Source organism: Lipophrys pholis (genome assembly GCF_963383615.2).
Source record: "Lipophrys pholis genome assembly, chromosome: 1".
Lineage (NCBI taxonomy): Eukaryota > Metazoa > Chordata > Actinopteri > Blenniiformes > Blenniidae > Lipophrys > Lipophrys pholis.
This window is the reverse complement of record NC_137635.1, coordinates 17,914,377-18,049,914: the sequence shown is the minus strand read 5'-3', so window position 1 is coordinate 18,049,914 and position 135,538 is coordinate 17,914,377. Positions and strand designations below refer to the sequence as shown.

At 43.0% G+C, this 135,538-nt stretch overlaps 5 protein-coding genes across 11 annotated transcripts in view; 1 reads left to right on the top strand and 4 right to left on the bottom strand.

The window, feature by feature from the left end:
* Nucleotides 1-21,348: 21,348 nt before the first annotated feature.
* Nucleotides 21,349-38,604, bottom strand: frmpd2 (FERM and PDZ domain containing 2). 3 transcript variants are annotated; one of them, XM_080468170.1, is made up of 31 exons: nt 38,338-38,604; nt 35,739-35,864; nt 35,487-35,650; nt 34,751-34,816; nt 34,480-34,659; nt 34,264-34,339; nt 33,563-33,650; nt 33,095-33,251; nt 32,906-32,977; nt 32,552-32,726; nt 32,257-32,392; nt 31,681-31,819; nt 31,241-31,393; nt 30,960-31,145; nt 30,701-30,860; nt 30,376-30,574; nt 29,425-29,525; nt 29,229-29,306; nt 28,965-29,072; nt 28,696-28,812; nt 27,511-27,692; nt 27,333-27,431; nt 26,727-26,820; nt 26,534-26,619; nt 25,547-25,745; nt 23,644-23,858; nt 23,397-23,463; nt 23,126-23,312; nt 22,788-22,850; nt 21,553-21,633; nt 21,349-21,435 (listed from the first exon to the last, which is right to left on the bottom strand). In XM_080468170.1, the coding sequence occupies exons 1-28, from the start codon at nt 38,345-38,347 to the stop codon at nt 23,275-23,277; spliced, it is 3,471 nt and encodes a 1,156-aa protein (XP_080324296.1). In that variant the 5' UTR covers nt 38,348-38,604; the 3' UTR covers nt 21,349-21,435; nt 21,553-21,633; nt 22,788-22,850; nt 23,126-23,274. The 3 variants fall into 3 exon arrangements, with proteins under 3 accessions (XP_080324296.1, XP_080324298.1, XP_080324297.1); XM_080468172.1 differs by having other exon boundaries at nt 34,264-34,361; nt 38,338-38,378; XM_080468171.1 differs by lacking the exon at nt 21,553-21,633 and having other exon boundaries at nt 21,350-21,435.
* Nucleotides 38,605-39,822: 1,218 nt separating this feature from the next.
* mapk8b (mitogen-activated protein kinase 8b) lies at nt 39,823-67,063 on the top strand. 4 transcript variants are annotated; one of them, XM_080468133.1, is made up of 12 exons: nt 39,823-40,296; nt 47,295-47,475; nt 49,524-49,653; nt 50,097-50,155; nt 52,663-52,801; nt 55,853-56,018; nt 60,056-60,127; nt 61,153-61,335; nt 62,160-62,284; nt 62,927-62,990; nt 64,253-64,330; nt 65,829-67,062. In XM_080468133.1, exons 2-12 carry the CDS (start codon nt 47,354-47,356, stop codon nt 65,843-65,845), a joined length of 1,155 nt encoding a protein of 384 aa, XP_080324259.1. In that variant the 5' UTR covers nt 39,823-40,296; nt 47,295-47,353; the 3' UTR covers nt 65,846-67,062. The 4 variants fall into 4 exon arrangements, with proteins under 4 accessions (XP_080324259.1, XP_080324257.1, XP_080324260.1 ...); XM_080468131.1 differs by having other exon boundaries at nt 39,957-40,296; nt 65,834-67,055; XM_080468134.1 differs by lacking the exon at nt 60,056-60,127 and adding an exon at nt 57,933-58,004 and having other exon boundaries at nt 40,005-40,296; nt 65,829-67,063.
* Nucleotides 67,064-71,411: 4,348 nt separating this feature from the next.
* On the bottom strand, nt 71,412-101,397 carry arhgap22b (Rho GTPase activating protein 22b). Of its 2 annotated transcripts, XM_080472835.1 has the most exons (10): nt 101,267-101,397; nt 92,476-92,675; nt 88,006-88,093; nt 79,092-79,220; nt 75,915-76,122; nt 75,716-75,848; nt 75,528-75,601; nt 75,259-75,380; nt 74,039-75,089; nt 71,412-73,754 (listed from the first exon to the last, which is right to left on the bottom strand). In XM_080472835.1, exons 1-10 carry the CDS (start codon nt 101,307-101,309, stop codon nt 73,532-73,534), a joined length of 2,271 nt encoding a protein of 756 aa, XP_080328961.1. In that variant the 5' UTR covers nt 101,310-101,397; the 3' UTR covers nt 71,412-73,531. The 2 variants fall into 2 exon arrangements, with proteins under 2 accessions (XP_080328961.1, XP_080328960.1); XM_080472834.1 differs by lacking the exons at nt 88,006-88,093; nt 92,476-92,675; nt 101,267-101,397 and adding an exon at nt 83,511-83,979.
* A 9,272-nt stretch (nt 101,398-110,669) lies between these two features.
* lrrc18b (leucine rich repeat containing 18b) lies at nt 110,670-112,934 on the bottom strand. Its single transcript, XM_080460732.1, has 3 exons — nt 112,799-112,934; nt 112,255-112,574; nt 110,670-111,711 (listed from the first exon to the last, which is right to left on the bottom strand). Exons 2-3 carry the CDS (start codon nt 112,507-112,509, stop codon nt 111,271-111,273), a joined length of 696 nt encoding a protein of 231 aa, XP_080316858.1. The 5' UTR covers nt 112,510-112,574; nt 112,799-112,934; the 3' UTR covers nt 110,670-111,270.
* Nucleotides 112,935-122,020: 9,086 nt separating this feature from the next.
* The window catches only part of vstm4b (V-set and transmembrane domain containing 4b), a 13,817-nt gene continuing 299 nt past the window's right edge, over nt 122,021-135,538 (bottom strand). The window contains exons 2-8 of the mRNA XM_080459258.1: nt 134,260-134,667; nt 126,509-126,562; nt 126,241-126,348; nt 126,122-126,155; nt 125,517-125,641; nt 125,185-125,249; nt 122,021-124,251 (exon numbers count right to left, since the gene is read on the bottom strand). Coding sequence (XP_080315384.1) covers nt 124,126-124,251; nt 125,185-125,249; nt 125,517-125,641; nt 126,122-126,155; nt 126,241-126,348; nt 126,509-126,562; nt 134,260-134,667 — 920 coding nt within the window. The 3' untranslated portion in view covers nt 122,021-124,125. The remainder of the gene's footprint in view (nt 124,252-125,184; nt 125,250-125,516; nt 125,642-126,121; nt 126,156-126,240; nt 126,349-126,508; nt 126,563-134,259; nt 134,668-135,538) is intronic.

Below are 135,538 nucleotides of genomic sequence, written 5' to 3'. Positions count from 1 at the left end.
TTTAACACAACAGTTACAAAGCTGCAGTGATTCTTTTACAGGCTCCACGCCGAGCGAGGAATGCCTCCTTCAGATCGTTCACTGTATTGAGTTAAGATATGAGACAAGTTTTGATTGTTTGGTTATGAACTTTGTCTGGATTTTCATCTTGGTATACTCTCGTATGCATTTGAAAAAGTAAACAAAACAAAAACAAACAACCGCTCACCTTTTCTTTCTGCTCTAACGTGAGCGTTCGGATACTGTCCAAGTCAACACGCCTGAGTTAGCATCCTCTCTTGGGTTACACAGCTGTCCCGTAAAGCCCTTCCTCTTCCTATCTCCGTATAATGTGTCTTTCTTTTCTCACCGCGCTGCCCCTGTCGCCGTGTCTGGGCCTTGTAAAGATTTACTTTCACCAGATGCTCGCTGCCTTGTTAAGCTCAGTCTATTTGTCCCATTGTAGTTCGGCTCGGTTAATAAGCCGCGCATGGCTGAACATGGAGTCAACAATTCAAGAAGCTCCCCTCAGCTATGTGTGGTGGAGGTGTCAACTTCCTGGGGACCCTCGGCTCCTGGAAAAAAAAAAAATCTTTTATATGAAGTGAAAGCTCGACAAGTTAACCAGCGCTTTCACTTCATATAAAAGCGCTGGTTAGCTTGTCGAGCTAGTATCCAGCTTACCCTGTATGTGCTTGATAACGCCGTTGGTCGCGCTGTTGAAATAAATAAATCACCGTGATGATGGTTGTGGCGATCCTGGAAAAGATTGCATTGTAGCGCTCCCACTTGATACTTCTCGTCATCGGGTTTTTGAAAGGCTGTTTAGCTCGGTGCCTAAATTCTCGGATGTTAACGACTACACTCCAAAAAAACCCCCAACAAAGCAGTTGTTCAGTTTACATATCAAAAATATGTTTGATTAACATGAGCTTATTGAGTTTCTCCTTGTTAAATGGTTCATTTGAATACATGTTCAGATAACATAAAAGAGATTCAATCTACTTAATCTGAGTATATAGAAGTGTGAGACATGTTTAAATTACATTAACTCAACAAATAATTTTTTTTCGAGTGTAACAGACTGGTTTACTTTTACAGCCTTGTTGTGTTTACACACAATATATTCCAAACTAAACTTTAAGAGTTGGGCATTTAGAATTTTGTTGTGTTTTTATGTCACTAAGGTTTAAGACACAGTAGATGATGCTTCCACTTCCCTCTTCTTGTCAGTGGGTTTTTAAATGGCTGTTTCGCCAGAATGTCAAGTCTGTGGATAAAAAAAGGGTCACAGATAGACTAAAATAAACAAATTGTTTCATATAGCAATACATCTTTAATAAAATACGTCTCTAAATACAACAATCGTAATTTGCTGAGCCTTTTTTGTCTTGAAGACATGTCTCAGAGATGCTAAAACACTAATGCTGAACAAGGACTAAGCTGCTTTTATAGCCTTGCTGTATTTATGCAATTTTAATTTATTTTAAAAAATCAACTTTATGACGTGCAGATTAAGATGTTTGTTTTGTATTTGGGTCTTCTAATGAATTGGACATGAACTTAGCTTTTCTCGTTGTGTGCTTGAGTGTCAGAATGTACTGTCTGGGTTTTTTTCCTGGCTGTTTTTGTACATTTCGCAGTAGAATAAAGGTAAAACATCCAAACTCCCCTCTGTTCATGTCATTTGTTCTCCTCCTGCCTTCCTCTTCATCCTCCTCCTGACACCTGAACAAAGAGCGGCGGGCTCTGACGTTAGCCTGACGTCCACCCGGCTATTTCCTTTCCTCGCCCTCGCAGTCTCAGACACGGTTGACGGACAGAGAGAGACTGCTACATAACCGAAAAGGCATCCTGTCTGCGTCCTCTGATAGATAAAACTTGTCAGTGGAGGATATGAAAGGTTTGTCGTCAGTAACTGGAGCCTCTACATTACAGTGTCTGAGCTCCTTGTAAGCACAAGCTTTCTGTAACTTTATCTCCTCTGACTGGTTCACCGTGTCTCCAGTTATCCCCTTCTTATGACTCTTACTGTGCCAGAAGGACCACGCTGAATTGGAAATTAATGAGAAAATAAAATATGGTATTGGGCGTCTGGACATATGTGAGGGATCACATGACGGGGACGTTTTATTGTAATCTTTGTTTAGATCTGGAATGACTTTTCCCTTCCCTTTGCTGCTCTTCGTGTGTCTTCAGAGATGAGTCATACTTGTAAACGCAGCGATTTTACTGCTGTAGGTATTGCCTTACAGGAACTCACTTCAATGGGATCGGACATGAGCAGGGGTGTTTTTAACCACCCCTGGGGTCTCGGGTAAGAGGCACCATGTGTGGGCCCCCCGACTTGCTCCTTTAGCGTTCTTCATTTTCCAACCTGTTTCACAGCAGCAGCGGGAATCGAGTGGCGAGTATGAGGTTGTGTTAAGACGTCCAGTGTGTTGTTGGTGTCTACAGGCTACGTATGCGTGAAACGGATGTCATGTTTGCTTGTTTGTCCTTCCAAAGACATCTTACCAGCCCCCATGTTACGTTTCTAGAAATTAGTCACAGGAACATCCACAGAGCGAACATGCTGGTCTGGAAGGAACACTGTTGGAGAACAAAATATTAATCGCCCCAAAGAAATCGGGCAAATTGTTGTCAGTATCAGAAGTCAAATCTTTCATCTCCAATTGCTGCAAACACTTGTGCTTTCATGGAGATTTATACGACGTCAACAATGCCTGTCATCCAAGATAAATCTGTCAGCCTATGAATTGAAATTGTTGAAATTTTGGTACCGTCAACTTCAGTAAAACCCCCGAATATTTGGGCTGCTCGTTTTCGTAGCTATAGCAATTCATCACGCAAGAGCAAATCATCATTCCAGCTTAACAGCTTCCAGACTGGTGGTTACTGGTTTAACAAACACTTCCACAGCCGTGAAATGTGACTTTTCTGCGATGTTTGAACCCGCTCCTCGGTCTGTGATGGGCGTTGCGGCCGTTGTCTCTGTGTTTCCTGACCCCCGGGGGGGGGGGGCCGGCTCGGCTGGCACCGGGTTCCTCTGGTTAGCATTGGGGCCATTTAAAGCTGATTATACGGCGCTGGCTGTGCCATAAAGGTTCCCTTCATGAGCGATCACCCTGACAAACCGCACGTCCCACTGTCAATATGACGGCTGTTGCCAAGCCGGCCGAGCACAGTTTGCTGGAATGTGGGGAGTTTAATCAGAAGACAAATGCCATATTTTGAGCAGTTTGTTTTTACGGCTCACGCGGGTGTGTATGTGTGTGTGTGTGCGTGTGAAAGTGTGTGAAGTATGTCAGTGAGTACGTCTCTTTAACTGGGATGATTCAAACATGCATTCAACATGTATTTTCTGTGTACATGCGAAGAACATGTAAATGTGTGCAGGCAAATAGATTTTTAAGTTTGTGTGTGTGTGTGTGTGTGTGTGTGTGTGTGTGTGTGTGTGTGTGTGTGTGTGTGTGTGTGGCCACCCATGACGACTGCTGAAGCTCAGAGTCACACAGCTTGAATCAACAGCGAGACAAAACACATGTGAACCCCGCTGAGTTTCTCTGTAAGTAGCCAGTTAATGGACCTGCCCTGAAAACACAAACAGCGACACAAACGCACAGTCGCGCCCTTCATGCATCTGCGCTTGTTTTGACAGTTCTGTCTCATTTTGTTAACAATGCGAATGCCTTGAGAGGGACCCCGCAATGAGTGTTCCTCGGTGGGAAAACTGACCTCCGCTCCTGATCTGGAGCCTAATGAACTTCTGATGCGCCTCCCGCCTCGACGGGACCTGTGACTTTTTTTTATTGTGTATTTTCGTGCCCTCGATCGCCGTGTTTACCGGAGGAAAGAAGACAAATCTGAACGAAACAACAGTCTCAGGGTAAACGATGGCTCTACGTTCACCTTTGGTCAAGGAGAATTTCCATGCTTTCCTTCCACGTGCTCAGTAATTTATCATTACTTTCACTAAAATGTCCCGACTTTCAACAGTAATGAACAATGTAACTGATTGCTTGCAACAATACATTCAGCGACCTGAGGCTAAGCAGACGTTTGTACCGAATCACTGAATCACTGAGAGCCAAGTGTCAGTGCTTGAATATGTTTCTAACATTTTGCTCAGGTCCAAATCCAAAAAGAATGAGAAATACAGGCATGACAGATATGTGTCTCATGATGTTTGCTTTCATGCCACTGGGACTTCATAAGTCGTGATATAAAAGTCATGCTGTCCATCAAGTTTTGATATAAAAGGAGAAAAGTGTCACTTTTAACGAGAACTAAAAAAAGGAGCTGTGGTTCTGATTTGAATGGGGATCACTTTCAACCGGGGACATTTAGGCTCTAATTTTCACTAAACATATGATAAAAAAAAAGGCGGATTTGAACTGGATTAAAATCAGATGCAACCTCTGCGAACACTAAATATGAGACAGACATTTTGGCCGGGAGAGATTTACAGGAGACTGTATACTTTGTGTTGGTGCTTGTCAAAGATGCAGGATAAATAAATGCAAGTCGGTTTTTGGGGTAATTTTTCCTTAAACACATTTAAAAGCCCGTGGCTGGCGGTGCCAGGTTTCCTGCACTGGCTTCTATAGGTTTGGAGAGCTTGTTATGCCTTCTGTACAGCCCTCGACAACTTGTGGAGCGGCATTTGTTTCCCTAATTGATTGTTGATTAGTATGATTTGAGACAGGCCCATGACGACAGCACTCCAGATATAAATAAACTTGAATTGGAAGTAGAATACGAGCAGCGACCTCTGTCGTGGCCAAAGACTTAAGGAAAGTATGCATTAGATCAGCTCCAAGGTGAACGCGCAAACCGTATTCAGCGTGATTAGACAGAGTGGATGTGGATAAAGTTTGGTTTTATCCACAGTGGTGGGTCTGTTTTATCCAAACGTTCAACTCTGCGGCTTGTAGATGCATTTCCAGACCCCGAGGGGACCCGGTTCTGGCCTGGAGGTGGCTTTTAACCGGGTCAAGTCGACATTGTCTTGGAATCGGGTCAAGCACGCTCTCTAACCGCCACGCTGTTGATGTGGAAGGGATAAATAACTGAAATTTGTGTCTTCCCGTGTCGATAAGTTCAAACCACTTACGGGAATGCTCTTTTCCACATCCCGACGGACTCGAATAACCTCCCAATATTTAGTGTGGGTGTGTGTGTGTGTGTGTGTGTGTGTGTGTGTGTGTGTGTGTGTGTGTGTGTGTATCAAAAGCCACAAAGAATTCAGCCAGATGCACAACAAGGCAGATTATAACCATTTAGAAGACACGCCCTGAAATACAAGAATGATGAATGTACCTGAAGGCTTAATATCATTTTAGTGTCTAAATATGTCCGACCTCCTCCCTTTAGGGAATCCATTCGTGTTTTCTGCCCTCAGTGAAACACAATGAGGCGATCTATCATGATTAGCGTAGAGACGACATGTTTGTCCTCACGTTTACTGTGCTGAGTCGTGTTTTCATATCAGGAATGCGTGACACTGCGCTCCATTTCCTGCCGATCACCTGATGCCCGCAGGAGGGAAACAGAAGCGAGGCAGGAAACGATCCCTCACAATGCTCATAGCTTTATGCTCTCTGGCACCTCCGGGATCCAAAGGTTTCTTCTTCATCTTCTTTTTTTTTTTTTTTTTTTAAAAAGCCTGCGAATGTTATCAAATCGTTGGAAAGTGGGCGCTGGACTGGATGTCTTCTTATTGACGGAACAAAAAAACAAAAGGGGGCTTAATTCTTAATGATCGGATTAAAAGAAACCAAAAGTCTAAAGCTGCTGAACACGGAAACAATAATATGTCGTATTAATGAACCACTATTGCTGTTTTTAATAAGATTAGCTGTTTTTCAAATTCTTTTTTTTTTTTTTTTTTGCTGTCTTTTACTTGTTTCAGTCATTTTTAGTTATTTCTCGCCATGTACAGGTAGATGGCTTCTTTTCCCCGCGTGACCTCGTGTGATCGCAACAACCACACTGAAGGTCTTTGTAACACAACAAAGTGTCAGTGAGACACACCCTGCCGAGGACGCTGACATATAAAACCCCCGGGGGACACACCCAAACAGTCGTAGTACCTGAGGCTGCGTTTACGTAGCAGGTTCACGTGAAAACTAGTTTTTGCGTTTTCCGTTTCACATAAAGCTTTGCATTCGCATGGCTAACGTTTTGAAAACATCTCGTACACACGATGCGGTTTTCACTCACAATGGCTGAACACGTACAAACGTGTACACGTAACATGCACTGTCAATTTAATGCGTTTGTTTTCGCGAATGCTCAAAAAGGCAACCGGTTTTACAGCATCTGTAGATAGTTGCATTATTTCAACACATTTGAAAAGGTGGTACCGACCTCCTCAAGCTGATTGGGTTTTTCTCTTCTTTTTTGTTTTTGCCAATGATTTCCTCTATAAACAAATTAAACTCCCTGGTATCACTTTTGATCTTCTGCTGGAGGCTCATCCAATCACTCCCTGGTGTAAATCAGGCTTATAACAACCAATTCCTAACGTTTCCTCCAATATTGTTTTATTGCTAAATTGTTTTTTTTGGTGTAAATAACCACAAAGGCAATAAATCTAAGGTGAACTGAACACCAATCTGGATATGCATTGCTGCATAAGAGTTTAAGTTAGAAAAGCAGAATTTTGTTAAATGGCGTGTAACCCTCCCTGACACTGATACCCCACAGCAGGGTGAAATAAATGACTCTGCTAATGTCTATTCAACATTTCTCTTCTTCTCACTGCTACATTTTCACCCAGCCAGGAAACCCACAGTCTGTATGATGGAGCCCATATCTAAAGACAATACAGGCCAGCCTTCCAGCCGGAGCGCAGAGGGGGCCTTTGAATGGCGGTCAAAAGAGATCATGTTTTGTGTCCCGTTCGGTGGTTTTGGGAGGAAAGACGGAAATCAAAGAAGCGTCTTTGGTCGAAACAGAGATGGTCTGTCTCTCGTCTCAGGCTTGTGATTAATGAAGACATGGCGAGGGTACAGTAAGTCAGGGAACATGCTCATGGGCAGACGAACAGAGCCCGGGCACCTGGAGACGACGCACATGGATATAATATCCGTCACGGAGAGAAGGGATGACACGTTTTATGCGGTGAAAGGCAAACCCCCACCAGCCGGCTCAGCTGTGTTTCCCAGGGCATGTGTCTTTGGCAGGGACACACACACGCACACGCACACGCACACGCACACGCACACCCACGCACACACACACACGCACACACACACACACACACACACACACACACACACACACACACACACACACACACACACACACACACTAGAGCTGGAGGAGCTTCAACTGTCATCAAGAGCTGAGGATGGAATCTTAGTTAGTAAGAATAATGGTGTTATTATTACAGTGAGGTAATGGCAGATGGAGTGGACACACACACACACACACACACACACACACACACACACACACACACACACACACACACACACACACACACACACACACACACACACACACACACACACACACACACACACACACACACACACACACACACACACACGGGTTCACAGGCTGCTACAAAAAGGAATCTAACAGTCTATACTTACTTCAGATTCATGGTATCAAGATGTTGACGTTGGCCTGAAGCTATGGGGCACGAGTTAAGTCCGAAAACATGGCGCATATCATAGTTAGTAAGTGGGACTTTAAATCAGCGCATTCAGAGGCTCAAATTAAACTGTAGTAAATGCTCAGAGATGATCTCAATATCCATGTAGCATGTTTACCGCTGTGAAGATCTGAATCGAAGTCGATGATGATTCAGGTTATTGAACAAAGACTAGGTTTTCTTTGTCAACTCTGTGTTAACTGATCCTTATAGTTGCAGTGTAATTTGTATGTCCTTCTTTTTTATGTATAGGTGCTTGTGAAACGATGATCTGAAGCAGTATAGATGATTGAAGCCTGGTTCAGTCTGTGGATACACAATTAGACAAGGGCCGATTTCTAATGATGGCACATGCAGGAACTCATAAGCAGTTCCGCATGCACCTCCATACATTCACATGAAGGGAAAGCAGACAGGAATGCACACACTAATAACACACATATTTGGGCAATCTGATGGTCTGTCTGCTCTGGTAATAGTCAAGCAAACACAGACAGAGTTGGACTGATAGCGTTTACCTTTGATGACACACACACACACACACACACACACACACACACACACACACACACACACACACACACACACACACAGGAGATAATGAATTGTTGGAAAAACAGACCGCTTTGTTCCACAGTTCTGCCACTGTTTGGAAGCTGAACTCCTTTACAGTTCATGTAATTTCTGAAGGCCATCCATGTTTGTTCTGACCCCAGGTTGAAATCCCTGCTGAGGGGACATGCAGCATAATGACAGCCTGTCATGGTGACACCAGCTGAAGCTCTGCACTGCCATCTCCTGGATCGAACCGTACTTGGACAAGAAATTCCACCGAGATCAAGGGGCGACTGGTCAGATTTATTAAAACAAACAGCAAGGATTCAGGAAGGAAGTCGAGCTGTTTAAACGCAGCTGAGGCCAGGGAACAAAGCAACGTCTGACTTTCCATCTCTTCGGGAATATTTTGAAGCAGCTTAACCAAGACTCTCCTGACACACTCATCCACCATGCGATACCATCATGAAAGCGTCTCTTTGTCTCCAGCCTATCCCAAACATGCCAAACACCAATCTGATCAAAACTGAATCATGTAAACACTTCTGTCTGATTAGATTGACTTAATACAATGGGATTGTTAAACGCCACGATGTGACAGTTCACCGACCATGTTTAGGGGGAAAGAATGCAGCCGCAAACCAACTGGTAGATGCAGGAGACAAAGACTGCGTCAAACAGAAAATGTTGAAAACTCGTCTCTTCCTGATCAGACTTTCATCTCGTTGACAAACCAATACTGGAGTCCTTCCAGATGAAGCTTGATTTGAGATCCTGTCTGAGAGTCACAAACGGTCAATGTCACATTGCAGAGAATTACAGGAGTGATTCACCGACTGGACTGGATGATAATCTTATACCAGCACATCAACCTCACCACTCTATTCAGTGTTTATTTACAATCAGACAGAAGTCAATCAGATTGGCAAAAAACAAACAAAAAAACCCCCAAAGAAACCAACTGAACGCAGCTCGTGTCATTCAGAGAACAAAGAGCTCGGGGAACAATGCTGCAGACCACGCAAACGATTGATCTCCACAGCACAGTCTGTCCGGGATTAGTTGAGGAGACAGTAAGACGAGGCGAGCCAGCCCATCTGTGGTTTGATGACCAGAACATGTTTGGAACAACTTCTCTATAGTTTTTCTTCAATATCTTGTGTCGGCGTATCAAGTGTTGTTGCGATCAACACCCCTGTATGGACGTCAACATCGGGGTCTGACGGTCCTTTGAGGAGTTCTGAAAGTTCTTTTTCGGCTTTTCAATAACCATCAGATCTATCGTGTTCTTGAAGGTGGATCAAGAGATTACTGGCACCAGTGAGTCACACATAAATGTTTCACCCCCAACTTTTTCTTTTTCATCAACACAGTGTATGGTGCCTCGACTTTTGAATTTCCTGAGCGGCAACAAAGGTCCAGGATGCCCAGTTTTCTCTAATGTTGGAAACGATTTCATGTTCGGCCACTAGTGGGTGGTGTTGCTTGTTTTTGTAATGAAACCACACACGTGAAATGATTAACGTTAACAATGCGAATGTCTGAATTGCGCCGTCCCTTTCGAAGTAGAGTGAGCAAAAGCATGTAGAACCGTCTTCCAAGGAGCCATTTTTCTCAGGCGTCTGCACTGTTCTTGACAACAGCTGCTCACTTTGTACTCCAACTGAACTTTACTGATCATTCAACAGGATTTCACGCAACACGTTTCATCGCTGGTTAAATTTATAAGGTTCGGGGTCAAGATTCATAAATGATTCACAACGTGGTGAAAAAAGTCTCTGTTGCCTTGAATTTTGCCAAGAAGGAACGGCAACAAGAATGTCTGCGTGAGACGTAATAGCAGGTGGAGACAATTTGACCCTGCAGGTCAGGATGCATTATGCACGACCAGTTTTCTTCTGTACTTGCATGCGTGCACCCGTCGCCTTGATTCAAGCTCCAGTCCACCTTGTAGCAATCTGCGCACGCTGTGCATCAAATCATCCATTCCAGGGAGTGATTGGAACAAGGTGGACATCACACCGCGAGCATGATTTGTAAAATACACGGCAACAAATTATTTACAGGGATCCGAGGATGTGGAGTTTTCGCCGGGACGAGAACGATTTATTTTTTTTCAATGAGATGAGATGGACAGATACTGGGGTGAGATTTACGGCTCTGGCGTGGCCCGTTCCATCCACGGGGATCCATTAAGAGGAGAGACAGAGGAGAAAAGGTGGATGACCAGGAAGACTAGATGAAGAAAAGGGGAATGAATGTGCAAAGGGGAAATAAACCAGAGGAAACAGACTCCAAAAAAAAGAGAGCCGTGGGGATTGTTGAATTCCTGTCGTTCACTTTCATTATCTTCACGTCAAATAAAAAAAAAAAACACAACACCAGCGAGGAGCAGTTGTAGCGCATTCCTCTGCCAAAGTTTGAGTCCTGAACTGAAGGATAAAATACAACATTTCGCCTTGAACAATAAACATGAGCCTTAAGCATTTATACTGAAACCAATCCAATACACAGTATAATTCACAGTCTTCATACTCCATCATCACAGATAATTAGACTCTCGTCCTCTAACCGGTTTATGGGTTTGGAACACAAAATGATCACAATATAAATCTGTTTAATAGAGAAGAAAACTTCCCTTTTCAGTGTTTACACATGTAAACAATAATGCATCAATTGTGCTGCTTTCTTTTGCAGGGGTCAAAACAGCAAGTCGCTGCAACTCGTATCATATATTTCACTTTTTAGCTTGTTTCATGCAGGACGTTCTTCCCGCCACAGCCGAAGGTTTAAAACACAGAAATGTTTAGGTTTCGGTCTCCACCAGTTCCTCTGATGGGTTTTTAATGGCTAAATGACATTTCGTCCAAGGCTGGATCCTCTTTTTTTGGTTTTATGCATCTGAATGCAATGTTGGGGAGACCTGCCGTAAACAACAGTACACAATGTTACTAAATCAATCATTTCAGGTGAAAATACTTTATTTTGTGCAAAACTAAAAGATGATAGAGAGTTGCTTAGCTCTTCATGTGTTCTTTTTGTTTTTTGGAGCTTTGGGTTATCTTCAGGGCTGTCAAAGAATTAAAATTTTTAATCAAATCAAACTTCATTTATATAGCAGTTTTCATACAATTTATTGTAGCACAAAGTGCTTCACATACTTTAAAAAGAGAAATAAAACACACACACACACACACACACACACACACACACACACACACACACACACACACACACACACACACACACACACACACACATCACCGACCCCGACTGCCTGTATCAAAATATAAAAAACTGATATAACAGTAGCCGGGCAATCAGATTAATCATGGTGATGAATTAATCTGCATTAATACATACATTTTGACGACCTTAGTTATTTTATATGATACATTAATGCAGATTAATCATGGTGATGAATTAATCTGCATTAATGCATACATTTTGACGGCCCTAGTTATTTTATATGATACAGCTGTACGGTGTAGTGTAGTTACTGCATGGGCAAGTGACCTGCAAGTGACTGCAATGCCTCCTGGTCATTTTTTGAATACTATAGTTTCTTGACCTTCTTTAGGGAGGGTTTTGGAAGACATGACTTCTGCAAGCGTTCGTGGGGACTCAAACAATCCATCACTCCAACTGAACAGTAAATATTTCCACCAATGAGAATTGCTCCTGAATCATCAGGATTTGCCGTATTTTGAATGGTGTCTCAAGTAATTTGGGTCGAGCCAGACCAACAGAAAGGGCATGCAATCAATTCACCACAAAAGAGCCCAAAATGCTAAGCTTTTCAGCAGCTTGAATGATGTAAGAGTTATAAATCAAAGTCAGACACCTCGGCTTTATGATGCGGTCGGCACCAGACCAGAGTTCCTTCCACACCGGTTAACGTTTCAACAAACATCGCGGATCTTTGGCTACTTCCCGTTGTGCTGATATCTGCTCCCGTCGAGAGGAATTCTTCTTTAAGTAAAACCTCAAGCTGTGAGCGCTAATGGGACCTGGGGGAGTGGTCCGGGAGAGGACACAGGGCCTTTGGGGGGGGGGGGGTGATGGTTGGGGGGCGGTGCCCATTGAGGCCAGAACGGTGAGCAGAGGGCTTGTAAAAGTTGTCTGGGGCTGATGCGGTCTCCCTGAGTTTCATGGAGGCTGAAGTTAACTGCAGCAGCGAGGTGGAGGGTCCAAGCTCAGCGTGTTTTTCCTGGACTGGAGGGGGGAGAGAGAGCGAGAGAGAGCGAGAGAGAGAGAGAGAGAGAGAGAGAGAGAGAGATGGCTCTGGATGATCCAGGCTCTGGCTGCAGATGGGTGGGCTTTACTGTACATGTGAGGATCGAGCTGCATGGGTTTGACCCATCATGTGGGGCTGCTAATGCTACCCAGCTGACGGAATGTTTTCTCTTCACAACTTTTACAATATGGGGCTTTCTTATAGCGTGCAAATTAAAAAAAACAAAAAGTTTCACAATTGTTTTTGAGTTGCGCAATATTCATCCGGTGTCTTCTAGCTAAGCTGAAACTCGGGTCATTCCAGGTACCCTCTACTGTGTATTGAACAGAACGTAAAATATGCCTACTCCTCCTGTAAAATAACAACCCCTCGCTTGATTAATTTTTTTAGGTTCATTTTCTCGAGCATCTCGGGGGTGGTGCAATACACCAGGATTCGAACCATAAGGCTGCAATGGAACGGGCTTCACTCGGCACAATGGTACAGTGCACACCCCGATTCTTTTTTAATAAAGTCAGCTCATCTCACATCAGATTTTCCAAAGACGAGGCAGAGTGAAGTGAGACAATCATCATTGATTCTAGAAATGTCTTTTATTTTTATTTAAACCCCCCATCATTTATCTTTTGGGATTAATCCTTTTAAATCAGGGCTGCAGGTTATTACCTAAACATGCAATATGGAGTAACGTTAAATAATGCCATCACAATGTGACCTGAATAAAGCCCTGTTTACATGGCAACGTTTTCAAGTGATAACAGAAAATGGCAACGTTGCTCCGAGCCACTAAAAAGACAATTTTTTTTTTCAAAATGGCTCCCAAGGTGGAACTTGTAGCTTCAGCTCTGTAGAGGCAGGGAGAAAATATCACTTTTCTGAAATACTGCCAACTCACTAGTAAATACTTGTTCTGCTCAATCACAAGGAGATAGACTATAACAACACTGACGGCCTCCAGAGTGTCATGACTCCCAGTATATATATTCCTGGGCCCTGGTAGTTTTAGACTTGAGTTGTCTGTAATAGCGATCCAATGTGAACTCACCATTTCTAGTGTTTACAGCATATTGTTATCTGGGTTTTTATTACAAAGTTAAACAACTGCAGCCACGAGTGGCCCGACATGTTAACTACAACATTTTTAGTGTTTCTACCATTTCCATGTGTGCGAACATTGTTTTCAAAATGTTGTTGTGTGAACGGGAAACCTATCTGAAATGAAAATGCCCAAACAATGAATTTTCACTTTTTCAATTTTGTCTTTTAAACCGGGCCTTTGAGTGCTCTGTTTTTTTTATTTCTTTCAGTTTCCCCAGCAGCTTGTTGAGTTTATTATTTCTAGCAGATTTTCATCGATTTGTGCTTTTGACTTCTGGCTCTCCGCCACTAGATATGATGTGAGACGTTGAAATGATGACGTGAACGACGATTGTTGTCAACACAATCTCGTGCAGCGGGTCGCCATCTGATTGGTCAAACGTGAACATGTTGGCGCATGGGTTCACATTGCATTGCAACGTCATTTATTTCAGTTCGGTCAGTGTTTTTACCGTGAGCGTCGACATTGCGATGACAATGAATTTGCAATGCATAGTGCAGCCCTACTTTGAAGGCAAAAGTGTGAATTTGCTCCAGACCGAATCGCCATAGAACACCAGCACCAGCCAACCAAAAGAACAAAAGAGTGACATTTATTTGTTTGAAAACTAAGCTCACTATTGATTTAGCTTGGATTGCTCTGTTTATTTAATGTTTTATTTAAAACAGTGGCAGACCGCTGTATGATTCAAGCACTTGGCGAAACACGAAGCTCCCCTTTTCCCAGTACGTGAGCCTCATTAGGGCCTCTGGAAAAACGAGTTAATTTGTCACACAATACCTCATCCTTCTGGTCTTATCATCACTGTAAAGGGATTCAGACGAATTAAAGTCCCATCACTCGTCTGTCCACGTCCGCTACAAGTACCTTTTCCTCCCTCATCGTAAGTTCATAACCAGAATTTCTGGCCTCAAAGCAAGCAGAACGTCGGACCCCGGTCCTAACCTCTGCTTGTAAGGGATACCAAACCTCTTTCTCTTTTGGCCGTTTGATCCTTTGCACAGATGGTTTTCTTCTGGGAGAAGGTGCTGAGTGAGAGCTGAAGAGTCTGGTTTATGGCAGCCAGAGAGCGCATGCAGGGGTACTGACCACTGAGAGTGAAATGAGCAAACGAAAGACTGAATCGAAAGGTCCGTGTGGCTTTTTTTTTCTGTCATGGGAGTATAACTTGAGTTCACACCGCAAATGAGGTGAATGTTATAGATTAAACAAGCTTAAAAGTGTTGAATTTCAACTGCGAGAAAAGCTTTTACGTTCCGTTACTACAATGTGGAGCTCGCGATTTCACGGAACCGTCACTTTTGTTATCGGGTGAACTGCGCTGACCAATAAATCGTCACCTGCGGTTTCCACGGTGTGAAAGTGACAAGCATGGTCAGCTCACAGCAAGACGTTTGATACCATCCCAGAGCCCTTCTATATGGAGCTTGCATGTTCTCCCCACACCTCCTCATACTCCAGCTGCTTTCAACAATCCAAAGACTTACAAGGCCAACATTGAGTTTTTCAGTATCACTAACTTCATGTGGCGATTGTGTGCCTTTGTGTGTTTCGCCTGAATTGGGTTGATTGATCCAAGGTGTGCCTTGCCGATGAGCACCAACTCTCCCGTGACCCGAGCTTGAACTACATGGATATAAATGATGGATGGATTGCTGATTAACATGAAAATCGGAACCACATTTGAGCCAACAGCCCTGACTTTGAAGAATTGACCACTGTCACTTGTCTAAGTAGGCCCAATCCCACCTGTTAGATATTTACCTTCAACTGTAATAGACTCTGTGAACCGTTTCTGAGTCCAGCTCCTCTCCAGAATGTCTTCAACAGGTCCCAACATTTCAAAATTACATAGAACGTCTTGTGTTTCCATTTCCCTTTCTTTTTTCTTTCTTTTGTCCAAGAAACGTCCATGTAATGGTTTGTATTGTCTCTTGACACCAAACATGTCTTGTCTGAGGATTAACTTCATTTCCAGATGAGGCGCTGGCTGCCTTGCACTGTTTATTAAACAGGCACTAGGAGAAAATTCACCCTTTGTGAAGAAACTGTAAAATTTTACCAGCTGCCTTGTCAGTGTCTTAAAACCCGATGAGACTGCGACTTGTCTTATACGGAAAGGCTGTAAGCCTGGCGTTGAACAGAGGTGACTTTGCAGTGAGGGGAGAGTGCTAACCACTACACCAATATGCAACATAGGAACCTCTGCTCTTTTATTTTGAAAATTGCCATATTATTTTTATTTGATTTAAATTTTTTTATTATTTTTCCACAAACAAAACACAAATATATATACATAATCAATGCTTGTATAAAACTCTTCCAACACAACCCCCACCCCCCACCCAACAGAACAAACAGAGGGAGACCATTGACTCATTCTGTATGGCTTTGGTACTAAAAGAAAAACTAAACAAAAAACGAAAATTGCCATATTATTAAATACAACACAGTTATTGCGATATTGATCACGGCCCTATTTCAGAAGACTTCGCTGAATCCTTTCTCAGTATAGATGTGCCAAAAACTGAAGAACTGTGGGTCGAATTCAGGAAGAAGCCTTCTGCTGATTTTTGTGTAAACTTAAAGGCCCCGACTACACAATGTTTTCAAACAAAAACGGAAAACCTTCACTGCGTAATGAAAACTTTTATGACAATGTTTTCTTGTTGTTTGATTGAATCCCTTCTTACATTTTCCTTTGTCTGTCGGTACACTGAAAAAAACTAAACAGACTCAAGAGTATAGTGAAAAAGTTCACAGATTTATATCGAACAAGAACCTTGGAAAAAGCTCAGGCAATCTTGATCGACCGCAGCCGTCTTCTGTTTTCAGTGTCTCGCTTGGTTCCGTTAGGACGTCGGTTCAGTTTACACACACACACACACACACACACACATGCAGATCCAACAGACACAAGAACTGTTTAATTATTACAAGCACCATTGAACGGCTCAATAACTGTAAATATATGTGTCAGTATGTGTATCGTATGAATAATGATTTCTTTTATTTGTATCTTACTGCTGGCTGTTCAACTAATAACCCTTTGGGGATAATAAAGTTCCCCTTGAACCTTGTATGTATTTTTTGGACTACTTTTAAAATGCTTTCATTGCTTCCTTATAATCACTGCAGATCTGCGATGTTGGCATGATTCAGGGTGAAAGCAGCTAGAGCTAGAAACTGGGACGGACATTGTTTAGTGAGAGCAGGCGTCTCTGAGAGCTGCATGCAGATATCATGAGTCGATAACTACGTCTCGTTTCTGTTCCCAGGGAGGATCAGACTGTCCTCAACACAACTACACATAGGAACCGTATCAAAACATTAAGCCTTTCAGGGAGGTGTGCTTCGGCATTTCAGCCATTCTTGCAAAGGGATGACCATATTTTCCTTACGTTGTACAGAAACCACTTTGCATGACCAGCCAAACAATTAAACTGTATAGCAAATGCGATACGTACCATCTGTGACCACTTGATGTCGCCGTATGACCAAAGAGTGCTGTTACAGCACCAACAGTAACTAACCTCCATTATGACCATATTTGACTGACAGGTTGCTAAAAACAAAACAATAACACCAAAATTTTAATTAAAAATGATAAATATGCATCCAGAAATTTAAAAGAATGGAAGAAAGGATGCTTACCAATGGTGCAGTTATGTCTGAACATAAAACAACTGAATGTAATTTATACCCGCGAAAATACGGTAATTGCAGAACAGGCTGGGACTGAAGAGGCTCAACACTGCCACCTAATGAACCACAGTGGTATGACAATACTCCAACATATTTCCCCTTCCAGATCTTAAATTGCTGCTTCAGACTTCCGGGCCCAGACAACACACGAGGTTGTGTGAATTCAATCATCACGAGGGGAAATATCAAAGTTTTCAAGATATACAATCTTGCTATGAAGCATTGCTGCCGACCACTTCACCTCTGCAGCCCACTTTAAATCCAAGGCATCTTTGCTCTTCCTTTATTCCATCTTTCCTCCTTGAATCCAGGTTAATCCCATCATCCGTCCATTGCTGACCCCGACTCGCCTCCGATCCTTCCTCCGTACAATGCTGCTGCTATAAATACCTTGGTCATTAGAGGTCACTGTAAATCTTACCGTTTGGCTCCAAACGACAGGGTCAGGCCTATACACCTCACATGCGGTCACTGTCCCTTGACGGGAGGCGAAAGGGCATTTCTGTCTGTCAGACATCCCACAACCGCCACATGCGCTCATTAGCCGCACTGCTTTTAATTATGGGCCGCTAGCGGCGGATGTAAGCGGGTGTAACCAAGTATGAAATCAGTGTTGCTGACAAAGAACACATGCATGAGACACATTACGGTCACCTTTCCCAGGAAAGGTGGATCCCGTCTGTGTGTGCACATATCCCTCTGGGGGGAACACAGTATTTATTACAAGGAGAGCTGTATATTTCCCTCCAACATTTCCATTGTTGAAGCCCTGGGCGTCACTTGATCGGCTTTCGGTAAAGTTCGTAAACACATGACAAACGAATCTTAATCTCTTTAACCCAAGTGGCGATATCAGCGATGACAATTGTTATGCTAAACATTGTAAAAACCTCCTTTTACAAGAACGTTCAGCAAAAAATAGTGAAACATGTGCGAGTGTCATTTTTTACGACATACTTTCTCATGTGTAAACTGCAGATGAGGGTTTTTTTTGTGACTTTGAAGTAGTGAGAGATCCTTAGATAACACTCTGGGGCATGGTATTCCGATGATTGCCCCGTAAAGGCTTGAATAATATTTGAACAGTGTGCGCCTTTCTTCTCGGTTTCGACACGTGAGATGTTGGATTCCTGTCATCAAAGTGAGTAAATCTTTCCTGATCCTTTCCGCCTCGCGGACTGGGACGACCGCGGCTCCGGCTGAGGCTCCGCGGCCCTCTCGTTGGGGTTGTTTTGATTTCTGAAAGCAGCGGAGACGTGCGATGAGGATTTCCGTTGAAAGAGCCGTTGGATTTCTCCGATGTGTGTTGGGCGGCGTGCCCCCGGGGCGACCTCCCACACTCAACAATGTACACACATTATGAGCTCTCCTATTTCCTTTGATTCTCTCATTTTTCCTCAGCGTGTGTGTGCGCTTATAAATACACACCCGCCCGCACCTTTTACCCTCTATTCATCAATTCGATGCATTGAACTTTCTTTCTGTTGGCAATTAACTTCCCTAAAGGTGGGATTCTCTCACCAGCCAGCCCCCATTAAAATGTCCATTTTGGCCGGGATACAATTGCAATTAGGATATCCTTTTCCACTCGCCAGTGGTGAGGCAGATATGATGATTTCCCGTCTCAAACGGAGCTGGAGGGGTTTGTGTCCGTAGTGATGGATGCAAGGCCGTCCTCAAAAGCAACACATCTTACCATGAATTGCACTTTAGCACAATCAATTTTAATTCGGAGGAAATAGTAAGAGGCGACATCAAACAGCCCGCGCGGTGGAAAAAGTGAGAACACGTTGCCTTGTGATGCAGCGACAGGGCGTTTCCGAGGCCTGCCGAAGTGCGTCGTCGTGTGATACTCTTTCATGTTGCCGTAGCGTCCGACTCCACATCGGGGGACACAGCTGTTTGTCCGTGTGTTGGAGTGAGACCTGGTTTAAAATGATGACCAGTTTGGGTGTAGGAGCCAGATACACATGTGTCACTCCATTGCTCACAACAAGGAAAGAAGGGGTCAGACCAGACCACGGCTATTTCCAGTCACTGTATAATGCCACTCTTTGTAAATAAGCTCAGTCCACACTAACGTGTAATATTAATCTGGGCGGGACATTGTCACACCCTCTCCACTCAATATCAGCTTTTACCTGAAGGTTAAGTAGAAACTGATCCCGGGTAAGAAATAAATGCTCAGGTTTGACGTTAAAGCTGTACTTTTTGAGGGGGAGGCACATCTGTAGCTAACGTATTAGCAAGTGGTTTTCCTGCAGTCACAGAACACATTAACAGTCATTGGAATGCTTCTGGCCACACACAACGATGTTGAAGGTCCCATACTGCAGAGGAGAGGAGGTTTTAATTTCTTTACTGATTAGAAAGCAGGTCTGGGTACTTTAAATATTGTATTACAGTACTAGAACCACAACAGGCGTTTGTTTTTTGTTCCGCTAACAGCCTGTGGGCAGAAATTGCTAAAAGTAATCCACGGTTACCTAAACAAAGTTGTTTTGTAGTGATTTTTTTTTGTGAAAAGGAAAAAGTAAATAGTCTAAATAACTAGCTGACTGTTGAATTAACTAAACATTGTGGGCAGGTACATGAATTAGGTAGAAGAAAGAAACAGGCTGGAAAACATGGCTTACATTTATAATTGTGTTGAACCAGGGAGAATGTTACTTATTTAGAAAGCCAGCAGCTTAAACGATGGCAGAAAATGTGTATTGTCACTCTCTTAAACTCTTTAATATTAAAAATTCCATTGTCTGGTTTTAGGCTAAAGAAAATAGCCAAAGTCACAACCGAGTGCTTTACATGTTAAAACAGAATATAAAACATCAAGAGCTGTTCAACTAAGGGTGACTTTGCTGTGTCTGTGAACCAGCTACTAAGAGTCATTATAGTTATAATCTCATATGTATGATGTATCTGCCCTCGACCTTGCATCGGCTGGGAAACTACAAACCTGGAAAAATCTTTATCAAATATTCCAATGGAAAACATGAACTTGTGCTTGGAAAAACTCGGGACTGAAGATCTGGAGAGTGTTAATGTTTTTTTCTCCCCTAAAACAATTGAAAACACCTTCTAATGAATATGAAAGCATGCAAGATATCTAAAATTGAGCATTACCCATATAGCTGGTGAAGCTTTCTGTTGTTCTGGTAACTCTTTAAATTACCTCGTAGTATTTTAGGTTCCATTTACATGACAACATTACATTTCAAGTCAAATTGCATTGTGTTTGCACTTTCATTTCAGAAACAGTGGATGTGCTTTGCACAGTCAATAGTGCTTCGTTCCAGCAGTTATCTATGGTAGCATGACAAAGAAAAGGGTGTGTAGAACAATCTTAACAATCCCTGGTGTGTAAACCCTCAATCCACACTAATGTTGGCGCAGTTGCGTTGACTATGCAATCGGTACTCAAATATGATTCAGAGCCAACATGGGTTGAATAGAGAAGCTGCATAAAGTGTGGCTGGATTCGTGTTATTTGGGAGAAAATCCCTGTCTGGGTCCCATGTTTCACTCCTCAGTGACCTGAGCAGAGGATTCAGAGGTCGAGACCACGCTGTCCATCTCCACTACCCGGTTCATGAATAAACAGCGTACACCAGGGTGATTACACACACACACACACACACACACACACACACACACACACACACACACACACACACACACACACACACACACACACACACACACACACACACACACACACACACACACACACACACACACACACACACACACACAGGACTCGCTTGCACAGCCTCGTGCCGGCTCCACTGGCATAATTAGAAACATTTGGGATCATTTGCAAAGGGAACACAAGCTCTGATGGGATCCAGATGCACTACTGGGTTTCACCGAAAATACAGGAACCCTTATTTACGAGGGGCCGTTGCTGGCTCCTCACCCAGGGAGAGGGGTGTGTGTGTGTGTGTGTGTGTGTGTGTGTGTGTGTGTGTGTGTCCACTCACTAAATGGGTGTTTGGGAGTAGGTCATCCACATTCAGGTCAGACTCAGTTTAATGGCTTTAATTTTGGTGGGAAAAGGTGAGGCTTTGGAATAATGCTAAAAAAAGTGAAGAAAGTTCCCAAACAGTGTAAAGTTACAGTCCCTTTAATTAAATTCATCTGGTATTTCATGGTGGAAGTTATTTCATTTGGTGATCTTCTTCATTCATGAATTTCCTGCAGAGAAAGAAAAACACAACATTACCTTCTTTTTCTTCCAAAGTAACTCACTACCAGTTGAGTATGAGAAGATAATAATGGTTAGCAGCACATATAGTGGGTGTTGTGGCTTACAGCGCAATGCTGCCACATTGTGGAGAAGGGAGTTTTGGGATACAGAGCTCTCCTCAGGATCTTTGTCGTAAAGCATTAAAACTGTTGAGACAGTTAAATTTGATTAGATCCAAATATTCAATCATGGGATGAAGTGGATAATGTTATAATCTGCCCATAAATGTGAAAAAGTCACAAGGTTTGTTTTCACTTAAACACATTTCAAACAAATTCTACGTATGTCTTTCAGTTCTAGAATTCTCAGACAAAGTTCAGGATGATATGAGTAGGTAACATGGGCCATCCTGTGAACACTTTGGAGCCACAAAGCAACACGTTATTCACTTTATACGTAGTTTTCCGAGCTATTTCTTGGCCAGGGGTCGACTCTGAAGCCATATGTGGATCTGTGGCCCCTTTGTTGTGGATCACTGAAGCTTTTGCAAAATTATACTCATATATACAGTATATATATATATTCTTGCTAAAAATGACTGAAAAAGGTTAAAATTAATTAGCAAAATAATAAAATCAGCTAAAACTGCCATTAATTGCTAAAATTGTTTCAGAAGTAAATAAAATGACGAAAATATGCTGTTGCTAATATAACTGAACAGCTACATTGGCTTGAGCCACGAGCAAAGATAAAAGAGGCAAAAGAAGGAAAATATCAGAAAGAAAGAAAGAAAGAAAAAAAGAAAGAAAGAAAGAAAAAGAAATGGCTGAAATATATAAAACATTTATAAAAAAGGCTCTTTTTACAAAGTGTAGTTATGAAACTAGGTTTTGTATATATACAAGACTATTCTCACATGTTTATGAGCTGTTATTTCTTCATCTTAGAAGTTAAATGTGTTTTGTGGCTGAAATAGCTCACATCACTTGACATATTGAAAATTGCTGTGAAAATCAGTCAATGTCCAAGACAGTTAAAAACTGATCGAATAGGTCAAACGCATTAACTGTCTAAAAGAACTACTGGAAGTTAAAACACCTAAATATATATTTATTGACTCGTTGGATGCCATCCACCTTAAGATCCAGTAGATGGCAGTGAAGTCGACCGACCACATTCCAAATAATACTCAAAGATGGGTACAATGAATTTCTTTCAGTCATTGGAAAAGCAAAAAAATAAATAAATAAAAAATCCCAACTTGTTTGTCCTTGGTAGGACATGATGTGATTTTTTAGAAATGGTTGAAAAACTAAACACAATGAAATGTATCCAAACTGAGACGATGTGAGCTTATTACCGATTATGAAGCCGATCACTTATATCCTATCCAACTGATCCGATCCTCTGATTATTCTCCAATCTGCAATGAAAAATAGATAAAAAAAACAAAAACAAATAAAGATCCATTTGAAGCATCAGACAATGTAGCAGAACGTCATCGTTCCATTATGCATGTTGTGTGAAAGTTACATGGCGTCTCACGATATTATGTCATGTGATGGTTTGTTATGTAACATTCGGCTACAGGGGATAAGTGGCAGCGCAATCAGACTTGACAAAACTCCTGCTGGCGGTGTCGTGCAAAAGGGTGTTAGGTGGAAGTCACAGTGTGCTCGGTCGAGCCACGGCGCCGACCTGTCTTTGACGTCCATCCACAAGATCCACTTAATGCCTCCGTCCGCTGATCAGTGCGGATCTCTTAGCTCCGTCTCTTCTTCGGAAAGCACGCTGTTGCTTTCACACAATCCACCGACGCTGGCGTATGTGCCACACTTTAACTCGACTCATGTACCGGTGAAGTGATCCATCGAAGGAAGGGTCCCTGCAGAGAAGAAGTGGGTGAAGAAGGTGGTCCAAAACACTTGCATGTTGTTGTTGTTGGGTGTTTTTTCTTTTTCATACATACCTGGTGCAGGCCGACAAAGAGTGAGTTGGACTTCAGGTGGGGAGGTCTTGAACAGCTTTAGCACTTTCTGCAGAAAGAAAAGACGCATAAGAACGAGAGGATTCTTAGAAAATCAATCAGTTATAAGGCGAAACAAAACAATATGGCTTCTCTTCAGTAAGAAGAGTCCATCTCGCTAAGGAGATGTCAAATCCATCGATACAATTCGAATTGGAAACGCCTCCAGTCGTTTTGCATTTGCACGTACCGGATAGGACAGCTCCTTGAGGGACTGCCCATTGATAGCTAACAGAACGTCGCCCTCCTGGATCCTGCCGCTCTGCTCCGCCGGCTGTCCGGGGAAAAGCTGCTTTATCCGAACCAGGCTGCCGAAATCCCGGGTGGGTGGATCCAGCTCGCACATGAGGAAGCTGAAGCCCAGCCCACTGGCACTCTTGGTCAGGATCACATCCTGGGTGTTGTCTTGAACAGGAGGGAACAACAACAATGAACAATGTTCATCATCTTTATTGGTCAAACTCACTTTATTCAAGTTGCACAAGCACTTTGGTCCAGAAATTTCAGAATTTTTCCTGATGTGACCCTTTTAAGTGTCACTCATTGAAATACCTGAAAGTTTGAACCCTATCAAGAATCTCTGACCCGTGTTTCAAGGGTCAGTTTTTATACCTTTTTTTTTTAACCCTTTATAGACCCCTCCTTGAAATATGTGCAAATTTAATCGGGTGTTGTTAACAGCTAGTTCAAGATTAACTATTAGTGTTGTGGATCATTTTAAAGATCCCATATTATACCGTTTTTTTCAACAATTTCACATAGGTGTCAAAGGTCCGACAACATTGCAATCAGTGTATTGCCTCAAATCCAGCCTTGGTCCTGAATTTCAGCCGGTCTAAAAGTCCCTCAGCTAAGCTCTACTACTGAGAACAGGCTGTTTCTGTGTCTGTAACTTTAAATGCTATTGAGGCGTGTCTCTCCACACCTCCTCCACGCCCCTCTCCAGTAGCGTTTGCAAAGAGAAAATGTTTAAACAAAATCTAGTCGTGATTTTTGATGGCAGAGCCCATCTACCTGTGGGAGGGTCAAAGGGAGTGTCCTCTACCAGAGGGAGTTGTTATTTCCCTGCATGATGTCATGAAGGGAAAATTACTTGATTCGCCTGTATGAGCACACATTCACTAAAAAGTGGAGCAAGGAAGTAAGGGAGATGACAGACTTTCTTCACTTCTGGAGCCTCAAACGCAGATTATGGGGACTCATATTACTGTTAGAAAACTATTATAAAGTGAATTTGGTATAATATGGGACCTTTAAAGTGTGCCTTATTAAACACAAATTCAATTAGTATGGAACAAAATACTTTGGAAAGTGTGAAATGAAGCAAAATTGTATAATGTTTAGTGATTTATAGTAAAAGAAAAACTCCTTGTCCTTAAGAAGGAATTGAGATGCCTTTATCACATTATGTACACAACATGACACAACTATAATAGAAGGTGTCAAACACATTTGATGAGAGAGCGCTTAACAATTTGCCTAAACTGAATATATTTCTGTCCGATCTGTCTACAAAATCTTGTTAAAACATTTCCATGAGTACTACAGTGCTTTATATGTTGATGTAATGTGTGATTTTATTTTTGGAACAGAGGTTACTAAAGGTCACATTCTTCATTTGTACTAAATATAGTATCTACATTTTTCACATTTTCCCCAATCATTGTCATTAACTGATTATTATTAGGTGATGACTTTCCCTAAAAAGCATTAAACTTCAGTTCTGGTGGTTCCTCGTGAGAGAAAGAAACATTTAATATTTGTTTTCTAATGTGTTAATGAAGATACTTAAAGATCAGCACTGAAGTTATCATGATGGGCGTTCCTGACCATGATGGCTGACACCAGATATAGAGGCCAAAGGATAAGGAGGGCCGGTTGGATAAGACGAGGAAGGTCAGGGTAAGTGAAGGAGCTCAGGATGAAGTACAAAGAGGGAGTATGTTAAAGTTCACCTTCACGTAGTCACACTAGTCTGGCCGTGTCGTCGCCCATTAATGCTCACAGCAGATTAGAGGCTCTCTCACGAGAGTTCTTCCTCTCTCCTGTGCACAGGGAGTCACTTTTCTCTCCTAATTCCAAAGGTGTCCTACCTTCTGTGGCGAAGGCATAGTCCCGGGGCTGCTCAGATGTGGCGTTCGGCGGAGGAGGAGCGCCGGTGGAGGCGCAGCTGTTGAGTCTGGGCTTGCTGGTGACGGGACTGAGGCTCTGACTGGACACGCTGCTGATGTCGTCACTGATAGAAACTTTGGGCAGGTTGATCATCTCCCTTTCCACGACCAAAGAAACCACCTGGAGAAGAAAGAGGAGAGGAAGAGGAAACAAGATTGAAATGTAGGGATATTAGTTTGATGTCCAGCTGAGGAAACACAAGGTTTTTGTGACAATCCAGATGTTTTTTTTTTTCAGATTTCTGTCACAGAAATGTTTTGAGTAGATATCGTATCTGTAGATATGATGTCATGGGAAGCTTCACAGTCAAATGGTTACAAGAATTTTTCATTTGCTTTCACGTGGCATTGTTATACAGAACGGTCAAAGACAACCTGCATGAAGCGTTGACTCAACACTCATACACATCATAATCCACTGTATTTACAAAGTCGTATGTATTTTTCATTAGTCTACGGTGGCCTCCGAAGCTCAAACCTGTGACGTACATGGGCCAGTTAGTCTATAGTTTACTGTGATTAGTTTCTTTTCAGACTGCACCACAGAGATTGTGACAAAAACAAACAAACAACTCAACCAAGGTAAGGGTGAGATTCAAGCTACTTTTCAATGGGATCAAACTTTTTGTAGAAGCAGAACAGACAGTGGAACGTCTATAGTTGCTTCAAAGGGCGGTTTAAATTGGATGAATCATTCATAATTCATCCATTCATCTTCAATACTCCTTTTATCAAACTTAGGGTTGCCTGGTCCTGAAAGAATCCCAGTCCATTACATGTATATGTAAGGTCGATCAAAAGTCACTCATTAACCTTCATATAGTTTCCTCTCAGTTGTTGGACATCATCACCATCATCAGCATCACCAGCATCAGCATGTATGGATAATATAGAGGTATTGTTTCTTACCTCTCCAGTTTTACTCAGACACTCCACAGCCTGCTGATATGTGAAGCCCTGGAAGTTATTCCCGTTCACCTCCAACAGTCTGTCACCTGTGGAAGAAAAAGATATCAATCCAAAAAAAAGATTTTTCAAGTGATTCTGGCAAGTTTTCTTTGTTGGAGATTCCTAAGCGAATAACACCATATTCTAATAATACCTGTATGTAAACGTCCGTCCCTCTCAGCGGCCCCTCCTGGAACAAGACTCTTGATGTAGATTCCTCCATGAGGAAGACTGGTGTTCACACCACCCTGAACAATCGGTCACAGAGGATTTTGATTTCAACTTTTCCATGTTAACACTGGCGTTTGCAATGTTAAGCTGATTTTCTCAACTATGAATATGAGGTGCTTTACTTGACTTGTAGTTTCCCCAATCCTTTTCCTAATGATGTATTTAAAATCCCAAACTTTTACTTGTGGAGTCCTGCACAATCACTTTGCAGGGATATTTAGAGTGAGCTGTGTAACTCTCTCTATCTCTGTGTAATCCTGTCAGACCACAGTTTTTAATGAGATTGGGTGGCGCAGGCATTGTGGCCAAAGACTGGACATGAGTCACTTGGCTAATTACCCCCCCGACTGCTCATTTGTAAAGTTCTTAATGAAATCCATGCACTGTAAACACATTAGTTGGATGAAAACAAGTGTCATACATGCTAAAACCAAGCCGATGCAAAGGCCATGCTCAGTAATTATTAGAATTAGGTATTTCAGATCAAAGCTGCCTGTTCTAATTCTGACAAAAATTGTCTTTAGCTCACAAAAATGCTGATGCCCAAGGTTCCCGATAGCTTCCTGAGCTCCACAGTGATCTCCTCTGGCCCAACACAGTTCAGAGAAGGAGAAAGCAAGCAACCATCCTGAAACCAACACAGGCATTAACACTCATTTCAGCTTCATCTGAGGCTCAAACAATGCCACTGTCATCACGAGGGCTACCTGTGCACCAACGACTCGTACATCAAGAGGAACGCATAGCTTGTTGCTGGGCTTTGGCGTCATCATGACGGACACGATCTCATCGAGACTCTCCTCTCCCGATCGGCCGTCGGTCATCAGTGTGGTCTGGGATTCACAATTCCTCATTACAGGTGAGCGAACGCTCATCGGGCTGATGGAGACTGAGGACAAAAACAGAAATGTCTGAACTGATTCTGCTATATGTCTGAAATACCTAGTTTGCATTGTTTTGGCATTTTTTCCCCATCTTGTCTCTCGTCTCAGTACTTCACTGTCACAGCCAGTTAGCTTAATTAGCAATTAGACAAATCAAGCAAATAATTAATAAATAATTGGCAAATCATCTTAGATGGGGGTTGTGCCAAACATACTTTGCAACTGTTGGCTGAAGCTAGCACATTTATATCTATTCTGTTGAGCTAAGCTAACCAAGTTGCCAATATTTCCTTATTACGTATACAGCTATTCTGTAAAACCCTAGTTCAGAAAACATGTAAGACAATTTGCTTATCTGAAAAAAGTTAGATATCACTTATATTTAAGAAAGTAGGTGCTATTTACTATGGTTTTCTTTGTTTTATGATGCTTTATATCATTTCTTGCAAATGGGTCTCTTTTGGTTATATGGTATATGATCATCACTATATTAACAAGTTAGGGTGTAAAGTAGTGGTAAATGTTGAAGCTTAGCACTTCAAGCCACAAACCGAATCCAGATGACTCAACAATGCTACTTTACATTCTTTGATTCAGCCTAAAATGACTTTTCCACTAGTTAACCTGCTTCAGCCGCCGGGTTTTGTTTACTGACTGATGAGCCGGGTAACAAGAGTTAGCCCTGAAGCTAATATCAGCGATGGATTTTTAGGAGAAGATTAACTCTCCCTTGTGTCTCTCAATCAAGATCTGGAAGCAGAAACGAGAAACATTAACCGACAAAAGCGCTAGCTCGGGGTCTTTTGAAGTTTGGAAGCTCAGCTGAAGGAAGTTTCTCTTGGACGTGGTTTTTCTATAAAGAATAACTTTTTTTTTCTTTTTTTTTTTTTTCTTCATCTTCCACTACTATTAATGTCTCCAAAGGTGGGCAAAAGTTTTAACCACGTTAATATTACATACATCCAGTAACCACACACAAAAACAAACCCACACACATGCACAGAGCACCTTTTGGCTGCGAGACAATGAGCTGCACCTCCTCAGGGCTGCTCTGCATGACTTCTGCTGCCTCGTTGAAAGTGACACCCTCCAGGCTGATGTGGTTCAGAGAGATCAGACGACCACCTGAGGGCAAAGGTCACAGTGAAACAATGCCAGTGTCCAGTAACAGCACCGATCAAAGACTGTGACTCCAAAGGCTGAACAGGCAAATCAGAGACTCATTCTCTGTCCTGAATTGCATTTTCCTGTGGTTGTACTAGTAGTCGTTTCTTTACCTGCTCTGATGCGACCGTCTTTATCGGCAGGTCCACCAGGCACAATGGAGGCAATAAAGATGCCCAAGTCGTAACGCCCCACTGTGTCCTCTCCAACTATCATTATACCTACGGATGCAAACCAATGGCGTATAAAGAGAACTTTCTATTTCATGAGATTCATCTAGACATTTGAGTGCATGGCATAGTATGCTATGGTGGATTGGTTTCCTACAAATAAACAGCTTTGTGCTTGTTGTGTGTGGTGGTGTGTGATCACTTTACCAAGTCCTAGCTTTGGGTCTTTCTTTAAGGAAACGCATATGACTTCTCTCTCCGGCATTCCAACCTTAGGAGGGCTTTCTATGGGTCACATTAAAATAGCATTCGTGACTTCGATGTGGAGCTTAAGGGTGAAAAAGCAACCGTCCTAAAACAAGAGCTTTTGTGTGAGAGTTAAAGATGCTGAGCATTTTCTTACCTCTAGTTGCGGGGGAACCAGACCGGGCTTCAGATCCACTCCTTTGGGAACATGCTGGGGAACGCATACCAATGCTGCTGCGCTGACTGCTGGAGCAAGTGCTGTAAAACAAAGGCAGAGTCAGAGGAAGGGTGAATTATTACAAGAATGAAGTGGCATTGACACATAAAAAAATGATGAAAAATAAAAAGTCAAACTGAATGCATCCTAACTGACAAAGGCATTTAGTGGAAGAAGAAGGTGTCATCTGCATATTCACGAACCACTATGTTTTTAACGCATGACTTTTTTCTGTAACTTCAAAAACAGTACATTTGAACTGCCAGATATTGAATGGTGGAGTTATCTTGGAACAATAGTTGTAAATGTTTTGACATCTCTGCAGCTATTAAGTAAATCCAGTGAATCTAATCATAGAAGGGTTAACAGAAATGCGTGCTGCATTTACTAATAATAAAGGCTCAGGAAAGCGTACAGCACATAGGGTGGCATGGTTGACATGAGCAAACTGGAAACATGATTTTAAAAAGTGCATTGCTTTTTTCTTAATCTCAGTCATGCATTTAGGTACCTTTAATAAAATACTGCAACCAATTAAAGTAGAAGACAGAACCAAGTCCAAACAGGATAATGAAAAGCAATAAGATTATTGGTATTGAATTTCACCAGTGCTGTTTCTTCACTATGGGTCCCCTCTCAGTCCTCCCTGAAAATCCACAAAAGGGCAATATCTATGGAAATGGTCATGTCATAAATCTGTAAAAAACCAACTGGTCCTTTGTGTTTCCTCCAAAGCTACCCAGTTCTACTAATGCTGAGATCTGTGAAGGTGCCCTGTTGTTTCTGGCACCACATGCTAGCTGCAGATCCTTTAAGACCTTTAAGTTGTGAGTTGGAGCTGTGATCAGACTGTGTTCCAACACTTCCCCCACCACTTTCACAACTTGGTACCTCTGTTCGTTGAGGCTCTGGCGCTGCTGTCTCACACGGGCCTCGATCCTGGCGGTGACATCGTCACACAGTTTGACCAAGGACTCGTCCTGAGGTGTAGTTAGGCCACTTTCATCTTGTGGTGTCTCAGAACACGAGAAGGTCTTGAGCCGGCCACTCTGAGTCCGACAGACCGATGCATACTGGACGATGTTCTCTTCTGGACAAAGAGGCAGAAGTTCTCTTCAGTGATTGGACACCATCAACATGTCACTTGTCTTTTCACAAACACATCTTCAGACATGGATGAGTTCCTCTTCCATTGCTCTATGATGCATTTACTGACCTGAGGCCAGGCTGTGGCTCAGCTGTCGGGAGTTCATCTCATTGTTAAACTTGTGCTGGGCTGAGCAGAGGTTACACAGGTACTTGGCTATCTTCGACCTCTCTGTGATGAAGGTGTATTTCTTCTTACCGCCCCGGCACTCTACCACAAACTTACGTCTCTGTGAATAAACAAAGAAAAGTGATTTAAAAAAAAAATATTTTGTCGGCATAAAAGCGGAACATGAAATAACAAGTGTCACTACCGACCAGTCACTCACATTAGAGGAGATGGTTGCCGTTTCCCTCCAGTAAAAGTTTTGAGCGGTAGACTTGCACCCGTCCTTAACCTCATAGACGGTAACACCTTTGGCACAAACCCCGAGGATAATCTCTCCATCTAAAGGCTTTTTCTCACGCATTACTCGGTGGAACAACACGCCGTACTCAGGCAACTGCTGGCACACCTGCAGAGATAAAAAAGAAAAAGAAAAGAAAGAATCATAATAGGATAGATTTGGAATTATGTCCTGAATAGTCAAATTCGTGATTGCTCCACTACCTTGAGAAATTCAAGCTCGGATTCATCAGGGAGCATCTGAGCGTTGTTGCTGTGAAGTCGGAGCAGCTCCGACTGAATGTAAGGCAAGGCACGTTTCTCCATCAGACTCTTGGAGACATACTGGTCAGGGCGGTAGTAGTTCCTACCATACACCTAAACATGACACATCACAAAATCAGAGGACTTTAGAATGGCCTCATTATGGACAACCTTCTGCATGTTATAATAGCTGAGATATTCATGTTGTTCTAACATCAATATTCCATTTTGATGCTAAAAGCAATACTTTGGGACGGTATGGTGACACTGTGACTTTAGCTTGAATAGAAAGTAGGTTTATAAGGTGGATAAAAGGACAATAAATGCTCTGTTAATAACATTTTGCATTTCTCCTCGTGTCCCATCTAACTTAACATAATTCAGTTTTTTATGTGTCCAACCTCAGGCATGCAGTCTCCATACTCCGTCTGCAGGGCCAGAGCTCCCAGGTACAGAGCGGTCCCCTCATGGCAGGACAGCCTGTCTTCTAAAAGGTCTCTCCTGAGCTGGAGGTAATACTGGTGACGGGTCTGTTTGTGCCTGATGGAGAAGATCACACACATCTAAACATTTTTACCTTCAAGTTTTAGTGATACTACTCCACCAGTAAAGCCATCAGCACAATCCAAAGGCCATTGTTAGTTTTCGTTATTCCAATAGATTTAGGATTTATTGTCACCATTGTGGATGCCACATAGCTCGTTGTGGATTGTTTGAGGTTTAGAAGTACATTATACTTTTGTCTCTGATCATTCAATTACATGTTGTATTGTTATTGACATCAGTATATGTTGTATAAAGAGGAATGGGCTCCCATAAGGTTCAAACACTGGGTTCCGGTCTTGGTGTTTCTCTAATTATTCATCATCTTATTATGAAGCCTTGCCAGTCCTTATCTAAAAACTTTCAGAAGTCAACAATGGGGCATTCAATTGGGCAGAAGACTTAGAAAATTACAATATTCATGCAAAACTTACAAAAGAAGGGAAATGTCATTGACAAAGAATTTGACCCTGAAGAAAAGGACAAAGGTGGATGTAGGCACTTTCTTCCAGCCATCTGGAGCAACTTTGGAAATCTTGGTGTCAGTGTCCACAAAGAAAAACTCATTATCTGACCAGAGAATGGACAAAGAGAAAATGTCAACATTACCACAACGCTGTACGATTTTCGTAAACATTGTGAAGTGAAGTCATGTTCCCAAACACATGAAAATCCTCTTTATATTGAATTACTACACAGTCACTCACTCATCTTTTGAAGTCTCTTTACCGTCAATGTATGCAAGGCCAAAATAGAAGTGTTCTACGAGGTTGGAGTGAGCCACGATCATGTCAAAGACGTCTCCCCCGCTGGATTTCACCTCGCACTTGACGACAATGCTCTGACCGTTTGGCATCACCACGCTCAGCTCTCTCTGGGTGGAGGGGGATTTCCCTTTCTTTGACTGTGAAGAAAGTCAAGAGCGTTTCAAAAAGATAAATGGAGGGTACTTGTGAAAAACATCAAGACAGGATTGCTTTCTGATAAATCAGTCTAGCTTCACTTTGTACCAGTCTGTCACATGTGCCACCGCAAGAAAATCTCATAAACCCTCTGATGACATCTTTTGTTTCGATGACTCACCACAATGGATCCAGGCAGCTCCAGGACAACCAGAGGTTCCTCTAACACTCTAATAAACTCAGGACCCATATCCTGCGGCACAAAAGAAGACATGTCAATCCCACCGTCACACAAGCTCCTGACAGACTATGGCAAGTTATTAAACTTATATTATTAAGGTGTAAAACCTAATGTAATCATCAGTTTCACCTTGACTCTCTTGTCATTTAAACTCATCGTGGAGTCGAAGCTTGCGAGGGTTCTTGAGTTGGCGTTTCGATTACCATCCACGTACGGGCTGCAGGAGCGGTGGTTCATCTGCTGCCAGCCGCCATAATTCTCCCTGTGACGGCCTCCCGAGGGAATCCTGGGGAAAATGAGTTTTCCATTCTTCACTCTGATGCAAGGTGAGATCTGTCACTCATAAAATGATGGCTTGCAAGCAGACAATATATATCACAGTGCAATAGCTGTGCCAAAGAGTCCTCTAAGGAGTTTTTCCGCCCTTCATAGTGTCTGTCTCCTTTGTGTCTTTATCCATAGTGTCTCATTTTTCTAGTGTTTGGAATTAGCTTGAAGTCACTACGATGATGATTCATGGATGAATAAATGTTGTACTTTGATTCAAAAATGAAAAAGGATTCATAGCAGTGCCTGTAGGCTTATTAGAAAACGTACCCAGAGGGTTCGGCTCCATAAGATACTCCTGAAAAGGTTCTGGAAATCTTCTTCCTCATAGGCCATGGTGAGTTACAAAGAGAACCACCTGAAAGGCAAACTGATGCTTAATTTTCAACATGCCAATAACATTTCACTTAAAAAACAAACAAAAAAATAATATTTTGGGCAATTTGAAAATGCACAAAACATTATTACAACTTGTCCATCTTAGTGAGGCAAAGATTCTAGCATTGCTATGTCCAAATGTTAAGAATCCTAATAGCTTTAGATATATTTGATCATGTAAATTAACTTTCCAAATCAAGTTAAAGTGTTTCTGTCGTGAATCTGTAAATAAGAAACCTTTGTTTGAATTAATGAGCTTTGTACTCAAAAACAAATGCAGACCTGTTTGGTTTTTTGTTGTTGTTATTATCTGATTGCTCGCATTCCCAGTAGCTTCTAAAACAGTTTCTTAGAGGAAGAAGCAACAGTGAAGGCACTTCCTGTTCTCTAATGAGGCAACTGGAATCTATTCAAGCCTATTCAAATTCCATTTGGCTGTTGTAATTGTCATGGTTTCTATTAGTTTTGAAGTAAACCCTTTGCTGGTTGGTATGTCGGATGTTTTTTCATAGCCACAGTATATTTTTTTAAACGAATAAGGCACATTTCCAAATGACAACCTTCAAATGTGACCAAAATAATCAGTATCTTACTGTGCAATCTGTCCCTGACCAGTTGACTGCGGTCTGTTAGCTGGGACCCGTTTTCACCCATGGACACGTGATCAACCTGCAAAGACATGATTGTCCGGCTCAAGGAGACAAGCAGAGGGTTGGTGTATCAGTAAACTCAAAATAAGAATGAACCGGAACTCTCAAGACCTTCCCTAAATATCTATAGTTTAACCAGGCCAACCGATAACCACTCACTGAGTTTCTGTACACGTCTTCTACTAGCTGCCTGATGAGTCGTTCGGCGGGAGGCAGCATTGAGGTCTTGTGGTGAAGCTCGCATGTCTCCAGCACGGTCAGCAGGTCGGTCCTCCTCATCGTCATGTCCTCGCACATGCTCAACAGTAATCCTTCCAGCTCGGCACTCATGCGAACCGGCTGTGAAACAGGTGGCAGCAGAACGGAGGATGTGCTGAGAAGGCTGAAGAGTGAGTGCAAGGGGGAGTCGGTAGAAGAGACAGTGCAGTACCTGGTTTTGAGGTAGATGATAGTCAACGCACCAATAGAGAGTCATCCCAAGGGAGTACACAACCATCTGAGGACAAAATAAGTTGACCAAACAGATTGAATTCTTTAAGGCCATATTTCTTAAGTCCTGGACCCTTAGATGCTGTTGTCTTTCAAATCAATCAATTTCAACAACAATACCAACATTTTACCTTTTTACCCTAAAATCTTATGACATTGAGACTGTTACGAGTGTCATTAGACATGTTTGCGGAGAGACAGATCTCAGCTCCACGAGAGCACCTAGAAAAACTTTACTTCAGTTTTGCTGAAATTTGACAATCGGCTGTTGTGTTTTCCTGTCTTATGTAAAACCAGAGATGTTGTTATGTGATACCATGTTTTTTTTAAATTAAGATTTGTGCTTACAAATGTTACATCACTATCCAATTATGAATGACAGATAGGCTTTTTGTACAATGTGATTATTATATTTTACTACTATGAGGGAATTATTGGCCTGCCTACCTTCATACTGTGCAGGCATAAAGCATGCACAGTATGTCTGTAGGTGTGTTTAATCCAAATCTTGGAGAGCTTCATGCTGTAACACACCTGATTGCAAAATTTACTGGGTTTTCTTCAGAGCTTGGTGAGAGCATAATCATTAGATTTGGGTGTGTTGAAGCGGTGGCACTAAAACATAAGGGACGGAGGTCCTAAAGCATTTGGGTTGAATATCATGACACTTTCCAGACCTTTTCGGCGGCAGTCCTGGTGGAGGCAGCGAGACCCTGCTGGACTTCAGGGGCTGTGAAGGAGGCCACGTCTTCATATCGCCCACAGTTCTTGAAGGCCATACTCCCATTAGCAGATAGCAGCACCGAGCCTGGGCTCAGCACATTGCACATGTTACCTGAACCTACGCAAAGGACAGACCACAAGCTCAAAAGGCGTGTAGCTTTTTTGGCGCTAAGGGTGGGGAGTCACCGAAGATGATACATCTTTACCTTTTTTGGAGATGTCCAGTAAGGCCTCAGTGGTGGCAAGCAGAAGACACCAAATTTCATCCTCCTCCAGTGGTGAACCCCGGGCCTCCAACACTTCTGCCAGGGTCACAAAGGTGCCCATTCCTGCTGGGATACAAATGCAAATGAGAATCACCCAAAACTCAATGATATTACATTGTTTGTTTGTTGTTTGCCTCACAATGAAGTGCAATTTCTTCGGTTGTAGGTTCAGAAAAAGAGATGGCAAGAGAAGATGTCATGTATATAAAAATGTTGTGTATATAACTCATTTTATTTGACAAATAAGGTAAAGAAAACTACACAAAAATGTTTCTGACTTTGTCAAATTCCTTGTGGAAGCCTCTTTTTTTGGTGGAATTGCAATATCTTGGTACAATTCATTAACAAACGGGCTGCCGAGCCTCCCAGGCCAGAATCCCACTGGCATGTACATCACACACAGTGGACATGCAAAGATCAGAGGTCAGAGTTTCAGACCAATAAGATTATGGTCTAGTAGGATAGAAGAGCACTAAGTAGAAACAAATCTAATTCAGAGGTTCAATGGATATGGTCCTCCATTCTTTCAAGATGAAGAGACATTGTATGACAACAGTATGTTGCACATGGGAAATAAACATTTTTAAATGATAGCTCTTATTCTGTTCAAATGGATCATTAAGAGAGAGGAAGAAGGCAGCCTTTCGAAAAAACAATGACAAAAGAGAAAACACAATACTCACTACTACGCAATTGCGTGTCCACTATTGGATTATTTTCTCTATCGGGACTAATTCTATTCTCCATTGAACCGAGTCTGGTTTGAGCACCTTTAAAGCACTTATGTGCTTATAGTAAAGGATTTCTGCTGTAGTTAATGACTTGAGAGACAACACAAAACCTGATGTTATCATCCTTATTGTCACGCAGTGTTGCATACGAGCCATGATTATTTCAAATACTGGGAAATTGTGTAAAATGGATTACAACCGAACATGCTTTAGTTTAGGTAGTACCTCTGTAATTCTGATTTTATCAGAGAAATATTCTGCTTTATCAGTGCTATTTCACTGGATAGCTTTTGATTAATAGGACACTGCTCTAGTAAAATTACAGATATTATGTAAGTGAAGAAGGGCAGAATATAGTATAGGTATGTGAGCAGATTACAATGATCCAGTTTTACTAACTTTAAGATGTGTAACTGAGCGTATGACTAGTTAATTGAGTAATATAGGTACACTGTTGGTAATTTCACTGTTGTTAAATGAAATGCTGCATGGCTAAATTGTACCATTGGTCAGTTGAACATCTAATGACTAAGTTCTGCCATTGGTCAACTGAATACTGCATGCAAATGTGACAGTTTTGTTGGGCTGAATGCTGTTTTACTAAACTAGTCCACTTGTCAGTCAAATGGCACTTATTGCAAGTTGAATGACTAACTTCTACCATTCATCTGTCAAATGTTGCCATATGAAATTGTACCATTCTTCAGACCAATGTCAAATAAACAAGTTCTACCATTGGTCTGTTGAATACTGCATGACAAATTAATACTGCAAAAGAGAATGATGAAGTGACACCATTGGTCAGCTGAATGTTGCTTTACTATGTTGCTCCACATTACCAACACTATAGTTATTAAGTAGAGTAATTAGTAATAGAAAAGCTATTGGACAACTGGCTTACATACAAAAGAGGTTCCTGGAATTGATTGAAAGGACAAAATATGAAGAAGGAGTCGTTTCTGACCAAACTGGGGTTAAACTTGTAGTGAAGAGCGGATGGTGGCTGAAATGTAAGCTGCAGCGAATACCCAGATTAACCTGACACAGAGGTATTTACATGGTTCTTGGTAACACCAGTAACCTGAGGTTTCTCTGTTTGTTGAACAGATTAACGGCCAGATGTCGCCCCAAAAGCCTCCGAGAAACCATGTGCTATTTGTGCTGCTGGCATGTCTGCGAGTACAAACTGCTGCCATGCGCCAACATGATTCTGTGATCCATCTCTCATGTGAACGGAATTTAAAGTTTGAACAGAAAGCAACATTACTTCACGTGAAAGTGACGGGTAAGAAAATCGATTGTAACTGGAGATTTGGTAGTCAGGTTATGTGTGCTTTGAATGAATTCAAAGAAAGATAACCTGTTGTGAAGTGTCTGCCCGGTAACAAGTGATGTGTGGGCCCACTGTCACACTGCACACTTTGATGTTAAAGCTAGATAAGCTATATATGATGATGGATTACATTAAGACATGACCGTGAGCGAACATCAACAGGACAAGGTCCACCATCCTGAAGTGGTTGAATGGAATCAAGCCATCATTTGTTTCAGGTTTGGTGTGACTGAAGGTCCACGATGGGTTGTACAGTTTAGGAATGATTTGCAGCTGTGATTTCTATCTTGCCCAGTTGTCCACACGCCACTATTCAGCTGGTTCCAAAGGAAAACTGAAGTGTCATAGAGAACCAGCTACAAAAAGCATGCTGACCATCCATACAGCGCCCATCCATGCATACACACATTTCCAGGTGATCTGATGAGCAATATTCAAACAATATAGGCCAGTTTCGACGCGTTATGCAGCTTACCTTCTTTCATCCGGTATCTGTAGAGATCCCCTTTTAAGTTCAGTCAGACATCCGCCACTCTTGAACCTAATCCTTCCTCTTCTTAGGCGTCCCCTGCTGCCATTCCACCCACCTCTCCCTCCTCCCAGCCCTCCGGTCTTTCATCGTCAGTCCCTCACCAGCCCCTCATCTCCTCAATGGCAGATCAATTGTCTCCGCAGAAAGAGAACATCAGCTCCATAGCGTTATTTCCTCTGCACTCTCTTCCACTGACGTGGTCCTTTCTGTGTTTTCCGTCATTTTCAACTATATTTAGCCTGCGGAACTTAAGAACATAATTGGATTTGCAGGGCAAGCGAGCGGCAGATGGGGCAGCAAATGACCAATCCATTGTAGACAGTGCTGTGGTAATCTGATGTTTCAACTGCAAGTGACAAATTAATTGTCCTACTTTCTACTCACAATTCCCATAGACTCAATACAGTGATTGGATATTACATATGAATCTTTAAAGGATGAAGGATTGGAAAGACTCTCAAAACCTAATTCTATTGAATTGAGACCCCATCTGAAGGTAAAAACTGGCATTAACTTTCATTTATGTTAATAGCACCAACACTCATAATTATTAATAATTCACACTAATTCACTCGTTTGTTTCAGGCAGGTTCAGCAATTCTCTATAGCGATCGTGTGAAATAAACTATAATGCTTCTTCCATGACTTCTCGATTGACAGTCATGTAACAGAGATACCATTATTGGTAATGAGGCCAAAAGAGAATTGTAACCTAGAAAATCAGACTCTAAATAAGAGTGAAAATAGCAAAGATAGTAACAACATGGTAGCATTAAAAAAAACAATAGTTAGAAACGTAGAGCTGAATGTCATCCACATAGCAATGACAATTTATATTGTGTCCATGGAAAACACACCCAAGTTGAAGGACAATGAAGAGGATGGGACCTAGGACAGAGCCCTGGGGGACACCAGAGCAGGAGCCAGTTGAGTTTTTATTGAATAAACCTATAGAAAACCTGCTTGTCAAAAAGATATCTTGAAATTAACTTATAATTCATTTTCAAAAGTATGTATTTGCTAATGTACACAGTTCATTTGTGGGTAATAGGGGTGGTTTACTTAAAAAAAAAAAAATACCAATACCATGTAATTTTCAAAAATGTCACTATTGTGGGACAAATAAAGAATGATCTCATCTTATAAAGGTTGAAACAAACAACCATGGTTGAAAGAAAGTGCTGTGCGTGAGGAGTAAGACTTGAAAACACAAGACATAGAACATAATAAGAAATAAAACTAAAGCATAAATAAATAGATTAATTTTGTAAAGTTTTTGTTTGATTGTTCAATTTAGTGTTTTTTTTTTAAGTGGATGGAGAAGAATTAAGTAACAGTACTCTTGATTGACATCAAAGTGTAGAGTTTTTATGTGTGTGTGTGTGTGTGTGCATTCAGAGTAATATTAAATATTTATAAATTCCTTAGCTTATCGTTTCAGAACGCTGCAAAATCAGCAGGTGGAAACGCGCAACCGCTCTTGAACGCGACTTCCTACGCCGACGGGCGGAGGAAGGAGCGCTCAAGAACGCCTCGCTGCTCTTGAACACTCCTGCCCCCGCCCTCCGCTGCCGAGCGGAGCCGAAGGAAGCATCGGAAGACTGATCGGAGGACATCGGAAGCTTTCGACGACGGTCGGAATGAAATGGCAGAAACTGTCCGTGTCACGGAAGCGCCGAGATTAGGTTACGTAGAAGCTACACATGTATTCTGCGGCGGTTCTGGCCTGCTAGTGTGAACGAAACCGGAGAAAGGAAAGGCGATTCAAGAGCTGCTTTTTCCTCCTTTTTTTCTTTTCTTTTCTTTTTTTTAAAGAAGAAAGAAAGACTCCCGTCCTGGTTCGTTGAGACTCCGGCAAGGCTTTCAAGCGGGTCGACAGTGTCGGAATTAACCGGAGCGGGGGTGAGCTCGATACGCGAACACAACATGTTTGTGGTGTTATTGTCAACTGTTAGCGGCGCCTGGAAGTGGGTCATAATAGTGTATTGCCGCGGTAGCGTGTTCCTCCGGCACACACACGACAGGCAGGACGGGTCCGGCCTAAACGGTGCAGAGCAGCCCGGGCTGAGAGGCGACACTGCGGGGAGGGGGAGCGCCGCCGGAGCCCTCCCGTGTCGGGGGCTGCACATTAGCTTCAACCTGCCTGTCACATAGGAAGTGGTCTGCGCCAGGAAAACGCTTAAAAGTGTGGGAATACACCCTGGGTTTTTTTTTAGTTTTTTTTTAGTTTTTTCTAGCTAGCTGCCTGTGAGTTTGACTCGTCTCACATCCTGCACGGTTTTGCCTCAGCATGCCCTCAGAACGTGATATCTCAGCTTGCATCGAATGTTAGTTTCTGTTTTTGTTTTTCCTCTGTATAGTGATATTTGGTTGATTGTAGGTCTTTTTCAAACCGTCGGCCAAGAAAAAAAGGACAGCGGCGGTCAGCACAAAATGCACCAGGAAATCTGACCCCTGCACCAAAAAGTGGTCTGCAGAGATGGGATGAGTTGGGCGATCTATCTGATTTTTTCTGGTGTCGCCTGTTAATGTTCATCCTTGCTGCTGCCATGTGCAATTCAGGGGGCTTTAAAAAGAGGCTGTAACCTTGGAACAGGTCAACAGCCCCCCCCCACCCCCCTCCACGGGGCAAACAGAGAAACGAAGGCCCAGTTTACACGACTTTTCAAGTGAAAACGCATAGGTTTTTGCGTTTTCGTTTCAGAAAAGTTTTGCGTTTACACGCCAACGTTTTGAAGACAATGGCCGTTTACATGGATATGACAGAAACACACTCAAACCTACGTAGTTGGCATGCCAGGCCACAAGTTGGCACTTGTTTGGCCTTGTAATGAAACCACACAGAATGATACGCTATAAACATTGTTATTACATTGCTATTACAATGGCGAGTACGCCGACATTCGTATGGAGCGATGACAAAATTGGATTGCTGTTATGGGAGAGTCTCAACTATGAAACTACCAAGTCCCAGGAGAATATGGCCTGAGAGTCATTACACTCTGGAGGCTACCTTTGTTGTTATTTACCGTCTTCTTGCACATGTGCAGAACGACTATGTACAACAGCCGCAGTGGCGGCATTTCGGAAAAATTGTGTTTTCCTCTCTCTGCGCGGAGACAGAGAGTTTTCATAAACTTGCAATTTCGGAGTAAGAACTCTTTCGGAAAGTTCCACCTTGGGAGCCGTTTTCAAGAAGTTGCATTTTCAGTTCTCTAAGCTCCGTTGTTGTGTAATCGGACACTCGGAACACAACGGAAATGTTCCATTTTAACCTGAAAGCGTTGTGTAATTTAAGCATGCATGCTTGGGAAACCCTCCCCCCCGCCCCAACCTCCCAAAAAAAACAAAACAGGGAGGACATGTAAAATTCCTCACAGAAAGGTGCCCAGACTCGTATGGGGACGTTCTTCCTGTGAGGCAAGATTGCTAACATTTACGCCAACATGTCTTTTAAGTCAGTTAATTTCTAATATGGAGATCTACTCTGTTTCAAATCAAATCGTCTCGTACAGATGTTTGGAGGCTGGAGTCATTAAAGCCTGTGTGCTCTGCAGCATACCTGTTCTCACACCTTTGAACCGCCTGTTGTTTCTGTGTCTATTTGTATTTATACCTCCGCTATAATTCGTTTCAACAATTTCCAAGCACAGCTGACTCTTGGTGATTGCTATCATTATTGTGTGTTGGATTTGGAGCAGGGGAGTCAACAACATGCTCGCCACTGACGGCTCACTTTGATCACAAGTGGCCGGACCTGTAAAATCCCTGTATTGTGATCTATAAACAATCAAGATTCTAAATGTATTTCTCATATGGTAGTGCAAAGAAAAAAACATATATATGTAAATGTAATTCAATAGCTTTATAAAAGACTTAATGTCCCCCGGGGCAAAATACAGTTAAATATCTCAAAAGACCATGTTGACTATTTGTGGTGAAACTATTCTCTTTAAATATTGTTGCAACAGATGACTCTATTCTTCTTCTGCTGTAATAAAAATCTGCAAAAATACTTGAAATCCACTGTGGATTTGAGTTGAAGTTCTACACTTTGCCAGGTCGTCCACATTGGACTCGCCGATGGATTGAAATTTGTCTCGCATGCTGTTTGTTTGAAACTATCACAAGAATTTAATGACTTTTTTTTTTTTTTTTGCATGTTTTACTGACACATTTGCATATTTTTGCAAGCATAACAATACTTACCGGGAGTGTACCACAGGTTCTCTTGAGGCCCAGTTTATGCAACGTTTCAAGTAAAAACATATCGTTTTTGCAATTGTATCTGTTTACAGACCCCTAAAACACAACGAAGGTTTTCACTTTCCACGAGGAGAAGGCCTTTCAGGAGGTTGAAGGAGTGTTGCCTCTCATTATTTGCACCGTTTCATTGAACCTAAATTGAGTGAACAGAAGTTTTGTTCTTTGCAGAGCAATCGCGGCGATTTGTCTTTACACAGGAGGATTTCATTCTTAGTGATTGAGAGATGACCTGCACTTTAAACAAACAAAACTCAACACAATGATTTCACTTATCCGTGCTGAATGTAGAAATGTTACAGAAAATGGTTGTGTCTTAAATTACCCGTCACGTGATTTGAAAATGTTCCATACGAGGGCAGTGTGAGAATAACAGAATTTTGAAGAGCTATCACGGTAAACATGGAATCTGATACTAAAATTTAACCTTTTTTTGAATCTATTTGAGGACAGCTGTGGTTGTTTACCTCCAGAAATCTTATCAGATGTCGACTCCATTGGTCATATTTAAAGCCATCAGCACACGACAACAATAGATACTCTGCTCATCACGTGTGTGTGCAGCATTGAATGCACTTGGTCTGTTGTTTCCTTTTGGTTGTTTTTATAAAAAAAAAAATTTCTGGAACGCAAATGAGTAAAGTGACCCTGTTTTGTGAAAGTGGAAGTTCTAGCTGAACCAAAACTGATTTCTCCTCGCGGATGGTGAGAAATGCAGTCGGTTGAGGGTCTTTATTGGCGCTGATGGCGTCCTTCTGGGCCGTTATCAGCAGCCGCTACTTTGGCCAAACGCGAGTGCTCCGTAGATAAAAACCAAGCCGCCGAGATGACCTCAGAAATTGTATTTGTGCGAATAAGACGTGAAGTGGAGCAGACCTGTGGCAGCAGCGAGAGGCAGATTTACTCCCGGGAGAGGCGGTTTGATGGAAAGCTGTGGGAGGGGAGGCTGTGGACGGTCTGGGCACGACTGCCAGTCCAAAAGCCATATCTGTCACTTTTCTGACACACTTATCTACTCCTGGCTGTCGGAACACTTTTCCTGCCGATTTTTTTTTTTTATGTGTATGCGAATATGCATGTTGGCATGGGATCTTTTTCAGACTGGAGCCACCGTAGATCCCAAACGGTCAGAGAGTCGGAGCATTTCTCTCGTTCTGGTGGATAGAACCCACTTTAGTTACTGAGGTCGCTCGTTCAGTCAAGCGTTCATTGATTGCTTTTTCAAATATGCCTGACTTTGACGCGCTCCGTCATGTCAGCGAAGCCCCGTTTTCACACGGACCCCCCCCCCCCCCCCCCCCAAAATGCTGTATGTAGGACTGGCAGCCGAAGCCATATTCTGCAGCATTCACATACTCCTTTGAATACTGGAGCACAAGGATACACTCTCTCCCTCCAGTGTGGCCCATATTGGATTTGTCAAATGACATTTTCTAAAAAAGCATGTCTGAAGCTGGCTTACTTGTTATTTCTGGCCCCGCTGAAGCGAGATACCCCTGGCAAATGAAGTTGACATTTGTGCCGCTTGCTGCACGAGGATTCATATTTACGTGAAAAGGCTTAAGATTTTTCTTTTTTCTTTTCCCCCTGTCAGCCATGGGTGCAAGAGTTAATGAAACTGGATGCAGCGTAAATGGAAAGAGTAACATCAGAGTGAATACTGTGGAGATAAAAGGTGCTTGAGCGCATCAAGGTTATTTATACATGTTTGCTGCAGTTTGGAAGCAAATCACATGCGAGGACTTTGCTCTGGTTGGTCTGCATTGTCACTTTAAATTCTCAATATTATCTTTATAGTCAGTCTACTGTTATATTTACCATTAAAGCTCATATTGAGTGTCGAGAAACTGTCCAATCACAGGTTGGAACACAAAAGTTTAAACAGTATGTCATTGATTGACCGTCATTTAAAGCATGCTTCAAATGTCTTTTAATCTCTTGTGCGTATTTGGTTATTATTGTTGAATTTCTCAATTTCTGGAAGGGTATCTTGACGATAAACATTTGTAATACTGCGGTAACACTACGGACACAGAAGGATCGGTCATGAAACTCATTGGCAGCGTTTATTTTTCAGTCATAAATAGAAATTTGGCACGAAGATCCATCAGAGACTCCGACTGATTTCAAGAATCTGTACAACGGGTCAAGTTTTAGTATGGAAATAGTATAAGTGTGGTAGGTGGACAGGTACAGCAAAATCTCATGAACCCATCCCTTACTAAAAATGATTGAGATCTAGTATCTGAGTTGTGGAAACAGTCCAACAAACCTGCACAGCTCATCTTTGGAAAGACCAATTGGAGTTCTGTGTTTGTGCCCGTGTATTCTTCAGTGCTTTTCCCGCTGTGAGATAAAACGACCACTTTCAGGCTCTTCCGAAGCGTGAGCCGTTTCTCCATCCAAGACGGTTGACAAGGTTGCGCTCTGGGAGACGGAAAAAGACGGCGCTTCCTGATCAGAGTCAAAGCGACTGAGGCGGGGGAGACGGAGGGAGAAGCGAGGAGCACAAAGAAGAAAGAAGAAAGCCGCCCGTTCAGATCTGCATTGTGTGAGCCAGACAGCTCCTCGTTGACATTTTCCTTCAAGAGGAAAGGACGACAAACAAATTGCTTTATCTTATCTCTCAGCAAACGGTTTGTCTCGTCAGTGATCTACATGGGGGTCAAATTTTACTTTTAACTTTGTCTTGCAAGGCTGTAGTTCAACCCGAGCCAAAGCCAACGGCCAAGATCTTCATGTAGAGAGGAGTGGACTGGAGAGAAGGGAAGGCTCTACTGGAAACGAAGCGAGCAGCTCGTCTGAGAAACGGGGCGGTCAGCTCGTACTCCGCGGAACGTTGAGCTATCAGCACGGAGCCGACCTCTTCACCACAGCGTTCCTAATCCCTCTAATGATTTGTCATCTTCATACCCAGCGTGAAGCCCGGCTTCCTGCTTCCTCTCTGCCTCGATCGCTGCTCCATCGCCCCTGACCTTTTGGATTTCACATGCAGCTCCTCGAGGGTTATTCCGCTGATTTCTCCAGCTTAGTCATCGCGGCGGTTTGGTTGTACGGCCGCTTCGACGTGCTGCTACTCGTGAGCGCTTTTTGGTGTTTTAATTGGGCTGAAGAGAAAGCAATATGAGCTCCTTGCCGTTGGCATGCCTGCGCTGATCAGAATAATTCTCCCAGTTTAAAAATATACACACATTTTATTAACACTCCAGCATCAATAATGCTGAACTGGACACGTCTACTGTACTGAGTTGTACAACGGGGCTGTATTTTATTACTTCATACAGCTTTACACTCAGACCCTCTATGAACAGTAGCTACAAATGTGGCTTGATGACTTTTTATTCTGGAGAGTCATTGATCCTGAGCACCAGCCTAAAGACCATCAGCCAGATTTATTCACGGAATATTTCAAACGCTCGATCTCGTTCCACATAAGTCCTCCAAACTTCTCTCTTAACTGTAATCTAGTAAGACAATTCAAGAGTCTAAACAACATGGGCAACTTTCCTATTCTTGCATAATGATACTTGCTTCAAAAGTGTCCTTATATTTAAATTCTTCTTAATCTAAGTTATGTGGGAGTAGATCTTGTGGGGTAAATGTCCTAAACTGTGTTAACATCATAGAAGGGGCGAGAGCATGTCTCTGTCTCACAGGACTGTTGTTTACTCTTGTACTACTGTCTGACGAGCTCTGTAGCTCCCACTAGTGGCAGTTGGGGGCTTGACGGTTAAGGGACTTTTTGTCCAAATAAATAAAAAACTAAGGCCATTTTCAGACGATCCCGACTGAAAATGGCAAATGACAATGGTGCGGTTTCCTCGTTAAACTTGTAAAATCAGTTGTGTCCAAAAACTGCTGACATCTAAATTATAGAGCATCTTCCCAGTAGCGTAATGTTTTCTGAACTCACCAGGCAAATGGGTTATTAAACAGTGCTTACAGTTCAACCCTCGTTTCACTGCCGCACCACAGTAATACAATGAGCACAGACTCAAAAGCAATTTTCAGTAACTAGTAATTACACAGATTTTTCAAAAGTAAATATTTTCCGTGAGCTTGCACGACACTGGTTGTTTGTTATTCCAGCACTCAACTCACTGTTTCACAGATCACTTTGAATGGAAGAGGCCGTGTAAACCAGTACTTCTAATGTGCTCACATGAAGCAAAAGTAGGACGCTTATCTCTTATAGAGTTTCTATATGTAGTTCGTGTCGTGCTGGGCTACCATTTTGTGTGTTAGAGTTTTTATTTCTTCTGTGAGTCATAACAATAGGTTTCCGCTAACCCCCCCCCCCCCCCCCCCTACCGAGCTTCCATCAGAAATCGCACCATGCATATTCATATTTGCATATATGAACAATTTGTCTTGACCTCCTTGTTTATTCAAAGGCTGCACGCAAAGGCATATTTAATCAGCTAACATCAAACTCTTTAAAATAGTGTTGAACATCTGTTCAGCTCATCCATACAGCTTCCCGCTGTGCATAGGTATTAAGGGATTCGTTTTGTTCTGTTTGAAACGGGTAGCCCATAATCAGCAGTGCCCTCAATGCTCTTATCTGTAGGATTATTTTTTTTATTATTCTTCTCTAAGTCAAACTTGACCTATCCTCCTCTTCATCCCCCCTGCAGCTCTTGAGAGGTGATCTCTCCTTTGATGCCCAGCCGCAGCGTTCGGCCAAGGCTTCACCATGAACCGGAACAAGCGTGAAAAGGAGTACTACAGTATAGATGTGGGCGACTCAACTTTTATGGTTTTAAAGCGCTACCAGAACCTCAGACCCATCGGATCCGGCGCACAGGGAATTGTCTGGTGAGTATGATTTCTTCATATCGGAGGTAGCAATTTTAGCTTGTGTTAAGCAGACTCCATCTCTGGATAATTAGTCGATGGAGATAAGTCCCATTTGGTGGGGTTTTCATGAAGCTTGAAGTGCCATTGCCCCACAGTCGAGGCAAAAAAAAGCAAAGTTTCTCATCATTTGGTTTGAAAATCAGTCACTCACTAATCACGCTACAAACTTTTCGTTTTGAATTCATAGCGCGTTCCATTAGTCCTCAAAGCTGGTAATTCCCAGGTGTTTTCGGGATTGCAGAGCAGAAGTTGTAGAACTCCAAATGGGAAATTTGAGTTTGAATACGGATGACCTTGAGGAGTCGGAGTTGATAATTCCATTAGGTTGAGTAGTGCGAACTCTGTGATTAACTAGTTAACAAGTTAAAGAAAAGCAAATTCTCACAAAACTGACAAAGTTTAGAAACAGTCCTATTTTAAACACTGTCCCTTTAATGTTATTGATACGGATTATATGTATTAAGAGCAATTTGAAGCTTTCGATCACAATCTTTAAGAACCGTATTGGATTTTTGATGCTGCTGAAGTACGACGCAGTACTCTGAAAGTTAGCATGTGGCGTGTTGCCTTGACGTGTTCGAGTTGCATTATCATCTCTCAAAGTTTATATGCCTACCATGTCAAATTAGCTCAAGCGAGGCTAGCGAGCACTGCTAACAGCAGCGGCGGTCGTTAGCGTGGTTTATGTCTTATGTTTTATTCAGACGCACCCTACTACAACCTTGTTTTAATTTTATACAGAACACTCCTATGAACCAGCAGTGGTTTAGCAAGACATCTTAGTTTCCATCTTCGTTGTCTGATAGCTCTGTAGCTCCGACTAGTGGGAGAAGAGCGCATGACAGTTGGGTTTTGTTTTGATGAATAAAACACAAAGTGATTGATGCTTCTGGTGCTGACTAGTCCGCTGGGGGACATTTACTGGTTGGCGTACTAGTTGTACACGTCTCTACATTTATCAGTGCTAGGTTTGGAAGTTGTATTTGCTCATAGATGTATTAGTGTCGTAGTGGTGCGTGTGGAAGTTCTTCCCAATTAAATACAACAGGGTCGTTTTGATATAACACTTGGGGAAAGCTCGCGAGAGAACAGAATCCTGTTATGGTTTTCAACAGTTTGTGCCAAGAATTCTTAGTTCTGAGACGTAGATAGAAGTTAAGGCTTCCGAGTTTGAACTTTTACTGGCTCCTGGTTCAAGAGGTTGATGAGTTTTGACGTGAGAACCTTTAATTACCATATGAGAATTGGTTTCTGCATACGTCTTGCCATGTGCACTGCTTGCACATCTATCATGCCAGGGGCTGATTGATCGGAACGTCAAAATATATAATTAAGTGCCAAAGCGGGGCGGTCTGCAGCAAACAGCGCCCTGATCTCATAACATAAGCTAACCAAGATGAACTCATCCAATTTCGGTGCTGTCATCAATCCTCCCCGGGTCCTCATACCAGGTGGGAACTCAACGAGAGTGATGAAGACGAGCGCAAGTCAAGAATAGCAATTAATTATCAGCATCTGCTGTGTTTCTTTTACGTTGGCAGAAAATGCTTCCTTCTTTTCCAACTTCCTGCATACCCAACGTGCGACATGTTCCATTACTCGAGAGAGAGAGCCGACTGGCCCTCTGTGTTTCGGAACGACAATTTGAAACGGGAACATATGCTGACCGACACGGAAATTGAATCCACTGATGCAGTTTGTTACACTATAATGATTGAAGTAGTGATACAGTGTTCCTAAAATAACGTCTGTGGAACTGCGTGTGATCGTCTTGCACGTACGGACCTGTCACGAAGCTGCGCTGCTCTCTGATAAAGTAGGAGGAGCCTATCTGGAGCGCCCGTTTCTATTTACCTCTCAGCTGGAGGTGTGAATCACTCTCGCCTGCAAATACGCCTGAAAATATCTGCCTCTTGGATCAAAACTTCAGAATGATGGGTAGATTGCACCGTAGGCACACGCGATGTCTCGTATTCTGATCATCTTGTGTTCGTATTTCACCACAGTTCGGCCTACGACCACAACTTGGAGAGGAACGTCGCCATCAAGAAGCTGAGCCGGCCCTTCCAGAATCAAACCCACGCCAAGCGGGCCTACAGAGAACTGGTGCTCATGAAATGTGTCAACCACAAAAATGTAAGATGGCTTTCCTCCTCCTATAAAAGACCCAAGATCGTCCTTCTCCTGGTATTTATCCGCTGAATGTGGAATTAGCTGCACAAATACCTCACAATATATAAGTAATGATTCAGTTTGCGAAAGCAGCAAATACCCATTTGAATGGCTAAAATGAAAGTCTGCTTGAGGAAATCCTGGCCTGTATATAAAACCAAACATCAATGTGTGCATCCTTTTTTTTTAAACCTCGCAGCCTCATCGCCGGCACAGTCGGCGATTAAATATTGATATGTGGTCCTATTCAGAGCCACTGCGGAGTCGGTAGTGAAGCAGAAGGCTGCTCAGTTTGTTTTCCTCGGCAGGACGTCTTCCGGATGTCCATTGCGACAGGATATACGTTTACATTACCTCGGTGCTTCGATCAGACAAACCTCGGTAACTGTGCTTTTTGTTTCCCGCAGATCATCGGCCTCTTAAATGTATTCACGCCGCAGAAGACACTGGAAGAATTCCAAGATGTGTGAGTATCACAAAACCCCCAAAGCAGCTGCATAAATCCAGTCAGGACATCCAGGCGAGGATGGTCTCTTTTTTTATGTTTGTTTTGTACTTCAGGGGTCCAGCAGGAGCTCAGTAGAGTGATATTGTCTTTCATAACACATGAGAGGAGATGCTACTGAGTGGACCTGCACGATCAACCATAACAAATGAGCAAATGTAAGAATTTGAGTTTGAAACAGACCAAATAGTGACGGCTACCGGACCGCATCAAACAATCTCCAAAACTGCAGCTCTTGTGAGGTTTTTCTGAAGTGGTCCAAGGAATGACAAGTCACCAAGACTCCACCTGAAGACTTCACAATTTGGAGAGTCTGCATCTTATATGTTGGTACCTGATACCATAACACACTTTCCCAGGTCCAGAAAAGTTGATTCCTGGATCTTTATCCAATGGTGGTGATAATGTCACGCCTGAATCGAATATTTTCGCACAGAAAGACTTGATTGATTTAATTTGGCAGGTATGTCGAAAACATTCACGCTTTCATTTAGCGTGGTTCACTGTCGTGCTGCTGTTCTGGGAGGTCATGCAACAGGGGAATGGGGATTAAAGGAAGAGCAGAAATGGACAATCTGCCTCATTGATCGGCCCTAAAAATGAAACCTCATCGTGTTCAGCCGACTATACACACGCCGCAAAAAAGAAACGATGCAGCAATTTGATTATTATTTTTGTGGGCGGCCACAAGCAACTGCAATATATAGTCATGTGATCATTTATTGATGGGCCTTGTCATTTCTTCACGTCTTTTTATTTTTTGTTTTTCTTGGGCATGGCTTTTTTTTTTCCCTACTCAAAACTCACAACATGCTCTACATCGCTCTCTTTTTAACCAGACTGTGGTTATTTGGATAAACAAAGACCCTGTTTACACAACAAGGTTTTTAAGTAAAAATGGTAAACTTTTGTTATGCTTTGTGGGTCTGAAATGCGCTAATTGAAATCCGGCTTTCAAGTTGGAACTTTTTGAAAACCCTCTGGTTCTGTTGACACTGGGTGGAAAAACACAACTTTCTGAAAACGCTCCCTCCCCGTAGAAATGACGAAGATTTTACTTTTCTGCAAAGCTGATACTGCGCATGAGCACTACAGCCGTAGTAAATAGATGCTGTTCTTTCTTTTGAGACCAAATAGCGAAAACAATGTGTTTTCACTTCAATTGTTCTTAAACGGTGCCAAAGAATCCCCCAAAATTGAGCTCTGGTCTTGTTGATGCAGACCAAGCTGTAGTAAGGTGAAAATGTTTCATTGTTGGGGGGGTAAAAAGAAAAGAAAACAAATCTACGAGAGACGAGTTTGTCCTCATTCTTATATAATTTCTACATTTGTGTGAACTTCTGCCTTCACTAAGAGCATCGCCCGGGTATATTTAGCCGGGTCCTCGATGTATTTCGAAGTCGACAAGATGTCCATGCAAGTGGAAACTGGCTATAAAATCACAGAGGGGAATACTGGACCGGGATGTGGGGGAAGTGATGGTTTCACCGAGCACGACGGGAACAAACATGATTAATGCCATCCTCGAGAAGCTCAGGGCGCGCGTGCGTATGTGTGTGCGACTCGGATCGCGCTGCCCTGTCTGCCTCATTGGAGCTAAAAAGGAAACCGGACAAATCATAGCCAGAGGGCTGCGGGGCGAGCGCACAGCTGCGAGGACGAGGAAGGAACGCTCCCGCTTGGCCCCGTGCGTTCTCCAAATGTGAAGTCGCACCACAGAGTGCACGCCGGCACTTTTTAAATAGGGATTTCCGCATATGCAAACACTCGACCTTGCACCTGACGGCGCTCGTCGACGGCGCGTTACCATTCAGGCAAGCGCAAAACCTGACTTTGACGGCGTGGAGACGGCAGACGCCGTCGCCAAAGTGTCGCTTTCAGTGACGGAACAAAAAACTGTCGAGAGGTTTCTTCGCTCCACGTAGGAGGTTCGAGGAGACCGATGATGTAACAGCTGCCAGATAACATAACGTCGTCGGTGTTTCGAGGAGGAGAAACCCGTACTGTCACTTCCCAAATGCCAGGCAGAAGAATTGCTGCGTGGGGGAGGAAGTAACAAACCCAAACGGAGCTTCACTCTCATTTCTGCTGGAATCAGATGAAAATCATAGGCAAGAAACTTACAGCTAGAAATGTCTTGGTTTTTTGTATGTAATTTGCTGAAGCAGTAGATTTATCCTCCGTTAATGTCATATTTATTAATCCCAAAAAACCAAAACAATGCTGGGAACAGTCGATTGGTCTTATTTCATTGTTGTAACAGTTATTTGGGTTGTGGTTATCAAAAGAACACCAGATATTCTCTCATTTGTTCTTCCATGTCTAGATAAATAAGTCTTTCACCATGTTAAATGATTTCTTTCATTGACGTGTATTTTTGCACAAAACCCATAACAAAGTGTCCTAAGAGCAACAGTTTGGGGAGAATTTGAGCCTGCTGTTTGAGCCCCTGTGGTTTCCCCCTGCAGGTATCTAGTGATGGAGCTGATGGACGCCAACCTCTGTCAGGTGATCCAGATGGAGCTGGACCACGAAAGGCTCTCCTACCTGCTCTACCAGATGCTGTGTGGAATCAAGCACCTGCACGCTGCAGGCATCATACACAGGGTTAGTCATGTGTTATTTTGACTGTGTTTTCACATGTTCTCAAAATCCGATGGCTGAGCTGACATCGAAAGGAAGACTGACAAAAGTGTGTAGAATAAGAGGAAGGACATAGAGACGGACGTAAGGGCAGAAGGGGATGGAATAATATCCATCCATCTTCTGTACCCCTTCATCCAGGTCATGGTGTTTGGCGCTGATCCCAGATGATTAAGGGCAATGGGAGGAAAGAAACAGAAAACACAAGGGTGTGAAAAGACCCCTCTATTCAGAGGACCCCCACCATGAGATACTTCTCCGATGATTTGTCCCAGTAGAATATATAAGGTTACTTTTCACATGAATGATTGATATTATGATATTATCAGCTTTGCAATGTGCAGTAACACCCAATCATCAGACGTGTAGAACTTGTTTGTGGCTTCAACAAATGGCTTTCATTCCCTCTGAACTCCTCGGGTGGTTTAATTTCAACAAGTGACGACGCTCTGTCATTTTGTATGGAACGTGGATGGCGAGACAGATGAATTGATCCGTGGGGAATGGATGAGGATTGAATGCATAGAGTCACAAAGGGATGGATGGGGTGACGTGGAATGGAGGCAGTAATACATAGTGGGATCGATAGAGGGATTGACTGATAGGCGTGATACGGAAATGGGTGTATAGAAGAAAAGTGGTGAATGCAGGTAGGCAGGGATGGATAAGGAGGTTGATGGATGCGATCGAAGTAATGGACGGAGCGATCATCCAACTCCAGCAACTCCATTAGGAACGTGATGCTAACGCACTAATGTTTCACTGGTCGCGTGGAACGACACAGTCAGGGGGATCAAAACAACACTCGTTTGTCATGTTTATTTGTTACCTGCGTACGTTTTTATGTTGATATATTTGCGTTGGTGTTTTTACACATTTGAATATTTCTTCCACTGAAGGCGTTCATCAGCTGCAGTAATTGAAAGCCCATTAATGCACTAACCAGCATGCATAATTAATAACTCGGGACTCCCTCCCATTGAAAGGTCAGCCAATTGAGCTTTGGAAAACAAAAAAAATAATTAATAAATATATATATATATGTAAAACAAGCTTTGAATTTCAATGTGGTAGCTGAAGAAAAAAATGTATGCTTTGAAGAAACTTATCATTGTAGTTTATTGTTTTAACTGTGAGTCCGACTGTTTCCTACCACCCAAAGAAAAAGGAGCCAGAAAGAGGTTGGGCTGCTCAATTATCGTAATTTCAATGAAACACTGGCTGAAGCGTGGTGTGAAAAACCAAACAAAAACTAACGAGACCCAGTCATAACCGGGGGGAACTTAAGGGGGTGAGAGAAAGAGCACTGTTACGTGAAATGTCAAAACAACCAGACATTAACGTCGTTCGCACAAGTGTTATCGCAAAAAGAAAAGAGAGCATATCACTTGTTCACCCGAGATCGTGCAGCTCTACTTCGAAGAACCAGGTACTCGTGTTCACCTTGGAACAACACACGCGCACACACGCATATATCCTCGGGGCTCACGGTGACAACACTCTGTCCATCACCCTTACTGAAATCTGCAGCAGTAGATTAGCTGAGCTCCTCTTGTTCGACGAGGCAGAACTAATTGAACCACAGGCAGAGCCAGCCGGCGTCGATCGGCACGCGAAGCTTTCAGGTGAGCCTACGACGCGTAGGTCCTGACAGATTTGGATGATTCTCCCCTGAGAGGAGACGAGCAGAGACTCACCACCGACTCTAGAAAATGGTTTCCTTCCCTGCGAAGGCACTCAAGCCTAATTAAATTGCCTCGATAATTAAGACGTGATGAAAATGGTGAATAGGAAGGACACATTAACGGTACTTTATGGCCTGTGTGAGATTCTCGTCAATCCCCGGCTGTCATGGCCGACGCGTTCGCCTTCACAGCTGGAATATAACGATCAGTAGATCATACCTGAAGGCAATGAGCCTTGACGACAGGGTGCGTTATAGGCTGGAACGATGAAGAGAGTTTGTTACTGTGGATCTCGTTTGTCTGGATTTGCTCGAAGAGAACGGAGATACAGATTTCTTTTACTAAACTGGGAATAGATGGGGGTGAATGAGCCTCCCTTGCCGGGTATAAAAGACTGAATCTTTCCAAAAAACTCTTCTCAGCAATACGACCATGTATTGTTTGTGATGTGTTTGAAGTTTCACAGATGTTTGTTCCCCACTTTGAAAAGCAAATCACTGAAATGTCTCCATGTAATGGAGAGTTTGTGTTTTTCTCTCAGGTTTCAGCACATTAACATGCTACACTGATCCTGCAGACAACACAAGCTTGTATTCAAGCCTTTCCCCTCCATCGTGTTGCAGATTTCTAAAACTAACCAGGCTGAAGCACCGGGGAATTTAATATGCTTTTAATCAGAATCGGGGCGGCTGCTGCGTGCTGCTAAAAAGTTTCCTCTCAGCGTGAGGTGGTACCACATGTTGTCAACTAAAGCAGTGAGTCCTTTGCCTTTCGTTGCCTCTGGTCTTTTGCATATATGCTTGGATTTGTTCTGGAGTCTTTCTATGGTGCGGGAGACAGGGACGGCATGGTTGAAACTCAATACGATCATGAAAAACCAAAGCAAATCCTCAAACATCTCAACTAAACGTCGCCTGCATTTTCTGGCAAGATGACCTGTGTGGAGGAATGTTAGATTGCAAGTTTCTGTTGTGTTTTGATGGCGCTGAGCAGAACAAATAGCGAAGTTCAGCTAATGCGGTTAGTTACTCAGTTATTTCGGTTTTTCGTGATGAACAATTGTTGAAAAAAAATATGAAAATATCAAAAGAATTTTGAGAAGCACATCTAGGTGTCGGGCCCCGTTTACACGGCGTTTCAAGTGAAAAGGCATCGTTGGTTCATTTTCCTTTAAGAAACATGATTTGGTATTCCAAACAGAGGAACTCATGAAATTCAAATACATTTTGCGTAATGATAAATCAAAATAAAAAAAAAAAAAGAAAACAAACTCAAAGTTTCTGTTTTCCAGATGATTCAGTTCATGTGACTCCATTGTTTTTCTGCACAGGACCTGAAGCCCAGTAACATTGTGGTGAAGTCCGACTGCACACTAAAGATCCTGGACTTTGGCCTGGCCAGGACCGCCGCCACCGGCCTCCTCATGACGCCCTACGTGGTGACCCGCTATTACCGCGCCCCCGAAGTCATCCTGGGCATGGGCTACCAGGCCAACGGTGAGTGAGGGAGGGGGGGGAACGGAGCGGCGATCAGCCCGAATAGCAGGAGCTGCTGCCTGGCCCGCTGCATGGCCCTCACCTCCCCTGAGATGATGGAAGATCACTTCCCAAAATACACACACACACACACACACACACACGTACGCACACGTACACACACTTTCTCTAAAGGTTTCCCCTCGGGGGGGGGGGCATGCGGGTGCTTTGGAGGGAACCTCCTGTTCGGAGACAGCAGTGCTTCAGCATGTGTCGCCTGTCCTGAGCCTCAGTACAGCCGGGCTCCGTGGACTCAGGCCACTGTGCATGCCGCAGCACTCTCACTTTGCACTCCCGCTTGGAAACTGTTCAGTGTCTGCGAGATGGGCTCTAAAGAAGAAGTTCAGCACATTCGGAGAAATGCTGTCTGACGCCAAACTCATATCTGTCAATTAAAGACCCCGAGCCAGAGTATGTGTAGAATATTGGAAACCGATATCAGAGGGAGGAGATTATTTAAAGGTCACAGAAATGTGTGGAGACAGAGTTTAAAGCTGGGATCTCCTTTTGCAAGTTGTTGTTTTTTTTTCTCACCCTCTCGTGTGGGAGAGACACGAGATAGTCAACACTAAAACATTTATACAATACTAATAACGTTTTCTTATTCTTATCATGGAAACTCGCACACGCACGATATACCGCAAATTTGGCACGCCAGGCCACTAGTCGGCGCTGTTGATTATTTTTGGAATGAAACCCACAGAAGTTCAGGGAAGAAGAGTAACTAAAAACAACTGAAGTGTTTGTTGCTCAACTCAAGTCACTTGGAGATCGCAGTACTCGACAACATTGTCACATGTTAAACTGATGTTGTGCAGCCCGACTGGAAACCAAGTGCAGCGTTGTGGTTGAGGTTACAGCGTCCAATTAAAAAAAAAAGGGAGGTAAACAGAGGCTATAGCAACAGTGGTCACAGTTAGGTGCTTTACTAGAGTCACCGTTCTAAACTGTGATGACGAATTGGCAGATTGTGAGTGTGATTTTAAACCCACATGATCTATTCGTCACTAGTGTACAATTGCCGTTACCAATTATGTACCACACCTGAATCGTTCAAGACCAACAATAGATCCGCTCACGGCTCCTATACACGGCGTTCTGATGCAAGTCTTCCCCAAAGGAAGGGCCGCGTTACGTCGATGCTTTAGTAGCTGGATTGGAATCTGATGGAGAGCCGCACCTGAAAAGCTCCGAACCAGCTGGCAAATAAATGGCATTCCCTCGACGTGTCAAAGACGAGAACCCTGCTACTTTTACTTCATCATCTAAACACAACTGTAGCACGGACCAAAGAGCTGCGAGGCACCCAAATACAGAATGTCACCGAGTTTAGAAGCACTCTTACCTTCACAGCTTATTGCTTCCTTTGTACAATTCATAGTGAGTACAATTATTCAAGAAGAACAACACACGTGTACAATTCTAACATTTGTCTAATAACCCGTATTGGACACCAGCGAGCTACGCTCAGGCTCGGGTGACATTCGTTAGAAGCATTTCAATTTTACTATAGTTGTTGGAAGATTGTGATTAAAAGGTTCCAAAATGGCTCTGAAGATGCACAAAACATATTGTGGACAGTGTTTCAAACACATGACCAAACTGGCTGACTAAGTTTCGATTGAAATCTTTGTTTAGATAAGAAATGAGTCCGGGGCTGAATAAAATCCAATTCATGTATTTTGAGTGAAAATCTCCATTTTGCACACACACTGTACACTTTCTATCACAAACAAGCTGCGGCCTCCTGGAAACTCTCATCTTCTTCACAGAAACTTTCACACTCATTTTTCCTGCTGAACCTGTTGTCTTTATTTCAATTCTTTTCGCTGCTTATTCTCTTTCTTCCTCCCTTTTTATGCTGCGCGTATGTAGTGGATATTTGGGCTGTGGGCTGCATTATGGCAGAAATGGTTCGCCACAAAATCCTTTTTCCGGGAAGGGATTGTATCCTTGAGCTGCTTGCAGCAGTGTCTGGCACCGCTTCTGAAACCGACCCAGCGCCCAACACTTTTTTTTTTTTTTTTCTTTTAATGATCTGTCTTCATTTCTTTAACATCAAACGGATTGCGATGATGAAATTCTGTCTCATCTCCACTTGTAACCACCCTCCTCCTCTTATATAAACACACACACACACACACACACACACACACACACACACACACACACACACACACACACACACACACACACACACACACACACACACACACCTACAAGCACCATGGCCATCAGAAGTGACTGAAATCCAGTAAAATGTTAGAATATCAAAAATAAAAAAAAATGCATGAAAAGTGTCAGTCATCATGGTTTGGGGACCACATCAAGCCCAGTGTTCAAAAAATGTAGCACGTCCAACATTTTCATAGATTTTCTAACGTATATGAGCACTTAGAATATGTTGATCTTGAATATACACGCATACGACAAACCTGAAACTTTTGGAAAATGGTCAGTCTAAAATCATGTGTCACTACTGGAGAGTCTGTTACCGTAAATTCCAGACTATTGAGTGCACCTGAATATATAAGCCGCACCCACCAAATTGGAGTTGCATGATGCACCTGAATGTGAAAATCGATAAATTCGCCACGCCATTGTTTAAGCGTGTTCAAAGCGTGTGAAAAAAGTAGCGGCTTATAGTCTGGAAATTACGGTAATTACGTTAATGTATCTACACAAACTCAACCTCATAGTATGACAAACACGACGGCTACAACAAGCGTAGCTTTTGCTTTTGCATAACTAGAGGCGCTGCTGCCGTCTGAGACTGAGGAGTGAACCTTAAAGTCGTGTTATGTCCCTCCAAGCGGTGGAATTAGGACTAGAAGGTACTTTCAGGTTAGAATGACAATCATCAAATCAAGGAGTTGTTTAGTTTTTTCTGGACATTTTACAGTTTTGCATGACGAGGCATCATTAAAAATCTCACATTGTTGCTGCTTGTTCAGATTTAGTCAAAATATATTTAACTGTAGAAGTGTTCATCATGTTGCCTAAAACCAATGGAAACATTTGAGTTATTTTTCGCCCTTTATTTTGCTTTAATTTGATTAACCGGAACCTGAATTGGGCTTAACGTGGCCCTAGAACCATAATGACTTTAACAACCGCCCCTCCGGTGCAACGATTCATCTGTTCGTATGTGTTCGTATCTTTTCCCTGCATGTGACTTAGTGTACAGTATTTAAAAAAAACAAAAAAGATAAAGGAATTCACGGAGCAGATAATTGTATTGTGTAGGGATCCAACAGCTGCCTAAAATGTTTTTTTTAAATTAAGTTTTAGGAAAGACTGTTAATTATTTACTATTAATTATTATCGTTATGCTTCAAAACTCTTTCACTTTTATAAACCAACATGTTTAACTATCTGTTTAGCTCCTCTCACTGTTTTTAAAAAAAAAAAAGAAACCGACTAAAGCGTGTGAACAAATTCGTATTCTTGATTTTAATTTATTTTCTTTAGCTCTTCTCACATACTCTGCTGCTCATCCTACAAATGCATGATCCCTAACAAATGTGGCGCCATCAAAAGGACTTTGCAGCAGCATAAGATTTGTGATCACACAAAAAAATAAATAAAAAATCGTCCCTCAAACACTCATTTCTTTACTTTTCGTGCTTTTCCATATCCAGCGTGTGAAGCAGCCAGGATACAGAGGAGTCGAAATGCATTTGAACCCAAAAAAGAAAATCTTCTCGAAGGCCTTGAAAGTCAGTCACACTTTTCAAAGCTGATGATTCACAGCACCTGAACAAGAAAAGCTATAGAACGCGTCTCGTCTGGATAATCTTCCACCGTTCCTGCATTAAGAGAGAGTGCACTCAGCTGCATGCGGTCCATTTACGTGTCACACACTTCACCTTGCACGTACATCTTTGTGTTTATTTTCTTTTCTTCAGTTTATTTATTTATTTTTTATTTATTTTACCTTTGTTGTTTGAGTCCTGCATGCTAATTGGGTGGTTGTCATTTCATTTTTTTTTTTTCAGTTGATGTCTGGTCTGTTGGCTGCATCATGGCTGAAATGGTCCGGGGTAGTGTGTTGTTTCCAGGCACTGATCGTATCCTTGAGCTGAACCTCCATCCAAAACTCCCCCTCCCCTAAAAAAAAAAAAAAAACAACAAAAAAATGCTGAGTTGCCTCGTCCTTTTGTCTTGTTCACATCTTTTCACACATGAGGAGAATCAGCAAATAGTTAATCTTAGTTTATAAGTTTAAAAAAAAGAAAAGCTGAGCAAACGTGTCGAGATAAAACTGAACTGAATTTCCAGGAAAAAGAAAAACTTGGGCTGCAGGAAAGTAAACATAAGAGGCTTTGTACTGGTTGAGGTCAGGAGATAGCAGGAGAAAAACAAACAAGGTGACACCAGGTGATAAGCTAATCCACGGGCTGCAGACTTGATAAGGATGAACTACTACGAAGGCACAGAGTGAGAGAGAGGGAGCGCCGACTACTGGAGAGAGAGTGCCAGTGACTTAAACGGTAACAGCTAGTAACAGTTTGACGCTAACCCAAAACAAGCTAGCTTAAAAGTATAAAATGTTTCAAGGAAAGAAAAAAAAAAAGACTGCTAAATTAATTGTTTTAATTGTTCTCGAACTGCCAGTAATATGTTCTGAGGACGAGCAGGCTCCCCGCGATGCTAACGACTGTGTAGCTGTTAGCTCGACGCGACTGTTTATCGGTGCAACAACAGTTTTGACGTTTCCCGCGACTTCTCCTTCTCGTTGCTACAGATGAGTAAAGATGTGAACAAGCTTTTCTTGTATGTGTTACATTTGTATTTTTTGTTGTGTGTGTGTGTGTGTTTTGTCCTCGACGGGAAAGCATTCATTTCCAGCATCTGGGCGTCGCCTCACCTGCGCAGATGTTTGAAATGATTTTTCGTGGCGGTGTTTTCGTCCCACTCCATCCTGAGCGCTCTCTACAGGATCAATGCGTTTGAACTACGTAGTTCTCCTATGTACGTTAGGAACCAGACCAAACCGGAACTGTGAAGTCAAAAACCCTCAAAACGACCCCCCCCCCCCCCCCCATGTTTAGCCGATCGGCTCCGAATCTTTTCTTAACGACGAAACCACAAGATATCGACCAGTGGAACAAGGTGATCGAGCAGCTGGGGACGCCGTCCCAGGAGTTCCTGATGAAGCTCAACCAGTCGGTGAGGACCTACGTGGAGAACCGCCCGCGGCACGCCGGCTACAGCTTCGAGAAGCTCTTCCCCGATGTCCTGTTCCCCGCGGACTCCGAACACAACAAGCTGAAAGGTACGGCTCCTCCAATGTCCCGCCGCTGGGTTGTACATTTCGCTATATATATATATATATATATATATATATGAGGTGGACTTTCTTTCTGGAGCTGTGCTTCAGTTTTTTTTTTTTTTTAGCAATTCAAATAATTTTATAATCTTTTCCCTGATGTAGAATTTATCGTCTTTTTAAAAAAAAATTTTTTTATGGCTTTTGTTGTATTGTAGGGATTAAAATAATAGGTCCTCTGTGGCTTAGTGCATCCAAGCAGGAGTCGAGTGCTCTTAACCTCAGTTTGTTTCGCTTCTCTCTACAAACGTCAGCTGACGGCAAAGCCCGAGTGACACATCGGCTTTTAGCAGCTGCCTCAACATTAAGCGCTTATTACCGGAGCCGACAGCTCAGGACCGAGTTGTTTACCGTGAAGAAGAATTTTTACCGCCAGTGGGTCTTCATGTGGGAAGTTAGATGAGATGACAAGAAGACTCCCAGCAAGCCGCCGAGCTGTTAAAAAAAAATGGGAGGTTTGGGGGGAGGGGGGGGTGAAGGGGCTCATCTTTTTATGTCCTCAATAATTCGCGGAGGTATGACAAAAAGTGACGGCAGCGCTCTGCCCTTAACTTCTCCGCTCCAACCGCCTCGACACAATTTATGCAATTTTCTTTCCCCCCCTTGTTTTGCACCGTTCCCACAAGCTCGTGTCATATACCAAACAATCCTGCTTTCTCCTGGTTTTCTTTCTTCTTGAGTTTGATAATCGCATGTTTGTTTCCGTCTTTGTGTTTTTTGTTTTTGTTTTGTTTGTTTTTTTTGGGGTTTCTCCCCTCCCCTTCCCCCAGCGAGCCAAGCCCGAGACCTACTATCCAAGATGCTGGTAATAGACGCGTCGAAGCGGATCTCGGTGGACGAGGCTCTCCAACACCCCTACATCAACGTGTGGTATGACCTGACCGAAGTGGAGGCGGTAAGTCGATACAACCTGCCGTCCAACTTCTGATGGTTGAATTTTAGGAAAGCTTTAGTGGACTGGTCTCACGAAGGAAAATGCTGACAAATCAAAAAAACAACATTATTTCAATCATAAAAATGCTTTTATTGGTGCGTTACGGCCATATTTATGTAGTTAGGGGTAATATACTAGAAATTATGAATGATGTGTAAGAAAATTAAAATCTCAGCACTGAAGTGTTTCTTTTGGAGCTCGGGTTACTTTTCGCTCACTAAACATTGCAGAATCTCTGTGAAGGACTCGGCACTTGTAAATTGTCTTTTGAAAAGATTCCTCAAAAACACCTATTGCAGCAGTGAGTAGTGCAGATTCTACGCAGACCGGTCTCTCCTGACTTCTGCCTCAGGCAGACAGGCTGTTAATTCCAGTCCTGAGATAAAGTTGGCATGGAGGAGTTCCTGGTTGCTTTTTGCTGGAAACGACTGTGAAAGCCAAGGCAGGGGAAAAAAAGAAAGGGGTCAGCATTAAGCGGCAGCTTAACACTGCAGTTTTCAATCAGGAGCTGAGTCGGACGGTTTTCACCTCATCCCACGTTGTTTTAAGTTGGACTGGAATCGTTTGAACCGTCTGCTTACATGTCTTGTGGTGTTTCTGCAGCCTCCGCCTGTGATCACAGACAAGCAGCTGGATGAGAGAGAGCACACAGTGGAGGAATGGAAAGGTAGGGAGGGAGGGGGGTGTGGGGGGTTCTTCTCTCTTCTCTCTTCTTTGATAAGTCGTCACAAGCACTCAGTCGTTTGCAGCGTGTTGCATAAGGATGGACAAACTTTCCCCTCAAAGGGAATCCCCAGCTTTCCTCCGCAGTCTGCGCAGAACAAGCAAGTGTAAATGTGAATAAAAGCAGACGACACAACCCGTTAGTCATCTCGGACGTCGTCACGCCTGACTTGAGGTGATTAATTAATTTATTTATTTTTGGGCCGCGTGGAGAAAATAGAAAAGCGGAGAAGAAAGACGTGAGTCACCTGAACATCAGCGAAGAGGCCACAGTGTCTGCGAGGCGATCAGGAACAGATTAAAACTGACTGCTGGGGGTTCATGCATGACGAGATCTCCCGTGTGTCCTCGGTACGCAAGTAAACTTTAGTAAACCTAAACGAATCACACTTTAATCCCCGAGGGGGAAATTCCTTTTTCCACATTGAGCCGTCCTATTTCTCGAATGGGAGTTAACGGACTCGACGGAAGGTTCTTGTTTAGGGATCAACATTTTGGAATCGCGTATAATTAATTCTTCAGTTAAATGAAGCACCTCATTTTAACAATGTAAAATAATGTTACACCCCCGTTTGAATCTTTAGCACGCCCCTGGTTGGGATTTACTGCTCCAGGCTTTACCACTGCCACTGGACGATCTGCTGGAAACCTTGCGTTTTAAAACAAACAACACTAAATGTGCATTTTGTTGTTGTTGTTCAGTTTTAGAACACTAGAAATCACAGTCATGAGTAGAACCTTGAAAACTGCTGATGGCTTTTATTTCAATCTTTGCAAGACTTGTCCTCCAGCGCTTGGCGCCACTGCGTTGTTTCGGGAAACGGTCGTTGGAGAGGGGGTTGTTCTTGATAGTCTGATTGGAAAACTGCAATCAAACAGTGTGTGAATGTAACCAGCAGTGGGCCTCCCATTGACCCCCCGGGGAACGCCGTAGGGAAAATGGTTCAGTTGGCAAAGAGGAAAAGACACTCCCTCCATGATTGGTGACTATTTTCCACCGGCCATGTCCAGAGAGGAAGTGACGAGATGTTCACACATGAGGCGACTTATTGATCCGACAGATCGCCTGAAACGGTTTAACATTTCCGACAGCCGACAATCAGAACCCCTGGTTTGAAAAAAAGACTCGCCTCGTTTTTACACAGGTCAATTTTCAGGTTTTCTACTCGTTGTCTACTCGTACAATGATCGTGTTTTGTGTTGCAGAGTTGATATATAAAGAGGTGCTGGACTGGGAGGAAAGGACAAAGAACGGTGTCATCAGGGGACAGCCAGCTTCCATTGGTTAGTGGACTCCATTGTTTTAGACTCGGGACAAATGTCTTTTTCCACTGCATTTTTCTGTAAATTTGAGTGAAGTTTTTACTTAAAATGTCAAAGTTGTACCATTGGTAATCAAACGCTGATATACTGCAGTGATATTTGAGGTTAATGAAACAAAATTAGACCAAGACAGTGAAAGTATTAAAGCTGCGACGTCTATTACACTTCAGAGTAATCAACAAATACTGAACCAATTCGCCACCTCATTGAGGAATGTATCGCGTAATTATGTCACGGTCTTTCTTTTGTGAAGAGCTCTAATATTGAATATTAGGATGTTTAAATTATGAGTAAAGTAGTCACAACATGAGTAAAGTAGCCATGTTATGTATGTAAAAGCAATGTGAGTAAAGTAGTCACAGCGTGAGTACAGTAGTAGCTACGTGAGTAAAGTCGCCACAATGTGAGTAAAGTCGCCACAACGTGAGTAAAGTAGCCATGTTATGTATGTAAAAGCAATGTGAGTAAAGTAGTCACGTGAGTAAAGTCGCCAAAACGTGAGTAAAGTCGCCAAAACGTGAGTAAAGTCGCCAAAATGTGAGTAAAGTAGTAGCTACGTGAGTACAGTAGTCACAACGTGAGTAAAGTCGCCACAACGTGAGTAAAGTCGCCACAACGTGAGTAAAGTAGTCACAACGTGAGTAAAGTCGCCACAACGTGAGTAAAGTAGTCACAACGTGAGTAAAGTAGTCACAACGTGAGTAAAGTAGTCACAACGTGAGTAAAGTAGTCACAACGTGAGTAGTCACAACGTGAGTACAGTAGTAGCTACGTCAGTAAAGTAGTCACAATGTGAGTACAGTAGTAGCTACGTCAGTAAAGTAGTCACAACGTGAGTACAGTAGTAGCTACGTCAGTAAAGTAGTCACAACGTGAGTAAAGTAGTCACAACGTGAGTACAGTAGTAGCTACGTCAGTAAAGTAGTCACAACGTGAGTAAAGTAGCCATGTTAAGTATATAAAAGCAGTGTGATCAAAGTATCCACAACACGAGTACAGTAGTGGGTTAGGGTTACACGATTAAAGTAGCTATGAGACGAGTAAAATAGGCGGCAAAATGCACAAAGTAAATCACAAATGCAAAAAGCGTAAATTGTAAAAGCATTAATACACAGCCCGAAATACGTATACGATTGTATATGACACGAAATAGGGCAACACAAATGCACACTTGTACAATTCAAAGGCAAAAGTGCACAATGGGAAAGTACGATTCAACAAAGCAAATGCAAAGACACAACATTCACGTAGTGAACCACACAAATGTAAAAAGGTATAACACAAAAGCGGATGCAATGCAACTGTATAGTCGAGCAATGCAAAGCATGAAAGAGCACAAAAGAAATGCATGAGCAACGGCGGTGCAGGAAAACATGAGAGCACCAGCATAAGAAGAGATAAGTGCCAACTCCTGATGACTCCTGATGACTGACCACGGGCCTGTTCCTGCTTTTCATAGCACAGGTGCAGCAGTGAGCAGCAGCCCCTCCGCGCCCCCCTCCACCTCCGCCCACCCGTCCCCGACCCACACCGACGGCAGCCTGGAGACCGCCGGCGCCGGCGCCGCCCTCGCTGCTACAGCCACCGGCCCCGTGGGCTGCTGCAGATGACTATCATCTACACCTTCCTCTTCCTGTCAGCCCTGGACCGGGCCCAACCCCCCCCTCACGGTCACCTCCAAGGCCGCCAGTCCCTCATTGGCTCCGCCTCCCACCCGCTGTGTCGGCGCCCCCTCCGTGCTCGTCTTCAGTAGTGTAGCGTTTAGCCAGATAGCTGTTTGAGAAAACATCTCTGAAAGGACAGATCTTTCCCTCCCTCTCTCTCTTTTTTTTTTTAATGACTTATTTTTTTAAATTTAGGATTTCTTTTCATTTTAATTCTTTGCTGTAATTTATTGTGGCATTTCTTAATATTTTTTTCAGAAACCTAAGATAAGAGAATTTTTATGATTTCACTGCGTTGTGGTTTCTACAAACTGTCAGTGAAAAACGGAGAGGAAATATCTGTAAAAAAAAAAAAAAAAGAACAACAAACAAACGTTTTACTGTGATCTATTTTTCTGTTGAGTCGTTCGTTCCACTCGTAAGCTACTGCTTTTACAACTTGCCATATATATGTAGACTTGAGTTTGTACAACTTTAGAGGTAGGTGTAGTGTTACCTTCCATCCACGTTTTACAGCGAGCCATCGAAACCTAATTTAATCGGAGAACGGGCCGTCTTAGTAACCGTTCATCCCATTTTAGATGGATGTCACTGTATGCCGACGACATACACGTCTATATGGGATCCTTTTTGATTCGTTTTGTGACATTACAAATGATAGCTTCATCATTTAGAGATTCCCAGTGTGGCATTCGAGGCTGAAGGAGCATTAGCAGGCCGGGCTGTAAAGTATCGACCACATGGTGGATCCTGGTCGGCGGGATTGTTTTGAGGACGTTTGGAATGTTGTCGGGAGAGGATTTCCGTTTGTGGTTTTGTCGGTGTTCGAGACGTAGAGCTCGTGTGAAGTCGGTGGCGAGTAGAACGTGCTTCGGTCAAGTAGGGAATTTGTGACGTCGAGAAAAGCGTGCGAACGTGTCGGTGTTTGTCTGAAAAAAGAAAAGAAAAGATGTCCGCCTTCCGCTCTCAGATCCCGGGATTAGTAATGTACTGTTGGAGAATTTGGAAATTCGCAAATAAGTAAATGTTAAAAAAAAAAAAAAAAAAAAAAAGACGCAGCACAAATGAAGAGTCTAAACAAAGAAATCACTGTATGCAATAATGGTGCCCTTTTTCTCCACTGTAGAGGATTTCGTCATGAAAGGAAAAGTGCCTGTTGTTTGTCGTCCATTCCTTCGGCAGTGTACCGATTAGGCTTTTTTTTTTCTTCTTTTTTTCTTTCTTTCTTTTTTTTCTGGCGTCTGGATAGCAACAGTAGTCTCCGTGTGGAAACGATGATGTATGACGGCGTTGTAGTTCTCACAAATGTATTGTATATTTTTCTACTTGTTTTTGATTCGGACCCGCGAGCTGGTCGACGAGGCGGCGCCGTGTTTGCGTTCCGAGTCGTTTCGGAGGAGAGGGCAGTTTTATTGAGGTCTTTCATCAAAGTGGAAAAAGTTCTTTTCAGTGACAACAACCAAAATACAGTTGTTTTTTTTTTTTTGTTTGTGTGTTTTTTTTTTAATGTGATTGCAAGAGAGAAAAAGCAAATCGACGTGAGGAACTCTCGTTGTCAGTATTTTAGTTTTGACACTTTTACTGGCCGTGTCGACTCATTAGCTTAACGCAACTGATCCGCCGCCGCCGAGTGTTTATCTGCAGGAGGCGGGGTTGCCAAGTTTCACGCCGGCGGCGTGAATCACCGGCACGTGCTGCGGACGCTGACAGCAGAGGAATAAAAAAAAAAAAAAACGGTGGGATCGTCGTCCAAACACGTAACCCGACGCCCCGACAGGGTTTTCCTGGCGGATGTTTTTTCCTCGGAGGCTTAAAGCGGAGCGTGGAGGTTTATCTTTAGGCCCCGTGCTGTGATCCGCCGAGCGAGGCGCAGATCTAACTCCTCATAAAACAGCATCGGCGCTTCCGCTCCGCCCGTGCTTCCGGCTCTGGATTGGCACCAGTTGTTCAGTAATCGATTACCAACGGGAACTGAAAGTTTAAAAAATTATTACAATTATTAGAAATTAACACCAGAAAAAGAGTCGTTTTGTTAGGAAGAATTTGTTGTTTCTTTTTTCCTTAATTCCGGTTTGCTGTTGATTCAGTTTAATCAATTTTATTTAATTGAATTTTCTGCGCTATATATCTGAATGTACTTCAAACCTTCCCAGGCAACATGGTCTCGGACTGTATCGCATTACCTCACATTACTCTTTAAGTGTAAACGGGTAGTATATTAGCAAATAAACTTGTGATAGCACAAGCAGACGTTAGCTTTGGCACAGAAATGAATCGTTGATAACGGGACGGTAACACTTAAATACGCATTAGCATTGTTTGTTAGCCGCACAACTTTCGTTATGTATGTAAAAACAACGTTTTTCTTTGGGCTGCTTAAACCTTATACTTCGAAAACTTGCTTGGCAGGTAACTACGTAATTGTTGATGTAAATGATATCGAGTTTTAGCTTTGTAGCTTAGCTACGCTACTGTTGAAATGGTAGCAGCGCGCGTCGGCATTAGCATGAGTCACATAATATTAAAAAAAATGAACTTAAACTAAGATTTTTTTTTGAATATAATTAATTTTAAATACTCATTTGGTATCACTGAGCTTCATTCATACTGATATATATATATATATATATATATATATATATATATATATATATATATATTTTGGGATGCTAAAATTAGCAACGTAAAATTCCCTGCATTGCGACCAATTTGTATATTTCGGATGCAAAGTGTCATTTTGCGTGAACAGCTGGTGCCACTCCGAAGAATAGAAAATAAATTTTCTTACTTTACTAAATTCTACGTAACGAGAATAAGATTAGTTTAGTTTTCAATCAGAAATCCTGGGTTTTCTCTCTCTCTCTCTCTCAAAAGTGCTCTTAATTTTCTTCGCCCGAAGAGTATTTTATTTTATTTTTTTTTCATTTTTATGTTTTCTTCTGTAGGTGGTTGTCGCTTGAATATTGGTTCCTAATTCCTTTCCTCTGAACGTTTGTATCCTGATTTTTAAGTCGGCTTTGATGAACTACCTCGCGCTGAATTTCTGCCCGTCCTTGCATTGACGCAGTCGCCTGCAGCGTTGGCTATCGAAGACGTGTGAATAACAGATTCCATTATTTATTTATTTGAAAGTGTACTATTTGTCAGTTTCAACAGACTTCTAGTTTTGTACATTATGTATACTTCACCTAGAAGTAAGAGAATTGTTATATGTATTTTTTTTGGGGGGGGGGGATTTAAACTAAATGTGCAATACCTTCAGCAAACTGTGCTAGTAGTATGTGATGGGCCTCGCCTTTGTTCGCTGTCTCCTGAAGGTAAAGAAAATGTTTGGTACTGTCAATCCATACTTTAATTTTATTTTTTTCTTCTTTCTTTTTTTTTTTTTTTTAATTTTTTTATTTTAAAGAATGAGATCAGTTTTTATTTCTGTGACTTGTTATTTAGTCATAACGTTATGCCACCCGCTGAACAAATCCGCCGCCAATGCAGAGATCGGAAAGTTCTCCGACTCGGAACGTGTCCGACGGATTTCTAGATTCGGGTTTGGGTGGGAACAATGATGTTTGGGTGTGGGGTGGGGGGGGGGGGGGGGGGGGTGAGTGCATACCTACGAGAAATCATTATGTGTATGGTGCTGGTTTGTAATGTTTGCTAGTGAATCCAGCCATGCAAGTAGTTTTAAGAATTCCTGGATCTGCGCGTCTCGAAAAAAAAAAAACCCAACAAAAAAACCCGACAACGACAACAACCCTGCAAACCAACGAAGAAGTGCACTACTAGAAAACATGCACTGGGATCTGATGATGCCACCTCTTAAGAAAAGTAAAAAAAAAACAAAAAACCCACGAGAAAACAAAACATGTACTGCAAATAAAAGAAATACACTTCGAGTCAAGCCTGAGTCTTCTTTTCCACATTAACATGGTATCCTGGGTAAAAATTCAGATTTAGATTCAGATGTAGAAATGCCTTGAAATGACTTGAGTTGTGTTTGGCGCTTCATAAATAAAAGAATTGAACGTTATCTGACCCCAGATGCGGGTGCATGCACCGAAGAAGGTGTGACGTCATGCCAAGTACGCGGTTTTTGGTAAGTAAATACGGATGTAGATCAACACACGGATACGTATCCGATTGGGTAGCGCAAGAAATACCTCGGGTCTGATTGATCTTAGATTCCATTGAAGCTCAAACATTTACAATAAAGACAAAATCTTTCGTGTTTTATTACCCTTGGTTTTCTTTCTTTCTTTTCTTTTTTTCTACAGTCGCCTCGGATTCCCATCTCCACCCGTCAACACTGTCGTCATCTTTGCTGCCCGCATGAAACGTTTCGGGATATAAAACTTCACGCATGTGATCTTCCGTCACTTTATTCCCGTACACGTCCGTTCATTACAATAGTAGCGATCCAAAATAAATAAGCACCAGCGGAGCAACAACAAACATTTAGTCTTCGCCGTGAGGCGTCCACAGGGGGAATGAAAAGAGGCGGCAGTCTTGTTCTTCTGGACCAGAGGTGTCCAACATGTGGAGCTGGGGCCCAATACTGGTCCATCGGAGGGTCCAGGCCGGAACTTCGGGGTAACGCTACTAAATCGAATCATTTTTTTTGACAAAAGTAAGTTACTGAGAAGTTTGCAAAGCGAAGTTATACGAGCGTGAAGCAGAGGTGTCAAACGTCCGGTCCAGGGGGCCAAAATGGCCGACAAATACACAAACTCAATTCCTTCATGAAAGCAGCTCCTGTTTCTGATTGATTTAAAATTCAATAAGATTTGAGGCGCATTAAGAACGTTTTTGTAAAAATCCTGTTGGCTTATTGGTTATCGTGCGGTCATTCGACCTATTCGGGCCAATCGAGGCAAAATTCTTTGACCGCTTGACAAGTTCGACACCGCTGTTCCGGAGAGATCCAGTTACCTTGTACACCTGTGCAAAACAACACAATAGTCCCGCGTTCCGCCGGCCAACACTCGTCAAGCCCTTCGAGGAATCGACGCTTGACCCGCGTGGCTTCTGATTGGCGATCGTTCGGTCATTTCCCCGCGTGCGCCCGGGGCGTTGGAATGAGCTGGCGACCAGATTTCCTCGGTGGGAGTCGGTCGAGGCGGAAATGAAACTCCGGCTGGTTTCGTCAACAACACATTACATTCACTTACAGGGATACATTCTTAATGCAACACTTCCATTCCATTCACGAGTCACTTTCACAATAATTGGCACCTTCTAGGGATTCATCAGCAGTTTGTACCGTATCAGGAAGGAGAAAATAGATGATTAAAAAAGTCACCGATTGGACTATGGGCGAATATATGCACTACATCTCTTGGACAAGCAAGCAACACTTCTTTTTTTTTTTTTATTCTTTTTTTCCCCCTATTTTCAAAAACGCTTCCCTGAAGGCACAAACCAGGAAACTCCATTGTTTCTTTGAGGGCAGTGTTCAGCTTCATGTGCCAAAATCAACATGGCTTCCAGGCGGGACGCTCCGATCGGTGAGGAAGCCAACAGCGGAGGCGGTCCGGCTTTGCGTTTTTTTTTTTTGTCCTGTATGCTTGGCAGAAGAGTTAGTTAAAGGTATGCTGACATCAGTGAGGGACGTAAAGACTCGAGGTATTCGCCGTCCGAAGGACCGAGAAAACCACGGAGAGGCACTGGAAGAGGCTGAGGGCAGAGTTCATAGGCAGCTGTGGCACGAGTCCCATCTGGTAACGTTCCTGATTCGTCTGGGAACAATTCTAAAAAAGAAATGGCGGCTGCGTTCTTGCGAAGCTGGAGAAATGCAATGGGAAGGAGCCTCTGCTAGCGCTACCACCGGAGTTCAGAGTCGGTTCACCAAAACGACGACACACTACTCAGTGAGTGGCTACGAGCTGCACAAATGCTTTCTTTTGCACAAGTTGTGACGTCTCGCTGTAGAAAATTAGCACCGTCAGTGCCTTGCACAGATAAAAAAAAAAGCGCATCATGAGCTTCCGATCCAGTTTAAGAAAAACTACTTGACATTTTGAAAAAATTTGAATTGATTTGCTTTCCTGCTGTTTTTTTTTATTTTTTTTTATTGAGAGCATAAAATCTGCTGCTTGTCAGTCTAATACATAATCCCAGGTTCATCCATTAGGCGGCAGTAGTGAGTCAAATTAGCATTCAGTCTGTTGAATTGTCCCGTCGCTTCCGGTTTGTTAACCACTAGTTTATTTATTGTATGGAAGATTTAAGTAGTGCCACAACCCCTCTGACTGTGATCCCACTGAGTCTTCTTAGGAGTGGCTCACTGCACCATCTTGTGGTACAACCTGGTATTACAAGACTCATTCCTTGGTTAGCTTGTGATATATTGGTTTTGTTACATGGTGAATATTCAAGTTTGTTTTTAATGTTTCAGAGAGAAAATACATAACATACCTTTTTTTCGTCACAAATCCACCCACACTTATGAAAGTATGTACGAAAAGTTCCTTCAAGATAACTGCCACCATACAATTTTCATGTTTTGTGTTAAGACAAAGTTGATATTTTTTTTTAAATGTCGTACTATGAGCTACTTAGGAACAATTTTTGCCTGGTTGTCATTAGCAGACGTTATCTTACGAATCAAAAAATGCTCATTTCGGCATCAATGATAACTTTTTTCAATCTCCACAGTTGGATCGCAACAGTTTTTGTAAATCTTGTTTTGCTTCCGTTTCTATAGGCAGGATGTCTCCCTTGTCCCACATAACCATCTGCTGCTTTCTCTTCATCCTCCTTTTCTTCAACCGTCTTTTTTGAAAAGAGACACTACCTTGACTCACTACACCATCTAATGGCTGACAGTTGAATTACGCGTATTTGTTAGCCAGCGAACTTCAGGAACTGTATGTAACAACATATTTCTGTCTTTTCATTTGGCAGCATTTAATTTCAAAACCTCCGTCTCTAATCCTGATTTGATGTCCAAACGTCTCGTCTCACACTTGGCAAAAAAAAAGCAATTCAGGGCAGATTCTCCCAAAATGTCAAGCTATTGCTTTATACCAGTTAGTGGTCTGCTTTCAAACGTCGAACTTTCAAAGGAATCTGAGTTTCAGCACGAACTCTATTCAGCGAGTGTCTCTGTGAAGTCTCTCCGTTCACAAACCTGAACTGTTTCAATTGCCGCCTTCACCAGACAAACCCCGGACTCCTCCCAGGGACCGCAAACTTCCACAGGTTCAGTCTTCCAGCATGCGTAAGGAGACCATCCCCAGAAGACCGCGCGGTCAGATTCGAAAGATTTTTCTCTCATTTCCATATCTCTGTTACCTTCAAGTTTGTCTTAAATGTGCACAAATAGGCTTCCTTCATGTTTTGTTTTCTCTCTTGGTCTTCTGTTTAAAGCGACTTCCCGATGCACCAATAAGGACGTGAGCCCTAAAAAAAAACAAAAAAACGAAACCCAGAAACACAATTTGAAAAAAAAAACTAAACAAACAGCCACAGTATTGGTCCCACGCGGACAAGAGGCCGCGCATCAAATGTCGCTAGTCCTCGCCCCGAGAGCCAGGTCCCCCAGTGTGGAGAAGAAATCCTCCATCTCCTTCTCCAGAAGACGGTTGCGGTTCTCGGCGTCTTCCCGCGCCCGCTCCGAGTTCCGGAGCTTGATCTCCAACATGCGCTGCTTCTTCCGCTCCTGCTCCATCGCTTGCTCCAGACGCTCCATGTGAGCACACAGCGCGGCGCTGGACTCCTCCAGTCTGCGGGGAGGCAGCACAGCACAAACAAACAGGCTCATGTCACGTGACTCCGCGCTTAAAGAATCTGTCAGGCGAAAGATCCGCCTGAAAATGATTGTGTCACTCGAGGGACATTAAATGAATGTCTGAGCAGAATCATGGGTGAAGACTTGGTACTCTCTGGACACGTCACATGTCCATTTCAGAACAAACACAAAGAGACTAAGAGTGTGTGTGGATGGATGGATGGATGGATGGATGGATGTGTCCTATTGAAACTGCCAGACTTTGCTACAGGGACCTACTTTTGGATCCTGCCTTCATATGTGGTCTTCTGCTTCTTCAGCTCGTCCTTCAGTCCCTCCACCAGACTGCTCAGCGTTGGGCTCGTTTCGTCTCCGTCTTCGGTCATGATGATGGACGGCACCCCGGCCGCGGCGGCGGCCATGTTTCCGTTCTCGCTGCAGGCCGCGCTGCTGCTGCACAGCTCCATGGCTTCGCAGCTGTCCTGCTCCGAGCTGGGCTCCGTCGTCCGCCCGCCGTCTCGTCCTCTGTCGCTCTCCCTCTGGCCTTCCATCCACTCTCCCTTCTCGCTGACCTCCGGCCCGCCGCCGCAGTTCGGGTGGAGCTCGCTCCCGGAGTCGGGCACGGAGATTTCGCAGGAGGATGTGGACCACGGCGTGCTGGACACACTCGGCACGCTGCCCATGCTGGAGGAGGACGTGACGTTGTCGTAGGTGGAGAGTCTCTGCGAGGAGCCGGTGGAGTCGCGGTCCCGGGTGGAGCGCTCGCCGGAAGACGTTCGCCTGTGTCCTCTCAAGGAGGACAAACCGTTCATGAGCCAGTTTCCACTGCTTCCACCGCCACCTCCACCTCCACCACCACCTCCACCACCACCCGAGGACACGCTGGTCGTATCGGCCCCAGAGCTGCCGCTGCCGCTCTGCTTCGCTTGCGGCTGGGAACGCGGCGCCGAGGAGCTTTTGAACGAGTATTTCCAGGAGGGTATGGCCTTGCTCTGTTTACTTGGGCTCACCACCGTCTCTCCTTTCCCTGACGGAGACCCCAGTTTTGGTCCTGGGTTGGGGTTGGGGGTCTGGGTGGGAGTGACGGCCGCGCACAGTTTGGCGTCCAGGGACGAGGCGCTGCTGTGCAGCTCGTGGTCGGGGTTGGAGACGGGACAGTTCTGGAGGTCCTCCTCGGAGATCCAGGCCCCCAGGCTGCGGTGCTGGAGCTGATGCCCCTGGGCGGGGGGCTCAGTCTGGGGCGGAGCGGGAGCCTCCTGGTCCCTCCCTGAGTACAAACGGTTGTGTTCCCTAATGAGGACTGTCATCAGATGCTGCACCAGAGATGTTCCTGAAAAACAAGATATTCGCCAATACTATTAAATACATTGGCTCCAATAGAAACATGGAAATCACTACAGGATCCAAATCTTAAAGTTCCAATGTGTCTTAAAGGTGCTAATTCCTACGTCGTGATTCATTCTCTACCCAAACTTTACAGTATTGAATTTGCTCCCTACCTTCCATTATAGTGACCGGGTCCTCCATCTTGGGTCGAAGGATATTTGGTCCGAACACTGTGGCGAGATTCTGGACGCTCATCTTGTTCTCGTTACAGTGAGACTGTACTTCATCAAGAAATCTAGAAAAAGTTAATAAAATTGAATAAAAAAAAACCAACAACAAGGATTCAAACTGGCGAAGAAACAGTCGACATAGGCGCAATCTAAATATTTTGAAACACTGAAAAATGTGTGATCGGTGATGCTTGTCGGCCTCGTGGATTTACCTGCATATGTACTTGAGGAGGTTGTAGTTGGGCAGAGGTAGAGTGCTGACTTGCTTTCCGAGCTCCTGGACTCCCTGATAGGCGACAAATTAAAAGCACGGGTGACGCTCGTACAATAACTGCAACACAAACGGTAAAAGATTCCAAAAAAAAAAGAAAAAAGAAAGACGAAGAAGCTCTGCACCAACCTCTTCCTCGTCTTTGGCCAAAAGCTGTGCACAGGTTAGAAAGTCTTCATATTTGGAGAAGGGGATGACCGGCTCAGGAAGCTCTCGCAGGTACAACTTCAGCAAGGACGCCACCGTGTGGACGTCTGTGTTGCTGCAGGCGAAAGACAATGGTAGAATCAGTCTTCAGCTCTCCCTCACGCTCCCTCCCGCCTCTCACCTGTCGAACAGAGGCTTGTCTCCACAGTCGAAGGCTTCCTGCAGCTCTTTGACCAGGTTGGCCTGACCCGGCATCCGAAAGAGCCCCTCCTCGTCCAGACCCCTCTCCCTGATGAAGTCCACGCACTGCTCCACCAGCAGGGGCGCCAGCCGGGGGCCGAACTTCTTCTCATACTGCACCGTGTCCTCCAGACGCTGGCCGAATATCCCTGAGGGCAGATGGAAGTTTCATGACTTGATGGCGGATTCACCGACTTTTTCTTTTGCACTCTGAAGGAAAAAACAGAGAACGTGACGGGAATGTGGCAACACTGAGACGACAGTACGACGAGTCAGCACCAAAACAGGAATGGCAGTGATCGGGTGTCCCTCCGATGGTCTTCCCATGGTCACGAATGACGCCCTGAAAAGCTCAACCACGACCTGCCGCGAAATGATTTCTACCACAAGGGGGCGAAAAGCAGCTTCTTCACCAGACCAAACAATTCAAATAAACGGATTTGAAAATGTTTTAGTCAAAGTGATGGCGTCGAGAAGGTCAAAATGGTGTAAAAAATATAACATCAATAAAAAAAAAAACATTCCGAATGAACAAACAAAAACAGAAATCCATTGTAATCCATGGTAAAATGCTTTCAAATCGTGGTGACATTAGTTTTCTTTTGGGACCAAAATGCTGATCTCAGCCTGACTCTTCCTCAGACTTGAACCCGGCTCTCTGGCGGACGACTTGTCAGTCGGTACCTGGAGCACGGCTGCAGCAGTCGCAGCCGGCGGACAGCCGGAAGTCGTCCTGGTATTTGATGGAACAGGAGCTGCACAGCAGCACAGAGCGTCTCCCGTACAGCCCCAAGCCGCATTTCACCAGGTTTATCCACTCCGGTTCAGGCATCGGACCGAACGCTGCCGCACTTCATCCCACATTAACAAACTCCGGGTGGAAAATGCGAGGGGGGGTCAACCGGCTGGGACTGTTAACGACCCGCCTTTAACTTGGCGACAGTTTCTATTCTGGACCGGGACCCGGGAGGCGGACACCTGCGAGGCTGTGAATCGGAGAGGGAGGCTGGAAATACGAGCCGGACAGAAGGAGGTTACCGGGTAGACCTCGGGACCTCCACCACCACCGCCGGGGGCGTCGAGCTCCTCGTCTCAGCAGGGGTGGAGGTGTGGGGGCGGGTTCTTTGTAAAGTAAATAATAAAGGAACATGACTCCACCTCCAATCCGGCGGGAGTCAATAGGAAAAACACGCAGTACAGGTACTCCCGTTGTAAACTTAATGATACACGCGCCTTCTTAGAAGCATCTTCATCCTACTTGATGGTGGTCGTAGTATCATAGCACATTACTCCAATTGTCCAATACCGTGTGTGTCAGGGTGGATACTCGTGTACTTTATATGAACCCTTATGAATTACATTTAATTCTTTGATTTTGGAAGGACTACTTAAAAAAAAAAAAAAAAATCAAACAGGAAGTCATGGATTCATATCTTAATGATGTAACTACATTGCGACTTCTGCAGCTTTCGTATTGTTAGAAATTTTTTTTTTAAAAATCTACTAACAATCCTTCATAAAACTCCCATGAAAAGTTGCTTTTAGTCTGAAAATTTCAGTAAAATGACAAATAGCATCAATATTATGAGCAGTTGCATTTGTCAATGGAATTAATGGGAAAGAAAAAGAGTTATAATCAGAGCAGTGACGTCACACTCTATATCGTTCTGCATTTTATCCCCGCGTTAACGTCCAGCTCCTTTGTAACCCAACACGTTGCCGTTCAGCTGCTCCGGCTTTTATTTCTGGCCACGCGTCGCCTCCACTCGCTCCGCGATCACAGAGGAGGAGACACGCAAAAGATTCGCCCACAAGTTTCACAGAAGATGGAGTCAAAAACAACAACTTTCCTATGAAGGAGATTGTGGCCGTTTCAGTACTTTGGTACCTGAGGCAGAAAACAAAAAAGTAAATACAGTGAAAAGGTGACTATACAGTAACTTTAGGTAGTGAGACGTTCATCATCATTGTGGTTTAATCCCCCTTTTGGACAAGTAAACATTCAATTATCAGTAATGTCTTCTTGCTTTGAGATTTGTTCTTCTAACTAAAAACAAGTGACTGAGAGACACATTTGGAGAATATCTAGCAGCATGTGTTGCTACAAAGTACAACGTAGGAAAGTAGTACTGAATAGGATGAAGCATTTTCTGAGATCCTCTGTAATTCACAAATTGTACGGTAAATTAAAAAGCACATAACTCCACAAGTTTTTTCACTTGTGTCTTTAAAAAGAGTGGAATAGAATGAACCCTTAAAACATCGTCTAAAAGGTCTTGCGCTTTTCTGAAACATTTAAAAAAAAAAAAAGAAAAATCATTTGGGTTGGGTTAGTGCATATGAAGAGTAAATATTAGCTTATAGTACAAAACTGAAGAAAAGTAAGAAAAACCTGGTCGTGGTTCAACATATTTATGTTCACAGAAACAAGATTAGTTTTTTCTTTTTCATTAGTTTTAGAAAATTCACTTGATTCACTTTGCAAGTTCTGGTTTTACAGTGCACATTTAATCCTTTTTGGGAACATTTATACTTTTCTATACAACCTCAAATGTAAAAAAAAACAACTATTGATTTTAATAATTATTTACACGAGCCTTTTATTTCACCAGTACTTTACACAGAGAGCTTGACCGGCGCTTTTATCAACCAGACGGGGGAAAATCCTCGTATGTAAAGGTGATAATAAAAGATGGTTTCCTCAGGAGCTGTGTTCAGGTTCACCAAGAATAACCCCCCCCCCCCCCCCCCCCCCCTTCACCCAGAGGGTGAGAATCACCAGCACCCTGAGGAAACCAGACACAGTAGGTGCTGGTGACGGTTGATGTGCGCCCGGTGGTCTCTTCCCGTTTCAGAGGGAAGATCTGGTTTCAAATATTGTGCGAGACCTCTGGCGCCTGCAAGGCCACCAAGGTAATGAAAGGAAATAACGGCTTTTGTCCCGGGGTGGGGGGGTTGGGGGGTGGGGGGGGACCTATTTCGCTCATCGCGTCCCAGAATTGTGTGAGGTCTTAATTTGTCGGCGGTCCGAATGTGATTTACGAGCATCCGGGCTGAGGATCCGTCTGCGCTTCATAAAAGTGGTGGTCATGTTTCAGCTCCCCGGCTTTGGTTTTACCTCCTCCGAACGGCGCCCAGATGACCCGCCGGATGGCCTTGACCCAGTCGTCCATGTCAGTCTGGGAGTTGGCCATGAGCAGGAAGGACTCATGGCTGACGGGCGCCCGGTCCTTCTCCCCGGTGCCGCCTGCGGAGGCCAACAAAGAAAAGATTAAGCTCGAGCAGCTGAGCGCTGTTAAATGCCTTTGTCGTATTTCTGCTCTGTTGACGGTATCGAGACGCACCTTTAAAAAGGACTCCTGTTGCTTTGACTTAAAAATAAGGCTCAGTGAGATCAAATTGCGAGAGTAACAAAAATTGATTAAAAACTGACAAGAAAGACTTCTATTTAAAGGAACACATAGTTCACTGCTTTGAATTGCTTTGAACTTATTTTGTATGAAAACTGCTCGAGAAAAACAGATTGATTCACATGCTGAACATTTATCTTTTCCCTTAAAAGCTTTTGAATTCACACAAAGAATGAATATTCTAATCAATGTAAAAAAAATAAAATAAAAGAGGAGGAAAATCAGGGAACATCCGCTTGTTACATGTGTGCTTCACCACCAGATGGCGCCACAGTGCCGTCAAACTGGTGTGTGTGAGTGTTGTTGGAGCTGATTGTGGGATCAAAAGCAGCTTTTTGTGAATGAACCGTCTCGCTTTCCGCATTTCATAATGGCAGACTTTGAATCCGGCGTGATTTAAAAAACGATTTCTTCACAGCAAACCAATAAATATACGATCATTTTTACTTTTCTTCTTCTCCAGAAGCGCTTGTGGTCACAGTTGAATCGTTTGAGTCACAGTCACTGTTGTCACAGTCATTGGGCTGCGAGGGGGAAACCAAATAGAAACAGCGGCTGCCAAAAAGCCGAGTGTCACTGTCACCCTCCTTTTCAAACTCACACCGTCATGATGGACAACACACGGCGGCCCGTCCTCACATGAGCTCCGAGCTGAGGACTTACAAACCACGAGCCGAGCGAAAAAAACGGATCTCAAGTCAAGAGGGCGACGAAAAAAGATGTGCACGGGGAAAACTTACAATACTTCAGTGAATCCCACCTTGATAAGACACACACACACACACACACACACGCACACACACACACACACACACACACACACACACAGACAATTTAAAGACCCAAGAAGGGACTGAGGACCTGATATAAGGACTTTTTCCTCTCAATCGATGGATTCGATGTTACTCCCTCCGACAGAGTTTTGACATTTCAGCCTCGAGTCTGAGCGCTTCGAGCGTCTGCTGCCGCTGAAGATACCCCCTGAAGGAATGCCCCTCTGGGCGGGTAAAATGTCACACGGCTCACGGGGGGCCGCTCGTACGGAGATAAGAAGCGGAGAAGAAGAGTCGGTTTCCTGCCGGCGTCCCTGTTTGAACTGCAGCCGGCACGGTTTCACTCGTCGGAACGTCGGAACACGTCGGAACACGTTTGAGGGTTTTTTTTCACTCAAACTGCCCCAAAGGTACTGACTGCTTATGGCAAACATGCTGCAGCTGCCGAGACGAGTGAAAGAGTAGAGCCGTGGTACTCAAGACCGGGAAACTAGTAGCTTCAAGTAGACTAATAACAACATCAGCAAATCTGAACAGAATGCGTGTTTAAATGGTTGCACATCTTTATTTGTCGGTCGGTGTTTTATTCGCGTACAGGACGCTGTTCAGCTGTAATTCTACTGCCGGCCAGTAGTCGGCGCTATAGAGCTGTTGAAACAGCAGTACCCAAGAAAACGGAGGTGTACGAAATGAGGACACATCGTCTCACTAAACCAGGACGAATCGTGAGAATATTCATCTCACGCACGCTAGCGCTGCTAGCTAGCCACGCTAATTTAAAATCAGCCAATGAAGTTTTTTCAGCCCGGTCTGAGACGGCAGCACAGCTGATCAACGACAACGATCCTACAAGCTTCTACGAAACTTTGATAATCTCAATGAAAGCCTCCAAGGAAGAATGTTGAGCGTGACGCTAAACGCTAACTTCCAGCGGCGGTAAAACATTTGATGTTGTTGTTGGACATTGTGATTAACACACATAATGCTGTCTTTCCTTTGTTTTAGTCCTAATTAAAACTTTTGTTAAGTTTTGCAGAGAAACTAGTTGCCAGCAACATTATTAGCATCTGAACGCGTCTTTCTCGGATTAATGAACGATGTAATCATGCTAAGCTCTACTAACTGTAATTCATTCCCACCTGCTCGGTCTAAACTAGACCTCTTGTGGCCAATATAGGTACTTCAGAAAACATAGTGAGGAGACAGGAAACCAAAAGTGAGCAAGTCCACGGTGAAAGCAGAAATATCACTGGAAGGACCAATATTCCAGTCCAGAGACCAGACAGAAATGTTTAAAGGGACAAAACGGTTTATTTATCAGCGGTCTCAGTGATGCTGATTTTGCCGCAAGTGTAAATGGAACCCCTACACCCTCAAGTCGAAGAATGTGGTATATAACATGTATAAGTTGTGGCAACAGTATTGTTTTCCTTAAGCAAAGGATCTCAACACTGTCAAATATGGAATTCCCCACTCATTCAACATGACAGCATATCGACGTCTACATGACAAAAAGCTCTTTGTAACGCTGCATTCTGTTACAAACCAACTCAACTGAGGTTAAAGTGAAAATAGTTGGACTTCTTTTGCACTTGGATGCAGTTTCCATTGATTGTTGCCTTTGCATTGCATCTTTATTCTCAGCTTAGTGAGTTGTCTCCTCCTCCGAGGAAGCTCACAGGCATTTCCAAAGCCGCTTCCTTAAAACAAGTATTAGGAGTCAAACTATGAAGGAGGTTCGGCCGAATGCAGCACAAGTTTGCCTGTCGAGAGGCCCTGAGGCTTTTATATATAATCCGACTGTTGAGTTCGTGAAGTAGTCGGGGAATTAACTTTTTAAATGACCTCTAAGCTGCTTATTTCTCCCTGTATGAGAAGGAGACTTGTAAACACAGAGGGCAGAACTTAAATTACAGCACAGATTCTCCCATCTGATACGACATAAAGTCAATTATAAGATCTTATTTTACGATCACTGTGTGAGATCCAGTTTCTGAGGTAGGACTGGTTGGTTTCCAGACTTTCTATTGCCCCTTTCTGACCTCTGATTTGTCAAGACTTTCAACACGGGCGGATAAGACCAATCTCTCAAAGGCAAAGCAATGGGCAGGTTGCCAGCTTTTTCAGTTTGTCAACTTTTACAAAGAAGACATCGACTTTTGTTCTTTCTTGTCACATAAAAGTGGCGTTGTAGTCAAGACCACCTCGCCCAAAACCACCCCCACAAGATTACAGCGAGGCCAAACGCTGTCGGACCCGCCCACTCTCACCAACATCCGAAGGCAGAAGCCTTCCAAAGAAATGGAATGTAGACGGAGGTCTGCAAATCTTTTTTCTTCGGACACATTCAAATGGGTTCCATATCTGACTGTGAGAACCACGGTTCCGGGGTCGGGGCCGTCAAACATTAACCCGCAGGAAGGTTCATTCCAGCTGCCTGTAATGATCTGCTCCTCCTGTTTTCTATTACTATGATATTTGAAATAAAAGAAGAAATTAGAAAAATGAACACGCATTTTATTTTGTGCTACTCAAACACTGGAGTCCAATCAGTGGCCCACAGTTTTACTGAGTCGAAGGCTTTACGATATGTCTTACCTTAGTTTAGAGGAAAAAGAAAAAAAATCACTGAAATAAACGTTCTGTTAATTTTCCTGGGACAAAACAAACAAAAGCCAAATTAATAATGTTTGTTGGGGTGTTTTTTTTTTTTTTTTTTTTTTATAATTTTTGATGTTTTAGAAGTTTCTCCGCCTAAACACAATTAAATAATCCTTCAGTTAAAAAAAAAAAAAAAAAAAAAAAAGAAGTAATTTGCCACAGTAGGATGTCTTTGAGTGGTAGACTAATGTGAAAGTGCAAAAACATTTTTATTTTTTTCACATTTAGAAAGGCCAGAATGTTACCAGCTACAATTCCATTACTGGTTAAGTTGAATATATAATGGAAATGCATCAAACTCCTTGATTTAAAGTGTGGCTCTTGAGATTATTTTGACATGAATACGAGGACATAAGAGGTGTCAAAAAAGAACGTTTTCCTAAATATCCAAAATGTTACACTTTTCTGCAAACAGCTTGCCCATTCAAACACTTTACAGAAATAGTTGGGAAAGTACCCAACCAGCCTCTGCACATAAAGCCTCCCTTTCTGTGTCTTGCTGAGGTTTGAAAACACAGTAACCTTCATCCCCCCGCGGGGGGAGAGAGAAAAAAAAAAAAAAAAAAGAAGCCATAAATAAGAGTTTGTTCTAAACATGCAATAAATCTGGCGTTTCCAGCAGTCTCAGACGCTCCACCTCAGCTTCTTCTCTGCACTTGTAAAAAAAAATCTCCAGCATCTGTTTCCCGTTACCTTGGAGATGTTGTTTCTTCAGTCTGTCCGGCTTGCAGCAGACCGGCCCCATGTCTGGGCGAGCCGCGGCCTGCAGCTGCAGCCTGAAGCAGCGGCTCCTCACAGTCCCGGATCAGTACGCAGGTAGCGGTGGCGGCGGCGGCGGCGGCAGCGGCGGCGGACACGACCTGCCAGTGAGGCATGCTCGATGCCAGCCGTCAAAACTCTAAGAAAGCAAAAAAAAAAAAAAAAAAAAAACCCCAGCCCCGCTCCTGGCTCCTCACTGGTTTTATCCCCGTCCTTTCATTCACCCTCTCTTTCTTCCTGCCTCTCATTCAGCAGTGTGGGCAGCAGGTCCGTTCCCTCGGCCCCCCTGGGGAGAAGCAAATCCCTGAGGAGGAGTGTAACAAGGCCCTCTCTCTCTCTGTCTCTCTGTCTCTCTCTGTCTCTCTCTCTTTCTCTCTCTCTCTCCCTGAGTGTGCAGTGACTGGGAGATGGGCCGTCCTCCAGTTTTTTCTAAACAAACTAGTAGACACACACACACACACACACACACACACACACACACACACACACACACACACACACACACACACACACACACACACACACACACACACACTGAGGGAAAACAGACAATGACAATCAGGCTCTGCAGGACACAGTCGGGACAGTTTGGATTCTCCTTCAAGTCCCTCCGGCTTCCACACAGCCGATTGAAGCAGGAAGTGACTTCTCTGCGTAGGAAAGAAGATCAACCTGGTGATTCTGTTTTGAGCACGAAAGCGCCTCATCAGAAAATAAAGTCAAAAGTCGGTCGGAGCTAAAACATAAATGTTTGCGCCTCATTGCGTCATCAAACCTTAAGAAAGTCCACATGTGATCCAGATGTGGGTGAAGTGAATAGCGATTGCTCATGCGTCGTCATCAACGGTGTTTCCCTTGCACTGAACGGCAAGGCATTGTGGGAACTCAAAGCTTAAGCCACATCTCGGACAGATACTATGAAATGCGTGTTGTTTTGACTGTATTTCCCAGAGTGCTTTGCGTCTTGACGTCGGCCATGTGCACAAGGCAATCTTTAGAGACACTTTATTATAGAAGTGCTGTTAAATTCAAGAGCGAACATCACACACCTTCCACGGGCATGGCAAAAAATCTGATTGCAATATCGTCCACAATGCTTTGCACGCCGCTGAAAAAATGGACGACAACGCGCGTAGAACCTTGACGGAGGACTTCCGGGGCTAAGGGATTGTGTGGAGGCCATGTACTGCCTGGTGCATACTGCAAACACTGTAGTTGATGAGCACGACTAAATATCTTAACTTTTCTTAACATGTTAGTTTTAAGAAATCCATCAACGTTAACAGTAAGTTGAGGCAATTTAAGTTCCAGTCCCAGCGCCGATATATCCCATAATGCAACAGCTGAACAAACAGGAAATTGCTACGTGAGAAAGCAGGACGTTAAATACATTGACACATTAGCGGGACTCAGTGAGACTCCGATTTTCTGAAAATCGCTGAGTGGCGAGACAGAAATAATCAATACGGCTGCCATGTCTGGCTGGCGAACGCAGCTCAGGCACCAGGAGGAAATGTATATACGTTTTTATCAAACATCTGATAGCCTCGGAAAAGTCACTCTGGTTATATAGACTTGTCACCTTTAATGTGCTGCAGTCGTTCCTTCCTACAAAACATTTACTCATAAACACCTAGAATATACTGTATATATATATATGTGTGTGTGTGTGTGTGTGTGTGTGTGTGTGTGTGTGTGTGTGTGTGTGTGTGTGTGTGTGTGTGTCCATGCCTGGGTGGAGTGCTGCTCAAATAGCTGGTCCACAATAATGAGTTGGCAGAAGCCGTCACATTTGCACAGGCACAAGTGTGCTTAGTGTGTGTGTGTGCGGCTTCTAATTGCTCCACACTGCCACAACAGAGGGCTTATAGCCTTGAGTCAGCAATTAAATACAAAGAATATTTCCAAAAAAAAAAAAATAATCCAATTATTTGCCTATAATTTCCTTCATGCCTACAGGCTTTGAGACGATTCAGACGCGGGCACATGACTGCTGAATCGGCTTTGTTTGGGTGCGCTGGTCGCTTTGTCTGCTCTACGTGCTGATTAAAAAAAACAATAAAAACATGGTGGGAGTCCACTTCTTAAATGCCTGCACTCTGAACAGCTGATGTTATTTCTGCCAAAATGCAGAGAGGAATGTTGTGCTTCTGCTTCCAACAAGGAATGTTTTCCCACTGGCTTTGACTTTCAGATCAGCCGTATGATGTTTTTGTTTCCCCACGAAGCCAATGCCTACTTTCTAAGAAAGAGGCTTGCTGCTGATTTTTTTTTATAAAAGCTGCTGTTTACCAATTTATCAGAAAGCGTTGATAGAACCAAACTCTCCTTTAGGGGTTTTAGTGGAAAAATAAAGATATCTTTATGTATCTGAGTGAAACCGGCTGCAGACGTGACAAAGAGAGCATTCTGACCGCAAAGAGCAAATGAGAGGAAGGAAGCGCCGCTTCGATACAACGCACGATGTAGCACTCATCATTTCATACAACTAAGCCGATTACCGACTGCAGAGGGGAAAAAACCCGGAGTTAACTCGTGTTTCTCCCCAGAGGCGCCAACGGATCTAATACGAGGGAAACATCATGATTTAGTCGGCGTGACGTTGTCTCTCAGTCGAAGTGAAGACGAATGTAACAGACACGGATTGATCCAGACCGACGCGCGTCCCGATAACCTTTAATCCCGCTCCCATCCGGCTTGTCTCGCCACATCTCTTCCCACCTGTGTTCTTCTTCTTCTTTTTTTTTTAAATCTCCCGTTCCCTCGCTCTCCTCTCGAGGTTCACGGGTCTGTCGGCGAGAGAGCGGGAGGCTCGGGAGGGCGTCGCACCTCCCCGCGATGTTGACTGGGCCATAAACAAAACACACAGAGACTCACGAGCCCGCCAGCATTTCTAAACACGAGCGGAGCCCTCCGGGCAAACACGAGCCGAGCGACACGGAGTGACACAGAGAGCCGCACGCTCACTACTTCGCAGCGGCTTTGCAAGAAAAAAAAATCAACCCGATGATGCGGCTAACTGTCTTCATTCATTAAAGGTCAAGATGTTTTGCACAATGAGTCGACTTCAACCTCTTAATACAACAAAAGAGTGCCGCCACTTATCATCGTGGCCTTTGAAGGAATAAGTACTCTGACAAACGCCACATTCAAGGCAGCCGTCCTTTAAAAAAAAAAAAACTGTTGTATTGATCGAGCAGGAACATTAAAGGCCGTGCGAGGTCAGTCTGAGCAGACCATTCGGCCGTGGACAAAGAAAAACCTCCGTGTGTTCGTGAAGTGTGACAGTCTCCGGGCGGCTGGAGGGGGGCCGGCGGAGGGCGAGGGCATTTCTGTTTTCCATTTATTTTCTGTCACTTTCAGGCTCACAAGCCGCAGGCCGGGAGAGTAATGGAGGAGTCAGATCTTGCAGCGGGGGTGGGGGGCAAGAGATGAGGAGACGTGTGGAAAACACAGCGGCTGCCTGGACAGCAGCACCCTCTGCTGTCTGGAGGGAGAATCACTACTACTGAGGAAACGATGTGCAACACTGTGCTGACCGCAGCTTTAGAGTCTCAGGGACAATTTGATGTATTTTACTGATGACACAATTGTTTATCAGTAAGTATTTATGTCCTTTTTCCTTAATTTCCTTAGAATCTGATTGCCTTTTGAAACACCACATTTCAGTCAGATTGATTCAATGTAAACAATCTTAAAAAGGTTGGAACCATTTAACACAGACACAGTAACTCCGGGATTGTACATCCTCTGGTGTCAAATATCCAGAGTTTCACAATGACTTTGTTTCTTTTTTCAACTATAATGTCTTTCCCCTTAATATTATAATAACTCAACAAAGTCAGGCAGATTTCTTGGGAGCCTCTGTTTTTGCCTTAAAATATGAGATTTAGAGGATGCACGAAGTTATATAAATATATCTCTGAAAAGAAAAGGAAAACCTAATATTGCAGAACTGTTGTAACTCGGTAGAGCAACAAGTCCAGTTTGCTTCCAAGAGCAATGAGCACTTTCCATGGCAGCTCTTCCTCATTGGTTTGAAAGTATGTGGGTGAATGATTGTGCAAAGCTTACGTCTTCATACCGTCCCAGTGCTGTCAGTTTGGAAGCCACAAGACGCTCTTCTATCAAACATCAACACCTCTAAGAGTCATGTGTGAATAAATAGAATGGAGTGTAAAACCTAAAACCTCAAGAAAAGATTTATAGTCCTGGGATAAGATATTCTTGGTCCATGAAACGTTAAGGAAGAAGACGATTTTTACATAAAAGCAATTTTCAATCAGTGAATGAGACACTGATGTGAATTCACTTGGTATGAAACAGGATATTACTTCCAGCGGCTCAGGTGCGGACCGCAGATATGGGAGGATAGTGGAGAGAATCAGAGATTATCAGGGGGCGACAAGAGAAATCCATCAAATCTCACCAGGTACGATCTCGAAGAGGTGTCTTCCAGGCTCGTCTGGATTGGCTGTCAGCTCGTTGACTTGGCATCCTTGCAAGGGTATGCAGCCCTGAAACACACAACAGGGCGACTCTCAGACAGGTGGTTTATTCTTTCTGTCAACTCTGGTGTTACTTGTAGTTTTTTTTTTAGGAATATCATGTCATTTCCATGTCATTACCTACCTCACATGTATTTGTTGGTGTGTAGTTCAGCCCATTGGGTCATCTCTAAACTGAATCCCATGTCCTTTCATGTTCCTGTCACTATCACTGTGGCTCCTAGAGGGCGCACTTCAACCTACCATCCAGTTTTGTAACTGTTAATGTTATTGTTCTGGCAGATGCAGGATTGTGGACTAATTAGTCTGAAAGATTGCAACTGGATAATTAGTTCTCTCTTGCTGAATCCCTTGTCCCTTGTTCTTGTGCTTCGCTCCCTCCTTCCTCAGTTCTTATTACAACACCTCTTAACCCCTCTAAAAATTTAAGCAGCCACTTCTGTGATTGAACAGGGACCCACACAGATTATCAGAATACATTATCCAGATCAATAGCCATTTAGCCCGGAGAAAACCCAGGCCAGGCGAGCTGTGAGGGGATGCCAGCGCCTGTAGGTCGGCCCCGTTAATCTCCCCACTGGCATCCTCCATCAAAGAGGCAGGGGAGTCTGCCAAACCGCCTCAGCCGGAGGGCCGGCCTGTCGCCAGCATTAGTCGCCATGGCAACAAATGGAAAAGGGTGGAAGCTGCGGATGGATGCGGCACAGGGGCAGGGCGGGATGGGCGTCCCAAGGGGGCTGTGTGCTCAGAATAACACGGGGGGAGCTGGCCGGGGGGGGGGGGGACACAAATCACACAGTAAGTATCAGATAGATGGCTCAGTTTGTTCTCTCCAACATCTCAGGCAATTGTTAAGAAGCCGCTCATACATTCATGAACATGCCTCGTTCCACCTGGTTCGTTCACGAATCAGTCATCACCCTGGAAGCCAACGCCAGCGAGGAGCCTCCGACCACAGCGTCCTCCACCAGGCTGTTTTGATGGTGGACGCAGACGAAACCGAGGCACATAAACACCTCGGACTGCCCGCGTGCCACAACCGACTCAGAAAACAGATGTCTCCTCCGTTATAAATCAGCACTAGAACTATAACAAGGCAAAGCTGCAGGAGGGAAACTGACAGCATCTGACCGGATCGGTTCTCTCGGTTCAATCATACGAGTCAAATATCAGCAAAAACAAGCGATCGCTTCCAGAATACAGTAAGAATCTTGTAAGGCTACTTAAGGCTACAAGGGTTTCCATTGCAAGGCTGACATTTAAGGGAACAATGCTGCGAACCGAGTAGAGTTCCAAAGTAGTAAATATTCCTATAAATCATTTAATTTCCCTTATGAGTTAGAAAACTCTCCATGATGTGAACGGGATGGACTGATTGCTGAGTAATTCAAACCTTCGTCTGACTCTTGCCGTCCCTTTTGGGTCTTCGGCAGGAGAGGACGCAATGTTTTCCAGCTACACATCAATGAAAAGCACAAACTAAAAAAGAGAATCTGAGGGACTTCATGAAGATGGCGTAGTTGTTGGGGATCAAATCATCTTGTACAAAAAGTAGTTGACAGGTACGTCCAAACAGGCGGCATAAAAATATTCCAAATGATCCAAAACATATGCAACAAAGAAGTTTAAATGAACCCAAATCTGACATTAAACGACCCATGACAAAATCCAATGTTCCAAAACAACTTAAAATAAATAAATACATTTTAAAAAAAATCCAAAGAAAAGCCATGATGAGAAACGAAAGGTCCCAAATATAACAGAAAATCAATGAAATGAAATGAAGAATGACTAAGAGAAGAGAGGCTAACCATCCGAAATGTGATAGAAAACAACAAATATTAAATGAAAATGAGAAAAAGATCTCAAACTGGCTGCTGTTAAACTTAAAACTATCAGGAGGTTTGTGCAGAAAGATGAAAAATGTGGGGATAAATGTACCAAAACAACCAAAAGGCTGAAATGTAATTTGAACAACCAAAATACGAAACAAAAGAATCTAAAATCATGACATGATAAGAGAATAAATAAAAGTACAAAAAATTACTCATAAAAAAACTAACCAAGTGACCAGTTCCAGAAAGCACACCAATTAAAATGTCCAAACTAAGTCATACAATTATAACAAGAAACTCTAAGTGGAACCATAGAAACCAAAATAAACAGAGCAACTTAAGAAATAAACATTAGGCTAGTTAACAGAAATAGTCACAAAATGACTGCAAATGCATCGAACGCTCAAATTTGAATAGAAAAAATAAAGACAGTCTGGATGTAAATGAGGCACCTAACAATTTCGTGAAATACTAAAGGAGAAAACAAATTTTACTCTCAGCTGCAGGAATTGTCTCTTCCCCTAAAAATCGAGTAGGAAGAATGAGGTGGATGGCATCAGATTCAACCAACCATAAAATACAACGTCACTTTAGCTGCCATTCCCCCCCCCCACCTTCAAATCCAAACAATATGTTATAGGTGCTTGAGCACCGTAAATCAAAAAAAATGAAGAGTCAGTGGGTTTTCTCATGGTGACCTTGTACAGTTTGATTACTGATGTCTCTTTCTCCAGCGGTGGATTTATGCCACCCAAACCTGGACGAATCCTCAGTTTCTGCTGCTTTTCCTGTGGTCGTTTATCACGTCCTTTCATCATGCGGGGATTCTGAGTTGGGAGGGAGGGGGGCCGGGTGGTCTCGTCCCTACCGCTTGCCCTCTTCCTCATCCCTGCCCCCACTCCTACCACCCCCCCCCGCCATCACCACCGTCAATGTGCTCTCGGCCTTCCTATCGATTAGAAGATGAGAGGTAGAGAAAGAAGGCCAAGATGGCAGCTTCTCACACACAGTTCTCCGAGGAAGGAAGTGTGTGTGTGTGTGTGTGTGTGTGTGTGTGTGTGTGTGTGTGTGTGTGTGTGTGTGTGTGTGTGTGTGTGTGTGTGGGTGTGTGTGTGTGTGTGTGTGTGTGTGTGTGTGTGTGTGTGTGTGTGTGGGTGTGTGTGTGTGGGTGTGTGCGTGCGTGTGTTAGGCCAGCGTGAGTCCACTGGGAGTTGCCAGTCGATAAGAGCCTGGACGACTATTGGCAGGCTCTGATTAAAGACAGTCACTCAAAGCCTTCAGTCGTTTGTTCACAGCGCAGTCGGAGGTGTTGAGTGTGTATTGTGGAGAATCAAAACGATAGAACTAACTCCATTTTTTCATCTGATCTAGTTTTAAGGTTAATTTTAGAGGTAGTTTAGCGTCACTATTGGTTCTAGGCATTTGTTCGGGATATCGTGAATATATGACGTCAATCAGTAGACGTCACATGTCATGGTGTTGAAACCTGCGCGTGATGACCGAAGGCTGCCGCTTCACATTAAACAAGCGGCCGTCGCGTAGAGCGAAGCCCCAAGAAAATCAATACCTATGTCAAGAATTCAGCCAGGAATGTAAAGACGTGATTATTATCAACATCTGAACCGACGTGCGTGTTTACATGTGGGAATGTGCGTGTGCGTGTGTTGTGAGCCTGCCATTGTTGTTTGGACGACGTCGCCACTTACTGGTAGAACCACAGTGAAGCCCGGGAGCTTCGTCGAGCGTTAACAAGAGACATCCAGTGGAAGAACACGAGTCAGCGCTTGGTCTCAAAAGGCTTCCAGGGATGAAGACGTCAGAGGACAGATTGGATATATGGTTATGAGGGCGTACTAATGCATGCTGATCTATTTGTACTATAGGTGCACTGAGAAGTCCTCTAAGTGACGTGAGTCGTCATTACCACCGTGTGTTTTCATCCATTACATACTGTGCATGAAGGTATCCGTTGGAAAAGTCCAATCTCCCAGTTGGGGGCAAACAATGAATAAGGCCTCATTAACGTGACAATGTCTCAAGAGAAAATTCATCGTTTGTGTGTTTTTGCTTGAGAAAGGTTTTGCGTTTCCACGATAGTGTTTTGAAAGAAATGTCCATTTTCATGGAAATGGCAGATATGCTGAAAGCGATGTACTTAGCATGCCAGACCACCGGCTGGCGCTGTTGGTTGTTTTTGTAATGAAACCACACACACATGCACGCAGACAACAATGAACATTAACAGTGGCGAGTTACATGGATATTCGTATGGATGGATGATGAAGTCGGTTTGCTCCTTGGATTCCTCAGTTAAAGTGGGAACTTCCAACTTTCCCAAATGCAAAGTTCCCAGACGGTGTTCCGATGAAATTTTGTCTTACTGTGTGCATTCCCTCATTTAAAAAAAAAAATCTCATGAAAGCCCCCTCACATGTCCGCACGGGATCACATTGTCAGGTTTGAGTCCTCCATCGGCCCTTGAGAAAGAGAGCCTCGCCTCCAGCGATCCTAAACGTGACCGGCGTTTATATACCGCGAACATCGGCGGTTACTGACCTGCGGTTTGGTTTCTTCCTCGTCCTTGTAGAAGTAGAGCTGGTCCGAGCGCAGCACGAACCAGCGGAGCTGCCAGTTCTTCATGATGCTGCGCTGCTTCTTCAGCCAGCCGGCCTTCAGCGCCCCCTCCTGGAGGCTGGGGGAGGCCGGCCGGCACGAGCCGCGAGACACCTCGCCCATCACCATGCTCTTGGACCTGGCTGTGAACACACACAAGAAAATATATTTTTTCATACGTTTGATATTGCTCTGTTGTGTTTACTAAATCAACCAGACCTCTAATATATATAGTTTTTATTCGTTCCCAGTTTTGTGGACGTGTTATCTTTCTGCCCCAGGCTGCTATGCGGGGCAGACCTAGAAATACTAACAGAGAGAAGATGAGACTGTGAAGAGAAGGCACACACACACACGCATGCACGCACGCACGCACGCACGCACACACTTTGCACATAGCCTCAGGTGACAGGGATACCCCCCCTTCAATTTCAGAGGTCCTTGGGAGAGACTTATTGTGTGTTGCCACAACCCAGTGGAGAAGAGGAGGCTTTTGAGCCGGGATAATAGGACCACATGGGACTGAGAGTGTGAGAGTGAGTGAGTGAGTGAGTGAGTGAATGGCTGGCAGACTGAATCATTCTCCACAAACGTGCGTAACCTGAGCTCAGTCAAGGACGAGAGTCAAAAAAAAAAAGAAAAGGAAAGTCGGTGGCAGATTTGCCGCCGTCAAGCCACTTAGATTCTCCTCACATGACATCACCGTTTCAATACGAGAACTTTTTGACATTAGTTAACATTAAGCACATACTTCTATATACACACGAGGCCGTCCACTCCACCCCCGCCTCGGGTATCCGGCATGTCGTCTGACAAGACGATAAGTTATGTTACTCACCGCCTCAATGTTATAAGGTTTGCCCTAGATAATGCTAACCTAAGGCAAACTAAGCAGTGCTATTTGATGATCATGTATAATTTATAGGAATCAATAGCGCAGACATCCTCCCTGCTGCTGCTGCTGCTGCTGCACACACACACACACACACACACACACACACACACACACACACACACACACACACACACACACACACACACACACACACACACACACACACACACACACACACACACACACACACACACACACACAGAAATGATCAATGTTTGGATGTTGCTGAGGCGAAGAAGGGGGTGGATGAATGGGAAGGGGGTGGGAGAAAAAATCAATCTTTATTCTTTTTTATTGTCGCTCTTCTCTACCTCCGGCATATATATAGAGAGTTTAAAGGACACGAATCATGTCATCTTTATTGCATGTCACGCTCCGTCCCAGCAGCCCCAAAAGCCTGTTGATGCTCAGACATGTGCCGCCACAGCGTCATTTAAATGCCAAATTTAGCTTGTGTGCTGACTGTTTGCGGTTGTTTAGCGTTCGATAAAGACGCGAAAAGCTTGAAGAGCCACAGCAAAGACGGTTTCGAAAAAAAAAAGAAAAAAAAAAAAGAACGCGTTCGCGTTTCGCATGCTGTAAAAAAGACGAGTTCATTGTTTTGTTCGCCTCATTCGCCACAAAATGACTCATTTCACGCTACGAATTAGACCAGATTCTGCAAATGCTTTGAAAACCGTCTTGTTTACAAGATGCTTTTATTTGTTTTTGTGTTTACAGGATTCTCCAAACCTTGTTTATTACCATAAAGCTTTACTACACTTTAGAGCTTAGCGGGTAAATCCGAGGTTTTTAATGTGCAGCACCGATTCCACTTCTCATGAATGCCGTTTTCAAATTAAAAAAAAAACAAAAAAAAAACTACTTTTGCTTTCTAAACCACTCCCACTCCGGAAAACACATATTTACCATTACTCTTGTTTTTCCAACAGCTTTGACAGATTTTTTTTTTTATTTCCCCATATTGCACTTTTTTTCCCCCTCAAGTAAAATTCAATACGTTTGTAAATGTGACATTAGTTGATATTTGGACTGTTGTACTTGGATGCATGAAAAAACGTGGAGCAAATATATCACGTTCTATTTTAGCATTGTTGTGTCTTGGACTCGGCGTAGTTCCTGAATGAGGACGCTGTCACGGTTCTGGCAATAACAGTCGTTGGAAGACGGCAGAGAATGGTGAACCACCGCGGTGGTTAACTGTTTAAAAATAACACACTGGCCAGTCTTTGCTCGGTTCTCTTTAAATCGCTACGAGCTTTAACAAGATGGGAACATAGAACTGTGCTGCGGCAGGATATTTGTGTGGATTTGGAATATAACAGGTTAGAAACCAAAGTATTAAGCTCGAAGTAGAATCTGAATGTGCGCCGGTTCCAGGTACTCTGTGAATCCCAGAATAGTTGTACTATTCCCAGCATGTTCAGTTCAGCTCCATTTTTCCATTTTAAGGGTTTAATCCAGGTTACCCTTTCTGTATTTAGCCGTATTTGAGTGTCGATGGCTGAAAAACCATGCGACCAGCGTTGGGAAAGTCTTTTGTTGACGTTGGGCGACTGCTGAGTGGCGTCTTGTCAAAAACTCTCCACTCGTTTCACCGCGTCTCCTTTGCTTTCTCATCCATCTTGAGCTAATAATTCCATTTTTCCAGCTCTGTATTTTCACTCCTCGGTCCCGTCACCCTCCATTTCTCCGACTTGGACTCGCTCTAATTCACCTCTCTCTCTCTCTTCTTTCGCTCGGCACCGCTGCTCCCATTGAGTCGAGGCGCCATTACTCCGAGCACAGGCCCGGCCGCGTGCACATAAAGGAGATTCTGTTATCGCTGCGAGCCCAACGTTTCAGTGGTCTTTGTCAAATAAATTAGTTCTCGGATTAGCCATGAATTCTGCTGGCTTGTCCCCCACCCCCCAATAACCTGTGATTATCGTCATTGTTTGTGCGAACAATTCCAGTTATAAATTGTTGCTGAGTAATCAACATTTAAATTGACTGTACTCCCACTGATGCATAATAAGAATAATAAACTTCATCTGTATCCCATTTTTACTCAGAGCTTTTCAGGGACGACTCATCAATCCAACATCAAGATAACCAGTAAATTAAGAAAAACTCATTCAATGAAGTCAGTTGATTTTTGAAAAAAGTTTAAAATGAAAAAAAGCTGCTCGTCTGAAGTCCATAATGGGAGCAAAGACTGAACTATCCCATTCTGGATCAAGGAATCACAACATGGTCCAACAAAAGACCTCAAGTAACTTTCAGATTGGTAGGAAACTGGTGAATCGAGTCCTTTCTTCACCTTATGAATGGTTATTAGAATTCTAAAATCAACTCTAAAATGAACCGTAGTGCTGCTCGAATTTGGATGAAACACACTCTCCTATTTGCATTACGCAATTTGCGTTTATAAACATGGAAGCTGCTTGACAAGTAAGAAGCAAACTATTAGTGGGATGAAATGAAAAGCACAGCTGTATATCATTTGCATAAAAATGGAAATTAATGAGCGTCTGGGTTATTTGCCCTTGAGGGGAAGTGGAGCTAGAAGAAAGCTGGAGGCCCAAGGACAGACCCCTGAGGTACACCACAAGTGGAACCTGTAGAAGAATTACTCACGGCCAACGCCAAAGGTCTTATTCATTTAACCAACCGGCAATGTTTTTTTTTGTTTATTTTTCAATTCAACATGAAACATTTGCATATTTTGTGCAGGTTTATCCTCATATATTACGATTAGCTGGAAGGATACATTCAAAGTTTTCGGAGGAAGTGAAAAGTGGGAATTTATTTACTTTTTTTTAATGTCTTAAAATGATATTAGGCAGTATGCATCATTTAGTTCATTCTACATACGTACAAATTTAAATGAATATAAATAAATGAAATTCAGGAATGTTTTCTCTTGTGTGAAAACCCAATTTCTTCAATAACTTGGATCTATTTGTAGGATGAAACAAAACTCTAACCCAAACCCTGAAATGATATTGCTCAGTATGGAGTTATGGATTTTACAGAATCTCATTAACAGTTAAGTTTTAGTTGCATATCTATGAAAACCAAGTCATAAGAAACCTGTATGTTAATGTATTGTTTTTCAGCTTTTGTTAATCTGAACCCACTGGAGGAACTGAGTTAAAACAGTGAGTCATAAAAACTGGAACAATAAAAAAAACTATATAAGTGAAGTATACAATGCAAAGCGTATTCGAGCGTATTTCTTCCTAACTAAGTACTATAGTGCCTGTACAACTCACCTTCCCTGTCCTCCTGGATCGTTCTGTTTTTCCCCACCCCGTCACGTCCCCCACGTCTTTCCATCTTTCCTTTGCATAAAAGAGCTGTTCAACACATCAGCTGCCCGGATCACAGACTGAGTGGAACATACAGGGGCCGATGATTCACCAGTGAGTCACAGCAACTGATTTCTGACTCTCATTGTGCGTGTGTGTGTGTGTATGTGTGTGTGTGTGTGTGTGTGTGCCAAGCACGACTACCCACTTCGCCAATTTGGACCCGACCTTCCACTGCGAGTGATTCAGACCTTCCTTCGGTTTGGGTGGAGCCGCTCTGTGGTCACTTCGACAGCTATCAGCGGCAATGCTGAAGGGAACCGGTCTTACTGTAAAAGTGCGCGCAATCACTGCAATTCTCTCTGGTGCAGGTCTAATTGTGGTCTGGTTCATTTCTCAGTAGCTGGCGGTTGAAGAAGGGCTGAGTCAAACATAACACAGTCCTCCACGACATGCCAGGCTGGGCGCGCACATGCACAGCGGAGCCCACATTTGTTTATCGCGACACGCCCTAATTATAATTTATGTAAATTAGCCCAAATGTCATGTTATTTCAGGGTCACAGATGAATAGTTGTGGATGTGGAGGAATACCAGATGCTCAGTCGGTGTTTGTTGGTGAAGGTCGTGTGTAAAACAGGTTGCGCAAAGAAACAGTGAACTCCTCAGAGGTTTCAGAGCCAGCATTTCAAAAACAACACGACCCTCAGTAGACTCGTCTCAGTGATTGGATTTCGCTTGTCTAGGGAGGATGTAAATTTGTGGCTGTGGGAGCTCAATATTAACATTGGAGCTGTCAACGAACAGTAAACTCAATATTTGTACAATTTTAATCCCTTGAGAATTTGGGGGGAAAATATGGCAAGAAAATGGGTGACTTGAATTGGATTAGATCGTTCCAATAAGCAGTTCTATAATCAGCAGAAGAAGAAATAATACGTTGGGGGACCGCTGCTGGGGCCATAAGGCTAACTGTCAACAAACAAATAGGTAATAGATTCACTTTTTGAATATGATTAACCAAAGAAAAAACAAAAACCTCAAATTCAATGGGCCACAATAGGTTCTGGCTTTTCAAAGACGTAAAAAAGTCACAAAATGTGCAAATTAGGGATGACTTCCACATCAACGCCTTCTTAAATGGTGAATTGAGTTCATCTATATAGCGGCTTTGCCAGTGATTAACTTTAGATCGTACTTTCTCCAGCACACTTTGAATTAATACAAAAAGGGGGCGACGTGGGATCGAACCTGCAACCTACCAATCAAGAGACAACTTGCGACCTGTGCGAAGCATAACTCTCTCTTCCCCAGCCTGATTCCTACGCCATGTTTTTCCTCTTATAGGACCCGCCGCCAGCTGCATTGGCACCGAATGCTGGATTTAAGTCGTAATCTGCGGCGTCATTGGGAGACCAAAAGCCAAGTGGTTAAGTCGCATATCGGTTATCCTGCCTTTGCTTTCTGTCTCTCCTGCACATATTATAAACAGAATGAATGTGTGAGACACTTCCAAAGATTGATTGGTAAGGAAAAAAAAACTAAACTTCAACATGACGTGAGGAAACATTGGCCATTTTGCTAGAACCCGACTAAACCGCAGAGAATACAGACTGTGATCCGGAAGAATGGGGCTCACCAGCAGCAAACACGGAGCGAGTGCCACAATATGAACAAATGGTCGTCTGCAGGCCGAAAACAAAGCACAACTGGCATGACACATGGTGCTACATGCTCACACACACACACATCCCACACACACACGACATCCGTTTATCCAGTTTGGAGTCGTATATTCATCATCAGCAGATAATGGATGTACGGCTGCTGTCCATTAGCATGGCGAGGCGGGCGCTGCTCAGTACCAACGCAACACTACACTGATGGCTGGATCACATACACACACGCACATTCGCACAAGCATCCACACACGCATATTGGTGGAATTCAATTTCATTAATCTGGTTGTTTTTCCAGTGATTTATGGCTCGTGCAAAATGGTGGAGAGAGTTACAGGTGCATCAGAGCGTAGCTTCCCGTTAGCCCATCACTATTGATGAATGTGTTAACCATTATGTGTGTGTGTGTGTGTGTGTGTGTGTGTGTGTGTGTGTGTGTGTGTGTGTGTGTGTGTGGCAGGCTGGAGGTGTGGCATGTAACATAGAGGCTGCAGTGGAGAGGAAGTGATCTGCCGAGTCGGCGTATCATCATCTCCACATGCGATGCATCCGTGTTTGAGCTTTACATCCCGGCTCTACCCGGGTTGTTCGTTCATACGCCTCAAGAAAAGGCAGAATGTCAGGGTGTTGCTACATAGCGGGACTTTGATCATAAAACCATGGCAACGCGGATCAAAAAGACGCAGCAAGGGAGCGAAGCAGCTGATATGTGGGCAATTAAAGCTGCTACCACATATCTGGTGCCAGCCCCCGAACCCTATTACAGTTTTAATACGTCGCTGGTTGGAGCAATTACTGAAGCACAGCAGTTAGATTTTTCTTTTATGGAGCAAACATTGTTAATAAATACATTCCGAGGTGGAGACATCGGTCTACAAGCATCTGAGATCGCTGGCAAATTGGGCTTCCAATTAAGAGAAGCCCTGAGAGGAAGATATAACTCTGTCTGTTTAATGAGACTTCAGGGGTAACTACAAATTATCACTGAGTTAAATAATGTTCAAGCGATGGTGTCAGATCGAAGAAATGTGTTTTTATTGCTTGTCTCACCTTCTGGCCAAATATCAGGCGAAACTTAAAAATAGCTTGGACTAGAGTGTCGTACAGTATATTTGAACCAGTTAAACTTGTTATCGGCTTTCCTTATTGAAGAACGCCACAAAGTACATTAAGGCAACTTAAATAATCCATATCTTCTGTATTGCTTTATCCAACTGATCGATCCTGGAGAGGTTACAAACACTTTCACACCGAGAGACAATCAGAAATCACCAGTCTGACTGGAATACATGCTTTAAGCCTGGAAGGAATCGAAGGTACGAGACAACCCACAAGTCATTTCTGCCCTGAATGACAAACTTTGGTTGTGTTCTTGGTGTCCGTTATTATAACAACGGAGCTCGGAGCCACTGAAAACACAACTTTTTGAAAACACGAAGGATGCCTTCATAACATTCTGAATGGAATGTGTGCTTTACAGTTTTACGGCGTTTCAACTTTTAGATCATGTGAAGACATTTTATTTCTTACAAACAACCGACGCTGAGCGACGAAGAAAGAGAGTTTAACTGAGGTTCAGCGTTACTGTTCACTGCGTGCAAACAAAGACGGTTGTATTACATAGCACACAAGAGCTCCCACTAGTGTCCCAACAGGACGCTTACGTCAGTTTTCAGCGTTTCTGCTGTTTCCGTGTAAACGGACGTCGTTTTCTGAAATGAGAACGCATTGAAAACAAGCCTTACTGCGAATGCTAACTCGCTCATTAGGTGGCTGGTCTACTTCAAACTAGACAACTTGTACACCACATGGCTATGTCGGACGTTGTTGCATGATAAACGTCCCAATTACAAACGAGCATTACTTTCCGTCGTTCCGGTATTTGAAGTATCCTCGCCCCGTGGCTAACACTCCGTCTTGTCCTGCTTCGACCCCGACTGAGCTGCACAACACGACTTGCTACATCTGCCACATACCCCTTTATTCATGCAACAAATGTGACGCTGCCGGCAGTGAAACACCAATTTCCAGAAGGTATGCAGAGAATGCCTCTCACGCTGAATCGCTCAGCAGCTTTAATCGCCGTCTTTTTAATGCATTAGAAATGCAGCGGGGATTTGCGGGGGACCCCGAAGGCTCACATTAAACAAGGAATCTCTTCTTAATGCACTTTTTCAAAAAAATTCAACATTCAAATTTAATTCCGCCAAGAAGCACATCCCTAAAGGGATTCAGGGCCCCCCCCCCCCGACACGACGCAGTTAATCAATAAACTGATAATGAACATAATCCCACACATTGAATGCCTCTCACTGATTAAGCTGCTCGAATCGGTTCTGCTCTTCTTTTTCTTTTTCTTTTTTTTTTAATATATGCAAATACAGATTTAATCCACTTTGCTGCCAATTTCATGGCCACCTCAGCCGAGGATTTACACATCACTGTGTCATTCTTGGGAACTATTCATTTCTTTCTAATCAGATCCAGCTGTATAATTGCAGTCATGGAGATTAGTGCCAAGGAAGGAAGGAAACGCACACACACACACACACACTGGCACACTTGGATATATTAATACAGTCATCCTCACATACACACACACACGCAGCAGCTGACGGCTGCCTCGTAGTGCTGAGCGCTGCAGTGATGAAACCAGAGATGCTGCTCGGTCCTCCCGATAGCATCCACGCCAGCTGTAGTGGAAAGCGCGTGTGAGCGAGCGGTTTCCAGCGTGGCCTGCGTCATTCACAAATAACCGGCGTGGACGGACCACAAGGGGAGAAAAGGAGCTTTTCTGCAGGCTTGAGGAGACTTTCAGAAGAAGTGTCATCACTCAAGAGTTGAGAGCAGGATGCAGGTAGAACCTACCTCTCCTGGTCTGTCTGATCTTTGGGCTCAGCATGGCTGTCATCGCTGGTCCGCACACTCTCCTGTCGGCATGTTCGTGTACATCCACCCCACGTCTGTGTCTCCCTCCGCCACCTTCTCCTTCTCCTTCTCTCTCTGACCTTCTGCAGTGCAGCCGGCAGCTAGGGGGTTGGGTGAGCTCTGGAGGAGGAGGAAAATGGAAAGGAAAACGGGGTGGTGGTGAAGGAGAAGGAGGGGGAGGAACTATCCCCCTCCACCCCTCCCTCCGCTCCGCACACACGCCCAGTGTCCTCCAACCCCTCCCTGTTACATTATTCATAGCGCTACGTCCGCCGGTGGTGGATGGAGTAGTGGGAGGAGGGGGGGGGGGTTGGCGGAGGGGTGTTTTGGGGATGGGGTTTCCGAGTGAACACAGGTCGGACCGCCAAATAATAGATGTCAGATTCTGGAGCAGTCCTTATTTTCCATCATCATCGCTTTTTCATGAAGCTCTGTCTTTTTATTTGGAGTGGGGGGTGGTGTCTGTTTCTGGCAGGTGTTTCCTTCCTTCTGCACCTAATTAAGCCGTGGAGGTCTTCAGCCTGTCTCCACCTCCTCCACTTAATTACCCTTCCTCCCCACCCTTCTCCTCTCTGTTTCTTCCTCAATATTTAACCCTCTTTTTGAAATCCATTCCTCACCTTCCCCTCTCACAAGCCCTTTCTAATTTGACTGTCGCCCAAAGCTGTCGGTCTCCAGTTTTGCTTTTAATAACCCCCTTGTTTTCGCTCTCTCTCTCTGTCAGTCTTGGCTTCCCAGGAATGATGCTCAGACATGAGGAATTCTCAGCTCGTACAGTGAGTTGTGATTACACCCTGCAGGTATTCTGGTGGCAGAAAATCAGGGGGAAGGTTGGGGGAAGGGGGGTGGGGGGGTTGAGGTGAAATACAGAATCCCCTTTGAAAAGACAATGTCCTGTCGCCTGGAGCTACACCAGCCTGCAGGTGACACAGGGAAGTGTGAAGGAGTGAGGAGCAACATGGGAATTTATGGTTAGTGTTGGAAATAGATGAAGTTCAGGTTGGAAAGGTAGTACCCCAGCTGCCTCTGTCTCGTCAGGATGTTTGTGTTGTCAGCAGACATACAGCACAACAAAATGATTTTTTCAAATCAGGTGTTTCTCCCAGTACATTGTAGAATCTACACAGTAGATAAACGAGGAGTAAAATCCTCACAAGAAGCACGAGAGGGTGCTCTGTGTTACTGGGTTACTACTGCAGATTACTGGGAAAACACTCTGAAGCCCCGTTCAAACGACGTTTCAAGTGAAAACCCATCGCTTTTGCGTTTCAGAAAACGTTCACATTTACACGCCAACGTTTTGAAAATGATGTCCATTTACTGAAAACGATGTGGTTAGCGCGTTGGGCGATTTGTAGGTCCTCATGAGCTGCCATTAGCCCCAGAGGTGCTTTCTATTAGCTCGCCATGGGGGTGAATGCTGACTATCATTTGGTACGGTTACAGATGTCCCCTCCAAAAATATATTGGATGTTTGTTTGTGATCTACTTGTGCTATGCTGCAATAAAAAAAACAAAAAAAAAACACTCATGCATAACATATTTTTTCTTTTAGTTTAAACAATCATTTTCAGGATTAAAATGCACACAAAACTATTTGTTCTTAAACCTTTTGAAGTATTTGAAAAGTTTGAGAGATGCTCAGGAATACAGTGTATTCATGCATATGAATGTACGTTTATACGGTATACACATGTATTATCTGCATTAACATTCTTTTAATGTTTCATATCTGACATACTCACTAGCGATGTGAATAAGTGTTGCATGAGAAGCTCTCTAGCAATTTCATCGTGAGGGGGGGGGGAGTTGTTTAGAGATTCAGCGATGATATCTTGTGTCAAAGGGCAGTTTCTTTGTATGTTCCCCTGTCTGATATGTGAAATGTCGCACTCGCTGTCACCCCTCCCTGCAAGGCAGCTTCAAACCTGTTGTGTGTGTGTGTGTGTGTGTGCGTGTGCGTGTGTGCGTGTGTGTGTGTGTGTAGCAGCTGTGCCCCCCCCCCCCCCCCCTTCAGCGGACTGAGGATAATAGCTTTAGGTCCTGCACTGCAATTGAATCAGAGCAGGCCTCGCATCAACCACAGCTGCTCCTATTACAGAGCTGAGAGGGACACACACACACACACACACACACACACACACACACACACACACACACACACACACACACACACACACACACACACACACACACACACACACGCACGCACGCACACACACAAGATAACGAGCGGCTTAAATGAAGTCGAACAAGCACAGATAGGAGATCACAGCAGAAGTTCGTCTGACAGATTCGGTGAAAGGCGTCACACTGGTCGAAATCAAACAGTGTGGTAGGAGGAGGAAAAGGAGGAGGAGGAGGAGGAGGAGGAAGAGGCACAACAAACCGAGATGAAACAGAGCGAGGGAAGAGCGACACACGTGCACAAACACAGCGAGAAGCCAAAATGAGACGCAGTAAAATGGGGGAAAAAAAAGGCTTCGAGAGCAACGTTGGGTGGGAGCGGCGTGACCGCACCACGCCGGGCGCGGCTTCTGAGCGTCGCTCCCTCTAAATGTATCGCCCGGGTCGTGTTGTGGAAGTGTGGAAAGTCGGGCAGGACGGTGATAGGAGGAGGGATCGAGAAGCCACACAGCGAGACTCTTGTGTTTATGTTCGGCCTTCCATGTGGTATCTGCTCTTTCACCACCAACTCCCCGACCAAACCCTCGCCTCCTGCCGGCTCGCTATAAAACAAACAAAATCCGCCCCGGCATCATGAGTCTGGCAGAGATGAAGGATGTGATTATTGGGCGCACATAAAGTTGAAGGGTGCTGGTGAAAAAGGCACTCACATCAGTCACATGACTGTCAAATGTGATTTTTGCAGTTGTGGTCCACACAGACTTGTCTTCAGCTTCCTGCCTCTCGCAGAATTGGTTTTTCAAGCAGCCGGGAGATGAAGGCGATACCTCACAACGGCCTCAGGAGAATATGTTGGATATTAGAAGCTTCTCCTGATGGTGGATTTGTTCAATCTTAACCTCAATCCATCTTCTTGCTTTATCCGGGCTCGATCAGAGCTGGTGAAACACAGGATACCTCTATGAGGAAGGTCCATGCTCGCCAATAAGTCTAACAGGCATGGAGAACATGGGAGTCCTTATTGAAAGTCCCCAGTGTGGAAACCAACCCAGGTACTTTGCCTGTAATATCACAGGGCTAATCACTGATGTACTCTGATACAGCAATACCAACATTTGTGAACCAAAATTGCGCCTCATCCATAACGCCTTGCCTGTGTTCTCGCCTCCTGCTTTGTGTTTGTGTTCAAAAGTCGCCGGTATGCCCGATGCAAAGATTTCTACAAAGCCAGTGTTTGGAAAGTCTATTAAAATATTGATATGGACGGCGGTTAATATTTCATATTTGCCCCGATGGCTGTGTGCAGGGGGGTGGTGCTGCTAAAGGTGCGACTGTTGACTTAGCATTACTTATTGATCAGCACTGACTGACTGTCTGCAGCAATTAGAGAGGAGCTGCACTCGGATTAACTCCGCAAACGCAATACTTTGTGGAAATACCAAGGGAGATTCAGGGGTTCCCATTCTACATACAGACAGACTTTCCCATCAAATGTAAGCATTTTCATTGCTTTTCTGTGTTTTTTTTTAACTTTTAATAACCACATACCACTGAATACTCTCGATTTCTCCAAACATTTTTGGGCACAAATCTTCACAAACTTTACATCGATTGTCTTATTTGCCCACTTTTCCGCGTTGGTATATGCTCTGATATAATTCTAAAGGTTCTGTTGTGTTTGTCAAAGTTCATTGTGAGCTCAAAAGGTCCTGTGGGGATTATTAATTGGACCTCAGCTCATATAGACGTCCAATGCGGTTCCCAGCACTGGTTAAATTGATCTGAAATTTGCCTCATTAAGCCTCTTTTCCCTCTAATATGTAACAGTCGACTGATTTAAAACTCTCATCTAATTAAAATGCTCACGGAGGACTGACTGAAGGCAGGTGTTTTCCCATGTGGTGTTTCTGTCTCAGTCTGTCTGTCCCTCTCGAACCTTCTCTGCCCCCATTACCGTCTTTCACTCTGTCACTGGCAATTACAACCAGGCTATGACATCATCCACTAATGGTCATGAGAGGAGCTGACAGGGCGGCAGAGTGCATGTTGTGTGGATGACAGCTTTCCGACTGCCTCACTGTGTTTCCATCCATTCGCAGCAATTTCTTTTTGTCCTGCTGCTATTTTTTTTTTTTTTCTTCTTCTTTAAAGTCTGTCAGGCGCAGTGGACCTGCTATTGTTTCACCGACTTTTGGTCTTAAAAGGAGGTGTGGTCCGATGGGTGGCACACTGGAAACAGATTGAGCCACTGTTCATTTACACGACAACGGTGCTCGGTGTTGCTGAAAATGCAACTTTTTGAGTTGAGCGCTCCGACTTCCTCTCTGTAAACAAGGCAAAACTCTGTAACCACGGCCGCAGCGCAAGTGAATGGACAATAAGAACAATGGCGGCCTCCAGAGTGTCATGACTCCCAGTCCATATTGTCCGGAGACTTTGTAGTTTTATAGCTGAGAGTCACCACGAATAGTACTCTAAGCATCTCTTCAGAGACCAAAGCGGTGAACTATCACTTTCACTACTGCTCGACCGATCTGTCCAACTACCAAGTGTCGCGATTGGAACGCCATTGCCTAACCTGACTGGTTTATTCGATGCAACATAAACCACGTACAACCACTCTGAACCTTGCCTCAGACTTTGTCTTTAGATTATTCAAAGCTGAAATAGGAAAGAGCCCAGAGACACACCAAAAAGCACTGGCCTGCAATAAAGTAGAACCTTCCTCTGTTGTGCTCATTGTTTAAAGGATTTCAACACACGTAGAAAACTGTCCTCGTGACATTTCTCGTGAGAAGATTCAACTCAATGTCCATGACCGATTATGATTTGCACTCAGAAGAGGAAAGATCTACAGTGTTAGACTGTAGATTGTCTGACACAGAAGCTAGGAAAAACAAAAAATAAATGGATTTCATCTAATGATGACCGTAATCTTGTCAGAATGGACAATTTACATAAAGTTGTTTTTTTTCTGTTAGGTTTTAATGTTTTTTTCTTGAACCTCGCAAAATAATGTTGGTGAGTTATTGTGGTTAAAACAAAACAGCTTGAGCTTTTTATTTGTGATAAAAAATAAACAACCATTGCAGCAGAACTTATAATTTGACATAAAGGCCCACGATGGTAGTCTGAGTCCACTGAAAGTACAAAACCTCTCAACCTCCGAAGCCAAGGCAAACCAATATCAGTTAATTAGATTCTATTTGTGGTCACGTTGCTTCACAGCAATCGCGTTGCCTTCACTCTGCCTGCCTGTGTGTGTTCAGCTGATTGACGTACACCTAGAAAGGAGGCGAGAGCGCGGGGGCGGATAGACTGATAGAGTGGACGGACTGACGCGGGGTGTGTGTTGGGGGGGGGGGGGCAGAATGGAATGGCTCCGAATCTATATGCGTGCGGATTGATTTTCATTTGCTGCGACAGAGTCCATCGGTGTGTCCGAGAGCCTGAACCGAATCAGCCTGTTCAGCCGTGACGGGCATCCGAAGATATTTAAGTAAAGATCACAAGAGCTTTGCAAGCGATGGTCAATGGAAAGGCAAGAGAAAAAAAAAGGAAACACAAACTCCTTGTTTTCTTTAGCGGCGCTGCGAGTCACAGAGATGATTAATGTTACCTGAAGGACGACACAAACATTAGCATCACATCATTCATTTGGATAAAAGCCACTTCAATTCATTCGGCCGTCGACTGTGATGAATACTCGCTTACGAAACACAAGATTGCTCTTCACATTTGAGCACAACTTGAATCTATTTTTTTTTTTTTTTTAAAGTTAAACGTCTTTAAACCCTTCTACAAAAGGCTTTCCCCCCTCTCATACCTGATTGACGAAAGAAAACACGACAAAATTAGAATGGGCACTCTGCCATCCGCTTTGTATGGAAAATATTTTCACAGTTTTTGGGGGGATTTATTCGGAAACGGTTAGCCGTTAACATCTCAAAATCAAATTGGTTGGTCCTTGGTTGATGACAAATCATCCCTGAAGATTTCATGCAATTTCGGTTGATAGTTTTTGGAGAAAGGTTGGTCAAATAAATACATACAAATTAATAAATGAATTAATACACGCAGACAAAAACATAACCGTCTCGGCAACTGTCGTTGGTCGCCCAACTTTCATAGGCGAGTCGTAAAAACAGAAGCAAACTAGATATTGTGCACACTTTCTGGGTAGGTCATTTATTTAGTGGGTTTGTTTTCATATGGAATATTGAGTTTGTGTTCCAGAGTTTCAGTGAATTGATGTACAACGCCCAACGTCTTCCTACGCCTTTACGATCTTTTCTAAATCTCTCATGTTGTTCCTTTAACTTCATTATCTAAGCAAGATCTAAATCTAGACAAGGGCTCAAAAGATTCTGAATCACACGCTAGATTTAAAAAGCTGATAGAAACCAGGTTATTATTGAAATACATAGAAATGACGTAGGAGAATTAGTGGTTCTTTTATTGGAATAATACTGATATGAGCGAGAGTGGCTGTGATTGACCCTTGGACTTTATAGACATTCTGTTTGTTTGTTATTTGTTTTTAATAATCAATGGAAAATAATTATTTGACAATATTTGGCAGATTACATAAGTGTAATCTTCTTTCTGCTCCCTTTCATTCAGGAATTTGAAAACATTTGTTCTGTATTGAATTGTTAAAGGTTTTTTTTTTTTATATATATATATTTACAATGAATGAAAAAAAAAACAACAACCTTGTGACACATTTCCTATATTGCATTAGTTTTTTTAGTTTTTTTTTAACACAAGCAAATGAAGGCAAACGAGTCATTCCAGAATTGGAAGACATTTGGGCTTCAAACGACTTGAAATGTAAATCTATTCTTGTTCAATTTTCTGTTATGTGTTCGTCAATATTAGACAATAAGCTATAAAAAGCTTGATTGGCTCAGCTCAGGCATCATTTTCATGGCATGTTTTATTAGTTATTTGCTATATTTTGGCGTAATCACAGCAAGAGCAAAGGATTGTAAACTTCATGCTCATGTTAACTTTTTCTCAGGGATAGAAAGTAGCATGTTTAGCTAGCTGTTTCTGATGAAAAGAAGAAAAAAAACATTAATGCATTTGGTTTTATACTTGGTTTATATTTACATTCAAGCAAGAATGATGTTGTTTTAAAACTATGAACAATTGAAAGAAAGACATACCTTCGCTTTACGCACGCTGATGGGAAACTGTTTGATGACGTCATTTCCATTGTGTCATGTGACTCACCGTTTTCTTCTTCTACCTTGCTAAAAAAAAATGTCCCGCGGGCAAGGTTGCGTGCATGTTGTGGGAGAAAGACTCCTTGTATAATACTTAATATTTAGAATATTTTCATGAACAAAACGATACAAAAGAAAGTTACATTTTAAATGTATATTAACTCTTTTATTTGTGAAACAATTTTGAGATAAATGGCATTTTAGGAAGAACTCCAGACATGTTTGGTATTTTCATACTTTTAATTGAATTTTTTCTCCCACAATTTGGTGTCAAGACAAATACAATTGACTCAAAAATTGCATTATTTAATACTGTGTACATGTTATTTCATGGCTGGGATGTAAAATGTCAACAGGGATTTTGCACAAACTACTGTAAATGTGTGCAGAGGAATTGGATTTTTTTTTTTTTTAAAGGATCTGAATACAAAACAAAACGCTATACTGATCATTGTCGCAAACTCAATGTGCGTCTTTTTTACCCATTTGCTTATCCGCCTCTCATTTTACTGCTGCCCAGTATCACAATATAGTTTAGTCAATATCAGGCGGCTTGCTTCTTAATGAGTCTGTCTGCTCAGATCTTTATCCTGTCTACTCAGCACTCATCGACTGCATGTTGTGGGGGGAACTGAGGAACGTGGGTGTTAGAGGTTATTCACTGTTTACATCTAGTATCGACTGTTTGTGTGGATGTGATGTGGCAGGTGTGCAAAAAGAAAACAGGATTTGATTTCAATCTGTTAAAAAGAGGGAGGAAATATAAAAAAGCTGAAAAAAGAAACAGGCGAGCAATATTTAAATGTTTGTCATGTTCCATGGTGAGATTGTCCAGTATTCAAAAACATAGACTTCAGTTTCTTTATACTTTAACTCAGTTTTAACCAGATATTTGTCTGGATTCAGTTCCCACGAGGTTTGTTGACTTTGTTTTGTTTTTTTTCTCCTGGCCTGTTGTCACCAGGTTTAATGAAGTCATAGAACCATTTGTTCACCACACCACCTAGTGCAGTGAGGTCCCACATTATTGGCCTGGTATTTTGGAACCCTTTAAAAAAAAGATTTTAGCAGTTCACTCTCTCTTTTGTTGGACGTAGATTGCAAATGTTGACGTAACAGTAATGACACCTTTGCGATCACGCAGCGTCAATTCCACCTTCATCTTAACATTAGATTACATGGATTGGATTTATTTTAACTTGGTTATTATTATTGTGATATTTAAAATTCTTTTTTTTTTTCCTTTTAGAACAAGGTGAATTAGAAAGCTTGTCCTTAGTACCGAGTGTTTTTGCTGAGCTGTGCTGGTGGTTGCTGCCCTCTAGGTAAAAAATAATGGTAATGCATGTTTTACGCCACTGAGTTGTGAGGGGCTGCACGGGTTTAATGTTTCTGCTCCAATACAGATAAACATATTATGGCACCGTGATTGTTATCGTCACCAGGGCAGTTTTTCACAATGCATGACAGTACAAAAAGGGAGGGAAAAAAGTCCCTTTTCCTTGAGTAATATTTTGCTGAACTAACAATACTTTTACCTGAGTGAATGATTTAACTTCTCTATGCACCTCTGCACACATGATGCATAAACAGCACTATAATAGGATCAAACGTGCCACAATGAGCACGATGAAGCTGTCAATGATGACAGAGTACCGTGAACACTACGGTGATGCTGCCACATAAATATCCATCTAGTTTCTATTTTCGGTGGAGCTGATCAAAACAAATGGTTAAGGCTCACCCTGGAGAGAGGTCAGTCCATCAGAGTCACACGTAAATTTAGTATCTGCAAATAGCCTCAAGTGCACTTTTTTTTAAAAACTATATAGAGAAAGAAAACTGCAGAAAGGAAACATGCAAACTCCCCACAGGTATCGGTGGTGCTGCCATGAAAGCTGCCCAAAAAAGTGTCAGCCTCAAAGTCATGCTGTCAGGGTGAGCTTGTAAAAACACGTATAAAGCAACAGCTACAGGTTTTCTTTGGCATTTCACTGTATTTTGCACCGGACGGTTTCATGGTACAATGTTAAATTTACCTTGATGATATCAAATATAGTCAGATATTATAAAATATGCCACCTTAATGTCAATTATAAATCAAAAGATAATAACCCTATTACCCTAACTGGATACAGATGATATCAAATATACAAAATAGTGCCAAATATTACAAGTTAAAGTCAAACATGCCAAGTTGCCTTAAAATATAACACGATAATGTCAAACACTGAAACTAAAACCTTGTACGATATATCAAGATGATATATCTCAGCCATAGTATATAATACACTGAACCAAACTAGATAACTAGAATTGAGGATTTTGTCTGGTTGAGATACTGTTCTGGCTCTTCGGTTCATCACTGATTTAAAAAAAAAAAAGAAATTTGGATTGTGGATCGTAATTATTGCACAGAGTGCAGCATATGTGGTCCAACTGTTGAAATTAGACGCTGGCAGCAGCAGGTGGTGCTGTAACCTAAGCTCAAATAGTTGCGGGTGTAGTGATGGGAGACCAAATCACACAAGCAAGAAAAGAAAGAAAGAAATCTGATCGGAGTTTTGAAGGAACGTGTTATTGAGTTCAAGAGTCATTGTCAGCATTTCCCGCTTCGTCGCTGTCTTCTTCCCTGCTCATCCTCTGAGCCTTGATCCTCTCCTGACAGTCCTCGCACAAGAAGCTCCCCTCAACCACGTGGAAGTGCTCAGTCATCTTGACGGGCTCCATGCTGGGCGTCTGCGCGTCGATGGGATTCCTGTCCAGGTTGCTCCTCTCCAGCTTGCCCAGCTTGGTGAGGCAGCTGGGGAAGCGGCGGAAGAGGTTGTCATTCAGGCTGATGCTACGGAGCTCCGTCAGGGCGCCGACGGCGCTCGGAAGGGCCTGCAGCCGGTTGAGACCCAGGCTGAGCGTGTGGAGTTTGCTCAGCTGGCCGACCTCGGGCGGGAGGCTCGTCAGACGGTTGTTGCACAGGTTTAAGTCCTGCAGGTTCGTGAGGCTGCAGATGATCACGGGGATCTCCTCCAGCTGCCAAACAATCATTAACATGGTACTTAGAAACTGACAGTATGAGGAGGACTGGCGACAGAGATACAAACGCAAAGTGCAGACGACTTAAAGCTGGATTTACTCTTCTCAATGATCATGAAATGTCAGTCAGCAGAAAGGTCCTAATTTAGATTTTAATAAAGAAGAAAACCATAAAAAAAACAAAATTGAATCAGGATTTTAGGGGCTCCAGTGGGAGTGATTTACAATTTTGTGACCACTGTTTCACACAATTTTGCTTCATTACCCTTTCATTTCACAAATCAAAAAGAATACGATGCGTTGAAACAATTTCATTTGAAACGTTGTTGTGTAAATGAGGTCTAAATTATCCTGAACTGTGGCTTCCCCCCATTTGAACCAGATAGTGAGACTTTCAACTGAAAATCTGAAGAAAAAAGACCCCAGTATAATACAACATAATTTTTCAATTTTTAAAAATGCACTGGGATAGTGACGTCCGGGCTGAAAATGCAGTCAGCATACAGGATACACTGATAAGGAAGAGACAGTTATACTCACATAGTTGCTGTGCAGATCCAAAGCGCAGAGGCTGGTGAACTTATCAATAAAATTTGGCAGCTTGGAGATCAGATTCCTGCTCAGGTTCAGCTCTTCCACGTCCCACAGCTTCTGGATGCACCTGGGCACTTTGGCGATCTCCTTGAAAGCGAGGTTGAGCCGCTGTTTGCCGTCCTTCATCGACTCCACACAGGCCTTAGCCATTTTAAAGGTGATCGTCTTCCCATTTTTGTTGGCTTGCTTTCTCTTAGCCATGCTGCAGCAGAGAAGAGCTGCGGTCGTTAGTTACCGGGACCCGTCAAAGCTGTGCGACAACTGGGCTGACAGAGACACGAGAAACTGCAAGATTAGGTTACCGAACAGAGACCGGCCAAGTAACAGAAGACACGTTTAGCCTTTCTACCGAAAGAAAATATGCGGCAGGTTCTCACCCGCTAGTGAATGACAAAGCCCATTAAATACATTCTAACCAAGTTGCATGTTGAGAAGCGTTTATCATCTGACAACTGGATATGGGCTCAAACAGAAGAAATACATTTCTTACCAGCTTTAGTTATCCCTCCGCATTCAATCCAAGATTCCTCAAAATATCTCCAAACAAAGTCTCAAAGTCTGACCGTCAGCCTGGACTCACCCGGCCTTTGTTTTTTATCTGTTCCCTAGCAACCGCTGCTCAGCGTGACCGTGCTTGCTGACCATGCAGCTACTCTTCAGAAGAATGACGTCGAAGTGTGAGGTAACAGTGACTTTCCATATGACTTTCAAGGGAACCGTTACTTAGTAACTGTCACTTAGCAACCGTTGCCAGGTAGAATGTAAGGAATTCAACTGTCTTTTTAGTGTCTTTTCCCCCCTTTTTCTTCTTTTTCTTCTTTTTTAAACAAGCAGAAATAGAATGTTGTTGATTGACTCACCAACCTTTTTGAAACTGAGAGCGACTTCGTAGGTACCAAGTCATACGAAAGGCTACCAGTTTGACACACTGCTCTGAAATAACAAATTTGCTCAGTTTGCCTTTAGTTTTTTTTTAGTATTATTGATCTCACTCATCTATGTGAAGACTCTGATCACATTATTGATTTCTCACATCAATGATCAACAATGGACCCGTTTCCAACTGAACAGAAACTCTGGGAGTCACAAAACCCGCTGGACATAAAAATAAAGACAACACCGCAGATAATGATTTTAACCTTAATGCTACATAAAAATATTGTGTTTTTGCTGAGGGTACAGACCTGGATGTACACGCATCAGCTGTGCTGGACTCCATCTCCAATGACCCCACCCACCGTGGACATCACCTGTTCTCCACCCTCCCCTCCGGTAAAAGATATCGGGCACTTAAAACCAAAAACAAACCACCTCAAGCACAACTCCTACCCACCGGCTGTGAGAGCCATTGTACCCCTCCCACCTACCCAACCCAACCTCGAACTCCCCCCCTCGCCGTCCACATACAATGAACAATATGTTGACTCTGTTATAACCTCTGAGCAAGGATGCACTCAAACTCTGTAACGTTTTGGATAACTTTTAGTCACACTCATATTTAATAAAACAAAAACCAATTGCATTTTAAAAGTGCTAAATACAATTAAGTCATTTCTACATGCTCTAGTCTACATTGTTGGGATTTATGGATGGTTATTAGCATTACATTTCTGTAAGTAATAGATTACTGAAATTAATAAATCACTGGAAGTAATTTATGAAAAATTTTAATTATTAATGGAAGTAAACGGTCATTTACTCATTAACAACTCCTAAAGTAATTGAGTAATTACTTAAAAATGAATAAATGATCAAAAATAATTTTTTAATACATTTTTTTATTAATTTGCATAATTTTGTTATTTATGTATTAATAATAAATTGGGGCACCACCAGATAAACTGGAAATAGCTAATACCAAAATATCAGTCTCGTTTGTAAAAAGTTTATTTAAGTTAGTTAATATTTCTGCGTAAAATATAACAATCTTAACTAGAATGGAAGGTGTGAGATCCGAGCACAGACTGTTACAAACCAGTGAATTGTCAACAATAAATACACAATAATCACCAAGAAGCGTTCAATTCAGCTAACAGGCGTTTATTAATAAAAATGTATAAAGAATTCTGAAATCATCTCATAAATCAACACATTCAAATAGCAAACGACATCTAACACGGAGATCTAATCTATCAAACAGCAAACACTAGGTACAAAGAGAGTGTGTGTGTGTGTGTGTGTGTGTGTGTGTGTGTGTGTGTGTGTGTGTGTGTGTGTGTGTGTGTGTGTGTGTGTGTGTGTGTGTGTGTGTGTGTGAGATGAGGGGATGGGCGTAATGAACTCGAACGTCCACCAGGTGGAGGCATACGTCCGTGGGTCAATGTGAGTGGGTGTAATGACCTCGAAAGTCTGGTGGAGGAGTTGGGATCCTCATCCAAGATGGCTCCTCGGTGGATGAGTTGGGATCCTCATCCAAGATGGCTCCTCCGATGCGGTTTCATAGAGCCAAAATGGCGGTGTAGGTACCAGATCTGTCCGGGCTACCAGATCTGTCCGGGGCGGGGCTTGCGCATGCGCTCAGGCTACCAGATTGTCAGCGGCGGAGTTCGTGCCTGCGCCTGTCAAAGACGTCACACACAATATTATCTATGGCAACGCAATATAAACAAACTACATTATGGGCTGGATCGATAGATCGATAGATAGATTGATAAACATTTTCATAAGAATTCTACCTTTGTCGCTATGTCCAATATTATAATATTGTGTACGTATTTGGAAATATACTGAAAACAGTCACTTATCTCTCCATTATATCTGTACATTTCTTCTCATTCATGTGGCCACAATATTTATCTTCAGTCTTGGAAAACACTCCGTTTATTGTTTCACGTGCTTGAGATATGAGAAACAGACTAAATGTCTCTGTCACCCAGCACATGTCTTTACAGCATTAAGTGGGTAAAAAAAGGACATTTCATAAAATCAGATGACGCGCCACCAGACACGTTCTGCCTCTAAACTCTCCTGAAGTTAAACCAGACAGATCACTGCTGCTTCGGGACATTCAGAGACATAAAACCACTCGTAGCATCCTGTTCACCTCACACAGCCTGAACCCGCGCGCGGTGATAACGTTTCACATTATGATTGGCTATGATGGCGTTTCGCATTTTTACTGGCTGCAAGTTTTTCCCGTCACAGTATGAAGCTGTGCAGAACACAGAGCGAACAATAGTTCCAATTGCTACACTATACATCTCTTCCTTGGTCTGGATATTTTATTGAACAAAACTTTATTTGCAACCAACAAAAACCAAGGTGAAGACTCTCCTGCTAGTTAAACACCTCAGCCTTAAAATCACGACACATCCAGGCTTCAACGTCTTTAATTCAAGCTTTTAATTTGACAAGTTGTTCAGTATCATCTGGTTTCATAGATAAATAGATTTATCATCTGCATAACAATGGAAGCTAATGGACTCTTGCCCAATAAGACTACCTATACACACGTTTAAAGTGAAAAATATATGGCTTAACACAGAACCCTCTGAAACTCCATGTTTAACTTGATAACTGAAGAGTCATCATTAACATGAACAAAGTGGCATCTGCTTGATAATTATGATTGAAAACTGTTGTTCACGTCACTGAAGTCAGATGCTCCGATCAATATAGCACCGAATGCCGCACTAGAGATCCAACAGGACCAGAACTGTGGTAATAAATAAACTGACAGAGAGCAGAGAGGAAGCTTAAGAAAGCTCAAGTCAGTATTTTAGTCCATTATTGGAGAAAATTATTCATGAGCATGAATGGCGAACTATGCACTGTCTATAGGCCTCCTACAGGAGAGACAGTATTGAAATTTATTCCATACCGATTGAAAATATTCCTTCAGTGAATAGAGTTTGTTTTTCAGAGCATCATCCCTAACAAATAAAAGGATGGATTAATTAAACAAAACAAGAGCCCCTTCAGCCCCTCACTTACTTGTCATTTGGTGTAAATATTACAGTATACAGTATGACAGAAGTGTACAGCCACCCGGGGTGATTGTGAAGTCAAATTTAGAATCCGACACCTTGTATGGCAGGCTCTGCCCAGACAGCACTTAGATAATAACACTTTAGGGTCGATTTAACCCAGCCAGAATTAATTCATCATCGCAGCCTTTTGTTTTACTATATCATTTATACATGTTTGTAACTCTGTATGTTTTCAAGTTGGGACAACGGATGGAAACATACTGATAACACTGGGGTTTGGCATTTTAATTATTGTAGTACAAAAGGTGGAAAAAGCTGATGACAGAAATGGTATCGGTACATTCTATGAAACAACAATGAGTCAAGCAAGTTACAGTCCATCTTATGTTGTCCCATTAAAAAATCGTAAAATAAATCTTTCTTTTTCTGATTATGATGACATAAAGCACATTAAGCATGATAGCCAAATATCTTCAAATATATCTTTAAATGACTTCATTGATAAGACATTTCTTGTTTTTTTAAATGACCATTCTCACTGTTTTTATACTGCCTTGTTTGTTTGTTTTATCTTAAGTGCTTTGTCTCATCTTATCAGGTTTTATCTTGCTGTTCTGACATTCCCTTATGTCACAAGCTTGATTGTTTCCGTGAAAAAATAGATGATTTAATCTTTGATTATCTATTGACTGAATGTATGCATTGAATTATAAATGTACACTCAGAAGCTACAAATGAATTGCCCCTTGTTGGGAAAAATAAACTTGTCTGAATTAAACTGAACTTCAATTCTGCTGTAATAAACCATTAAACAAGGTAATAATGGTGACGACAGACACAAAAACACCTCACACCGGACAGAAATGTGGCCTTCGCCCTTATAAATATCTTCCAGTCTGACCCATTTCCCAAGCTTTGATGTGATGCCACATTGATCTCATGGCCAAAACATACGGCCTTCTGTCAGCAGTAAGTGTTATGTATCACCACTGCATGGACATGGGGATTACTCAGCTTTGACGAGGTTCGAATGAGCCTCATGCTTTTCAGATGATCTGCTGTAAACCGATACAGTCGCCTTAGAGTCATTGTTGCCAGCAGGTGGCGATGTCCTTGTACAAATCAGTAGAGACAGCATCAAAGACGAGAGTGAGGTCAAAATTAAGATCCTGCAAGTAGTTTTAATCTAAAAGCACACCGACAAAGAACAGCTTTTAAGATTAACAAAGTCTCACCAGGTTCATTTCACATTATCGCCTTCACAGCTCTTTCAGTTGGACGGCTCATACTGATCACCCGCAAATCGACTAGACCTCCCTGTCACTCACTCGCTGGATAAGGAACCTTCTATTTTTTATGGGACTGGAAAAGATGAGTCTCTCAGCCTTTGACTTATCCAATAAATTTAACAATATTTGGGGTGCTTTCTTTCAATTGGTTAAAAGGATGCCGTTCCCTCAGAGTGACCTAGATCATCGAGGGCTTAGTTGTTATTTTTAATGACTGTTGTGTTTCTTTTTTTTTTTTTTTTTGGTATTTAGTTTTGGGTGGTTTTTGTGTGTGCGTGCGTGTGTATTGTTTGATTGTTTAGCTTGTGTACTTTTCGACATGTACCTTTGTTTTTTTTACAAATATGCTTATGTATTTGAACACAGTCTGTCGGAAAAGATGAACAAAGACTATTTTTACATTTTGCACCGAGAATGTCGTCAATGTTAAATCAGAAAACAGTCAGAGGCAAAATAATTTCACTGCCTCATCGATACGATGCAGCTCGACCTTGGATTGACGCCAGCGAAAAGACACTGAAACGCCCATTTTACGTTCTAGTTTAACTTATTCCGGTTAGGGTCTGGGTAAAAGGCAGGGTGACTTCAGAACAAAGCTGATTAATGAATTAGAAGTCATACAAAAAGAAGCAATAAATCAAAAATGACTTTGAGATCCTGCATTGATGTTGCATTTGTTTTGTCAAACAAAGATTTCCTTCCATGTAGAGACTCATTTCCTTCCTTTCTTACTTCCTGCCTTCCCTCACATCTACTTGCCAGCTGTCTGGCCTGTTTCCCTGCTGCTTCACCTCCGGTCAGGAACTCAAATGCATCGTTATTTGAGTTGTGAAAATGTGCCACTAAACACTTGTTGTTTAGAACCTCCAAATTAAAACCTTTAACAACCAAGCGCTTTTCCTCTACAATTAATTGCCAAGTGCATTAATGTAACTGATTTAGGAAACCAGGACTCCACTTCATTTGAAACACGAGTCACCAAAAAAAAAAAAAACCCAACACAAAACAATAAAAGGATCACATGACATGCATGGTGGTAAACTGTCACCGAGAACTTCTCACTTGTGCGGTGGGGGTCACGTTCTCACTTCCCTTTAAAAAAAATGCTTAGATGGGAGAGTTTTTTTTTTTTTCGATAAGCAGAAGGTAAATATAATAAGAAATGAGATGCTTGGAGGATTTCACACGGCACCAAATGTTAAGTGGATGAGAAATGTTTCAGATAGATGGTGCCTCTTCCCACCCGGGATCCGACACATTAACCCGGCCACAGCTCTGAAGTCTGGCCAAAGTCTAAACACGATAGATTGTCCAGACTGTCTCATCCAAAACAAAGCTTTTATGCCGAGATGAGTGGTAGCTTGTTGGACATGTTTAGGAAAGCGGGCACCGTGGAGGCAGACGCATTCAAGTGTTTGTCTGGGCCTTCAACCGACGGTGGCTTTCCCCTCCTCTGAACTGCACTTTAGCGCCGCTGGTTCAAAGGTTTCCTTTCCATGAACGTTTGTTCGCATTTCTTTCGGGGGAAGCTCGGCAAGGCCTGGAGAAAGAACTCCCTCCTCTTAGAGACACAGTCCTGGTAAATGACATCCTATAATCCCTTGCATAATCTAAATTAAATAGATTAAAAGTGTATTACTAAAATGGCCAATAGCACGCTAAAACAGCTTAAAAAGATGAACTTAAATGGCTAGAAAGCTAAATAACTAACATAAGGGTTGCAGATCTCTGGTATAGGATTAGATTATAGTCCAAACTATCCAAACTCAGCTCCGTGATCAACTTCATTGACTTTACCATTTACAACTTTGCATCATAGCTACTTTGCACACCAATAACTGATCGTTAAAGTCAATGTCGTATGACGTCATGGCGTCGGGGAGCCCAAAGCCCAAAATGGTGACAGGCGGCTGGACCAGCGGGCCTCTGAACCAGAGCCTGACGAGCTGTTTCTCATTAGTTCTGCTCAGCCCACAATTCCCCTCAACAGGAGAGTGGATCATAGCAATGAGAGATGACAGGCACCCTGACTGCAGACTAATAAATCTGGCTGTGAAAAAGCAGTTACTGCCTGTCAAATTCATCCGAACAACAGGAAGAGCTAATAAGTTGTTGGATATCAAAACGAGCAGACAGTCAGCGTCGACATCTTCCTCCATGTTTTCACAAACACTTTGTTCTTGGAGTGCTGGTGAACACTGAGCGGCACACGGCCTCCATTTTCCAAGATGTTTTCTTTCCTACTCATCGACTGAACTTTGGAAACAGGCAGTCTCCCCTCCTAAAATAACAAGTAGAATAAGATGGTGGATATTTTTCAACTGGCTGGACTTGGGGTTAATTCTGTGATCCTGCGGGTCAGTCTACGGCTTTCTTTAATGCAACGCTTTCCTTCTCAACAGGAGTGTCTTCCAGCATGTTTGCATGGAACCAAACGGTTTTATATCCAATGGCCTGCCTCAGAAGACGTGATTTAATGCCCCTGCTTGTACTGAGCGAAAGTATTGAGGTCTTACTGTGGGACTGAGTGGACTGGACAATCTGATTCCTTCTTTCTGTGACTTCAACTCTCTCAAGTCTTTCATTATCCTTTTTCTTTGTTTGTTTTCTTTAATTCACTGGAGCTATACATTACTGTAACCACACAGGATATGCTATCCAGTAGACTGTGTTTACTATGCATTGTGCTTCTATAGACGGAGATGATGGCGTGCGTGGAACAGCCGGAGCACACACGCATGACATGGCTTCAGCGTTAACAATAGGTTGTTTGTCTGTTTTAGCTGTGACATCACTTGTTTCTTTTTAAAGGAAGTGTCCGCGAAACCAGCTGCTGGTTCGTAGCCGCATCAGTCTTCCAAATGATCCACCTTGCTTCACTCTCACAAACATCCAACGGAAATTTTTTTTCCGGCTTTCATTTCCTCCTTTTTCTCCATTTCAACAAATTCACCCCAACCGAAACAACTTAGATGTTGTTTTTACTGCCAATTATAGTTTATTGCTGTTGGACCACTTCCCCAAAACCCAGGTTATCTACTCTGTGTGTGGTGGTTTTTTTTTGTGGGGGGAAACATTTTTCTAAGGTCTCTGGGGTTTCTTTTGTCTCTCGAATGCGAGGGGGTTCCGTGTTTTCCTTTTCTAAAGTCATTTGGAGGGAGCAGGTAAACTAACCCGAACATTTAAATCTCCCCCCTCTCTCATTACAGCCCTTCCACCGCCACGAGAGTCGCCGACACCCAAATCTGCCTGAAAACTGCTGCAGCCCTCTCACTTCTACTTTTTCTGCTGACACAATAATCTTAAGCAGGAGTCATTCCTGACTGACTGCAAAGCCTGAGTGCTTATTCACTGTTGGAGGAAGCTGGACATGTGGTTTTTTTTGTATTTTTAGAGCCGTTAAACACAAATGCACTGCGATAAACCTGATTGGATCAGTGTAAATATGTTTGCATGAATACACTGGAATCATTTATGATCACCCTGATAGGCTGATTTTCACAAGATAGATCTCCTATAGAAAGTTTTGTTATCCCATTTATCTAATACAGCATTTCAATAAAGCAACATGGAAGTCTGAATAACAATTATTTAGCTTTCCACATCTCTGTACTACATCTTCTACTGTAGGAACTATTTGGCTGAGATGAAGTGATAAATGAACAATGAACCCATAGAAGGATAGAGTTCCCAGTCTCTGCATGTTAGCAGACAGATGGTATCATCATTTAGTCATAAAGGACAAGATAAAGTGACATTTTGACATCATAGTCCTTATTAAAAGTCATCAGATCAACATTTGCATGCATTTTAACCATCTGTCCCCTCAAAAAAAAAAAAACAAACACTAGTGGTTAAAAGCGTTTTCAGTCATATTCAGTGTAATTACTTTGAAAAAAATAAAATGATCATAGAACATTAGTTCTCAATAATTTAAATTCCATTTAATGAGGTAGAACTGTTATAAAGTGGTGTAAAACCCAAGAAAATGGCACATATTTCAGAATATTTGATTGGATAATTGAGGTGTAATGTATCTTCATACTGACTGTACTCTGGTTACATGTCGTGATTACCACGACAACATCTACATAGGCAGAGAAATATTTCTAACATACATCAGACACTGATTGGACCTGTATGATGCAGAAAGGCAGTTTGAAGAAACGTGATTATTTACTGTTCTCTACATGCATGCTTGAACAAAAAATAAAAAGAAGAAACTAATGGAATGCATCCTCAGTATTTCCATGTGTGAGACGATCGTCAACATTGTCGCTGAAAACAAAGCAATTTCCTGTCGATGGTTGTTGTGGAAACAGAGCTTTGACATCTTCAAATAGTTGTCCCTGAACAACCGACTTTGGGTTAAAGTCCTTAATTTACACACATTTCTAATATTAAGCTTTAAAAAGACAACTTCAGTGGTCAGTCAGGACGGACGTCGTCAACGTCCATTCAAAGAGTTTAACCAATAAAAAAACAACGACACTTCATTTGCATTTGGTTCCCTCGTCTACTTTCATATTTATTTCACCCTTAGACACCGAAATGTACAAACTGAACAAGAGCAGAAAACGCTGGAATGTTGGTGGATGTGGAGGTCAGTGGTGGGAAGAGAGAGGGAAACGAGAGAGGAAGAAAGCACAGAGGCGAGTTTCACACACATGGTTCCAGTTATAGCTGACTCCCATTGAGGACAATGTGGTCTGGAAGAAACTTTACATTTCACAGTCTGAGGGCAGTTTGAAAGACACTTCTGCCCACCGCCGAAAGGTCACCTTCAGTCACGTCACTTTGGGCATGCTTAATCCAAAACTGTGCGTCTGAGATGAACATGGGAGAACGACGGCGGAAAGCTGGATCGCGCGAGACAGCGAAGGTCAACCGTGGTTTATGTCGTAATGCTAAAAAAAGTCAGGAGAACAAAACATGTCCAAATGTATAACCGCATTTTAGCCTCACACTGTAATTTTTTTTAGAGAAAACATGTCTTCAATCCATGATATCACACCCGTCTCGACTTATACAGCCTCATCAGCTGTTACCGGGCGGATTATCATTACAACATAGATTTTTGTTTATAACTGAATAACTAAACTTTATACCTTTATATATGGAGCCAAACCCTGCGTCTGAGCACTTTAATTACTGCATTACACTACTGGTTTAAGGGATGGTAAAACTCTTATACATTGAATATAAGCATTTCATCAAAATGTGGGACTCTATCTGCGTGGAAACCTCGCTGAAGATAGCAAGAGTCTCGCCGAGCAGGGGAGGGAGGGATCCGGTGCCTTTGTGTCTGGGTTTCAAGTTCACTGTTTAAAAAAGCTCTCCTTTGCTTTTCCATGCTGGAGTCCAGCGGATCATTAAATGGAAAAAAAAAAGAAAAAAAAAGGGGAGTCCAGGGTGCGTTCACGCTCCACTTCACGGAACGTGAGACGACAACGGGGGCCGTAGCGTACGTTTCCGGGATAGTCGCCAATATGGCCTCTGGTTCTTCTTATCTCCAACAACAAACGTCAAACGTTTTGAAGCTGTGATTGACGTTAATGTGAAACAGGCCAAATGCAGGTCTCATGCCGTCTCAAAGATCAGGTGTCAGAATTGCTTGCAGGTTTTCTGGCTTCGCAGCGCGTGCCTTTCTGTACGAGTCTTCAGCGGTGTTTAGCCCCTCGGTAACTCCACCCTTGTATATATGTATATGCGAGCGCCTGTGTCGCGAACAGTCTGTTTAGTTGATGTTGGCACCAGATGAAAGAGCTTGCAGGGTTGTGCATGCCTGCCTGTTTGGGGGTGGAGGGGTCAGTGGGCTAATTGCCGCATCAACTTGGTGTCGCTGTGGTCATGATGAAGGGCAGTCTAGCCAGACTAAACACCGACACCGTGAAGGAGGTAATGCTGAGCAATTCTAGATTCCTCATAATTCTCACAAAAAACAAGACAAGAATTTATTTATTGCTTTTCTTATGTTGCTTGCCTCCATGTATTTCAGTTGACTAAAATGTTAGAAAGTGAAGTGAGGCACGTTACCTGACGACATGATTTACCTTCGGCGAAGCCCCGCCTCCAAACACAAACTGACCCATAGCATTCAACTACCCATTCAGCTTTTGTTTCTTATAACGTCCATCGCAAAAAAAACAAAACAAACAAACAAACAAACAAAAAACCAAGGATGTTTGCTATTGTGTATCTTTTTTTTTCTTTCAAAATCACACATAGCAGCATTGCTCATCACAAACCAGCCTGCAGGTCAGAACATCCACCTTCTTACTCTCATAACACACAGACAACACAGGACAAAAAAACAGGTGTGGGGGAAATTTTTTTTTAAGAAATTCTCCAGTAGATAAAAAAAAGAAAAGCATGTCTCATTTCTTCTTATAAAAAGTATCAAAGTTCATATAAAATCATATGTACAATTACACATTCACTCTTCACAAACCATTTGAATACACAACAAGGCAGATTATAAATAGACATCATTTGTAACACAAGGCACAGTTTACTAGTGGTGTGTGTGTGTGTGTGTGTGTGTGTGTGTGTGTGTGTGTGTGTGTGTGTGTGTGTGTGTGTGTGTATGTGCTCTCTTCTTATAGCTGTTGCTCTCCAAACAGTATCTGAGCGTACACGGTGCCGTTACATGACGCTTTGGGCTCTGGAATCGGCTTCACCAGATCCAGTTCCGCGTAGGTCAGATTCTCCTCCACTATCTTCGGCTGAAGACAAAGAGAGGGGTATGAGAAAAGATAATGATGGGGTTATGAACGGGAGAGGGAGTTGCTGGAAAAAGGAGGTTAAGAAAGAAAAAATGATGTGGGACTCCATTAAGCTAATTACAGGGCTGAGGATGCTGCGGATTTACCGTCGGGGTAAAGACCTGGGTTTGGTAAATGGCAGCAGACTGTGTGCAGACGCTACCTTAAGGAGCTTCTCGGTCGAGGCTGCCAAAGAACTTTTTAAGCATCCTGCAGTATTTGGTGCCATTAAAATACCAAGTTACCACATATTGCATTCCAGTGACCTTTTAAAATTGAACCGGGGTTATGTGGCATGCTTTATGAGTATTTCGTCACTATTTTTGTTTTTTTTTAGCAGACGTTGCTGTCAAATGGGGAGCTTTTTTGTGAGTTGGTAGAACAACACTACCAATAGGTCTACCAATGAGCAAAGCCCTTGGGTTCCGCTTGCATCACAATGTGAAAACAGAAAACTTCCATTGCGTTTCGTGTCTCCATTTCTACGACCACGGTACTCGGAGCCACTGAAAGTGCAACTTTTTGAAAAAGCTCCAAGTCGCTGGACAATGACAACAATGGCGGCCTGCGGAGTGTCATGACTCCCAGTCCATATTCTCCTGGGACTTGATGGATTTTTAGTTGAGAGTCACCCAGTGTAGTAATCCAAGTTCGTCATCTGTCCATGTGAATGTCTGTGTACTCGACTTGTTAATGTTCATCGCACTAAATACATTGTTTTCAACGTTTCTGCTGTTTCCATGTAAACGGACATTTTTTTTAAATCATTCCCACGTAAACGTGAAACGTTCAGTCATTTAAACCAGGGAGAAATCACTTATTTCAAATCTGTACAAAAATGAAACGTGACAATTAAAGCGAGCGATGGGATAAACAGGAATGAATGCAACTCACCAGCACTACTTTTCTTGGCTGAGGTTTTAATAGTTTGGGTTTCCGCGTTTTGTCTCCAATGGGAGCTGTGGGCACAAAATCAATCGGTAAGCAAACACGATGTCTGTGTAATTAATTATGTGAACAAGGGCTGTGAGATTTATCGCAAATTGCTTGTTTTTGCAAAATCAAAACCTACCGTAACTTTTCAAACTTGTGTGCTGTCTGCATGTATTCATGTCATTTTGTGTTTTAACTGATGTGTGATGAATATAAAAGTAAATCAGACTAATACAACAGCGAACTTTTCCCAATATGCTTCAGCTCAGAATGTTCCCATGACTAATATTTACCTTTTGCTGGTACCTCTGGTGGTATCTCCTCCTGGTAGTCTCTGCTCCTTTTCTTCCGGTACCTCCTCTCCTTCTTGGGTAGAGCAGGAGACACACTGACCACACTAGTGACCGTCTCTCCTGAGCTGCAGTGGAACCACATTAGAAAAGATTCAGTACATTCTTGTACTTATTTGGCAACAATTACTTCTTGGACAGAGATAGTTTAGGTTATTCAAAGTGGAGTTGGAAGCACATCAGTAGAGTATTATCTCTAACTCTGCCTGCAACAATAAATCACATATTGCGATTCCATTCTGACGACATGCTGATGCCCATCTACTGCAGGTAGACAATCCTTTCGTTAACATCTTCATTAAAAATAATTAGGAATTTCAACCGAAGACAGCGCGAGTGTATTTCAGGCCAGCTTTGAGATGTAATCACCATCTTTATATGACATTTAGAAATTGTTCTGGTTAAAAAAAAATGGATTTGTAAATAGTTCACACACCACGGAGTCCTGGTAATGTGCACAGCAGCATGAATGCGTCGCACAAGATGCAAACCAAATATTGTCGTTTTCTTCGTGGAAGGTATTAAAGTAATAAGCTCAAAAATCGTACCTGTTCTGAGGACTTTTCACCAGGTGGTAGTTATCTGCAGAGATGCACCACATATTAGAGCGGAGACACAATGAGGAAGACTGAACATACGAGTCACATTCGCCGACATCGCTGCTGACCTTTTAGCCTCTGCTTCCTCTGTATGATCTGGCAGGTTACCGTCACGGTGAACATGCACATGCACAGCAGGCCCACGGAGCAGATCAGCACGGCACACAGGTACACGTCTGAAAACACACATAACATGTCAGAATTAGGAATGTATACTTCCCCGTATGAAAACATCTGAAAATAAAGAAAGGTATTTTGAGCCACTGTAGTGTTTCTCTTTGGTTTGGGATAATTTTGCAAAACAAAGACACACACACTAAAAATACCTCGACTTACCTTCGAACAAGGTCCACAGACTTTCTTTGGCCTTGGTCGCTGGTAGGATGTGCACTATGAAGGAAAAAAAAAAAAAGAAGAAGGGAGAAACACGTGAGGTCGGCTGTGGCTTCTTTCCCGTCTGATTACACGTTAGATGGAGTTTAAATAAAGTCAAACGTAGGAAGAGAAGGAGTCTTGAGCTGGTCTCCTCCCTGCTTGGTCGTGTCTCTGACTCACTGTCCACGAGGCTCAAGCTCGAAATGCCTCATTAACCCCAGACATCGGTTAACTTGGGGTTATGCATCATCGTAAACTTTAGCCTCACACTTTGGTCGTCTTCTCTACAATCAGAACAAACCCCGGCCTGATTTCATGCAAAGATCAAGGAGTGTCTTGTTTATCGATGAACATATTCGATTTTAGGCTGAAGTCAATCAGAAGAAGTGGCACAAAATGACAGATTTGAAAGCAAACGTCGTACGCAGGGTTGAAAACCAAACCGTTAAACAGCCAGCACCGCTTTGTGTCAAGGCCTGTTCACATTATCCTCACAACATAGCTTCCGTATGCTTCAACATTGGGATGAACGTAAATTTCACAATTTTGACCCCACCTTTATCTTAAATATCTACATGTTCTGTTCTCTACGAGGCAACAAAAAAGAAGATAAGTATGTTATCAGTGTTATCAGGGGGCAGTGTTGAGAGTATAAGCAACTAATAAATGTCAGTGTCCAGAGAACAGATGTGAGACACTTTGAGGTCTTTAATAGCCTCACAGACCAACATTAGTGCTACTTCTTCTTGGTATTTAGCCCATATGCCCACTCATTTGTCCAAATCCTCCAGACTGCAGCAGTCTTGTACGATTGCTGAGCTGGTGCCAGGAAGCTCCTGCAGTGACACCCACAAGTGCATCTTGAAATACCCCAAACCAGCAGCAGCTAAGGACGAGCCGGCTCGCCGCCACGCCCGCGGAGACCTTCCCACATGTGAGACTGTCCAACCAACAAACCAGCAAGTACGCCAGTGAGACGGCCTCGGGTAATCCAGAAGCTACATTATCTGGAAAAAACTACACGCAATAAGCTTTTCTCTGTGGTCAAATCTTCCTCTGAACGTTCCTTTGTGAAGAGATAGAAGGCTGACTCGGTATACTAACTAGCCACTTCGCTTCCTGCGTGATATGTACTAGTTGTTTGGAAGATGTGCTATAGGACCGAATTAGCATTTAATATACTTGTTTGTCTACTTGATATTGACTGAGTCTTGGTTTAGGTGACCTTAACTACAGCAGTGATGTCTACTGTTAAATTATTTTTTTTAATTTTAGGACCACATACTGAACACTACAAATGGCAGGATGACTCAGCAGAGTGAAATACAGCATTGGAATCGTCTGAGGTTTTCTGTACTCCGTTGCTATGCTTAATTACTCCATTTTCGGCAGTGTCATTTGTTTTTGTATAGGAGCTAAGTCATCAGGGCCTGTTCTGAAGGTATCAACATGATTTGAGCTCCAATTATTCAGGAAACCTGCAGTGAAGTGTCCCTTTGTATAACTCTGTAGCTTCAAAGTTACTTTTGTTTCAGAAAGGTTCCCAACCCCCGAGTTATCGAGTGCAATTTCATGTATTCGTAATATTCCATGATATTTTCGAGAAAGGGCCAATTAAACATAAACATTTGGCCGCAGTTGGCCTGCAGGCCGTAGCTTGGACACCTCTTGCTTATGAAAACCATAAACTCCTAGAAGTCTGAAAATGGAGCTTCTTTGCCGTTGATTTATTACAAAAGTCACGATAAATTATTCCCCGAGCAAATCTTGAGAGTGTCGATGACATCTATGTGGTGTTTTTTTTTCTGTGTGGGCCTTCGTCAGAGCAGCAGCTGCACATGCTGGAAGACGCTGAAACTGGATAAATCTGGTGGGCTGCCTGCCATAAAACCATCTTTTATCCTCATCTGAAAAACCTCTTCTTTATACTGCGACTTCTGAATGGTTGAAGATGAGATCTGACAACAGTGGAAACATTCTTCCCCCACTTTTTTTCCCCTTAATTCATCCAAAGGCACAAAGCTGCACTCAATTACTTACTGTATTCTCCACTTGTGCCAGTAAACATCAACACACAGACATGAACTGGACTCAATAATGACTCTGTGATTGAATCAGTCGCTGCTTTAATTGACTGTATTATAAATGACGAGATGAATGTAAGCACACAGTCTCTTTCTGTGTCCCAACAGAGCTTCAGATAATCCACCCTGCAGTTTCATGTTGTCTCTTTGGAACTTTCCCTTTAAATACAGGCATGTTTTCTGTACACTCTGTCCTCTTTATGAGCGTAAACACAAGCTTAAGTTGTTGGCTTCTTTTTATGTCATTTGTCTTCTTACATTTCTTGCTGCACAACCTCTAAAACTCTGTTTTTTGTGGTTTTCATCATCATTTTTCTTTATGCTATACTTAAACCGAACCACATCCTTATACCCCGAAGAAGCAAGGCATTGCATTTGCGCCCGATCGCCCACGTGTGCTATAGAAATACCTATGGGCTCAGTTTGTTTATGCCAAGAGGAGGTCTTGTCCGCACTGTGCCGAACTGTCTGACCTCCACGAACATGTTTATTATAGCAGCAGTAAGTGGAGTAATGGGGGTTTTGTGGAATTGTGGAAACACCTGGCCACCTGGTGGTTTCCTGACGCGTGAATTCCATTAGTTCGACGTCACAGAAAGTAACGCACTCACGTGCACATAAAAAAGAAAGAAATCTCGGCTATCTGCTTCGTGTCATTGGAAGTGTGGTCCCGCAGGAGGGTTTGAACCTTTCAGACGCTGAGCTGATGTAGATCATAGCTGTCGACTGCTGCTCCGTTCAGATTTCCTGTGTTTTTAGAGCCTCGGCTTGTCTATTACAATCCCTCCAATACAGAGCTGTACATATCACAGGGATCCTGCATGTGCATAGAGCAGGGGCGTCAAATATAAGGCCTGTGGGACATAACTGGACCGCAAGACTCTCCAATTTGACCACCATACCACCAAACAAATTATAGAATTTCAAAGTAAACATTCACGCTTTTTGGACTTTTCACTGTGTTTGGCACCAGAAGTCTTCATTAAAATTGGCTTTATGTTGAGATTGTAGCCATTTTCTGTGGTAGTAGTTCGTTTTTTGTGTGAAAATATATACATTTTCATCATGTATGTACTCTGCGTCACAACAAAGAAAAACTCTAAAAGTTCAACTTTATAGGTAATTATGGCATTATTTTTATCAGTCAGGTCCACTCAAGATGTAATTGGGATGTGTATGTGGCACCTGAACTCCAATCTTTTTGTCTCCACTGGCCAATACGTTCCATAAAATGACCTGCTCTTTCTGTTTGATTCATGGGAGTAGCTGACTGTGAGTGAACTCAGGTCACAACTTCCGTCATGGGACAAATAATCCCAAACAGTTACAACTACAGAAAAAGAAACCTAACATGCACAGAGAGAACAGGCAAACATCTTATAGAAGGCTTCTGTCCTTTGGAATTAGGCAAGGCGGATAAACTACATCACTGTGTGGCTCAAACCAACTTGAATAATATTTTCACCACAGGGATTTCCATGCAGGTGTCGACTTCCACAACCTGCTAACCAAAGAAGGAGCTCCTTGTCACCTTCAAGTATTTGTGTTTTTTTTTTTAATGCCCTAATTGCAGTATTCATCTGAAAAGGGTTAACGTAAGCTTTCTCGTTATTATCACAGAAACCATAATGGACCGGCACTTCCTCAGATGAAAATAGCTCTCCACATCCTGCACCGCAAAAGGTTAAGAGCCAGACACGAGCCGGCTGCCCACAACGACTGTCGCTGCCGGCCTCACTTTCCTCCGCACAACTATCTCTTGTTCCTTTTCTGCTGAGTCTTTCTGGACTCCCCGTCTGCTCTACTTTCGGGGAGGGAAACTCCTCGTCGGGGCCAATGTCAACAGCTGTCAGCAGGGACTGGCTGCGCGTCTGCCCGGGGCTCAGACTTGGCTGAGGACGCCACGAAAGTCGCAGCCCGAAGGAACGTTTCCATGGAAAATGCGGTGCGAGAAATGCGGGGCAGGAGGGTGAAGAAGTGTTTTAAAGTGAAGCTTCGTCGTATGGATAGTCACTAACTACTATTAAAAAAAAAAAAGTCATGCCTGAAAAATGGCTGTGCAAAATTCTCACTCCAATTAATAACATTATCTGTTGACGTATTTTTACTTTCTTTTTTTCAAAATGCAAAGTGAAGACGAGAAAGCAAACCTACTACCTAAAGTGGCCCCACACCCCCCGTGTTTATCCTGTAACCTCATTCCGATGCTATCTTGTTGAGACAGACCTTCTGTGGGAAACACTTTAGCACTCCCAGGACCCACTGTTTCTCCTCACACTTCTTGATGACGTTGGTTTTCACGTCTAAGGCCCGTCTGACGTCTTTCTGATGGTTGATTACCTCAAAGCTCAGTGGCACTTTTACCCCAAAAACTTTACGTGTGCTATTAGAATTCCAGCAGGAAAAATGAAAAGCTCGTGTCTGAGCCTTGAAGGTGTGGTAACCTCAGCACTGCCATAAGGACCATGGTAAATGGACTAGTTTTAAGACAGTGGGAGTTCCTTATTGCACATTAACGGATCTGTGCAACAGGCAAATAATCAGGAAGTCAAATACAGTCCATTCATGCAGAGTTCCAGTTTTTGCGTTCTGGCTTTCGGCTCAGATTTCCTCGCATGAAGGGGAACAGGTATCGGCACTCCTTCGCCCCTGGACCAAATTTAACCAAACTTTATTTATATAACGCTTTTAGTATTAAACATACTAACAAGTACAACGTGCTTCACAGGGTAAAAACATGAATAATTGAATGAATAAGATTTCTACAATCCTATAACAGGTTAAAAACATTAAAAGGGGACATTGGTCAAAACCCTTATTAAAAAGGAAGCTTTGAGCCTGCTTTTAAAAACATGAACAGCCCTAAGTTCTTTATTTATGGTGAGGATGATTAAAAGGCCGGTGCTGGAGGACCTGAGGGTATGCAATGGTGTATAAGATAAACGTAAAACTGTAAGATAAGAAGGCACAAGATCATTAAGACCTTTAAAAACAATAAAAAAAAAAAGAACACTCCCTAAAAGACACAGGGAGTCAATGCAATGCCTTTAAAATCCACTGTATTATACCACTTGGATTTTTAAGTATTGTATGCCATGTATGTTTTTGAATTCCATATATGTGCGTTCTTTTAGTTTCACTGCAACATTAATTCCCCGACAGGGACACAAATAAAAACGGAACTGATCTGCAAGAACAATTAGAGTCAAACTCAATAACAGAACTTGAAACTTCACAGCCTTCTAGGGTCTACAAATCTGTCACCACTGTGAATCAAGTAGGAAAGACTGCTTCTGTTTTTTCTTTGAAAGTCGCAGGGATTTCGCTGCAGCATCTGACACCGTTCGATGTGTCATCCGTTCCGCTGTGCGAAGGTCTCAAGTGCCAGCAAGAGGCACTGAAACCTCGCGCTCTCGCTCTGCTCTCCTTCCAAGCCCAGTGATTCAGTCAGAGCCACGGCGACTTATGGGGATGGAGGAGCCTTTTATCTCCAGGCCTGGTCCTACGGGGTGACATTTCCCTCCCTAAATCAAAAGCAGCACGCCGCTCGGGTTCACTGAGCCCAGTGCTGCAGCGTCTTCAGCCAGATGAATGACATCACTGGGTTGTGGTCAGAGAAACTGCTGCTACTGGAGACACAGAATTGCTCCCCGAGGACTAATAGCTATCGCCGGTTGAGTGTCCTCTGTGCAAATCTGTATGTTTGAACATCAACTTTTGCTTTGAATCTGAGTTGCTTTAAAAAATGTGTCACACGGTTCGAGTTAATAGAGGAGACCTTGCTTCTTTTTTTTCCAGAGTTGTCAATAATGAAACGGAACTATTTTATGCAGCAAGAAGCAGCTCTGCCACCGACTTCTGCTGCTGGCACGCAAATCTCAATCCTACATCTGCTTTAACTTCTTGGCGTTCGCACTACTATCAAAACAGCATTTGTCATTGTTTCTGTTGTGGTTGGAGAGAGGGCTGGTAAATCTCTGCTTTCACACCGTCAAGAGCAGTGATGTCATTTTGTTGAAAGCTCGCCACAAAAAACTCAGCGTCTGCAAGATATGATGAAGCTACGGCGTGAACCAACGATTTATAGCTCTGGAGGCCCATTTTTAACGGAGACGTCAAACCATTCAAGCAATAAAAAGCTCTTTTTTGTACTTCATATATGCATTTGTCATTCTTGAGTTTAAGTAGCAACTGTTTTTCTTACTACTCCATTATAAATGACACAGCAGACTTGCTGTTAAACATTTTTAAACTACAATAGGAGCTGTGGTTACTGAAGAATTGTAAAACACAATGAGGTATAGAAGATACACATCTCAATATGTCCAGTCACTTACAACCTGCATGACCTCTGGAAGTCCTGCTCTTCATTAGTAAGTGGGAACTCAAGTGGTAATTTAACCAATGAAGCATCTCTAAGTTCATGAAACTTGTTGTTTTTGAGCTTGACTTGACATTATTTGCGAACTTATCCGCACACACAAAAACCATGAAAGACACATACGGGAGATATTGTTGTTGAGCACGAAATGTTTAACCAAAAGTTTTTCTAATCTAATCAACAGCAGAACAAGTATGACCCTCTGTGCTCAGCGCTGCCCCCTACATGAGGTAAAAGTACTGATGGCCTCATGTTAGTCTTACTGATCTGATGTGAAAACACACTGAAAAGGCTCCAGTACTTTATAAATACCCGTGAAATATAGGTGAGGACACATAATAAAGGTTTCGACAAACAATAGTAAGAAATATTGAGACAGCAAAAGACACATGCTCGAGGAACAGCCCATTTTATGCTTTAGGTCTCAGCGCCTTATCTGGCAAGTCTCACTGCTATTCTGCCATTCAAACATAAATTTGTTGCCTTTTAGCACCAAAATCCATTGAATCAATTTGAAATTGTACAGAAATTGCATTTATAGTTGTAATTTCTGCAAACAAGGTGAAGAAGGTTTGAGCTTTTCACTCAACGTTTGAACAGTGATTGAGTTAAAAATGACTCCTTGAAATGAATCGCGGATTAATTTTTGAGGTGAAGTAGTGAAACGTTTCCTCCACTCATGTATGAATTCATTATTTCTATGTTGGCTGTGTAGAGCGGGTCTCTGATAAGAGGACCTGACATTTGTGGGTGATTTTTGGATGCCAAATACTAAAAGCACAAAGTAAAGTCAATCTAATAAAAGAAAATGAGTGTGAGAGTAAATGTGAGAGATTGTGAAGTATTTCATACTTTTAATCGCTTAATATTAAGATTCTTAACAGCTTCCTTTAATGTAGTTCTTTTATTCTTTGTGAAGCACTGTGAACTGCCCTGTGTCTGAATGGATTTCTATCAAAGACTTTGCCTTGCCTTATAACACATGCCAATTATGTTTCTCAGTGCTTATGTCAGTGTGTCACTATGTGCTTGCTCCTGTTAATGATGTACACTATGAGGATTGGGGATTAATCCTCACACAGCAGCTGGCTGTTATTGTAACAGTAGATTATTGGTTTGTTGTTCAGAAGAGTGTCGGGGGAAATTCATTGCATCCAAATAAGAGGTAGTCTACTGTGACTCCACTCTGCTGTGTTGGCTTTAATCTAATCCTTTAAGAAACAAGCCAATTCATGCAGCTCTCTCACCTCTGAGCTCCGTGGCGGCAGTGCAGTTGGACGAAGCCTTCCAGCGGGCCTGGTGCTTTTTAAACTCCTGCACCCGACACATGTAGAGCCCCCGATCTTCCTCCGACACGTTCAAAATGAGCAAGTCGAAGACCTTCCCCTGCTTGACGACTGTCAGCTTCAGTTTGGGCCACGGGAAACTCTTGGTGTAGTTGCCATAGAAACGTGCTTTCCTCATGTTGACTCGGGCGATGAGGAGCTCGTCCTCCGGTCTGTCCGTGCCCGCTGGCAGAAAGGTCCATTTAACCACCGGCAAAGCTGCATTCCGCCGTCGCTGCGACACGACGCAGGTCAGGGTGATGTTCTGACCCTCCTGGGCCACCGTGAAGGGGTAGGGAGTGATGGTGACGTTGATGGCCAAACACAAATCTGGAAAGCGCACAAGTTGGTTTAGAATTTGTGTTTTGGAAACGAGTTATACCTTTGTGTGGATTTATTTCAGAGATTTTGACTGATACGACCGGTCTGGAGACTACAGCGTAAATATCTTGGTCTTGTTTCGGCCCCTTAAAGACAAACTACCAAATGACCGTGGAACCAGGAAGTTGGTTGAGATCCTGAGATTGGTGAGACCATTTTAATTTCTTTTTTAACTGGACCCTGACTTTCACAGTTACTTTCACTGAAACCTAATGGCTTAAACATGGTGTCTGTCAGTGGAAGTGATGCGCGACTGACTCCTGATGACAAAGGCACTGGGAAAAAAACAGAACAACAAACCCAGCCTGTGAAACCCACACGGCCCGGGACTCAACAGGAAGTTTGTTGTTGCTCAACAACTTGTCTTCCCACTCTCGGCGTTGGCCCTGTTGTTTTTGGCGCCGCTGTGGACATACGTGGGCCACGTATTGACTTTATTGCGGCATATGTCGCATGGTAATGTGTAACACATCCGCTTTTTCAAGCTTCGGGCCAGATTCATCATCCACACTTTCCACGGTCACAAAAGCAGATGCTTTTAGCACAAGTCGCTGGGTCCTTTAACGCTTTGAAATTTTGGGTTTGATCGACAAAAAACTAAACAATGCAAGTATAGCGCAGAGCGGGAAAAGTGCTGCTGGTCGTCTAAAGTGCTATGAGTTACCATGAAGGTGAAACTGCAAAGCTTAGTTTTGCTTTCAAACATTTGCAGGAAAACCACCAATTTTCACTCCGGGATTCCCTTTCATCTGTGCAAACACGTGTCACACTGGAAAACAGGTTATTAACTTTCCCAAATCCATCCAGGACTGCAGGCAAA

Bases quoted from the DNA above. Each gene is read 5' to 3' on its own strand.
- arhgap22b (XM_080472835.1), bottom strand. From the start codon at position 101,309: ATGACAGCCATGCTGAGCCCAAAGATCAGACAGACCAGGAGAG. The intron at 76,123-79,091 runs GTAAAACCAAAG...ATCTGCCCTCAG, and splicing joins CTGGGCGCCGTTCGGAGGAG to GGATATTCGGCCAGCGTCTG. The intron at 75,381-75,527 runs GTAAATCCACGA...AACTTTTTCTAG, and splicing joins CTCCTCAAGTACATATGCAG to ATTTCTTGATGAAGTACAGT.
- frmpd2 (XM_080468170.1), bottom strand. The intron at 30,861-30,959 runs GTGAGTGACTGG...GTTTATTCACAG, and splicing joins CGGCAACCATCTCCTCTAAT to AGACGTAAGTTTGTGGTAGA. The intron at 23,464-23,643 runs GTACGTGCAAAT...TTCTTTCTGCAG, and splicing joins TCAAGGAGCTGTCCTATCCG to AAAGTGCTAAAGCTGTTCAA.
- mapk8b (XM_080468131.1), top strand. From the start codon at position 47,354: ATGAACCGGAACAAGCGTGAAAAGGAGTACTACAGTATAGATGTGGGC. The intron at 60,128-61,152 runs GTATCCTTGAGC...CGAAACCACAAG, and splicing joins GTTGTTTCCAGGCACTGATC to ATATCGACCAGTGGAACAAG. The intron at 62,991-64,252 runs GTAGGGAGGGAG...TTTGTGTTGCAG, and splicing joins CACAGTGGAGGAATGGAAAG to AGTTGATATATAAAGAGGTG.
- lrrc18b (XM_080460732.1), bottom strand. From the start codon at position 112,509: ATGGCTAAGAGAAAGCAAGCCAACAAAAATGGGAAGACGATCACCTTT. The intron at 111,712-112,254 runs GTGAGTATAACT...ATTGTTTGGCAG, and splicing joins TGGATCTGCACAGCAACTAT to CTGGAGGAGATCCCCGTGAT.